Source organism: Lygodium microphyllum, chromosome 2 (assembly GCF_053477565.2).
Source record: "Lygodium microphyllum isolate KBCC chromosome 2, Lygodium_microphyllum_v1.1.10, whole genome shotgun sequence".
Taxonomy (NCBI): Eukaryota; Viridiplantae; Streptophyta; class Polypodiopsida; order Schizaeales; family Lygodiaceae; genus Lygodium; species Lygodium microphyllum.
This window is the reverse complement of record NC_141136.1, coordinates 119437313-119581491: the sequence shown is the minus strand read 5'-3', so window position 1 is coordinate 119581491 and position 144179 is coordinate 119437313. Positions and strand designations below refer to the sequence as shown.

General features: G+C 39.8%; 1 protein-coding gene across 1 annotated transcript; it reads left to right on the top strand.

The window, feature by feature from the left end:
* The first annotated feature begins 83535 nt into the window (after positions 1-83535).
* LOC148040241 (caffeoyl-CoA O-methyltransferase 5-like) lies at positions 83536-85658 on the top strand. Its single transcript, XM_087697929.1, has 6 exons — positions 83536-83722; positions 83815-84013; positions 84173-84252; positions 84379-84523; positions 84619-84750; positions 85002-85658. The coding sequence occupies exons 2-6, from the start codon at positions 83843-83845 to the stop codon at positions 85290-85292; spliced, it is 819 nt and encodes a 272-aa protein (XP_087554055.1). The 5' UTR covers positions 83536-83722; positions 83815-83842; the 3' UTR covers positions 85293-85658.
* The last annotated feature ends 58521 nt before the right edge of the window (positions 85659-144179 follow it).

The following is a 144179-nucleotide window of genomic DNA, read 5'->3' as shown; positions in this document are numbered from 1 at the left end:
TTTTCATTTCAGCCTCATGAAATTGGCTGTGTGGATCCAAGTGTTGTGGCACCAATGGTGATTTTCACGGTCCCACATGTTCCTTGGAATCTTAAACCAATTCCGGTACCAAGGGCTCATTTGCCTAAGTTATTGGAGCTTTTAAATGAAAAGATAAAGATGCGAATATTGGAGCCATCTTCAGCTCCGTATTCCAACCGATGGTTTACCGTGCCTAAGAAGAATGGATCTTTGCGATTCATTCAAGATTTACAGCCTATCAATAAAGTCACTATTAGAAATGTTGGTTCGGGGCCAATTGTTGATGAATTTGCTGAGGCTTTTGCAGGTAGAGCAATTTATTCCATGGGTGATTTATATTCGGGTTATGACCAATTTCAACTTGCTTTGGAGAGCCGAGACATTACCACAATGAAGATGCCTCTTAGTTTAATCCACATGTGTACTCTACCTCAAGGAGCTACAAATTCAGTAGCTCATATGATAAATGCCATGCATAAAGTATTGAGAGATTATATTCCTCAACTAACTCTTCCTTTCCTTGATGATGTACCGATTAAAGGATGTGAAATTCATGAGAAGAATGAAGAACTCAATGAGCTTGGATGCCGCAAGGTTGTTTCCATTCATATTAATGATTGTGCTCAAATCTTGTCTAAATTGGAAGAAGTTTATCTTACTCTTGCAGGTGCTAAATCTGTTTTTGGAGTCGAAGAAGTTCTTGTGGTAGGGCATATGTGTGGTCCATATGGCCGAAAGCCTTGTCCAATCAAGATTGATGCTATCAGCAAAATGCGGGAAATATGCACAAATGTTTCGGAGGTGAGAAGATTTCTTAGAGCATGTGTTTTCTATCTTATTTGGATCCCACATTTCGCTCATATTGCTGAAAATCTTTATCAACTGTTAAGAGGCCAAAGGTTTATATGGGAAAAAGAGCATACTCAAGCTATTCGAAAATTGAAGAAATTGCTGATTTTTGCCCCCACCTTAAAGAGGGCTAATTACTCTAATGGAGTGCCTATCATACTCACAGTAGACACAAGTCCTATTGGGATAGGATGGGTAGTCGGTCAAGATGATCTTGAGGGCAACAGATATGCAATTCACTTTGGAGCGAAGGTTCTCAATGAACATCATAGAAGGTATGCTCAAATTAAAAGAGAACTTTGGGGAGTTGTAACTACATTGAAGTGTGACCGGAAGTACTTCATGGATGCACATGTAATAGTTGAAACAGATTGTCTTCCACTCTTGGGCATGATTGCCAACTGCTCTACTCCTGACATAGCTATGCTAAGATGGATAGCCTATATTAAGTCCTTAAATCCTGATTTGAAACATATTGCAGGAAGAGATAATCTAGTTATTGATATGCTTTCGCTTGCCAGATATAAGGATGAAGAAGAGATGATGGATGAGGAAGAAACAGAGTCTATATTTGCTAAAAATGATGCTGTAATTGCAAGTTCAGATTTGAAAATAGCAAGTACAGTTGTTCCTAATGATGGTACAGCTGTCAAAAATGCAGGTACATCATTAATTACAGCAAGTACAATAGGTTTAGTTGCTGTAACAAAATTTACAGCAGCAAAGAAAGAAGAAACAACCATGGAAGGATGGTGGGCAGCTAAAAGACAGCATGCTCAATGTTTTGTTTTGATTTGTTCACACTTTAAAGAAGAATATTATGCAGGTGATTGGCTAAAAATTCACCAATTTCTGAGCACTATGACAAAGAAGGAAGATTGGACTAATGAAGAGTTCAAGAGAATCAGGAGAAAAGCTTATGGCTTCTTTCTCAAAGATGGCTACCTTTGGAGGTATGCGAAAAAGAAAGGAAGAGCGCCTGTTCGTGTCTTAGGAGATAAGAAGACTCAAAAAAAGGTCATGTAAGAATTTCATGAAAGCCTATTGGCTGGCCATAGAGGCATATGGGAAACTTTTGCCAAAATAAAAGAGAAATTTTGGTGGCAAAACATATATAAAGACATTGAGCATTTTGTCGAGACTTGTCATGTTTGTCAAATGTACTCTATGGTTAAGCATAGAGATGGGCTTCAGCCTACCTTTCCTTTATCTATTCATTACAAATGGGTTGTTGATTTAGTAACCATGCCTACAGGAATTTGGAACATGAGATATCTAGTGCTTGCTAGAGAAGATCTCACAAATCAGGTGGAAGGAAAAGCCTTGACAACAAAGTCCACTCAAGCTGTTTGTAGATTTTTACTTGAAGAAGTATTTTGCAGGTACGGTTGTGTTGCCAAAGTAAGTGCTGATAGAGGAGAATTGGATGCTGATGAGGCTCGCCATTTCTTTGCTCAATTGGGAATCAAGCTATCTCTTACATCAGCCTACAATCCTGAAGGCAATGGTAAGAGTGAAAGAGGTCATCAACCAATTCTCAAAGCATTGGCAAAATCTTGCAGAGGAAAGATGAGAGAATGGCTTAGAATGCTTCCATTCGCATTATGGGCTGATAGAACTACTCATAGTGCAGTAACAGGTTATATGCCAGCTGAATTAATATATGGGCAGCCACCTATTATGCCTATTGAAGAGTCTATTATCACATGGAGTATCTTGCCTTGGGATGAAGGCATAAATAGAGAAGAGCTGTTGATTTTGTGCATAAGGTAGCTTGAAAGAAGGCCAGAAGATGTCAAGATAGCCATTGAAAGGCTGAAGGTAGCAAGATTGAAGAATAATAAGAGATTTGACAAGCATCATCAACTCCCTCCAAGAGCTATTCAAGAGAATGATTGGGTACTTGTCTATGACAGCAGCCTGGACACTCAATATAGTGCTCATGGGAAGTTAGCCAAGTGATGGTTTGGACCATATGTGGTGAAAGTAGTACATGATAATGCTACTTATACTTTGGCTAAAATGGATGGGATCATGGTCAAGGTACCAATAGCCAGTAAACATATCAAGCTCTTCAAACAAAGAGAGTCTTCTACTTATGAGCTTGATGACTTGGATGTGAGCCATCTACTTGAAGACAAGGAAGATGAAGAAGACTTAGAGGATGAAGATGAAGATATGTCAGAAGAAGAGCCTCCTTAACCTGCAATTTTGTGAAATGGCACATGCCGGAGGATGTGCAGGTTAGGAGGGGGTGAATGTCAAAGAGTTTTCTGTTCATGATATAAATCATAGAGTTCTTATGTTTGCAGAAGAACTTCATTAGGATTCACATGAGAAACTTTCATACATAATTTAGTCATTGTTACCCAACATCCGACTTAGATATCACTTAATTTCATAAGTTCTTTTGTAATTGTCATGCAATTTTCAGTTGTACCATGTATATTGACAAAAATTAAGTCTATGGGAACCCAGAACTTGATCAATTGGAGATAATTGATAGTCTGCAGGCTAAGTCACATTGGTTCAAGAGGAATATTTGCATGGAAATCAAGACAAGTGCCAAAAGTCCACTAGGTTTGTATGGGACCTGGAATAATGGACTTATATGACTTATAAGTGACCTAAATGATCAAACTGTAGTGTGGGAGCTGAAGGGAGTGCAGCCCACATTTTTCAGCGCAAATTTCGGGCCTGCATACCTATGGCAGATGGAGGGCGAGCTAAAGGCTATGGTGCATGCTCCAAAGCATGCAAAATCAAGGCAAACTGAAGCTAAAGAAGGAGATACAAACAAAGAAGGTAAGAGCTCTTCTTGGCCGTCCATTTGGTATGACAAAAATGAATGGTATGACAGTCCATAAAAGGGAAAAACTGAGAAAAAGTATTGAGCCTGCTCTTGTATACATCTTCTTCCATTCTCTTACCATATTCATGGTCGAATGAAGCTCGTATTGTACCCAAGTACTTGAGTGACTTCGGGGCAAGCAAAGGGGAGGATTTTGAAGGTGTATGGGTTGTTTTGGACTGAAAAAACTAGTCATAAACAAGGCAGCCCACTGTTCTTGTCCATTTTGAAAAGAAATCAAGTGTTCTATGTGGTTGTAAGAGAAGGAATTGACCTCTTAACATCAGGGCTTCATTTGAGAATGATTAGAGAGGCTTATTCTTGGGATTATGTGCATTTTTGGAGCTTGTTTATAGGCTGGAAATTACTGTTTTAAAATAGGGCAGAGGTAAATTTTATGCTTTAAACAATGCATTTCATGAGATTTTGATCTATGTCTTGGATGTAGTAGAGTCTACCACCAAAATACTTGTATCTTGGAGTTGTTGTCCATTAATATTCATGAAATAGAAACCGTTTGAGCTTGCATTTGAAGTATGCATTTGGATTAAATCTGAGAATCCTTAAATGTATTGGCTTATTATCCGCATATGCATTTGATGTAATCAAGACAAAGTCTTTCATTCCATTCATGTATGCTAAGTAAAAGAAAAAGCTTGAGGTCTTGTTCTTTAACTGAGTCATATCTAAAACCCAAGTCTTATCAAACCCCAATCATTTCCCTCTCCTAACATTGAATGCCACACTCCTCTTCTGCTCTAAACCCCAGTGGAAGACCTTCAACCCCCAACACGATGACACCGGCACTCCTTAACATCTCGTTATATTAGGTTGTGAGTGAGGCTTGCTCTCGATCACCGCTCGTGTAACAACGCGTATGAGGAACTAAAAAAGGCTTTGACCACAACACCAATTCTACGATCCCCAGATTGGGCACTCATGTTCCATGTGCACATTGACGCTTCAAAATTCGCCATAGGAGCTTTGTTGTGCCAACCTGGTGAACACAACTTGGATTACCCAGTGAGCTTTGCTAGTGACAACTCACTGAGACCAAAATGAATTACTCAACAATGGAGAGAGAGGGCATGGCCATGGTGTTTGTTGTAAAGAAATTTCGGCACCTTTCACCTTCTTTGTTGACCATCAAGCCTTATTGTATTTGTTTAACAAACCTTATGCTATAGCACACATCGCTAGATGGCTACTTCTCCTTTTGGAGTTTGACTTCTCCATGGTGGTGCGTAAAGGAAAGTAGCATTCATGGCTGACCATATGTTATGTATCCCCACAGGGGAATTTGTTGGGCAAGGCATTGTAGACGAACTACTAGACGCACATCTATTCAGCTTGTCTAGCGAAAGGGATTTGTTTAGAGTTGACATGATCATATTGGGTAGATGAGATAGTTCAAGTGATCGAGTATAGACTATCGGAACGACCAATAGAAAAGAACCGACTTAGATGGCTCATCCTAAAGATCCAACCTATCAGTTTGATAGTAGGCCAACTTTACAGGTTGGGGCAAGATGAGTTACTACGTAGATGCACGTGTGAGCATGAGATTCATGACGTATTGACAGAGACACACGACAGAATTGTAGGAGGACATCTCAACAGAGATGCAACAGCCCGCAAGGTACTGCAATTTCAGCTGTGGTGGCCTACCCTCTTCTGAGATGCAGCACGATTTGTAAAGCATTGTGATGAATGCCAACAGACTAAAGTTTTGATTCGTAAGGATCACATGGAGCTAATCCCAATTATCACATGACAACCCTTCGAGAAATGGGGGATTAATTTCATCGAACCCATTAGTCCTGTGGCACAGTATTCACAAGCCAAATACATCATTGTGGCCACCACTGATTATCTAACAAAATGGGTAGAATCATGAGTTACGAGAAAAAATGACACTAGGACCACCGATAAGTTTCTCTAGGAGCAAGTGATCTCACGATTCATTGGTTGCCCCATCGAATTAGTTAGTGACCAAGGCACACACTTCATCAACGAAGTGATAGCTTACCTCATGTCCTCCTTTCTAATCATCCATCAGAAATCCTCACCTTATTACCCTCAAGCAAATGGTCAAGTTGAATCCACAAATAAAATCTTAATAAACGTCAGGACCAAAGTCATCTTTGCTTCACACAGTGATTGGGATAACAAGCTGATGGCAGCCTTGTGGACCTATTGCACAACTTACAAGATGGCTGTAGGATAGACCCCCTTTAGATTGACATATGGTACAGAGGTGATCCTTCCCTTGGAATTCTTCATACCAAGCCTCAAGATAGCCCTTCAAGAGAGATAGGATGGGAAGGAAGCACGGATAGAATGCTTGATTCAACTCAAACGCTTATCAGAAACCCGACTTCTAGCCACCCATGCACTAATATGCAAAAAGGCAAGATACAAACGTTGGTTTGACAAGCATGTCAAGCAATGCAACTTTGAACACGGAGACTTAGTGCTGCTATACTCAGTCAAAGGACATAAGTAGAAACTGAAGTTTTGAGGGCTAGGTCCCTTTAGGGTTCAAACCATTAGTCGCGAACTGGCAATGTAGAGCTCGAAACCCTAGAAGGTGAGGGCATAGGCTTTTTCAATGGCAACCGCATAAAGAAGTACTTCCCTCTCCCATGCACCCATTGTATGAGTTCCCGATGTTACCTCCTATCCACGTATGAGTGGCCACTATCATTGAGATGGACAATGAGGATGAGGAACCAGTAGAACTAGCTTACCTAAGCATGATGGTCACTGCTAAGCACACATGCATCATCAACCCTTTGATCGATGAGGGAGTTTATTTTAATGTCTTAACCCATGACCATTCTACCCAAATTGGCAAACCACAATTGCAACCCACTAATGCTAAGTTCAGCCCTTATGGAGACCAACCCTATATACTTTTGGAAAAGTGCAAGGTTGCTATTTCTATCAAATTTGAAAGCATGCCGATAATCTTCTATGTGTTACCTAATATTAAATATGCAAGCATGACATCATTGTTAGGACGAACCTTTAAGAAGCAAGCTCGTTGCAATGCCAACTACTAGTCACAGTGTATCCACCTATCTGTGAACAACGTCCACAAAGTTAGAGCTTTCATCAAGGGTGGCATGACTCCTTCCAAGTTTGGAAAGCCACCCATAAAGAAACCCACCATCAAGTCTAAGGAGGGGGGTCATGACTCATCACAACCTGTCAAGCCTCAACGCTAGTAACCCACTGAAACCAACGTTGAAGCCCATGAACCCTAGTTCAAATGGGTATCTAAATAGTGAGCGCCATCTAGGAATAGAAACCCACGGCCTCACAAGGCTGATGACCCACACTTGAAACCTAGGAAGCTAAGACGAAACTATGAACATCGACGTACAGTCATGAGTCCCCAAGAGCTTATTGCAAGCGTAAGGCTACTATGTGGGTAGCAATTAGATTTGGCTACCTAAAGCCCAAACAACCAAAGGACCTACTCAAATGCCACCCTGAAGCTTAACCACACAAAACATCTTTCCAGAGACACTCAGACCACAAGAGAATCAAGCCACTAAGTCCACAGAACCTCCAAAGCCTAGCTCAACAGGGCATAAACCAATCTATCACCCAAAATTGCAGCCTGCTACTAACAAACCACCCACATCTAGTCTCGGTGATTCCCCTTAGATCTCAGAAGTGCCTACTAGTGTGTCAACCACAACTACAACTAAGCCCATTGAACATAAGGCCAAGCTACAACCTCAGGAGCAAACCAAGTAGCAAACATTAGCTATTGAACTCTCTAGCGCTGTCAAACCTCAACCACTTGTTGGGCTTAGATCCTCTTATGAGCGATGATCAATTCTAACTTTGGCCGCGAACTTAGCTCAAAATACTGGGGTTGACTTGGTTGCTTGCCTCCGATACTTGGATGCTACTTTCATGACATTGGCTAAAAGCTACGATCGTCTAGACTTAGGACTCTTGGAAGAACCTATAGCAACGGAAGTACGAACACTCCCTTGCTCTTGGGAGGAGTCAGAATTTGTATTCGTTAAGGCTTTCGAAGCAACTGAGGAGCTCATTACAATTGAGATATCCAAGGAACAAGTAATCAAACAACGTCTCATTACGTCATATAGTAAGAACACGATCATGGCCCCAAACCAGGAAATTGAAAAGTTGAAACAACTTGCTGACAACAACTCCTCCTTTTTTCGGAAATGGTATGCTTTACAATTGCAATGGGAGGCAGAGGGATGCCAAATAATGACCAATGTTGAACAAGGATGCGCAATCAAGGCATCCGAATATGACCCAACCTATGTATCTCCAATTTCCTATAGGGTGGTGACTACCATTCGTAACCAACCCTTGGAAGAATGCATTAAGGGACATCCTTATTTAGATCGCATCCTCACTGAGGAAGAGCTGCACATCACTAGTTGTGTGGACTTCAACGACTTCTTGCTTGATGTCCTCACTTATATTACGCATGTCGGTATATGCCCTTTAGACATGGATAGCTATGCTACTTTAGAATACAACTCTAATTTCTATACTTGGCTCATGCGACAATAAAACATTAAGATTATGTGCTACAAGCCCTTTATCTGCTAAACATTTAATCTTAGGAAGGATTCTTCTCAATTTAAAACACTAAGATTATACGGTGAATCAAACTAAACACATAAGGAGAACAGTAAAGGAAAAGCACACATGGGGGATCTCAATGGTAGGATGAAGTAGCTTATGATTGAGGAATTGACAATAAAATTTGAAATCAAGACTGCTTGGAGGAAAAAGTCTAATTCTGTACTAAAAACAATTTAATCCGCCAAGCATTAAGACTTTTCTTTCAGCAAGTGACTATTTGGAAAAACACTAATGGCAAACCATGGCTTATGACAGGAGTTGAAGATGTCATAGCAAGACCGAGGCCATCGCCTACCCTTCACGGAAGAGGAAAGAGAAAAGTACGGCCTCTCCCTTGAGAACCGGGCATACAACTAGCTCAGATTTAGGAGCATCCACAACATTGAAGGGGTAGTGAGTAACCAGTGAGTAAGCTATCAAGAGGATCGGCGAAGAATCTGAAAAAAGTTTCTTCTGCAACTTTGTAGACCAAGTCGAAACCAATCGAGTATCATGGAAATTTTCTTGAAATTCACTTTTCCTTGGGAGTTATTGAGATTATAAAAAACGGCTTCCAAAAGCTGCTTTGACTTTAGTCCCCCATATATATATAAATACATATAAGCATGTGACAGAAGGGGTCCATTCTTGTAAGCTTTTGTGTAAGATCCAAATGACACCATGATGTGGATATTGACTTGTATACTAGGGTGAGGTGTCCTCTAATGATGGTGATAGATTCCAAATCTTAGTGATGCAGGCGAAACCCACGTGTAGTTGGAGGCTAGTCCTTTGAAAAATCTATGCACTCACTCAACTCCTAGGTGTAATTCATTTCCATCTTTACTAAGATAACCATATCTTTTACCCTTTACATTGACATCCCTCCTAAGAACTTATTCCCCCCATTTGCTAGAGTTATCATAATTGAGAAGCAATGTAGCATACCTAGTGCTTGAAGAGTAAACCCAAAGTGATATGGTAAAGCTCTTGATAGGGGTTTTGGCCAAATTTTGTGGTAGAAATCCGGGTTGTAAAAAACCTGGATCATTAGCCCTCCCCTTAGGCTAGAGGCATTCATGCCTCTAGCTTGCTAACGATGGTCCAATAGAGCAAGAAGGACTGCACCCCCTCATTGGTGGCTCTTCATTGAATGACTCCTCCAAAGTGTTCATATTTCTTTGAAAATAAGGCTTCAGTCACCATCCATTTGCCCTTGTCTTGTCATAGCGTAGCACAAGTGATCCTTCCCTTATGTGTTTGCTAGCCACTTTCTTATTAAATGTCTTCCTCCTCGTCTGCATGGAATAGTGTTGGACTGTTGCTTCTCTGTCTAACTCCAGCCTCTCTAGATCCAAGATCCTTTCCTCTAACTTCTTATCTTGATTCTTCTCTCGACTGGCTACTAAAACACACAAACTGGCCAGTTCCACCTCTATAGGAAGCAAAGACTCTTGGCCATAGACGAGGTGAAATGGAGTATAGCCAAGTGAGGTTCTGAATGTAGTCATGTAGGCCCAAAGAGTTGCACTCAATTTTTTATCCCAGTGCTTGGGGTGCATGTGTACTTGCTTGGTAATTATCTTACAAATCAGCCCATTTACTTTTTTGACCAAACCATTATACTGTGGGTAGTAGGGAGTAGAATGCATGTGCTTGATTTTTAACCTTTCCATTAGCTCCTATACTAGGTTGGCCCTAAAACCAGGACCCCGGTCAGAGATAATTTCCAAAGGTGTGCCAAACCTGCAACAAATATTTTTAAACACAAAATTTTCCACTTCTTGGGCTGTGATCCTACTAGTTGCTGAAGCCTCTGCCCACCTCGTCATGTAGTCCACACCCATTATGATGTATTCCTTGCCAGACTGAGTTCGTGGGAGTGGCCCTATTGCATCAATCCCCCATTTCTCAAATGGGCCATATATAATTATGGGATTTTGTTCCTCATGCACTAGCTTCCTTGGTCCGACCTTTTGGCAATTGTCACAAGTGCGGCACCAATGTTACACATCTCGATGTAGACTAGGCCACACAAAACTGGCATGAAGAATCTTCTTACTGGTTATTTCCTGAGCAAAATGTCCGCCACAAACCCCCTCATGGCAGCTCTTAATCACATCCATAATCTCATTTGCTGTTGGCACCCTTCTAAGCACTGCATCCTTTCCTTTGCAATACAACACGTCATTTATCAAGCGGTATTTAGTGGCCTTAGTAGTCAACCACCTTTTCTCACTTTTACTCATATGTGTAGGTGCCTCACCATGCTCAAGAAAATAAAGCACATCTTGTGGTTGAAACTTACCCTAAAACAAGGGAAGCTTTACTATAATGCTGCCCACCATTACCTCTTTCAAATTTTCAGTTTTGCTAGAGCATTTGCATCGCCATTTGTGCACCTTGGCACAAAATAGATTTGGGCTTTCTGTAGCTTCCTCATGAGAGTTTTAGCTTCTCTCATTTTCACTGCTAAGTTATCATTTTTACAAGCCCAAATTCCTTTCATTTGCTTAACAATTAGCATAGAATCCCCAAAAGCATTAAGTCAAGTGACACCATGTGAGAGACACCACCTCAAACCTAAAAGCAAGGCTTGATATTCTACCTCATTGTTAGAATGGACATCCTCCAAGTTGATACCTTCTCCATAAAGTTTGTCACCTTCAAGACTGAACACCACTATTCCTACTGCCGCTCTGTCTTTAATATGCTTGTAGGCCCCATCAAAGTAGAGGGCATGGGCATTCTCCACCCATGGTGGCTCCTCAAGAGGAGGTGTCTCCTCTTTTACCTTTCCCTTCTCCTTTTCCTTCTTTTGATGGCATCTATGGGTCAACAAATCAGCTAGGCAAGCTTGAGTATGACGGATTGGAATACTTACGTCACAGAAACCATAAGATGAGTGTGCACATAGGATGAGTGTGCATATGCTAGAGAGTGTGGCATCTCATTTGCTGCATGAAGTGGATTGGAATAGTTACGTTAGAGAAGCCATAGATCAATTAGCCAGGACATTAGCCCTTGGAAGCAGATCGGCAGGTGGAGAATCCCCAGTCTCAAAGGGAAGTGACAGGAAGAAGCCCTCAGCCAAGCCCTCATTCATAGGGTATGGAGGAGTCTTGACCGACCTTATCCAACAAGTGATAAAAGAGGCACAAGATGAAGAAGAGGGATTAAATGAAACGCTTGATGGGTCACCTCCTCGTCATGACAAAGAACAATCAAGTGAGAGGACGGTTAGTGAAGAAGAGGGATAGCAAGAAGCTTGATCCAACAAGGGGAAGGCAAATATGCCTAAGAAGAAGACGATAGAGAAGAAGCAAGAGGAAGACAGGAAGAGAAAGGAGGAAGCAGACCTACTAAAAGCTAAGGCTAAGTCAAAAAGAGCCGAGGAAGAGAGGAGGAGAAAAGCTGTCAAACAGGAGGAGGAGTTGAGAAGAAAAGAAGAGAAGGACTTGGCAGAAGCTATGCACATGTCCATAGAGCAGTAGTGCAGGTAGGAGAAACTAGCAGCAATGGGCCCACCAAGGTAGGACAGTAGGCCGGGAACTACTAGCCAAGCATTAAAAGACTTACCTCCACCCGTCCCAAAAGGAAAGGGCAAGGCCGCACTCCACCTAACCCCGTCTACCCTCTTACCAAATACCCCAACCATCATAGCAATGCCAGGCTCTCCAACCACAGTGGACGGCAACAACCTCATGGCATGGGTGTAGTTCTTGGTCCATAAGGCACATATCCCAATGCCCACCTCCAGTGCAGGAACCCCAATGATAGAAATGAAAAGATCGACAGCTGCGGACATTGAATCTCAATAGGGGTCCAAGAGACCAAGAACATGTATTGCTACCACGGAGCCGCGGCCCACTAACCAGGATGAGCATGTTAGGGAGCTTTACGCTCAATTGGAAAGGGCAAAGGAGGAGAAGAGAGCAGCAGTGGCAAAGCTTGAAATAGAAAGGGAGATGTCAAATGCCTTCCAGCTAGAAAAGACCCACCAAGTGGCCTTGCAACAAAAAGAAATCCATGCACTGAAAGCGGATTTGAGGGCCAAGGAGGACGAAGAAAAACAGTGGCAAAAAAGATCGGAGGAAGAGAACCAGGAGCTGGTTGCAATGCAAAGGGACTACAAACTCCTGGTTCTACAATAGGTGGAGCTCAAAACATAGATGAGAAAACTCCAAGAGAGCATGGAAGAGCTCGCCACGCGCTGGAAGTAGAGAGAGCACAGGAACAAGAGGAACGGAAAAAAGAGAGGGAAGAAGCAGAATGTGGCGCTAAGAGATTATTTGCTGCACTCACCTTGATTTTCAGCACTTGAAGTACACTTAAGGAAAACTGAAAGCTTGATTGAGCACAAGTGCACTAGAAAGAACACACACACATTGAGTGGAGATAAATTGAGGATTGTATTTAATAAGTCAAGGAACTCACTCAGATAAACCACTCAAGGAACCCACCAATAGGAGAGGACCCAAAGACGTAGACAAACCATCAACACACGAAGTAGGACCAAGAAGCAAGCGGCGCCAACGAAGCGGATTTGACAAACCTACGCAACTTGATCGATAGCTTGGTGGAGCACGAGAACTCGACTATGGCAAAAGAAAGCTCAGACTGCAGGTCTAACGAGGAACTCAACTTTGGCGTCTTCCCAGAGGCTATTCAGCAGTTGGTTAGTAGCTACGATGTGCATGCCCGGTATGAGTACCGCGGCAGGACAACAGATGCTATCATCGTAGAGACTTAGAAGAAGAGAGAAAGCTAGCCCACAAGGCATTGCAAAGCATAGTCGAATACAATAGAGACCAGCATGCTAGGAGCCAAAGGCAAAGCATGGAGTTGCATGAGGTGTAGCGGGTGAACTTAGCTGGTAGAAACCAAACGGATCACGAGAGAGCCCTAGAAGGAGACTTAACGCTGAGTGAGCTTCTCATGAAGCAATTGCTAGACAACACCATAGCAGAGCAAAGTGCCACAGCATTGGTGACATGAGCAATCGCAAATTATGAAATCAAGTACAATATGCTGTCATGTATCATAAACAATTCCGCTTCCCATCATTCATACATGATGCCATAGCATGGTTACATTCAATGTGGACTAAAAGGGATAAAAGCTTATGAGTCAATTACAAGGTTTGTAGGTCAAAGAGACTTTCTTCAAGAGAGCTCCGAATAGAGATCCTGTTAAGGACAAGATACCACAGCCCAAGAAATGAAGAGATAAAGTTCCTCTTAATTCAACTCAAAGCATCTATGAAAGGTCTACAACATTGCCCTACCATAGGGGCACATAATACTTGCATATTTTGACAAGATGTCTTTTGTAGAGCAAGAGATGAATTAAAAGAACCCTGCTGTAGCTAATTCTTTGAATATGGCTGAAGATATCAGCCCCAAATCAGCCCATAAATCTTCCAGAATTCACCTTTGATGATAGCATAAACTTTCCCTAACATGGAGTGTATAGATCAACCAAATACAAGTGTAAATCATACCATATGAAGCAATAGAGAAGTAAAAGGAACTACTATCCACAAATCATTGCGAGGAAGAAGATACTTTGATGAGGTACAAAAACAACCCCTATATTCAAGAGCATGTAATAAGCAATAGGTAGCTTGAAATAAGCATATAGAAGTAGGAGAGAAGAAGGAGTTCATATTGCCCTTGTCAGCCCTGTTATTGGCTATCCATATCAGCCCCAAGTATGTATATAGAGCAATCAAGATACTCTCTTGCTACCCCTTCCACAATGCTTATGCAATGTCAACTTGCATCAAGCATATCAATGTCAAATAAGTCCAATAAATGATCATGGATCTTCAAGAGGAGGAAAATAAGTGCTGCTGGCCACAATTCTTTGTTTGGGCTAAAATGTTCATCCCACTTTCTTCATATAAATAGGTCAAGAAGGCTTCTTGATACCCCTCTCTTCAAGCTTCCAAAATGGTAGATTGCAGTAAGCTTCCAAGAGAAAGAATGAGTCCTTTGTGTCAAGATTAATCAATAAAGCAAATAGATGAAATTCAGCCCTTCAGATTATAGAATTGGAAGACCAATAACAATCCCTATTCAACTCTTAAAGGACTCAAGGGAGTGAGTTTAGTGTCTCTCTTGACATGGGAGATCAAACTCAGCATACACAGGTCAGGCCTAGTCCTTTCTTCAGATTCATAGTAGAGCTCTCGTATGTATGGGCTGTTGCCCTTTAAATACACAATTCTGCCCTATTTTACACAGCCAAGAGTGGCTTTCCATTTTCGTCAGTGCATGAGAAGAGCAGCACTTACATGTCAAGTGGAGTCATCTGCAGTTACTTGTGGATGCATGGCTTGAACTTTCCATTTGTGTGGTGGCTTTGGACACCTCTCCCCCTTCTCCATCCATGGCGCCTACTCAGCCTGAAATACACGGCAAGAAAATGGCCTACTCCTCTTGCCTTCTTTCTTGACTATTTTATTAGTAACACAAGTAAAGTGTAAGACATACATAATGTCCTATGCTCCCAAACATAGTAAACTTCATGAACTTAAGTGATTCTTCTTCCTAATGCACTTGTGAGTCATGTTTCTAGAGCAACTTCATCACTGACATATGTAGCTAGGGCCTCATCCAAGCCATATGATTGTCCATGATCACATATACCATGCCATATGTCGCTTGACTCACAAAACTTGTAGCAACTTCATGTAAGCAATCCAAGAAAGGTTAAGGGTAAGTATCCAAAATCAATTATCTTGTCAAGAACCCATGATAAATTTATTGTATTTTAAGGCAGAGAGCCCCATCTTTATAACACCATGCCATATGCTGGTGATCTTAGGTTTTTAAGATTTATTGCACTAGGCAAGTCTCTATGTAGCATCTCAAGATTACAAGTGACTAAGTGATATAGGTTAAAAGTTTTATGTTTAGACCATGGGCAAAGAATCTCATGACACCATGCCACACTTTCTTTTGGCATAAAATCTCCTCAGAAATTTCATGCACTTATTGTAATTGACAGTCTACCTAACTTTCTCTACATACTTCCGTAGACTGCACTGGTCCCCAAGTTGTTTTATGACTAGATCCTCCATGATGGCATCTTCTAGGTTTAGGGTATGCTTGAACGTGAACTGGCTAAAATCCCTCACTTCTACCAAAAAGTCATACTTTGCTTGCTCTTCCTCCATGAATGGGAGCTGCCACCTTTATCTTGCCCTGCCATTTTAGGTTCCTATCATATATCATATCTCACTATTAGTTTTCTTGAGTCAACTTCCATAAGGAGGTAGATCATACATGAAAGCTCCTAAGAATGTGAAATGCTTAAGTATAGAGTAAAATTTATGTTTCAAGCAATCCACATGATTAAAAAATATCCATGATAAGTTTTTCCACATTTTGAGTCTTGTCATCTAAACATTGATTGATGTTTAAGGCATGTTTGTTTTCTTCTTTTCCAGTTTTCTTTTTATGCTTGTTTTCTTTCCATCTTACCCCCCTCCCTCCCCCCAAGAATGATTTGAATCCTTCCTAGGACTGGGGAGCAAAGGGTTAAGGGCATTTAAGTGCGCATGGACGGAACATTACCTTGTAGAAGCCAGGCATAGAATTGTGGGTTATATTCCACGACTGAGCATGGCGGTCCATATCGTGAGGTCTAATGCCTACCTGTGTGACATAGGTGAGGACATCAGTGATAAGATCACTAGAGTCGATCTTGCTAGCAATTTGTAGCTCTTCTTCAACAAGGACTCGATCTAGGTAAGGGTAGCTCATGACATGATCTTCCAATGATCAATTGCAAGTGATGGCCAATTTCCTAAAAGAAGTGGGAGCTATGTAAGTGGGATCATACTCAGAGGTCTTAATGGTACATCGTTGCTCAGCATTGGTCATGATTTGGCAAAATTCTTCTTCCCACTGGAGTCAGAGAGCATACCACTTGCATAAGGAGTCATTATTGGCTAGCTTGCAAAACTCTTGGCTCGTGGTAGTGACTGTACTCTTACTATAGGAGGTGATCAGTCATTATTTAAGGGCTTGGTCTCAAAATATTTCAACATTGGCAATCAATTCCTCTGCAACCATGGGGGTTTTTACTATCACAAATTCGTATTCCTCCCATGTGCATAGCAAGGAGCAGACATCCAGCTCTAAGGATGCATCAAGTAGACCTAGGTCTAAGTGCTTATAGCTCTTAGCAAGTAGGGTGAAAGTGGCATCTAAGTGCTTAATGTAGGTGACCAGGCCCTCTCCTGTGTTTTCAACTAGGTCATTAGCCAACATGAGGATCGATCATCATTCATAGGATGGCTTCAGACTTGCTAGCGGCTAGGGTCGGAGTGAACTAAACAAGGGAGCTTCTAGTTGCCAATGCTCAAGTGGGTCCTTAGGAGTGGTGGCATCCTTAGGAACCATGGGTTGGGCTTGCAGCTCATAGGATATGTTACACTCAGCTTGAGAAGTAGCTTGGTTACTAGGTTCCTTGGGGGTGGTCGAAGTCACGGGGGGTTCACTCATAGTAAAGAAGACATGTCGCATGCGTGCAAGGACTTCTTAAATGAAGCTTGTAAGACTAATATATCCCTCTATTTAAGCTTATAAGATATATACATGTATGGCTTTTTATGTATCCCCTTTCTTAAAAGTAAGTCTTCATAGAACATATACTAACTTTCTTTTTAATAGTTGGAATTATCCTAAGCAATTAAAAGTATCAAAATGGTCATATCACAAAGTGATTTATGTAGTGGCACTTTGATACCATCAAAGTATGTGTCACAATGTTTTTGAGTGCGTGTGCCCCCTTACCACATGAGGAAAGAGAATAGGGGAATCGAACCCCTTTATACTTAAAGTGACTACACCAAGCGGACACCAAGCTCTCTTTGGAAAAAGGGGAGTTGAACCTCTCTACCAAAACCATGGGAGAGTGCCAATTCCCCCCCTCCTGCACTATGATTAATTCAATAACCCCTACTATGTGAGGGTTTAGGATTTCAACCTTACTTGTCAAGGTCTCTTGTATGCCATGGAGAAACCAATCTATGGAGAGAGGTGATCAAATGTATCCCCCCCATTTTTTTTCCCTCTATCCCCTCCTTAAATTTAAGTTCAATATAGGAAATTAAGAAGGGTCTACCTCTAATGTATACGCTTAAGCGTCCCCTTCCAAAAACCCCTCTCCCTTACACTCACGTGATACCATACAACATCTATAGTAAACCCCCCGGGGGTCGAGTTAATGGGAATCGGCTGGAGTTTTGGTCAATGGACTTGGTGACGGTGGCTTAGTGATCTTAGGCTTGATAGGTTTAGTAGCTTTGGGCTCTAGAGGCTTGGGTATGAGGGTCTCTTGGGGCCTTACTTCCTTAATGACTATTTGATCTTGCATAGATAGGTTTGAGGGTGGCATTTAAGTAGTGCCCTTGATAGTTTTAGCTTTAGACACCCATATCTAGGCATTGCCCTCATAATAACCCTACACTTGCAACAAGGTTTTGGGGGAACCCATCATAGCTTGTGACCGTTCATCTTTGCCTATACTACCTATTCTATGGCCTCCTAGCTCTTGGATATGAGTTTCTAATGTTGTGAGGTCGTGATTGTATGCACCTAGGATGATGGTCCCTAATGTTTAAGTATCCATTTGAGATGTGGTTCCTGGGCCTTAGCTCTGATTTCTATGGTTTGCTGGCGTCAAGGATTGGTGGATTGTGACAAATCACGACCCCTCTCCTTAGACTTGGTAGTGGATTGCTCTACCGATGGCTTTGCAGGCTTTGATGGAGCCATGCTACCCTTGCTAAAAGCCATGAATATACACATGTTGCCGATGGCTAGATGAATGCGATGTGTGATGACTGGTAGGTTACATTGCAGAGTGCCTACTTCTTAAATTTATGTCCTAACAGTGATTTCGTACATGCATCATTCATATTTGGCAAAACATAAAAGATCATTGGTATGCTTTCAGACTCAATAAAGACTACAGCCTTGCACTTTCTCGGAAAAGTGTGTATGATCAGTCCCCAAATGGGGTAAGTTTGGTGTTAGTGGGCTGCAATTATGGTCTGTCAATTTGAATCCAATGATCATGAATCAAGATATTGAAATCACCACCCTCATCGATCAATGCGTCAAATGTATATGTTTGCTTAGCAGTGATATTCATGCACAGGTAAGCCAAAGGTATGGCTTCCTCATCTTCATATTCAATTTTCATGATAATGGCCACTCATACCTTGACAGGGGATTCTAGCAATGGAGGCTCATGTAGTAGGCGTGTGGGAGGGTAGTACTTATTTATGTAGTTTTTGTTGAAGAAGCCTATACCCTCACCCTCTAGGGTTTCGAGTTCTACATTATCAGTTTGGCTGATGATGGTGCGAACTCTAAAAGGTCCTAGGCCTCTAAATTTCATATTCTATTTATGACCTTTGATTGAGTACAATAGTACTAGGTCTCTCTGCTCAAAGTCTCCTTGTTTGACATGCTTATCAAACCAGCTTTTATGGCATTGTCACAGCGTGTAGGGTTGAATGTCACCACACGGGTTTGGCAAGACAGCTGGACAAGATAGATAGATATGTGTCTTCAAGAGACAAGTAGATTACAGCGAATGTTTAAAGGTTCAAGAGGTACTTCACGGTCAATCATAGGGGTTTGAGAGAAAATAATGTTAGGGGTTCAAGAGCTTAGACTCCAAAGATGGTAGGGATAAGAGAAGGGTTGAAGGTTTCGAAGATGTTAATAGAGTTTCCAATTGCATGTTCTTAGAAAGATCACAACAATATTATCTCATAAGTTCTAACTCAAATCAAGCTTGTTTTCTTGGATGTAAGAGCAATCACAAATTATAAAATCAAGTACAATATGTTGTCATGTATCATAAACAACTCTGCATCCCATCATTCATACATGATGCCATAGCATGAATCAACTTTGCATGATTACATTCAATGTAGACTGTTAGGGACAAAAGCTTATGAGTCAATTACAAGGCTTGTAGGGCAAAGAGACTTGCTTCAAGAGAGCTTCAAATTGAGTTCCTAATAAGGATAAGTTACCACATCCATGAAATAAGAGAAAAAGCTCCTCTTAATTCAACTCAACGCATCTATGAACGATCTACAAACATTGCCCTGCCATGGGGGCACATAATACTTGCATATTTTGACAAGATGTCTTCTGTAGAGTAAGAAATGAATTAAAAGAACACTGATGTAGCTAATTCTCTGAATATGGCTGAAGATATCAGTCCCAAATCAGCCCAAATATCTACCAGAATTCACCTCTGATGATAGCATAAACTTCCCCTAACACGGTGTTGGTGCGTTTGGTGTCAAAAGTCTACCATGGGGGTAAGAGACAGTAGGGTGATGGGAGATTCAGGGAGAGGAGTAGATGAAAGAGAAGGGGTTCGAAGGAATAGAAGACATATAAGAATACTTATAGAAAGAAATAGAAAATGTAGAAGAATATTAACAGAGATTAAGCCTGTCAGTTTATTACTGCATTATGAGAAGATAAAACTCTTGTAGACAAAAACGTGTATAAAATAATACCTTCCTCTATGCTGCTCAGATCACCAATCTGATGCTTCCATTGGCTCTGAAAGGGGGTAAAATACTAGCACACCTAGCCAGAATTCTGCTTGATCATTCCCTCTTCATCTCTCACTTCAAAGTGTTGTTCACTGCCTGAAAACAGCGTTCACACGTCACACGATTTTACTAATCTTTCTTTTTACATAAAACCTCTCAAAATAGCTGAAAGCTATATGATTTCTTTTACATGTTATCCTAATCTAGAAGTTGTCTACATTTTTATGGATTTTTACAAGAGATCATATCAAAAAATTAAAAAATTGGCTAAAACTTGTCCAAAAATCTAATATTTTTGAACCATGGACACTAACGCTAATGCCTAAAGTGGCATTGGCTCTCTAGATCTATAAGGAAGCCACACTTTAGAGTTTTTCACACGATGTGCATGTAGCGGCACGACATCCACCCCCTCCTAACTTGCACATCCTCTAGCATGTGCCAAAGTCTTACAGATTTGTAGTGTCAGAAGAAGTATCTTTTGCCATGTCAATGTCTTCATCTTCTGCCTCTTATTCTTCCTGTATGTGTTCATGCTCTTGAATTATATCCAATTCTTCTAACTCATATGTTGAACTTTCTATTCGTTTGAAGAGCTTGATTCTTTTTCCAGCTATGGGTATCTTCATGCTTGTCCCATCCAATTCAGCCCCCAATGAATATGTGGCATTGTCATGAATGACCTTTACCACATATGGGTCAAACCGACGCTTTACTATCTTCCTAGAAGCATTGTATTGATTATCTAGGCTGATGTCATAGACAAGCACCCTATCATTTTCTTGGATAGCTCTTGGTCAAAGTGGATGTTGCCTATCAAATCTTTTTTTGTTTTTTAGTCTTGCTATTTTTAACTTCTTAATAGCTGCTTGAACATCTTCAGGCCTTCTTTCTAGCTGCCTTATGCACAAAGTCAGCAACTCTTCTCTACTGATGCCTTCCTCCCAATGTAGAAGACTCCATGTGAGAATAGATTCTTCAATTGGCATAATTGGTTATTGTCCATCCATAAGTTCAACTGGCATATAGCTAGTCATTGTACTGTGAGTAGTCCGGTCAGCCCATATGCAAAAGGTAGCATTTTAGGCCATTCTTTGATCTTTCCTCTACAAGACTTTGCTAGAGCTTTGAGATTAGGTTGATGTCCTCTCTCACTCTTTCCATTGCCTTCAGGATTGTAGGCTGATTTCAAAGCCAACTTGATACCCAATTGAGCAAAGAAGTTACATGCCTCATCGGCATCCAATTCTCCTCTATTTGCGGTTACCTTGCCAATACAACCATATCTGCAAAATACTTCTTCAAGAAAAAAGTGACAAACAGTTTGAGTGGTCTTGGTTGTCAAAGCTTTACCTTCAACTTGATCGGTTAGATCTTCTCTTGCAAGCACTAAATATTGCATATTCCATATCTCTGTAGGCATGGTTACAAGGTCAATAACCCATCTATAATGTATAGACAAGGGATAAGTCAGTTGTAACCCATCTCGATGCTTGACCATAGAATATATCTAAAACACATAACGGGTTTCAATAAAATGCTCTATATCTCGATACATGTTCTGCCACCAGTATTTTTCTTTGACTTTAATAAAGGTTTCCCATATACCTCTATGGCCAGTCCACAAGTTTTCATGAAATTCCTTCATTACCTATAGTTGCAACCTTTTATTACCTAAAACTCGAACAAGCGCTCCTTTCTTCTTCTTTGTGTGCTTCCATAGATGCCCATTTTTAAGAAAGAAGCCATAAGCTTTCCTCTTAATATGCTTGAACTCTTCATCAGTCCAAGTCTCTTTCTTCTTCATTGTGCTCAAATATTGGCTAATCTTCAGCCAATCTTGTTTATAATCTTCTTCAAGGAAATGAACTAGAAATTAAGCAAGATGCAATGAGCATACTGGCTTCTAGTTGAACACCCTTCTTCCATAAATAAATCTTTGATCTTTCTTGCTGTATGCTGATTTAGAGCAGTACCTTTTCCTATTCTTACTGTACTTAATGAGATACCATTAAAAAGATCAGTTTCACCTGCAAGATTCAGCTTTGGGTTTGTATATGCAGCAAAAACTGAAAAGGTACTTTCAGCAGCCATGGAATGAAATTCAGTAAGTATAGATTCTTCAGCTTCATCTTCTTCCATCAGCTCTTCTTCATTGTTATATCTTGCACGTGACAGCATGTCAGCAAACTGGATTCACCTTTCCTACAATATGCTTTAATTCGGGGTTGAGAGATTTAATATATGCAATCCATCTTAGCATAGCAATGTCGGGTGTAGAGTAGTTCTCAATCATGCCCAAGAGTGGAAGACAATCAGTTTCTACCACTACGGAAGCACCTATAAAGTATTCATGATCATACATTAATGTTGTTACAACTCCCCACAATTCCCTTTTTACTTGTGCATACCTTCTTTGACGTTCATTGAGAACCTTTCCTCCAAAATGAATTGCATACATGTTACCTTCAAGGTCTTCTTGGCCAACAACCCATCCTATCCCAATGGGACTTGTATCCACAATAAGAATGATGGGTTAACCATTTGAATAATTAGCCCTTTTGAGAGTGGGGGCTGAAATTAACAACTTCTTTAGTTTGTGTACAATAAGAGTATGCTCTTTCCCCCAAGAGAATCTTTGGCATTTTCTTAATAATTGATAGAGATTTTTGGCTACATGAGCAAAATGTGGTATCCATAGGAGATAGAATACACATGTGCCAAGAAATATTCTCACCTCTGAAATATTTGTGCATTTTTCTTGCATTCTGTTGATGGCATCTATCTTGATTGGTGAAGGTTTATGTCCGTAGGGGCCACGCAGATGTCCGACCACTAGGACTTCTTCTTCTCCAAAAATCGACTTAGCTCCAGAAAGGGTAAGATGTAGCTCTTCTAGCCTTGTCAAAATCCCGTCACAATCATGAATATGGTTAACTACAAATGTCTTGCAGCCATCTTCATCAAGATCCTCATTCTTTTCATTGACTTCACATCCTTTGATAGGTACACCATCAAGAAACGGAAGAGTAAGTTGTGGAATAAAGTACCTTAAGACTTTGTGCATGGCATTCAGCATATGGGCTACGAAGTTTGTTGCACCTTGTGGTAGAGTGCACATGCGGACCAATCCAAGAGGTGTCTTCATTGTGGTAATGTCTCAGCTCTCTAATGAAAGCTGAAATTGGTCATATCTTGAATATAGGTCGCCCATAGAATAAATTGCTCTACCTGCAAAAGCTTCAGCAAACTCATCAACAATTGGACCCGAGCCAACATTTCAGATTGTGACACAGTTAAAAGGCTGTAGATCTTGAATGAATCATAAAGATTTATTTTCTTGGGCACGGTAAACCATCAATTTGAGTAAGGTGCTGAAGAAGGTTCTAAAATCTTCATACTAATCTTCTCATTTAGAAGTTCCAATAATTTGGGCAAATGCGCCCTTGGAACGAGAATGGACTTGAGGTTTCAAGGCACATGTGGGACCGTAAAAATGACCATATGATCCACAATATTTGGATCCACACAACCTATTTCACTTGGCTGAAATGCAAATGCTTTTTCATGTTTTATCATTTGCATAAAGAGTGTTTTTCATCTGGCAAAAGAAAAAAAAATTCACCTATTTTGAGCTCTTTTATATTTTCACATGTGAACTTATGACCAATGTTGGAAGAATCATGAAGACTTAGCTGATTTGCCACCCTATCAGCGAGCCCTTCACTTTCAGGAGGCAGTGGGACTGCCACAGGCTTGACTTTCTTATCCACCGTCTTGTATTTTGTCTCCACTTGCACTTCAGCCTTGTTGAGTAAGCCAATGTCTTCCTACTCAACAAATTCTTGAATTGTTTGATAAAAATCCAATGTACATACTTCTATGGATTGATTTTCAACGTGATTTCCTATATGAATAGCTGCATATATTTCAACCACTCTATCAGTAGTAATTAGTCCAAAAAAACTGCCCGAAATATCTTCATTTTTGGTCATCATGTCATAAGTTTTCAACTCCCTTTTTACATGACATAAATATTTTCTTTCGTCCTTAGTCATGGCTGGAAGAGACTTATAATAGCCCATACTATTGGCTGTACATACATACAGATTTGCTAGAGAGAGTTTCTGTAGCATAAGGAGGTTCAATCTTTTACATGACACACTGCCATAGCCTCCTTTTATAGCAGTGCAGCTTGAAAACCCTTGAATTCTCGGGCATTAGAAGACACATGATAATCACACAGCCGATCTCTGTTTTGATGATGGTTAACACACAGTAAGAAATTAGACAGCTCGTTCATTATCCTTGCTTTGGATTCGAGCATAGGAAGAACCATCATCAAGAGCTTTTGTTTCCAAGCGGGCTTAAAAAATGTAAGGTTGCCCAAGAATGATAGGGTAACCGCAAGAGTCTTCAACAAAAAAGTGAAAATTGTCTTTTATGTCTCCAATAGTTATCTGCACATTAGGACATGCAGCATATAACTCGCAAGAAGAGTTGTTTGCAGCTCTCATTCGCCAACCTGGATCAACATCTATGGGCCATCCGCCACTTTCATAGAGACTCCTTGCCATGGCATTTATCTCCAAGCCATGGTCTAAGAGTGCAATACGTGGTGTTTCTTTTTCTCCAATTTTGATGACTGTCTCCGTTGTTGCTCTTGCCCAATGCGTACGGGAGTAGTGATTTCTTGGAAAGAACCGAGCTTCTTCCTCCTCATGCATGTGATGTAGACGGCCTTCTTTTTGAGAGGTGGGCTGCACCAACTACTTTGGACCAGCTGACATTACATTTTCAACTTTCACTTCTTTAATTTTTGCATTCATGCTTTCTTTATCTTCAGCTTCAATTGCTGCAATTAATTCTTTAACTGCTTCAGCATGAATTCCTTGTGAAGTCAACTTCTCTTCATCATGCGCAAAAACTCAAAGAGCTTGCAAAAAAGCATGCACTGTTTCTTCAGCATCATCACCAACATATTGTCTTTTTATTTTGATTACATTAATAATTACATCATGAAATTCATGTTTCACAATTTTGAGAATTTCACCTAAGGTGAACTCAATTTTTCTTCCCAGAATTCGTTCTTCTAAAGCTCGTTTGAGATCGGTTGCAGATTCTATGTCAAATTGCAATTTGTAACCTGGCTGGCTACTTGCCTTTCTTCTTTCCTTCGATCTTCTTTTTTTGTGGCACATCTTCCATCTCTTGATCTGGGGTTATATTTTCAGCAAGCTTTGGTTGTTCAGGCATTCTTCTAGTTACCTGTTTCGGAGGGCCAGAAGAGGAAGGCCTTAGTTCATCTTCTCTTTTCTTCAATCAAGACTTCTTTATGATTGGTGTTAGCCAAATGTGCAAAGGCAGAAAAAAAATCTACCGGTTCTTTCCAACCAGTTATTCCTCGAATGCACTGACTGGCGTTAGTCAAATCATCTTTGGCTACTTTGTCGTGTTCCATTTGATCTAAAGCATTGATCCATACCTTAGATTGCATATTAGCTTTACATCCTTTCAAATTTGATTTAGTTGTGCTCTCTTTGAGCAATCATGTTAACTGCATCAGTAACATCTGTCCATGCAGTCTTGACTCCTGATTCAGAGGTAGTATCTTCTAGGCGATCAGCAAGCTTCTCTTGTAGAATGGGATCTGCAGTCTTAAGGAATAATTCAATCTTTTGACCTTCCATACTTTGTTGGTCTTCAACATCAAGTTGTCCAAATTTACTTTCAAACTCATGGTATAAAGTTGTTGCAGCTAAACCTTTGTTGGGTTTCTCAACCCAATCAATGAAACTTTTCTTCTTCATTAGGCCAAAGTCTTCTAAGAAGAATTCTTCGCGTAGGGCTTTTTTGAATGCAACCTAATCTGCATCTCGCTGAAAAAGACCATGGATTCTTTCTTGAAGACCATGCTTGGCTAGTCTGGCAAAAAGCATTTTCTCAACATACAAGCGAATGAAAACAAAGAAATTTTGACCATTAAATTGTTTTAATTCCCACCCAACTTCCTCTAGGTCCCTGATAGCTATGGAATTAATCTTCTCTTTGTCTTGCCTTTGTTGTTGTTATTGTAACATTTGGATTTGTTGTTGTTGAATCTACTATAGTATATGCACACCAACTATTGTAGAGTATCTCCTGAAGAATCCCCCATCTTGGAGTTCTCTTACACCGACCTTTACGTCGGGTTCACCAATGTCACAGCGCGTAGGGTTGAAGGTCACCACAAGGGTTTGGCAAGACAACTGGACAAGATAGATAGATATGTATCTTTAAGAGATAAGTAGATTACATTGAATGTTTAAAGGTTCAAGAGGTACTTCACGGTCAATCATAGGGGTTTGAGAGAAAATAATGTTAGGGGTTCAAGAGCTTAGACTCCAAAGATAGTAGGGATAAGAGAAGTGTTGAAGGTTTCAAGCCAAGTTCTTGAAGATGTTAATAGAGTTTCCAACTGCATGTTCTTAGCAAAGATCACAACAGTATTATCTCATAAGTTCTAACTCAAATCAAGCTTGTTTTATTGATTGTAAGAGCAATCACAAATTATAAAATCAAGTACAATATGCTATCTTATATCATAAACAACTCTACATCCCATCATTCATACATGATGCTATAGCATGAATCAACTTTGCATGATTACATTCAATGTAGACTATTAGGGACAAAAGCTTATGAGTCAATTACAAGGCTTGTAGGGCAAAGAGACTTGCTTCAAGAGAGCTTCAAATTGAGTTCCTAATAAGGATAAGTTACCACAGCCAAGAAATAAGAGAAAAAGATCCTCTTAATTCAACTCAAAGCATCTATGAATGATCTACAAACATTGACTTGCCATAGGGGCACATAATACTTATATATTTTGACAAGATATCTTCTGTATAGTAAGAAATGAATTAAAAGAACACTGTTGTAGCTAATTCTTTTGAAGATATCAGCCCCAAATTAGCCCAAATATCTTCCAAAATTCACCTCTGATGATAGCATAAACTTCCCCTAACACAGTGTCGGTGCCCTTGGTGTCAAAATTCTACCATGTAGGTAAGAGACAGTAGGGTGAAGGGAGATTTAGGGAGAGGAGTGGATGGAAGAGAAGGGGTTTAAATGAATAGAAGACATAGAAGAATACTTACAGAAAGAAATAGAAAATGTAGAAGAATATTAACAGAGATAAATCCTGTCAGCTCATTACTGCATTATGAGAAGATAAAACTCTCGTAGACAAAAACGTGTATAAAATAATACTTTTCTCTATGCTGCTCAGGTCGCCAATCTGATGCTTCCATTGGCTCCAAAAGGGGAGTAAAATACCAGCACACCTAGTCAGAATTCTGCCAGATCACTCTCTCTTCATCTCCCACTTCAAAGTGATGTTCACTACCTGAAAACAGTGATCGTGTGTCATGTGATTTTACTAATCTTTCTTTTTACATAAAATCCTCTCAAAATAGCTGAAAGCTATATGTCTTCTTTTACATGTTATCCTAATCTAGAAGTTATCTATAGTTTTATGGATTTTTACAAGAGATAATATCTAAAATATCAAAAATTAGCTAAAACTTGTCAAAAAATCTAATATTTTTGAACCATAGACACTAACACTAATGCTTAAAGTGGCATTGGCTCTCTACATCTATAAGGGAGCCACTAGAGTTTTTCACACAATGTGCACGTGATGTGTGCGTAGTGGCACGACAACATGCCTTCTCGCCAAAATCAATGCATGTGTGGCAAGAAGTCGAGTCTCTGATAAGTGCTCTAACTCAACTAGGAGCTTCGTCCATGCCTCCCTTCCATCCCATCTCTCTTGGATGGCTATCCTCAAGCTAGGGACAAAGAACTCTAGAGGTAGAATATCTTTAGTTCCGTAGGTCAGCCTAAAAGGAGTCTGTCCCACAGCCGTTTTATAGGCTATCCGATAAGCCCAAAGTGCTACTATGAGTTTATTGTCCCAATCACTATGTGAGGTAGAGACCACTTTAGTGAGGACACTCACTAGGATCTTATTCGTTGATTCTGCCTATCCATTAGCTTGAGGGTAGTAAGGTGATGACTTCCTATGGATGTTCAAGAAGGTAGAGAGTAGGTGGGCAATCACCTCATTGATGGAATGAGTGCCTTGGTCACTGACTAACTCAATAGGGCAACCAAAGCGTGAGATAACCTGCTCCCACATGAACTTTGCCATAGTTCTAACATCATTCTTTCTCATAACTTGTGCTTTAGCCCATTTCGTAAAATAATCGGTTGCTACTATGATGTACTTAGCTTGTGAGTATTGGGCCGCAGGATTGATAGGTTTGATGAAGTCAATACCCCATTTCTTGAAGGGTTGTCATGCTATGATAGAGGTCAATCCCATCTTGTCTTTACATACAAGAATCTTAGTCATTTGGCACTCATCACAATTCTTGACTAACTTAGCAGCATCGCGGAACAGGGTGGGCCACCACAACTAAGATTGCAACACCTTGTTGTGGGCTATCATATCTCCATTGAAATGTCCTCCAACAATTACACCATGCACCTCACTCAACACATCATGCATTTCATGATCACATACACATCTTCATAGCAATCCATCTTTCCCTAATCTATAGAGTTAATTGGCTATTAGCTGGTAGGGTTGGATCTTAAGAATAAGTCGCCTAAGCTTGGCCTTCTCAATAGGTTTATCGGGTAGATGGTGTTCTAGCACTTGGACAATGTCATCTACCCAATATGGCATCAAGTTGGCTATGAAAAAATCCATTTCTCTAGTTAGGCTAAAAAGGTGAGCGCCCGGTAAGTCATTTGTTATGCCTTGTCTAGCGGCTTCTCCTATGGGTATGTGGGACATATGATCTACCATGTAATGTTGTTTTCCCTTGCGTGCAACCACTAAGAAGTCAAACTATAAAAGAAGAAGCAACCATCAAGCAATGCATCCTATAACGCATGGTTTATTCACAAGATAAAGAAAAGCTTAATGGTCAATGAAGAAGGTAAAGAGCGTAGCCAAAAGATAATGTCGAAACTTGTTTACAGCGAAGACCATGGCCAACCCTTCTCTTTCCATGGTGGAGTAATTCATCTCTGTTTCCATGAGCTACTTGCTAGCAAAACTCACCGGATAGTCAAGGTTGTGCTCATCGAGCTATTACAAAACAACTCCAATGGCAAACTTAGATGCATCTATGTGCACATGGAACATTATGCTCTAGTTTGGGGCTCCTAAAATCGGTGCAATAGTGATAGCCTTTTTTAGTTCCTCATAAGTGCATTGGCACTCCTCAATCCACTCAAAGTCGGTTAGCAGCTTATAAAGTGGTCTAGTGATTAGCACATAGTTTAGAATGAAGCATCGATAGTATCTTGTGTGGTCTAAGAAGCACTAAACTCCCTTATAGTTATCTAATGGCGGCAATGTTGACATGATCTTTAAAAAGTCACCGGCTATGCCATTCTTGGACACCACATACCCTAAGATGCATCCATGCTTTACCTAGAATTGGCACTTTAAGGGGTTCAATGAGAGGTTATAAAGTTTACACCGTTCAAAGATTTCACGAAGCTTATCCAGGTGCTCTGTCCAGTTAGAGTGTACACATAGGTTATCAACAAATACCTCTAGTTCTCCTCTGAGCATGTCCTTGAAGATGGTGCACATCAAGCACTGAAAGGTAGCTGGCGCGTTCATCCAACCCGAATGGCATGAGGATATAGGGAAACACCCCCACTCAGTGGCGAACATTGTTTGTGCATATCATCGAGATGTACTTGCACTTAGTTGTAACCTGAGAAGCCATCCAAAAAACTGTAAGCTTATTTTCCAGCTACTCTCTCGAGCATGTGCTCGGTGTAAGGCAATGGATAGTTATCTCGTTTGGTTGTTGCATTGACTTTTTTGTAATTTATGCACACTGGAATCTTCCCGTTCTTCTTTATCACTATCGCAATGGGTGATACCCAATCCGTGTGCTCTATCAATTTGCTCCTCAAGCTTCATTTGCATTGCTGTTTACAGCCGATTACATAGCGCATTTTGAGCCGGATACATGGTTGGAGGCTCTTCAACACCCTCAATGGCGAGAGATTGTGGAGAAGAAGCTAGAGAGTATTGACCAAAATGAGACTTGGACATTGGTGGATCGTCCACGCCACAAGAAAGTCATCAAGACAAAGTGGATTTTCAAGACCAAGCGAAAAGTTGATGGAACTTTAGATAAGTATAAGGCTCGCCTTGTCATGCAAGGGTTTCGACAGAAACATAGTATTAGCTGTTGTTTGGCCCAAATTTGGGAGGAAAAATGGTACCATTTGATAGCCTTTGCTAGTAAAAAATATATATATAGAATATTTTTCCTCTTTTAGATGCTTTTAAAACCTATGCTTCGGCAAGCTCTTGCTTCACATCATCAAAATATACTTTGCAAGCATCACTCCATGCAAACAGACAATTAAAGAACAATAAGGTCGTTAGTGGCAACGTTCTTTCTGCCATGGTATTAATAAAGATCCGATAATACCCTACTGATGACATAAAGCTATGTACCTCCCTTGGAGTGTATGGCAGACTCATGGCGACTATGACCTTAATCTTTTCAGGGTTAGTTGTGATCCCTACTGAATTGACCACATGGCCTAACAATAGCCCATAAGGCATCCCAAAGAGGCACTTCCATGGGTTAAGAGCTATGCAAAATTGTATGCAACACTCAAAACATTTCTGCAAAATAATCAATTACCTTTCTCTTATGGTGGCTGCCTCCCCCCAAGTCATCAATAAATATTTTAGCTCCTCTGGGGAGATGTCACCAAAGGTCTTATCGATTGTTTTTTGCCACGAACCAAGTGCATTACATAAACCAAATGCCATCACATGGTACCAAGTCCAAAGGTACCGAAGATAGTAATAAATGTCATTTTCAACTTGTCTTGCTCAGCAATTGCCATATGGTTATACCCCACAAAGCAATCCATTAACGAATACATTTCCCTACCCGCTAGTTGATCCAAAATTTGGTCAATAAATGGCAACAGATAGTAGTCTTTAACAGTCTGCTTATTCAACTCTCTATCGGATTTAATTATTTTTCTTCTTCATTATCACAACTGGTGTGAACACCATTCAGTATGCTGAACAGGGAAGATCAAACTCGCTTTTCACAACTTCTGTAGCTCCTCAAACAGCCCGTCCCTTAGTTCAAAAGGCATGCACCTTACTTTTTGACGCACGGGTCGACCTCCTTCCTTTAGAGGGATTGTGTGCACAACCAGGCTAGGAAGAATGCCTCTAAGTTAAGTAAAGATGTCGCGGAACTCTTGAATTAAGGACACATATAGTCCTCTCTTTCTTTTGAACTAAGCATGGAACTTAATTTGATTGGCTGCAAATTGTTTGGTGTACCAAGGTCCAACTCAATTACATACGCATCTCTTATCCTATCCTGTAGCTTTATCGGCTCATTCAAAGTTATCTGATAATTGTCCTCTATAGTGGATCCTTCTTTAGATCCATCACTCGATGATGTCTCACTCCCAGATTGATCATCTGTTGTTTCTAGTTTAGTAGAGGATAAAGGAGCTCTCTCACTTTGAGGAGACTCAGGGTAAGCATCCACTATTACACGATTGGCACCTCTTCTGTTGTTTCTAGTTTAGTAGAGGATAAAGGAGCTCTCTCACTCTGAGGAGACTCAAGGTAAGCATCCACTATTACACGATTGGCACCTCTACCTAGAATCACTCGACCCACAAGTATATTGACTTGACAGTCTGTTCGTAAAATCCATGGCCTGCCTAGCAAAACTTGATAGCTAGGACGTCCTACAAACCTTATCACCCTAAAGTCCAGATATCATTCCACGCTTGCAACGGTGATGTGGACTTTAGTGATGCAATCTTCTCATTGCCTTAGATTGTCATCAGCCATCCTAAGAAGAGTGGAGCCGTCTTTTTGGATTTCTAGACCTAGCCTCTCCATCAAGTCTGAACTCATGATATTGACAAAGGATCTAGTGTCCACGATAGCATACATGCACCTAATTTCTCAAGTGAGGTACATCCGATTGCCTTTTGTTGGCAAGGTCTATCTCTAAACCCCACTAATATTCCATCCACATATGTTGGAACCCTGGGACAATGCTTTTTAGCATGATCAAACCAATCTTCTCCTACTTGTGCTATTCCCAAAGGTTCTATAATATACCCAATATGCAAGATTTTCTTGAATTCCCTGCACACTCCTGGAGACAGTTTAAATCTCCTCCATCAAATTCTTCTCCCCCCCACGCTTTCTGTGGAATAGAAGCTTCTTGGAAGCTTCTTTAGAAGCTTCTAATTTTAAGCCTCCTTAAGCCCTGTTCTCCCGTGCCTTCCCCGGGAAATTTAAAACCAAGTCCCTAAGGCCGTGTCCTATGCGAAAGGAGGAGATATCGAACAGAAGTAGATTCATACACGAAGTGACCCAAAGGAGAGTTGCTGGAACGAAATTACCGTGTCAAATGGCCCCCAAACAAAAGATGCAAGGCGCACACGCAGGAGCCTGCAACCTGAGTTCACGCGTGGACAATGCTATGAGTCCTCATGCCCAGGTTCCAATTGTATTCTTGCATGAGAATCTTGAGGGGGCACCCTCTTCAAGGCGTCGACTCCCTATCAAATTCTACTATGACATCCACAGCTATTTGTCTATATTGTTCGGTAATCATGTCAGTGTAGTGCTTCATCATATCCTTAAATTCACCAAGGACATTTGAGGAACTTGACTCATAGCCACAATCATCAATCTATCGTCCCATCGGCCTAACCACTTGAATGGGAATCAGCCCCCGCCGCTGACTTACTGGGACAACATTAGGGTTCGTTGTTTGGCCTCCACCATTTAGTGGGGCCATCTAACTAGCCATAGGCATAGTCACACTGGGAGGAGCTGGTAACATAGGCACATTTGGCATGATACTCCCTCTTCCATTCACATTTGGCATGGGGTCCCCTTAACTCCCATTGGTCAGTTCCAAATTATTGCCATTCCAATTTACTCTTGCTACATAAGCCACTTGCAAGCACGATTCTACTCCTACTTGGGTAATAGCAGTGTCAATGTCGGCCAAAGCGACACTACTCAGCTGCTACAATTGGATGTTGAAATCTAATCCATGTAGGAAATATTGCAACTGTGCAACCGAAGGAATGGGAATATAAGTATTAAGTTTGCGAAGAACTTGCTTTAGTTTATTGGCATAGGCCTAGATATTCTCATTTGGCTCCTGGAGTGTTACATTCAAGACACGCAACCAATACTGTCTATCCCTCTCAGGGGCAAACTCTCTACGGAAGGCTGTGAAGAATTGGTCAATGCTAGCTATGGTTTCGGCTTCTAGACCGTGATACCATACTACTGCCCTTCCTTTTATTGTCAAGTTGAAGAACATCATTAAGTGTTCTCCGTCTTGGATTCGATAGTTGAACATGAGTTTTTGAAACTCATTAGTATGGAGTTCTCCATCTTCTTCTGCTAACCCATGGAAGATGGGCAAAGGTGCTCCTAATGCTGGTAAATCCGGTGTCCCTGCTAGTGGAATTGCAATGGGTTGTGCCATGGCTACAACCGGATTGACAATAGGAGTTTGTGTAGGTAAAACTACACTCCCACTTGAAATGGGTTGATTAACTAGAAGGGGGGAAGTATTAGGACTTCCTCTTGCACTCAAAGGGCTACTTGTGACATTGGGTTATTTAAACCACTGCTGCCTATGCATATCGGGCTGCTCCTTTGAGGAGAATAACGCTTTAGAATCTCAGCCCGCCATCTAGCCCTCTCAGCACGTTTATCTTTTTGTATTTTGGATTGGCGGTTCTTGTGTTAGAGGACATAAACCGACCATTTGGTCCCTCCCTAGATATGGAACCACCACTTATTGGCAGCTCCTAGCAAATGCTCCACCTGTCAGAACCAAAAACGGGCCCAATACTGGCTCTCTAGCACTAGCCGAACCTCTAAGACACACAAGACACCCCACATGACCTCACAGTCAGGAGCATCTAAGGCTCACACTACACTAAACTGCTAATATCAATTTTGCGTTTGTTATAGGACATAGTCCAACATTTACTTTCCTTCTCCTCAGAGGGAGATCCCATAACATATAGGCATAATACCATGTATCACATACACAGGAGGCAACCTCTCGGTTGAAACACCATGGCCTCACTACAACTCTTCTACATCTCAGGGATTGGCCCCAAGATGCACTACCTCAACACATAAGACACATGATACATAGTCCACTCTTTGGTTTATCGAACGATCCAAGAGTTTATGTTTCCTCACTAAAATTATCCCAAGTAACCAATCGTCTAGCCTACAACAAGGACTTCCTCACACTCTCAGCACGAGTGTTGGTCAATGTTCGGCATACAAGTACTATGCATCCAGGATTTTATACCATGTGGCATGCAAAATGCAAATGTGGATGCTTATTGTGCACAAAAATTTATCATTAAAAATCAACAAAGCTGAGTGTAAAATCATCCCTCCAATGATTTTTAATCAACTTGTTTTTGCCGTGTTGCTAGAGATTAGCATCGAGTTACCTCGTGCTACTAGCCTCTTTAGACTTAAATTTTTATCATCCTATATGATGTGCAAACCAAAACATCAAACTTTACTTCATTTTTAGCACTTAAACACTTCCACAATCCCCTTGTTCCCCCTACTGCATATGTGTTGCATCGTTGCACAAGTGTAGGGTTTTGGCTTTTTTGTCATTTTTTATATATAAAGCAATAAAAACGCACTAAAACATAAAAAAAAGGGTGAGCTGAGGCTACACCTCATGCCTCAACCTTGCCAAACATGCACAAACATGAATCATATTTTTTCTTATTTATTTATCGCAAAAAACCTAAATTTCTCCATTTTTTTCAATTTTTTTCATATTTACTTATCAAGAAAATAGAGCATTTATTGGTTTTTTTTGTTTTTTTTTATTATGAAAACTGAGAATCACTCATTTCCCACATTTCATCCATCCTACATCATTTTTATCAAACCCAAAATGACCAAAAACCCCATTTCCTTTGTAAAATGCGTGTTTTTCGGGTTTTAAAAAATTATTTTCAGTATTATGGCACTATGTATTCTGATTTTTTTGACATAGAATCATCAAACATATAGCAGACAACATTCCTTTTTATTTTCATCCAATATGAACATCATTTGGCCAACCAAACATAAAAAAGAAGCATTTTTCCTTTATAAAATAGAATTATCGGGTTTTTTTATGGTTGTGGGTTTCTAAAAATGGATTCGAGATAGTGAAACAATCCACCATTAATGTTGAACCCATCTCCAATCATCCATCTCCAGCCCCAAGTCGACTCAAAAGCGATCTAGTACCATGTCGGACAAGCATTCACCACCCAGGCTTCATCTCCCTTCACATGTAGCAACTGTCCCTTGCAGGAGAGGGAGGGAGGAGAGAGAAAGATTGAGTTTGGATCTCAGCAACCACCACACAGTCATTGCACAAGCCAGAGGCGGCGATCGAGAGCGAAGAAACATGGAAATTCGCTGATATAATCGGCCATGCCTGTTATTCTTCAACCCTATAGCCCCTTCTCCACCACACGTCACCAAAATGGAGGGGGGCGCCATGTACTACAAGCCGTATTTTGAAATGGTTCCCCCCCCCCCCCCCCCCAATCGTTTTTTTTAAAAACCCCCCTTAAGATCCCTTAAAGGGCATGCCCACCACTCTTGCCCATTTAATTCAAATGTTGGCCCTTTTTGGTTTTGACATGTCCGGCCTCCCGCACTTCGTCTTCCCAAACTCCAATTTGACTCTCATAAAATTTCTACCTATCCGACTCAAAGTCCCCCACTGTTGGGTAGCTGCTCTAACTAATGCTTGAGCGGCCTTCAAGGCGCTTTTGAAAACCGTCTTTTGCTTGCCGCTTAAAATCGACCCAACTGCATCTGCCACCTTCGATGGAATTAAATTTTCCTTTGAAATTCAAATTTTTTGGCAATTTTTTAACACTTTTCTGGGCCCAAACTCCATTGCTCATCATGCTACAATAGAGACAATTGTTAAAGTGGGAGAAAGAGAGACACCTTGCATAGCTCTCTTGGATCATGGTTCTGAAATCAATGTTATGGCTCGCAGCTTGTATGAGAATGGAGGATGGCCAATTGATGTAGATCTGGGATGGTGCATGCGGGCAGCAAACAATTCATCAAGGGAACTTTATGCGGCTTGTCCGAATGTACCCATAACTATTGGAGATGTTAGAGACGAATATCATTTTTTTGTGTAGGATTCATGTAGTTATCCTATGATTTTGGGGCAACCCTATATTTCAGAATCAAGGTTGGAAATAAAAGCATTGGATGATGGTTCTTCATATGCTCGGGTTCGGAGTAAAGACAATACAAATGCAGTACAGTTTCTTACTGTTTGTGTGAATCATCCTCGCAATCGGGATAGGCTGCATGATAATCCTATGCCACCTCATGCACGAGAGTTTAAGGGTTTTTAGACAACACTGCTGTAAGTAGAGGCTATGGCAATGTCTCTAGGAAGATAATTATGCCTCCAAGAAAGGGGGGAAGCTGTGTTTGTGTCTAGATTGTAGGAATGGAGAGCACGTAGTCTTGGCAATTTTAAGAATGTTTCAGCCATATGCAGGGCGGAAAAGAAATATGTAGCATGGGCTGAAAAAGAGTTGAAGACATATGGTTTAATGGCTGAAAATGAATATATTTCAGGGCTATTTTTAGGGCTAGTTGATGTTGATACAATGGCTAAAATTTCTGCATAGCAATTAATGCTTAAAACAAGGCAGAAAAAGAGGTTATTTATGTTGAGACTTTAGAGATGTGTGAAGTCATCAAGATTTTGCTAAGCATGAATGTTATGGGTTGCAATATGGGCTACAAAACAGGGTTGAAGCAAGGGTGGATACAAAGTACAAAACTGTTGCAAAGGAGGTTAAGCTTGTGGCTTTGCCTTTACCACCTGAAAGTGATGGATTGGCTGAAAAAGTGACTCAACAACCTAGTTTATGGGATCCACATGGAGTAGGACATAAATTTACAGCCCAAACTTTACAAAAGCTGAAAATTGGTGATACAAGCTTTCTTTTGCCTACAGAAAGAGCTTGTTCCTTACAGATGTTGGCAAGGCATGGGAAAGCCTTTCTATTTTAGCCAGATGAAATTGGATGTGTTGATCCGACCATAGTTGCACCTATGGTGATCTTTACAATACCTCATGTGCCGTGGAATTTAAAGCCTATTCCAGTACCTCGGGCATATTTGCCTAAGTTGCTGGAGCTTGTAAACAAGAAGATCAGGATGCGGATTTTGGAGCCCTCTTTAGCTCCATATTCGAATTAGTTGTTCAATGTTCCAAAGAAGAATGGTTTTTTGAGGTTTATACAGGATTTGCAACCAGTTAATAAAGTCACCATAAGGAATGTTGGATCAAGCCCGATAGTGGATGAATTTGCAAAAACATTTGCAGGCAAGGCCATTTACTAAAGAAATAAAATCATGAGTACTACCATCATCATGCAAAATAATCTTTTCTTTTCCATGCACTAAACATTTCATTGTCAATAAATAATGTGGAGTTGGCATACCTGGTAAAGTATCCGAAGGAGTAGCAATGTCATCTTCATCTTCCGTGCATTTCTTCATGTTCTTCATCTTCCATTGCTCCTATGCTATGTTCAAAGTGAGAAGGCTTGAATTCCTCTTCCATACCTAAATTATTTCTAAACCCCGAATCTTATTAAAACCTAATCCATCTTTCATGTCTGAATCTTGAATCCTAAACTCTTCTTCTACACTAAAAGCCCCGGTGGTAGACCTTCGACTCTTAACGCGACGACAGTGGTGAACCCGACGTGAAGGTCCGCTGTGGAAGAAGAAGTCCAATGGGAGAATCATCAAGCTCGGGAGGAGATGCTTTGCAACAGTTGGTTCGTCTAATGCAAGAGAGCCAACAACAACAGCTGCAATTTCAGCAGCAGTTGCAATTGCAACAACAACGGAGACAAGAAGAAGAGCGGATTGATGCTACTGCCATTAAGGCCTTAGAAGCAGTTGGGCATGAGCTCAAGCAATTTAATGGGCAAAATGTGTCCTCTTTTATCCGTCTCTACACTAACAAGATGGTCTTCTTTGGAGTTCCTCAACATGCCTGGAGCCGTTACTTTGCCCGCCTGGCTGTGCATGCTCTCCAGGACCGAATTCATGGTCTTTCCCAAAAAGATGCAAGATGGACTGTGTTCAAGAAGGCTCTTCGAGAAGAATTTTTCCTTGAAGATTCTGGCCTTATGACAAAGAAAATCTTCACTGAATGGATCGAAAGGCCCAACAAGGGTCTAACTGCTACTGCTCTTCATTGAGAATTTGAAAGCAAATTTGCCCAACTAGATCCCGATGACCAACAAGGTATGGAAAGTCAAAAGATTGAATTATTTTTAAAAGCTGCAGATTCTTCTCTTCAGGAGAAATTGACTGACCGACTTGAAGACCTTGACTCTGAGTCAGGATTGAAGACTGCTTGGAGTGATGTCACTGAAGCAGTTAATATGATTGCTCGAAGAGAGCGATTGCGCCTAAGATGGGGATCAACCCCTGTAACAACTGATTCTATGAAGGAGCCTGTTCCAACTTCTCGACCTCCTGTCTTTATGGCCGAGCAATCAAGAAATTCTGTTGTTCCTTCTCCAAAGAAGGATTTTATGGATGAGTTAATTAAAAGCATGCGGGATCTCCATCTTAATTTAACAGAAATTAATTCTAAAGTAGAAAGGCTTGATATTAAAGTAGAAGAAAGGGGTCGGACAACTGCCCAAAGACCTGCACGAGAAGGCTTCAAAAGACGCTGCATTTAGTGTGATAGCCTTCAGCATGACAAGAGGGAGTGCGGTGCATTCCGTGAAGCTGAAGCACAAAAATTAGTCTTTTGGAAGGATGGTAAAATTCATGCAACCGAAACCGGGCTTCCTCTTGAGCCAAACTTTGGCAACGGTGGCATGAAGAAAAGATTGGAGGATTTGGCAACAAGGACAGCCTATGCAGTTGTTGATGCTGCAACTTATGGGTTGCAAATTGAGCCGACTAATGAAATTGTTAAAACATGTAAAACTAATGCAAAATCTAAAGTGTGGACCCAGGCCTTGGAACGCATGGAACAAGGCAAGGCAACTAAGGATGATTTAACCACTGCCAACCAATGTATTCGAGGGAGAACCGGATGGTCCGAGCCTGTGGATTCATTGCTCGGCTAGCTGAAATTAATAATCAAGAAGCCATGATAGAAGAAAAGAGAAGAAGAGATGAAGATGTTGCCGGTCCTTCCTCTTCAGGACCGACTAAACGTATAACAAGAAGCAAACCAGATCAACAGAAGGCTGCTGAAAATCCACCACCACCAGAATTTGACATGGGAGATGCCCTTCAAGCAAAGAAGACAGAAGGAAAAAGAAAAAGCAAACATCCCAGTTACAAGTTGCAGTCTGACATAGAGACCGCAACGGATCTTAAATGAATCCTAGAAGAAAGAATTCTTGGAAGTAGAATTGAATTTACATTAGGTGAAATTCTCGATATTGCAAAACGAGGATTTCATGATGTAATAATTGATGTAATTAAACGAAAAAGACAATATGTTGGTGAGGAAACTGAAGAATCTGTTCATGCTTTTTTGCAAGTACTTCATGTGTATTTGCAGGATGAAGAGAAGCTGAAAACTCAAGGGATTCGATTGGAGGCAATCAAAGAATTGATTGCAGCCATAGAAGCCAAAGATGAAGACATTTATGAGGCAGAAGCTGAAGAAGCCATAATGGTGGAAACTTCTCAATCTAAAGTGCAGCCCATGCATAAGAAAGAGACTTTTCTTCACAACATGCAGGAAGAAAGTGAAACTCACTTTATTCCAAGTAGTCACTATTCCCGTACCCATTGGGCAAGGGCGACTACTGAAATTGTTGTTAAAATCGGTGAGAAAGAAACTCCATGCATTGCCCTTATAGACCATGGTTCAGAAATTAATGTTATGTCAAGAAGTCTCTATGAGAATGGTGGATGGCCCATTGATGTGGACCCAGATGGCACATGAAGGCAGCCAATAACTCTTCTGGCGATCTTTATGCAGCATGTCCTTATGTACAAGTTACTATTGGTAATGTAAAAGATGAATTTCATTTCTTTGTTCAAGATTCTTGCAGTTATCCAATCATTCTTGGACAACCATTTATTTCCGAGTCTCGTTTAGAGACAAAGGCTCTTGATGATGGTTCATCATATGCTCGGATAAGAAGCAAGGATAATGATAAAGCTGTTCAATTTCTAACTGTCTGTGTTAATCACCATCGGAATAGGGATCGATTGAGAGATCATCCTGTTCCTCCTAATGCCCGAGAATTTAAGGGTTTTCGGGTAGCGCTGCTATAAGTGGAGGCTATGGCGGTGCATCATGTCACAAAGAATTTCCTCCACATATGAAGGAGGCAAGGCCAAAAGCTGATTTGCAGGTTCTTTCAGCCAATGGAGTTGGCTGTTATAAACAGTTTTCAGCCCCATGAACAGGGCTGAAAGAAAGTATTTGAGTCATATGGAGCAAGAGCTGAAGCAAATTGATGTTTTACCTAAAGATGAAGAAATTTTAGGACTATTTTATGGGCTGAATTATAATGATACAATGGCTGAAATTTATACAGCCATCCATGCAAAAAATCAAGCTGAAAATCAGTCCATACAGGTATGTACATTGGATATGTATGACATAATTCAAGAATTTGCAGATTATGAAGCTTTTGGACAGCCAAACAAGGATGAAGCAAGAGTAGAAACAAAATATAAAATAGTTGATAAGAAGGTCAAGCCGGTAGCTACTCCTCTACCACCTGAAAGCGAAGGATTGGCAGAAAGGGTATCCAAACAACCAAGCCTTCGTGATCCTAAAGATATTCGTGAAGACTCTTTCCTCTTGCCGGCTGAAAAACAAATCTTCATGCGGAAGTTAAAGAACCATGGTAAAGCCTTTTCATTTCAGCCGCATGAAATCGACTGTGTGGATCCAAGCATTGTGGTACCAATGGTAATTTTTACGGTCCCACATGTGCCTTGGAATCTTAAACCAATTCCGGTTCCAAGGGCGCATTTGCCTAAGTTATTGGAACTTTTAAATGAAAATATAAAAATGCGAATATTGGAGCCATCTTCAGCTCCATATTCCAACCGATGGTTTACTGTACCAAAGAAAAATAGATCTTTACGATTCATTCAAGATTTACAACCCGTCAATAAAGTCACTATTAGAAATGTTGGATCAGGACCAATTGTGGATGAGTTTGCTGAAGCTTTTGCAGGCAGGGCAATCTATTCCATGGGAGACTTATATGCAGGCTACGACCAATTTCAGCTTGCTTTGGAAAGCCGTGACATTACTACAATGAAGATGCCTCTTGGCCTAGTCCGCATGTGTACTCTACCTCAAGGGGCTACGAATTCAGTAGCTCACATGATGAATGCCATGCATAAAGTATTGAGGGATTATATTCCTCAATTGACTCTACCTTTCCTTGATGATGTTCCAATCAAAGGATGTGAAGTTCATGAGAAAAATGAAGAACTCAATGAACTTGGATGTCGAAAGTTTGTTTTTGATCATATTAATGATTGTGCTCAGATCCTGTCTAAATTAGAAGAAGTTCATCTTACTCTTTCAGGAGCTAAATCTGTTTTTGGAGTTGAAGAAGTCCTTGTGGTCGGTCATATGTGTGGTTCATATGGCCGAAAGCCCTCTCCATCTAAAATAAATGCAATCATCAAAATGCAAGAAGAATGTACAAATGTTTCAGAAGTGAGAAGATTTCTTGGTGCATGTGTCTTCTACCTTATTTGGATACCACATTTTGCTCATGTTGCTGAAAGTCTTTATCAGCTTCTAAGAAAGGGCCAAAGGTTTCTATGGACAAAAGAACACACTCAGGCTATTCGGAAACTCAAGAAAATGCTTACTTCAGCTCCCACTTTAAAGAGGGCTAACTACTCTAATGGACAACCCATTATACTCACAGTGGACACAAGTCCTATTGGAATAGGATGGGCAGTTGGTCAAGACGACCTTGAAGGCAATAGATATGTAATCCACTTTGGAGCAAAGGTTCTTAATGAACGACAAAGAAGGTATGCTCAAATTGAAAGAGAGCTTTGGGGAGTAGTAACTGCATTAAAATGTGACAAGGAGAACTTCATGGGCGCACATGTTATAGTTGAGACAGATTGCCTTCCACTCTTGGGCATGATAGCCAACTGTTCCACTCCTGACATAGCCATGCTAAGATGGATAGCCTATATTAAATCCTTAAATCCTGATTTGAAACATATTGCAGGTAGAGATAATCCAGTTTGCTGACATGCTTTCACGAGCTAAATATATGGATGAAGAAGAAATGATGGATGAAGAAGAATTAGAATTTATAAATGATGCTATTAATGTAGGTACAACAAAAATTACAGCAAGAACAACAGGTTCAGCTGTTAAAACAACTTATACATCAGCAAGGAAGGATGAATCAACCAAAGAAGGACAATGGACAGCTAGTAAACAACATATTCCATATTTTGTTATGGTTTGTTCACACTTTAAAGAAGAATATTATGCAGATGATTGGCTAAAAATCGGCCAATTTTTAAGCACTATGACAAAGAAGGAAGAATGGACTCATGAAGAGTTCAAGAGAATTAAGAGAAAAGCCTATGGTTTTTTTCTTAAAGATGGCTACCTTTGGAGGCATGCAAAAAAGAAAGGAAGGGCACCTGTTTGTGTCTTAGGTGACAAACAGACACAAAGACAGGTCATGCAAGAATTCCATGAAAGCCTATTGGCTTAGAAAATGAAGATGAAGAAGAAGACCCACCTTGACCTGAAATCTTATGAAATGGCACATGCCGGAGGATGTGCAGATTAGGAGGGGGTGAATGTCAAAGAGTTTACTGTTTATGATATAAATCATGGGATTCTTATGAACACACGAAGAGTTTCACTGGAAGTTATATGAGATATTTGCATACAAAATTCAGGCATTGTTAGACAAAAACCACCTTAGTTATACAAGTTCTTTTGTATTTAGCATATAATTTGCAGTTATACTAGGTATATTTATGCAAAATAAGTCTATGGGAACCTATAACTTGGACATCTGGAAGTAATTGACAGTCTGCTGGATAAATCACTTTAATTCAGGTACAAAAAATATGGTTAGAACCCAAAAATGTTGCCAAAAACTGTCAAAAGTCCACTAGGTCCACATGGGACCAAAAGTAACTGACTTAGGTGACCAGCAAGTGACCTAAGCTGGTCAAAAAGTGACCAGGGATTGAGCAAAGAGCAGCCCGTGTTTTTCGGCGCAAAATGCGGGCTTCTCTGTCTGAGGGAAACTGGAAGAAAGCTAGAGCTGAGATGCATGAAATGGAGCATGCAAACTGAAGATGAACAGGCCCAACTACTGAAGATGTAAACATGGTGAGAGCTTCACTTCTCTGCCTCTTTGGTCTGACGAAAATACATGCTGAAAATATCTATAAAACAGGGAAAAACTGAGAGAAGAATATTCAGCCTGCTCTTATGCACGACTTCTCTCATTTTGATTACCTTATTCTTGGTCCAATGAAGCCCGACTTGTACCCAAGTACTTGAGTGACTTTGGGGCAAGCAAAGGGTGAGGATATTAAAGACTTATGGACTGTTATGGGCTGAAATAACCAGTCATAAATAGGGCAGCCCACTATTTTGATCTATTTTTATGAGCAAACATGGGTTTTTTATGGTTGTAATGGAGGAAAATGACCTCTTTTCTTCAGGACATTGTTCATAGATGATCAAAAGTGCTTCCTCTCTAATTTATGCACTCATTTTGAAATGGGCTGGAATTTTCTATTTTAAAACAGGGCTGAAGCTAAAATTATTAATTTCCCATTCATTTCATGTATCTTTGGCTCAAATCTTGGATGCATTTGATTCTACCAACAATATACTTGACCCAAAGGATTGAAATCCATCTATGTACATGAAATAAATGCCATTAGAGCTTGCATTTGACATTCATAAATGAATTGGAAATCTGAAAATATCCTTTATGAAATGATGTATGTATCCTGAAGCATTTGATGTAATCAAGTTAGCCTTATTCCTTCTGTTCATGTATGCTATGTTCAAAGTGAGAAGGCTTGAATTCCTCTTCCGTACCTAAATTATTTCTAAACCCCGAATCTTATTAAAACCCAATCCATCTTTCCTTTCTGAATCTTGAATCCTAAACTCTTCCTCTGCACTAAAAGCCCCGGTGGTAGACCTTCAACTCTTAATGCGACGACAGTGGTGAACCCGACGTGAAGGTCCGCTGCGGAAGAAGAAGTCCAATGGGAGAATCATCAAGCTCGGGAGGAGATGCTTTGCAACTTTTGGTTCATCTAATGCAAGAGAGCCAACAACAACAGCTGCAATTTCAGCAGCAGTTGCAATTGCAACAATAACGGAGACAAGAAGAAGAGCAGATTGATGCTACTGCCATTAAGGCCTTAGAAGCAGTTGGGCATGAGCTCAAGCAATTTAATGGGCAAAATGTGTCCTCTTTTATCCGTCTCTACACTGACAAGATGGTCTTCTTTGGAGTTCCTCAACATGCCTGGAGCCGTTACTTTGCCCGCCTGGCTGTGCATGGTCTCCAGGACCGAATTCATGGTCTTTCCCAAAAAGATGCAGGATGGACTGTGTTCAAGAAGGCTCTTCGAGAAGAATTTTTCCTTGAAGATTCTGGCCTTATGACAAAGAAAATCTTCACCGAATGGGTCGAAAGACCCAATAAGGGTCTAACTGCTACTGCTCTTCATCGAGAATTTGAAAGCAAATTTGCCCAACTAGATCCCGATGACCAACAAGGTATGGAAAGTCAAAAGATTGAATTATTTTTAAAAGCTGCAGATTCTTCTCTTCAGGAGAAATTGATTGACCGACTTGAAGACCCTGACTCTGAGTTGGGATTGAAGACTGCTTGGAGTGATGTCACTGAAGCAGTTAATATGATTGCTCGAAGAGAGCGATTGCGCCTAAGATGGGGATCAACCCCTGTAACAACTGATTCTATGAAGGAGCCTGTTCCAGCTTCTCGACCTCCTGTCTCTATGGCCGAGCAATCAAGAAATTCTGTTGTTCCTTCTCTAAAGAAGGATTTTATGGATGAGTTAATTAAAAGCATGCGGGATCTCCATCTTAATTTAACAGAAATTAATTCTAAAGTAGAAAGGCTTGATGTTAAAGTAGAAGAAAGGGGTCGGACAACTGCCCAAAGACCTGCACGAGAAGGCTTCAAAAGACGCTGCATTTGGTGTGATAGCCTTCAGCATGACAAGAGGGAGTGCGGTGCATTCTGTAAACAGCACAAAAATTAGTCTTTTGGAAGGATGGTAAAATTCATGCAACCGAAACCGAGCTTCCTCTTGAGCCAAACTTTGGCAACGGTGGCATGAAGAAAAGATTAAAGGATTTGGCAACAAGGACAGCCTATGCAGCTGTTGATGCTGCAACTTATGGGTTGCAAATTGAGCCGACTAATAAAATTGTTAAAACATGTAAAACTAATGCAAAATCTAAAGTGTGGACGTAGGCCTTGGAACGCATGGAGCAAGGCAAGGCAACTAAGGATGATTTAACCACTGCCAGCTAATGTATTCGAGGGAGAACCGGATGGTTCGAGCCTGTGGATTCATTGCTCGGCTAGCTAAAATTAATAATCAAGAAGCCATGATAGAAGAAAAGAGAAGAAGAGATGAAGATGTTGCCGGTCCTTCCTCTTCAGGACCGACTAAACATATAACAAGAAGTAAACCAGATCAACAGAAGGCTGCTGAAAATCCGCCACCACCAGAATTTGACATGGGAGATGCCCCTCAAGCAAAGAAGACAGAAGGAAAAAGAAAAAGCAAACATCCCAGTTACAAGTTGCAGTCTGACATAGAGACCGCAACGGATCTTAAACGAATCCTAGAAGAAAGAATTCTTGGAAGTAGAATTGAATTTACATTAGATGAAATTCTTGATATTGCAAAACGAGGATTTCATGATGTAATAATTGATGTAATTAAACGAAAAAGACAATATGTTGGTGAGGAAACTGAAGAATCTGTTCATGCTTTTTTGCAAGTACTTCATGTGTATTTGCAGGATGAAGAGAAGCTGAAAACTCAAGGGATTCGATTGGAGGCAATCAAAGAATTGATTGCAGCCATAGAAGCCAAAGATGAAGACATTTATGAGGCAGAAGCTGAAGAAGCCATAATGGTGGAAAATTCTCAATCTAAAGTGCAGCCCATGCATAAGAAAGAGACTTTTCTTCACAACATGTAGGAAGAAAGTGAAACTCACATTATTCCAAGTAGTCACTATTCCCATACCCATTGGGCAAGGGCGACTACTGAAACTGTTGTTAAAATCGGTGAGAAAGAAACTCCATGCATTGCCCTTATAGACCATGGTTCAGAAATTAATGTTATGTCAAGAAGTCTCTATGAGAATGGTGGATGGCCCATCGATGTGGACCCAGGATGGCGCGTGAAGGCAGCCAATAACTCTTCTGGCGATCTTTGTGCAGCATATCCTTATGTACAAGTTACTATTGGTAATGTAAAAGATGAATTTCATTTCTTTGTTCAAGATTCCTGCAGTTATCCAATCATTCTTGGATAACCATTTATTTTCGAGTCTCGTTTAGAGACAAAGGCTCTTGATGATGGTTCATCATATGCTCGGATAAGAAGCAAGGATAATGATAAAGCTGTTCAATTTCTAACTGTCTGTGTTAATCACAATCAGAATAGGGATCGATTGAGAGATCATCCTGTTCCTCCTAATGCCCGAGAATTTAAGGGTTTTCGGGTAGCGCTGCTATAAGTGGAGGCTATGGCAGTGCATCATGTCACAAAGAATTGCCTCCACATATGAAGGAGGCAAGGCCAAAAGCTGATTTGCAGGTTTTTTCAGCCAATGGAGTGGGTTGTTATAAACAGTTTTCAGCCCCATGAACAGGGCTGAAAGAAAGTATTTGAGTCATATGGAGCAAGAGGTGAAGCAAATTGATGTTTTACCTAAAGATGAAGAAATTTTAGGACTATTTTATGGGCTGAATTATAATGATACAATGGCTGAAATTTATACAGCCATCCATGCAAAAAATCAAGCTGAAAATCAGTCCATACAGGTATGACATTCGATATGTATAACATAATTCAAGAATTTGCAGATTATGAAGCTTTTGGATAGCCAAACAAGGATGAAGCAAGAGTAGAAACAAAATATAAAACAGTTGATAAGAAGGTCAAGCCGGTAGCTACTCCTCTACCACCTGAAAGCGAAGGATTGGCAGAAAGGGTATCCAAACAACCAAGCCTTCCTGATCCTAAAGATATTGGTCACCAATTTACAGCTGAAAGTTTACAAAAGCTGAAAATTGGTGAAGACTCTTTCCTCTTGCCGGCTGAAAAACAAATCTTCATGTAGAAGTTAAAGAACCATGGTAAAGCCTTTTCATTTCAGCCGCATGAAATCGGCTGTGTGGATCCAAGCATTGTGGTACCAATGGTAATTTTTACGGTCCCACATGTGCCTTGGAATCTTAAACCAATTCCGGTTCCAAGGGCGCATTTGCCTAAGTTATTGGAACTTTTAAATGAAAATATAAAAATGCGAATATTGGAGCCATCTTCAGCTCCATATTCCAACCGATGGTTTATCGTACCAAAGAAGAATGGATCTTTACGATTCATTCAAGATTTACAACCCGTCAATAAAGTCACTATTAGAAATGTTGGATCAGGACCAATTGTGGATGAGTTTGCTGAAGCTTTTGCAGGCAGGGCAATCTATTCCATGGGAGACTTATATTCAGGCTACGACCAATTTCAGCTTGCTTTGGAAAGCCGTGACATTACTACAATGAAGATGCCTCTTGGCCTAGTCCGCATGTGTACTCTACCTCAAGGGGCTATGAATTCAGTAGCTCACATAATGAATGGCATGCATAAAGTATTGAGGGATTATATTCCTCAATTGACTCTACCTTTCCTTGATGATGTTCCAATGGTGCACAGATCGGATGCTGTATGCTCGCGTAATGAATGCCGAAAGGTCCCCAAGAACAATGAACTCTACTTTTTGCACAAGTTACAAGGTAAAAAGCATGAATGACAAGAGCAAGAGACCAATTGGGTGCAATCTTCCCCCATGCCTTGTGTGAGTGCTTCACAAAGCATGTATTTTATGTATATTTCATCTTCATGCTCAATAATAGCCCAATTTACAAAAATATAGCAAGCTTTTAGCTTTTGAGTTTGCTTTAACACAAAATAGGAATAAAGTTAATGGACGGTGTCCAAAGAGTCTGGCACGCCCAATACAATGTCCAAATAGAAATAACATAACCGTGCGCCCATGCGCATACAAAATAATAATAAATAATCGATGCCTCAATAAATAGGCATGACAAAATATAGGCGTGGCGCCTATCAGAATATAATCCATAAATCGAATACTCGCTATCCTCCAATGCTTTCCTCCGCCACTGCTGCTATCTCTACACATCAACTGAAGCATTCACAATCGTTAGTAAAATAATACAATTAAACCGACAAAAGTGAATACCTAGCAGTCTTCAGCTACATAAATAAATCAACTGGTTAGAAATAAATCCTAACCTTAATTTATTACGAGTGCGCACTCAAAACTCATAAACGTTTATTAATTTAATATGCATTTTGCGGAATCGCCCGCTATGGAATCACCCATGTACACACTAAATTAATGAAACGCTCGAAAAGGACAGGCGTCCCCATCAACTTCTCGCACAAAGAATCCACTTTGTGTATGAGCCCCGGTCATCAAAGTTTACGGAATCCACCATAAAACCTCACGGAATCCACCGTGAAATATGCCTCCTGGCATCATACCCCCAGGGTGGGATAGCAATTGACCTCAATTGCTATTAGCTCAATGAGGAGCTAACAGAGTGGGGAAAGCATTTAAGTCTCTAGCGTGCATCCATTGTGCTTCCTCTACCGGATGGTTTTTAAATTTAACTAGATATCTAGAATATCTTCGGCCAGTTCTAGTGGTCATAAAGTCAGTGTCTATGATAGCTTCTGGTCCAAGTATTTCAGTCTCTTCCTCTAATAAAGGTGGGTTTTCATAAACAGGGTGTACAGGTAATTGGCCTCTAAATTGTCTCAATAAACTAATGTGAAATGTGTTGTGAATTTTCCAATGAGGTGGTAATTCTAACTTGAATGCATTATCATTAATTTTATGAATGATCCTAAATGGTCCATAGAATCTGGGGGCTAATTTGACAATTGGATGTCTATCTACACTTTGCAGTCTACGTTTTTCTATTCTCAGCCAAACATAATCATCAACTTTGAAATTCATTGCTTGTCTTTTCTTGTTGGCTTGTTTGGTATATGATTGCTGGGCTTTGGCAATCATATCTTTAACCTCATCAAAAATAGTGTTATGCATACTAGCAATATCATCAGCACTTTGAATTCTATTTGACAAAGATGCAACAGGTGTAGATAATCTATATCCATAAATCACTTCAAATGGTGCTTTCTTTGTAGATGTGTGTGTGGTGTATTGTTATATGCAAACTGTAATAAATGCAAATGTGTGTCCCATGTCTGAGGTTTAGAGATAGTATATGCACGTAAAAGATCTAGAATTGTGCTGTTAGTGGCTTCTGTTTGTCCATTAGTTTCTGGATGAAATGCAGATGAGAAATCAATCTTTGTGCCTAGGTTATCAAACAGAGTAATCCAAAAGTTGTTACAAAATCTAGAATCACGATCTGAAATAATAACTTTTGGCAATCCATGGTTAGTAAAAACAGTTTTCAAAAACAACTGTGCTGCTTGTGATGCTGTTAAAGTTTTCTTACATGGAATAAAATATGCTTGTTTACTAAATCTATCTACTACTGTCCAAATCATATCATGGTTAGATTTAGTATTAGGTAAACCAGTAATGAAATCCATAGAAATTTGTTCCCAAGGTTTAGATGGAATAGACAAAGGCATAAGTAATCCATATTGTTTACCATGATGTCTCTTAACTCTTTGACAAATCAAACATTCAGAAACAAAGTTAGATACATCAGCATCCATATGCGGCCAATAAAACTCTTCAGTTAACGTACGTAAAGTAGATATGATACCTCTATGACCTTGATATGGGGGACAATGAATTTCATTCAAAACAAAAGATCGGAATGGAATTGTAACACACAATCTCTTTTCATAAAACATAAATCCATCATTATATGACAATGAATCAATAGGAATCAAATTATTTTGAACTAATTTATTCCAATCAGCATGAAAAGTAATATCCTGATGATATGTATCTTTCATAGCAATCAAAGAATCAAAAGATATAACAGAAATATTATGAATGGCAGGTCTTCTACTCAATGCATCAGCCACTACATTTTCTTTTCCAGGTTGGTATTGAATGATAGGATGAAAACTTTGAATAAAGGAGGCCCATTTGATATGACGGTCAGAGATTTGAGGTTGGCTAAGTAAATGTCTAATACTTTGCCGGTCGGTCTTAATCATAAATTCTAAACCCATTAGGTAGTGTTTCCACTGTCTTAATGCTTGTACAACTGCTAATAGTTCTTTGTCATATGTGGAATATTTCAGTTCAGAGGGTTTCAGCTTACAACTAGAATAGGCTATAGGATGATTGTCTTGCATAAGTACAGCTCCTATTCCTGATCCACTAGCATCGGTCACTACTAGAAAGAATGGTCTATTAAAATCAGGCAACTGTAGAACAGGGGCATGGGTTAATGCATGTTTCAGTAAGTCAAAGGATTTCTGTTGATTTTCGGACCAATGATAAACAATTCCTTTCTTCAGAAGTTTGGTTAATGGTAAAGCAAGTAATGAAAAATTACATACAAACTTCCTATAGAAACTAGCAAGACCAAGGAATGAGCGTAACTCATGCACGTTTTTAGGTACAGGCCAATTCAATATTGCATCAATTTTCTTAGGATCAACTTTAATTCCATCAGATGATACAATATGACCTAAATACTCAATTTCTGTTTTAAAGAATTCACTCTTTTCAGGATTTGCATACAGTTGATTTTCTTTCAATAACTGAAAACCCAATGACAAATGCTCATAATGTTCTTTCTCATTTTGACTAAACACCAAAATATCATCAAAGAAGACAATTACACAATACTGATATTTCAAAAATATACAGTTCATCATTCTACTAAACGTGGCAGGTGCATTAGTCAATCCAAATGGCATCACTAAAAATTCATAATGACCAAACTGTGTTCTAAATGCAGTCTTGAATATGTCTGACGTATCTAGTCTCACCTGATGATAACCAGACTTAAGGTCTATTTTACTAAATATAGCAGATCCTTGCAGTTTGTCCATAAGGTCATCAACTCTAGGAATAGGATACCTATTCTTTATAGTGATCTTATTTAAAGCTCGATAGTCAATGCACATACGATAGGTATTATTCTTTTTCTTAACTAACAGAACAGGTGCACCGAATGGAGAACTGCTAGGTCGAATCAATCCTCTATTTAGTAATTCCTCAACTTGACTCTGGATTTCTTCTTGCTCTATCTGGTTATGCCTATATGGTGCTTTGCAAGGTGGTTGTGTGCCAGGGATCAAATCTATCTTATAGTCTTCTGGACGTGAAGGAGGTAAACCAGGTGGTAGGTCTTCTGCAAAACAGTCCTTAAAATGTGCAAGAAATTCTTTATGCCTAGGGTGCATATGACTTTCTTTTACTTGCAATTCATTCACCCAAATGAGATAAGGTTTACTACTCTTGCATAATGCACGTTTAGCTTGAGTATGCGAAAGCAGTGGAAAAACATTAGATGCATGCATACCATATAATGTAATAGATTTTCCTTGAAAATTAATATTCATTGAGTGTGTGGAATAATCTATATCTGGGTTATGCTGATGACGCCAAGGCATACCTAAAATAATGTCACTCGACTGTAATGGAACAACTAGGAAATTTCTTCTTTCAGTGTATTGACCAATTTGAATCTCTAAGTCATGCACTTCATGTGTACCATTATACCTAGTGCCTAAGAATGCAGCTTTGATGCGATAATGCATAGGTACAGTCTGTAACTTCAATTCCTTTACTAATTTTGCTGAAATAAAATCATGAGTACTACCGTCATCATGCAAAATAATTTTTTCATTTCCATGCATCAAACATTTCATAGTCAATAAAGAATGTGGAGTAGGCATACCTGGTAAAGTATCGGAAGTAGTAGTAGTGTCATCCTCATCTTCAGTGAAGTCAGGCATATCTTCATGTTCGTCTTCGTCCATTGCTCCAAGGTAGTTGATATGGGTAGGTGGCTTCTTTGAATGACAATTTGCTGCTAGATGTCCAAGCTGGTGGCATTTATAGCATACTATTGGCTTGGCTTTGGTTACATTGTTTGCAATGGCGGGAAGTCTAGGTACATTAGGATTTGGCTGTGGAATAGGCTTAGGGTTATGATTGACATTGGATGGTAATGCAGGTGGTTTTGCCCAATTTTTGCGGAAAGATGATGAAGAGAAACGACCTGGATTAAATATTCTAAAATTGGAATTGAATTGTTTAGATCCATAGTTACCATTGGCTTGGAATTGCTGTGGACGTCTGTCTCTACCTCGTAGTTTATCTTCAGTGTCGTGAGCTAGTGAAATGGCGTCTTCAAGGGTAGCAGGCTTGAACATGTTAACTGCAGCGTAGTAATGCCCAAGGAGTCTAGACATATACTTGCGCTTGTGTGTTGCTTCAGGTACGTCTTCAAGCATGCATAGCTGGAGTAATGCATTCCAAAAACGCTCTGTATACTGAGGTATAGGCTCACGATCCCATTGCTGGAGAAGATCCCATTGCTTAATAGCTTTCTCATGAAATTGTGGTGGAAGGAAATTCGGCATGAACTTCTTCTTGAAATTCTCCCAAGTATCAGGACAATCTATGCTCTTGCGTACTACAGTCCACCAAAGAGATGCTCTGTCTACTAAATGATTAGTGACACACTTGATTTTATCTTTTTCTGCATAGGTTTCCTCATGGAAATAGTCGTCAAACTGACTAATGAATGCTAGAATAGTTTTTCCTTCTCGTATGCCATTGAAAGTACGGAATTTGAAACTTCTTTTACTTATCTTTGATTCCTTGCGGATGGTTTGAGCTTCAAGAGTTGCGTCGATGGTACGTCGAATAAGATCTTTAGCTTGAGGTTCTTCTTTATCGGTAGATGCTCTTTGTAAATTTGCCAGTTGAGCTTGCAATGCTCGCCTAGCCCTTCGTTCTTCTTCCAATTGCATCATGATTAAGTCCAGCTTTTGCTCCATCGTAGGCTCAGGTAGGTCGCCTTCAGCCATAAAATCATCCATATGTGGTTCCGTCATCCTGCAAAACTAAAAAAACCTTTCTCACTCAAAATCAAGTTAGCGGGATGAGCGTAGCTCAAGTTCGGGAATACAAGGCTTATGTGTTTTTGGGTATAGCTTTCACAATCTTCGAAAAATCTGCGTTTTATCCTTCTTCGTATGCTGAAAATGCTTCAGCAAACTTGGATGGGTAGAGTACCTTCCAATGAACAACTTTGCAGTTCGGAGTTTCTGCGCAGGAATAGTCCTTCTAGGAGTTTTGAGCACAAGTCAGTTCTGACTCCAATTGACTAGTCTGACTTGCAGAGTTGCAGACTTATGTGACTTGCAGAGTTGCAGACTTGCAAAACTTAGTCGATTTAATTGACTTGCAGAATTTGACTTGAAGATACTTGATGAACTTGACTGTTTGGGTGTGACCTGGAGTTAATTGTGACTTGCAGGATTGAAGAACTTATGTGACTAAGCTTAATTGATTAAGCTTAAAGCTTAATAAGCAGGAAACGGCGCAGATCGTGGGGGGGGAGCCGTTTTTTATGACGTCGCGGAAAAATCGGAGGTCCTCAGAGACCTCGCGGGTTGAATTCGAAGCTTTTTAAGCTTCTTAAAGCTTATAAGCTTTATTATTAAGCTTATGAAAACGATTGGCTATGGAGGATTTCTCACTGTTTTTCCACGACTTGATGAAGGAAAGTTGGAAGTGGTCCTCCGCCTCTGTAGCCCGGTCCTTCGCGATCTAATGACAGAAACAGGGATTCTTGATCGCCAGAAGTCTGCCTGTATCGACGGTTCGCGACAAGATTGACCGTAGAGCCCGATCGTTCCAGGAGCTCCGCCTTCGCACGAGATGGGTAGCGATTGGAAGCTCTTGATCTCAGCTCCGCTTTGATACCACTCCTGCACAGATCGGATGCTATATGCTCGCGTAGTGAATGCCGGAAGGTCCCCAAGAACAATGAACTCTACTTTTTGCACAAGTTACAAGGTAAAAAGCATGAACGACAAGAGCAAGAGACCAATTGGGTGCAATCTCCCCCCATGCCTTGTGTGAGCGCTTCACAAAGCATGTATTTTATGTATATTTCATCTTCATGCTCAATAATAGCCCAATTTACAAAAATATAGCAAGCTTTTAGCTTTTGAGTTTGCTTTAACACAAAAATAGGAATAAAGCTAATGGACGGTGCCCAAAGAGTCTGGCACGCCCAATACAATGTCCAAATAGAAATAACATAACCGTGCGCCCATGCGCATACAAAATAATAATAAATAATCGATGCCTCAATAAATAGGCATGACAAAATATAGGCGTGGCACCTATCAGAATATAATCCATAAATCGAATACTCGCTATCCTCCAATGCTTTCCTCCGCCACTGCTGTTATCTCTACACATCAACTGAAGCATTCACAATCGTTAGTAAAATAATACAATTAAACCGACAAAAGTGAATACCTAGCAATCTTCAGCTACATAAATAAATCAACTGGTTAGAAATAAATCCTAACCTTAATTTATTACGAGTGCGCACTCAAAACTCATAAACTTTATTAATTTAATATGCATTTTGCGGAATCACCCGCTATGGAATCACCCATGTACACACTAAATTAATGAAACGCCCGAAAAGGACAGGCGTCCCCATCAACTTCTCGCACAAAGAATCCACTTTGTGTATGAGCCCCGGTCATCAAAGTTTACGGAATCCACCGTAAAACCTCACGGAATCCACCGTGAAATATGCCTCTTGGCATCATCCAATCAAAGGATGTGAAGTTCATGAGAAAAATGAAGAGCTCAATGAACTTGGATGTTGAAAGTTTGTTTTTGATCATATTAATGATTGTGCTCAAATCCTGTCTAAATTAGAAGAAGTTCATCTTACTCTTTCAGGAGCTAAATCTGTTTTTGGAGTTGAAGAAGTCCTTGTGGTCGGTCATATGTGTGGTCCATATGGCTGAAAGCCCTCTCCATCTAAAATAAATGCAATCAGCAAAATGCAAGAAGAATGTACAAATGTTTCAGAAGTGAGAAGATTTCTTGGTGCATGTGTCTTCTACCTTATTTGGATACCACATTTTGCTCATGTTGCTGAAAGTCTTTATCAGCTTCTAAGAAAGGGCCAAAGGTTTCTATGGACAAAAGAACACACTCAGGCTATTCGGAAACTCAAGAAAATGCTGACTTCAGCTCCCACTTTAAAGAGGGCTAACTACTCTAATAGACAGCCCATTATACTCACAGTGGACACAAGTCCTATTGGAATAGGATGGGCAGTTGGTCAAGACGACCTTGAAGGCAATAGATATGTAATCCGCTTTGGAGCAAAGGTTCTTAATGAACGACAAAGAAGGTATGCTCAAATTAAAAGAGAGCTTTGGGGAGTAGTAACTGCATTAAAATGTGACAAGGAGTACTTCATGGGTGCACATGTTATAGTTGAGACAGATTGCCTTCCACTCTTGGGCATGATAGCCAACTGTTCCACTCCTGACATAGCCATGCTAAGATGGATAGCCTATATTAAATCCTTAAATCTTGATTTGAAACATATTGCAGGTAGAGATAATCCAGTTGTTGCTAACATGCTTTCACGAGCCAAATATATGGATGAAGAAGAATTAGAATTTATAAATGATGCTATTAATGCAGGTACAACAAAAATTACAGCAAGAACAACAGGTTCAGCTGTTAAAACAACTTATACATCAGCAAGGAAGGATGAATCAACCAAAGAAGGACAATGGACAGCTAGTAAACAGCATATTCCATGTTTTGTTATGGTTTGTTCACACTTTAAAGAAGAATATTATGCAGATGATTGGCTAAAAATCGGCCAATTTTTAAGCACTATGACAAAGAAGGAAGAATGGACTCATGAAGAGTTCAAGAGAATTAAGAGAAAAGCCTATGGTTTTTTTCTTAAAGATGGCTACCTTTGGAGGCATGCAAAAAAGAAAGGAAGGGCACATGTTCGTGTCTTAGGTGACAAAAAGACACAAAGACAGGTCGTGAAAGCCTATTGGCTGGTCATAGAGGCATATTGGGGTACTTTTGCCAAAATAAAAGAGAAATTTTGGTGGCAAAACATGTATAAAGACATTGAGCATTTTGTTGAGTCTTGTCATGCTTGTCAAATGTATTCTATGGTAAAGCATAGAGATGGGCTTCAGCCTACCTATCCTTTATCCATTCATTATAGATGGGTTATTGATTTAGTAACCATGCGAATAGGAATTTGGAGCATGAGATATCTAGTACTTGCTAGAGAAGATCTCACAAATCAAGTGGAAGGAAAGGCCTTGACAACAAAGTCCACTCATGCTGTTTGTAGATTTTTACTTGAAGAAGTATTTTGCAGGTATGAATGTGTTGCTAAAGTAACTGCTGATAGAGGAGAATTGGATGCCGATGAAGCTCGCCATTTCTTTGCTCAATTGGGAATTAAGCTATCTCTTACTTCAGCCTACAATCCTGAAGGTAATGGTAAGAGTGAAAGAGGTCATCAACCAATTCTTAAAGCTTTAGCAAAATCATGCAAAGGAAAGTTGAGGGAATGGCCTAAAATGCTACCATTCACATTATGGGCTAATAGAACAACCCATAGTGCAGTAACAGGATATATGCCAGCTGAACTCATGTATGGACAGCCACCTATTATGCCTATTGAGGAATCTATTGTCACATGGTGTATCTTGCCTTGGGATGAAGGCATGAACAGGGAAGAATTGCTGTCTTTACGCATAAGGCAACTTGAACGAAGGCCAGAAGATGTAAAAATAGCCATTGAAAGGCTAAAAACAGCAAGATTAAAAAATAAGAAGAGGTTTGATAAGCACCATAGACTCCGTCCAAGAGCTATTCAAGAGAATGACTGGGTTCTTGTCTATGATAGCAGCCTGGACAATCAATATAGTGCTCATAGGAAGTTAGCCAAGCGATGGTTTAGACCATATGTTGTAAAAGTAGTATATAATAATGCTACTTACTCTTTAGCTGAAATGGATGGGACCATGATTAAGATTCCAATAGCTAGGAAACGAATCAAACTCTTCAAACGAAGAGAATCTTCAAGTTATGAACTTGATGACTTAGAAATGAGTCTTCTACTTGAAGACATACAGGAAGAAAAAGACTTAGAAAATGAAGATGAAGAAGAAGACCCACCTTGACCTGAAATCTTATGAAATGGCACATGCCGGAGGATGTGCAGGTTAGGAGGGGGTGAATGTCAAAGAGTTTACTGTTTATGATATAAATCTTGGGATTCTTATGAACACAAGAAGAGTTGCACTGGAAGTTATATGAGATATTTGCATACAAAATTCAGGCATTATTAGACAAAAACCACCTTAGTTATACAAGTTCTTTTGTATTTAGCATATAATTTGCAGTTATACCAGGTATATTTATGAAAAATAAGTCTATGGAAACCTATAACTTGGACATGCGGAAGTAATTGACAGTCTGCTAGATAAATCACATTAATTCACGTACAAAAAATATGGTTAGAACCCAAAAATGTTGCCAAAAACTGTCAAAATTCCACTAGCTCAACATGGGACCAAAAGTAACTGACTTAGGTGACCAGCAAGTGACCTAAGCTGGTCAAAAAGTGACCAGGATTGAGCAGAGAGCAGCCCGCGTTTTTCAGCGCAAACTGCGGGCTGCTCTGTCTAAGGGAAACTGGAAGAAAGCTGGAGCTGAGATGCATGAAATGGAGCATGCAAACTGAAGATGAACAAGCCCAACTACTGAAGATGTAAACATGCTGAGAGCTCCACTTCTCTGCCTCTTTGGTCTAACAAAAATACATGCTGAAACTGTCTATAAAAGAGGGGAAAACTGAGAGAAGAATATTCAGCTTGCTCTTATACACGACTTCTCTCATTTTGATTACCTTATTCTTGGTCCAATGAAGCCCACTTATACCCAAGTACTTGAGTGACTTTGGGGCAAGCAAAGGGTGAGGATATTAAAGACTTATGGACTCTTATGGGCTGAAATAACCAGTCATAAACAGGCCAGCCCACTATTTTGATCTATTTTTATGAGCAAACATGGGTTTTTTATGGTTGTAATGGAGAAAAATGACCTCTTTTCTTCAGGACATTGTTCATAGATGATCAAAAGTGCTTCCTCTTGAATTTATGCACTCATTTTGAACTTGATTATGGGCTGGAATTTTCTGTTTTAAAACAGGGCTGAAGCTAAAATTATTCATTTCCCATTCATTTCATGTATCTTTGGCTCAAATCTTGGATGCATTTGATTCTATCAACAATATACTTGACCCAAAGGATTGAAATTCATCTATGTACATGAAATAAATGCCATTAGAGCTTGCATTTGACATTCATAAATGAATTGGAAATCTGAAAATATCCTCTATGAAATGATGTATATATTCTAAAGCATTTGATGCAATCAAGTTAGCCTTATTCCTTCTGTTCACGTATGCTATGTTCAAAGTGAGAAGGCTTGAATTCCTCTTCCGTACCTAAATTATTTCTAAACCCCGAATCTTATTAAAACCCAATCCATCTTTCCTTTCTGAATCTTGAATCCTAAACTCTTCTTCTGCACTAAAAGCCCCGGTTGTAGACCTTCAACACTTAACGCGACGACAATGGTCCACCAAAGAGATGCTCTATCCACTAAATGATTAGTGACACACTTGATTTTATCTTTTTCAGCGTATGTTTCCTCATGAAAGTAATCATCAAACTGATTGATGAATGCAAGAACAGTTTTTCCATCTCGAGTGCCATTGAAAGTATGGAATTTGAAATTTCTTTTACTTATCTTTGTTTCTTTGCAGATGGATTGAGCTTCGAGAGTTGCATCGATGGTACGTCGGATAAGATCTTTAGATTGTGGTTCCTCTTTGTCGGTAGTCGATCTTTGTAAATTGGCCAATTGAACTTGCAATGCTTGATGGGCTCGTCGTTCTTCATCCAACTGCATCATAATTAAATCCAGCTTTTGCTCCATCGTAGGTTCAGGAAGATCGCCTTCAGCCATTAAATCATCCATATTTTGTTCCGTCATCCTGGAAAACTTCAAAAGACCTCACACTCTCAAAATCCAATTAGTGGGATGAGCGTAGCTCAAGATCGGGTGTACAAGGCTTATATATTTTTGTGTGTGGCTTTCACAGTCTTCGTCTTTGGCTATTGCAGGATTTGTAATCTTTGAAAAATATGTGTTTTGACCTTCTGTGTGTGCTGAAACTGGTTCAGCGAGTCTGCGTATGCGAACAGTACCTTCCAGGGAACAACTTTGCAGTTCGGTATTTCTGCGCAGGAACAGTCCTTATAGGAGTTTTGGGCACAAGTCAGTTTTGACTTCAGGTTACTTGACAGACTTGCAGAGTTGCAGACTTACGAAACTTGATCAACTTGATAGATTTACGTGACTGTTGACTAACAGAACTTGCAGGATAGGTAACTTTGAACTTGAAGAGTTGGGGAGCCTTAGTAGACTTAGGTTACTAAGAAGCTTTAAGCTTCTCAGCAAGTCGTCAAATTTTAGGACATGAATATGTCCTCGGCGGAATTTTCGCCGCCCTGCACGTCCTGCCGCCGTTGATCCACGATTTTAAATTATAAGCTTCTTTAAGCTTATACTAAGCTTATTAAGCTTATTAAGCTTACCTAAGCTTTTAAGCTTATGAAATTTAGAGACTTATCTCTGTTTGTCCACGACTTGGAGAAGAGGATGTAGGAGTGGTCCTGCGCTGTTACAGGCCGGTCCTTCACGATCAGAGACTGAAAACAGAGGTTCTTGACCACCAGGAATCCACCCGTATCGACCGTTCGCGATGAGATTGACCGTAGAGCTCGATCGTTCCAAGAGCTCCGCCTTCGCACAAGATGGGTAGCGATTGAAAGCCTCGATCTCAGCTTCGCTCTGATACCACTGGTGCGCAGATCGGATGCCGTATGCTCACGTAGTGAATGCCGGAAGGTCCCCAAGAACAAAAGAACTCTACTTTTTGCACAAAACTCAAGGTAAAAGGCATGCACAACATGAACAAGAGACCAATTGGGTACAATCTCCCCCCATGCCTTGTGTGAGCGCTCCACAAAGCATGTATTTTATGCATTAATCATCTTCAAGCTCAAATAATAGCCCAAATTACAAAATAGCACGCTTTTGGCTTTTGAGTTTGCTTTAGCACAAAATAGAAATAAAGCTAATGGGCGGGCGCCCAAAGAGTCAGGTGTACCCAGTACAATGTCCAATTACAAATATCATAATCATGTGCCCATGCGCATACAAAATAATAAATAAATACCCAACGCCTCAATAAATAGGCGCGACAAAATATAGGCGCCATGCCTAAGGTATGTGCCCATCAAAATATAAGTGATAACTCGAATACACGCTATCCTCCAATGCTTTCCTCCGCCACTGCTGCTATCTCTACACATCAATTGAAGCATTCACAATCGTTAGTAAAATAATACAATTAAACCGACAAAAGTGAATACCTAGCAGTCTTGAGCTACATAAATAAATCAACTGGTTAGAAATCAATCCTAACCTTAATTTATTATGAGTGCGCACTCTAAATTCATAAACGTTTATTAATTTAATATGTATTTTGCAGAATCACCCGCTATGGAATCACCCATGTACACACTAAATTAATGAAACGCCCGAAAAGGATAGGCGTCCCCATCAACTTCTCGCACAAAGAATCCACTTGGTGTATGAGCCCCGGTCAACAAAGTTTACGGAATCCACCGTGAAATATGCCTCCTGGCATCATCTCCTACCTATATCAAGCACCGATTCGAGGGTGAAACCCTACTTCAATGCTCGATTTGAAGCGCGCAAGCATTCAAGGCTCGAATCTGTTGGTCTCCCGAAAATGGAACCAAAATTTTGGGAGCTCACACTCGACTACCAAGACCCATGGACCTCTTATTCTCTCAAGTGTTTCAAGTCGAGCACTAATGGCTACCTCTCACATAGCTCCTCATGGATAAGCAATGCAACCAACTCATTGAAATCATGCATTTCAGCCCCCACAGACATAGAAGTATCAAAAGACTTATACTCATCCCCCAAGCCATTCAAAGTCACAGCAACCATGTCTTCATCTTCAACCTGTGATCCGATAGATGTTAGCTGATCTGAAGTCAAAGGTAAAAGCACATTTTTAAATGTGAGGCGCCCCTAAAACTTTTGTAAAAGAGTGCTTGGCTCCCTCCTATGTAGATTGTAAGGATAAAATGGCGGTAGAAAGGAAACTAGGAAGATAGGAGGACAATAGGAAAGAGGGCCTCCGGCCATGTAAAAAAGGGGATGATTGCCCAAAAGGGATTAGGGTTTTGTATATAAACTCAAAAAGTGAATCAGAAGCTCATTCCTTGGTGTGGCAAAATTTCTTCTTTTTCTTCTTCTTCTCTCATTCTTGCTTGCTTGTGTGTGCTTGAGAGTGAGTGTGAGGGAGTGAGTGTGTGAGGATGAGGGATCTTGGAGAAGAAGCTCTCTATCATCTTCTTTCTTCTTCTTCTCTTATCTCGCGTATGGCTATGGAGGATGGAGCTTGAAAGGAGAGGGATTGAGGTTGCTTGAGGTCAAACTTGGCTTGGCTACAGGGTCAAGCAGTTCCAAAAGCAAGGATGCAGTCTTTTATTCCAATCAACGCAGTCGTGGCAGCCATGGTAGAGGCTATGGTTCTGGCACAGGAGGCCAGCAAAATGCATCCTATGGCAATAACAACCAGCATGTATCGAATGCAAGAGGTGGTGGAAACTTTAGAGATAGGGGGAGATCTAGCCCTAGAGGCAAAGGCTCCTGGCAACAGTAGCATCCATTTGACAATTCAGATAAGAATAAGGATTGTCATTACTGTGGGAAGTATGGTCATATTGCCAAGGGCTGCTGGAAGAAGCAAGGAAATCAAAAGGGCAAACAACATGGAGCAGCATAGCATAGAGCATAAAGGCAAAGTGCCTCTTGTGGTTCATGATGGCAGAAAGAAAATTTTGCATGATGTACTACATGTCCCATCGATAATGAAGAACTTATTGTCTGTTGGTCAGATGATGGAGCAGAACTTGCATGTTAGGTTCAATAAGCATGGATGCTTTATTGAAGAGTTTGGAAATGGATGCAAGTTGATTGCTCAAGGTCACAGGAATGTCATAATGTTTACTCTTGATGCCACTTTGTTAGAGCTGAATTCAGCTATGTTTGCCCATGGTTCTGGCACTATCAAAGATTTCAAAATTTGGCATAAGAGAGTGGGACATGTGAATTTGCAAAGGCTACGAATTATGCAGAAAAAATAGCTTGTTACATGTTTACCCAAGTTCCAATACACAGACATTGGTCATGTATGCAATGCTTGCTAGTTTGGTAATAAGCAGTCGAGGTTGCCATTTGTCAAGAATGTAAGGCAGAGTACACATCTGTTGCAGTTAGTGCACTCTGATGTCTAGGGGTCAGCCCATAATGCATCTATGGGAGGCTAAAGTACTATGTGACATTCGTTGATGATTACAGTCGCTATACTTGGGTGTATATTCTACAGACAAAGGATGAGGTGCTTGTTGTTTGTCAATAGTTTAAAAAGCAAGTTGAAAAGGAATTTGAGTGCTATATCGCTTGCTTGATATCAGACAGCAGTGGGGAGTATGTGTCAAATGAGTTTGACAATTTTTTGGCTGAAAATGGCATACATAGGCAACTTACCTATAGCTATACTCCGCAGAGCAGAATGGAGTGGCTAAACATAAGAACATGGTATTGATGGAAGCTGCTTGTGCCATGATGAACGAGAAGAAGATGCCACTCTATTATTGGGCTGAGGCTGTTATGACAGCCATGTATATCTTGAATCGGACTCCCATTGCAGGTATTCATGAGATGACACCGTTTGAGAATATGTATGGCTATAAGTCGGATGTAAGTCACATGAAAGTCTTTGGCTGTCTCGCTTATGTGCACATCCCAGATGAGAAAAGGAAGAAGTTGGATCCAAAAGCGCATGAGTGTGTTTTCATTGGATATTCGCAGGAGAAAAAGGCATACAAATGCTATGATCCCTCTACCAAGGAGACTTTGGTGAGCAAGGATGTTATCTTTAATGAGATGGCCTCTTGCTATGTATCACTGGCTGCAGTGCCATCGAATACACCTTCTACTCATGTATCTACAACTGATTCAGAGTAGAGTATTGCTATGACAAGTCCTAGTGGTCAAACAGTATCTCCTTGGACAGGTAGATTGAGGAGCTTTGGCTCACCGTCCACTGGCACTAGTATGCAGTGAGGGGGAGATATAATATCTTGGACATCAAAGGAAAAGAGAAAGCTATTGAGGATGCATCTGGTATGATAACACCTGGTAGGATGACTTCTGGATATGAGTCTGCTAACACTTTAGATAGTGAGCTTGGTATTCTCACTATCTATACGCCTAGCACGAGGCAGAGTAGGTACATTCTGCCTTATGAGAGAGGGGAATCGAGTAGTGCACCACAGCCTAGACACACGCAGAGGGTCAAATATCCTGTTGACAAGTTGACGTATAGTGGCTACTCTGCAAAGCACTATGCTTACATGACAAAAGTGATGGAGATCAAAGAACTAGGTACATATGCTGAAGCAGTAAAAGATGAGAACTGGTGTATAGCTATGGATGAAGAAATGAATGCCTTGGCTAAAAATAAAACATGGGATCTTGTGTCACTGCCTAAAGGGAAAAAGACCATTGCTTGCAAATGGGTCTACAAAATCAAATGCAAGTCGGATGGCAGTGTGGAAAGGTACAAAGCCAGGCTGGTTACTAAGGGATATGCCCAATAGTATGGACTTGATTATGAGGAAACATTCGGCCCTATTGCCAAAATGGCAACCATACGCAATGTGATTGCTTTGGCTGTTGCTAGAGACTGGAAATTGCAGCAAATGGACGTGAAGAATGCATTCCTCAATGGTGACTTGGCAGAGGATGTCTATATGCATCAAGCGGAAGGGTATGCATACCCTGATTTTCAACACTATATATGCAGGGTGAAAAAAGTATTGTATGGGCTGAAGCAGGATCCGAGAGACTAGCATGCAAGGATCAGTAAAACTACTTGTAGAGCTTGGGATTTGATGTTGGCAGGGCTTATCACAGCCTACTTACGAAAAATACTGACAGTGGCTTGGTAGTGCTGGTCATATATGTTGATGATTTGATACTTACTGGGGATGATGACTTGGGCATACAACGTGTTATGGAAATGTTGAAATGAAAATTTGACATGAAAGACTTAGGTGCTTTAAACTATTTCTTGGGCATTGAGGTGGTCAAAGTTGAAAATGGTTTATGGCTGATGCAAAAGCATTATGCCATGGAAATGCTAAAGAAGTATGTCATGGCTGAATGCAAATCATTGGATACACCTCTTGAGCAGAATGTCAAGCTAGACATGAGTACTGGAGTTGAATTTGGGGATGTGACTATGTACAGGAAGATGGTCGGAAGTCTGATCTACTTGACCATCACTAGGCCTAACTTGAGCTATGTTATAGGGCTCATAAGCCAGTTTATGCAGAAGCCCAAAAAGCCGCACTTGAATGCAGTTAGACACATTATGAGATATGTTAAGTCCACTGTAGATTATGAATGTTCTATGTGAGAGATAAGCCCTTGAAACTGGTTGGATACACGGATCCAAATTGGGCAGGATGCTCATATGACCGTAGATTTACGAGTGGCTATGCTATGGGTTTGGAAGTGGAATGATCAGCTAGAGCAGCAAGAAGTAGCCTACGATTGCTTTATTGAGTACTGAGGCAGAGTAATGGGGTGTTGCATTGGCAGCATGTGAGATTGCATGGCTGCTCAAGATTATGGCTGATTTGGACATACAGGTAGATGCTCCAATGACTCTACTATGTGGCAATCTTAGTAGTGTACTCTTGGCCATGAATCCAGTATACCATGCCAGGAAAAAACACATTGAGGTACATTACCACTTCATCCAAGAGATGGTTCTTGCAGGGAGAGTTGATCTCATGCATGTGAAGACTAATTGAACAGGTTGCGGATATCTTTACCAAGTCTCTGGGTAAAGATAAGTTCAGTGTTTTCAGACAACTGCTTGGTATACAGCTTCTGTCTTGAGCTTGAGGAGGAGCGTTGGACTTCAAGCTCATCTTTTTGTATTTGGTATGACTGTACCCGACACTTCAGTTGTCCAGCTATACTACATGATGCGGACATTAAATAAGTCATTGCTTAGGACTTAGTTGTTTTTGTGTGAATGGTCCTTGAGACCTCAGGGTGTAAATAGTCATTTCAGTTATGTGTTAATGATAATGGAAGACATGAGTGAGAGCTCTCAACTCCTCACTGTGTTAGCTTCTTTGACTTTAAAACACCAACGACTTCCCACTTAAAGGCAAATGTGCTTAAGTGCAATGTGTACTAGGAGACTTTTAATGAGTAGATTAATAAGATTTTCATTTATAGAGATCTTGACAAGCACTCTCTCCTTATCCTCAACTACCTTTCAGATAAAGTGGTAACGGATCTCAATATACTTGTTCTTTCAATGAAAGACTAGATTACAGACCAAGTAGATGGCACTCGTAGAGTCCAAGTGTATTGAGAGAGTAATATATATGATACTAAGGGTTGTAACCAAGCAACCTAACCCTAGGGCCTCCTTGCAAGCCTTAGTGGCTCTACAATATATTTTGCCTCAATAATAGACAAGATAGTGCATTTCTACACCCTAGACATCCAAGAAATAGCACCTCCAACAAAGGTGAAGACATAGCCAGAGGTGGACTTTCTACTATCTGCATGTCCTACATAATCAGAGTCTATATAAACTATGACTCTAGTATCTTGGCTGCCATAGCAATGGCACAAGTTTGTAGTGTCCTTAAGATATCTCATGATATCCTTCATGACATCTCAATGTCACTTGATAAGTGTCACCATATAATGAGCCAAAACTCTGACTGCAGAAGCTATGTCAGGTCTAATGGCTATCATGGCATATATCAAGCTACCCACTATAGATGCATACACAATATTGGCCATCTTATCCTTCTCATCATTTGTCTAGAGATAATCTACTTGACTAACCTTCACATGAGAAGTTAATGGGGTGCTAATCCACTCACCACCTTGCATATGGTACCACTCAAGTACTTTGTGAATGTGCTCCTTCTTTGACAAGTAGAGAAGTCCCTTAGAGCAATTGCATATAATGCACATACCAAGTATGTGAGAAGCATGTCCCATGTCCTTTATCTCAAAGCTCTTCTTAAGTTGAGTCTTCAAAGCATCAAGCTTTGCATGAGCACTCCCAACCATCAATATGTGATTGACATATAGTACCAAAATGATAAGGCTACCATCCTAGGCCTTCTTTGTATAAAGACATGGATCCATATCACTATGGAAATAACACTATGAATGCATAAAGGCATCGAACTTATGATACCATTCCTTAGGTGCTTGCTTGAGTTCGTAAAGTCTCTTCCTCAACTTGCCCATAACCATAGCAAGAAAGTGCTGAAATATAGACAAAACTTTTGAACTTTACTTTATAAAATAAGCCCAAACCTTATCCAAATATTCATCAATGAATTTAATAAAATACTTTGCACCACCCAATGACCAATAGGGCATGCGACAATAAACATCTAAAAGAACTAGAGCCATGAACTATAGCCAAAGGCTCACCTGTGCACATAGTGCTAAGCATTTTATGCGTGTTATGAGTCTGTCTACCATATAAGTAATAATCATATAAATCAAAATATGAAAAATCCAAGGACATATATATAACTAACATATTCCCAAGATGGAATGCCAAAGACATATACATGGAAGATCAATCATAGTCAAAATATGGTCAATAGTTCCAAATGTAAGTAAGAGATAAAGACTATTAGTCTTGGCATCTCTAGTCAAAATGAGATTGCCGCAAGTGACTTTCCATATAGAATCCCCAAAGAAAACATGATATCTAGCATAATCTAACTTTCCTCTGCAGAGATAAGGCTTTTAGTCAAAGTCAATACATGGCATACATCATATAACACAAATGAAATACTAGTAACAGAGAGAAATGTAAAGAAGAAACATAACACTTTTTTATAGTATATGTGCATTTGTGAATGTTTTTAGAGTATGTGCACAATGCATGCACATGTTCAACCATTAAAATATCATATCATATCATGTCTAATTTTAAAAAAATTCATCTCTCTCTAGAAAAAGGAGAGAGAGAGAGAGTACATGTGTTCAATTGTGCGTATGAGATAGAGAATAATTATAATTTCCACTCACCCTTCAAGAAAAAGCCATCTTTATTTCTTGAACACCAAACTTCTCCTCCTTGTGCTACATAGGCCTGGGAGCCTTCTAGTTGGTTTGTCGGATACCCAAGGGGAAAACCTCTAAATAATATATAGAATAGATGAGATGAAGACGCATGTGATAGTATGATGTAAAAATAAAAAGAGTCAAGTTTAGATCAAGAATGAGATGTAATTTATATATGCATATGACATAAATGGAAAGATGATTCCAAGTTGATTCATTTGATTGTAAATATGACCATGTTTGGAATATTTGGTTAAAAAACTATGCATTCAATATTATTATTATTATTATTATTACTCTTATTTATTGAAAATTATTTATAAGAATAATGAGTTGATCTAAAGTAGTGTTTAGCTTTCACTATTGTGTTTTTGCTTTTTGTGCAAAAAAAGCTATGTCCTATTCTTAGTAGGGCTAGATCCATAAAGGTAGAGGAGTCATGGCTATCCAAACAATCAGTGGTGGCTTTCCAATAATCAATTGTGATTGAGATTATGGTTGTTGAAGATGTAGGTGTAGTGCTATGAGAAGACTCAGATTGTCCTGAAAACACTCAATGTTGTTTGTTACAATCCTTTAATGTAGCTTTGCAAGTACTTTCCACCACCAATCAACATGTTGCCTCCAATAATCAAGTCGTTCTATCTTTGTTAGCCAATTAAGCTATTTCTTTGTCCTCTTTAGCAACCCAAGATAGGAAGGTTCATCTAAAATCTTTTTCGGGTCTCCAAATTGAAAACATATTATCTTAATTAGATCACTTTGAAAATGTTACAAATTATCATAATTTGCAAGAAGAACAAAAGTTGAATGAGGTGCATATTGGTTTGGAAGGAATTGCAGCCACATTGTACATCTAACAACATGCCAAGGTAAAGCATAATTGGAATTCTTTCAAGACAAGTACAGAATGAGATTTTTCTCATGATAATGTGGCAAAAAGTGCTCTGCAACCCCTCCCCTCTCCCACCCACTTGAGGTACCCGCCCAACTCCCCCCCCCCCCCCCCTTTTGTTTTTTACCAAATTAAAAAAAAAAAACAAAACCACCATTTATAAAAAAACTAAAAAAGAGAAAACCCAAAAAAGCACACCAACCCACCACATGTAAAGACCTACATTCCATGTACATTTTAACAAAAGAAAACCCACCACCATTTCCACTCTTTACACATAAAAATCCAAAATTCACTTACATTTCACAAAAAACAAACAAACAAACAAACAATAACAATACCACAACACAAATTAATAATCATAATAAACACTGTACATCCACATGCCCTCTCTTAATTTATTTCACAAAAAAACAAAAAAACAAAATTTAAAACAAAAAACACCATTTCCTTTTACCCAACAGGACAACCACACCATTTAAAATTTTCACCAAAAAAATAATACAATATTTAAAAACAAAAAACAAAAAATCGAAATAAAAACCCACACTACCAAATCTATATTTCTACAATTCACAAAAAAATACCCAACTCGACAAATTCTTTAAAAAAATTGGCCAAAATTACAAAATTCCCTAAATATTCATTCAACCTTCGTAAACACTAATTGTTTTTTAAAAAACCCAAAAAAAATTCCACACAATTCTTGAAAAATCACACACCAATTCCTTTATGATTTTGGCCCGTCCCACACCTATAAACATTTACACAACCAATGCGCCCATAAATTTTTTTGGGTGTAACCCTATCATTTATCACATTAAAAATGCTTTAGAAATTTGTGAAAATTTGCAAAAATTAATGTTCAAATTCTTGAAATTTCAAGTTACTTTTTTTCCTATTTTCAATATTTAAATTTCTATTTGATTCTTAACAATTACCAAAATAAAAAGCAACAAAAACCATTTACGAAAAAAAAAAAAACACACACACACACACACTCAAAATAAAAACAAACAACCAAACAAAACACAAACCAAAAACAAAAATAAAACCAAAATGGCCAAACTCCAATTTCTAACTCTCCAGAACACAAACAAATCTAAACAACCAAACCCACAACACCCCTTGTGAAGCTCTTACACAAACCCGAGAACAACAAAAAAAAAACACACAAAACTAATCAATAAATAACAATAATACACTCACCTCACACATGATATATCCATTTGACGATTTTGTTATGTCCCTTATCTTTTTCTTTTATACCATGGTGTTAGTATTTGGTTTTTTTGTACTTGACAGAAGGCCCCAACTGTTACTTAGTTGCCATGTTGTTTCACTTGTGGATTTTTCTCTCGTACAGATTATTTGGATGAGGAATTGTGCACTTCAGACCTTGCAAGTGTCCACATACCACCAAGTTCTTTCTTTTTTCTCTCTCCCACATGCACAATAACACACATGTAATTATAAATAAAAATAACCCGACTGTTGATTGTAAAAGGAACCCCCATCATTGCATGAGCACTTTAGCACAATAACTCACCTAATTTTCTAAATCAATCCACAGTGCACGCGCACACGTGCTACGGACACATTAATCTTGGTAATTAAAAATGAACCTCCCAAAGTCACACATGCGTGCACTTTGTGCCACAGATAATGTAATTTCTAAAAATAAAGTACATTTTTAGAGGACCCTCATCCAATTAGTCAAATTAGTTTGAGTGGGGTTGGGATGCAAATTCGATTCACCATACATTAAGGGCTTAATTACTAATGAATTACAACTTGATTTCTCATTGGTTAAAAGGAATTTGGTAGTGATCACCCACTCACTTTACCACACCTTGGGTATATGCCAACGTTTATGGGGATTGGGATTTCTTAATTAGAGATGTTGGTCATATTTGTCTCTATTTATTCTGATGGTCCGAATCTATGATTCTATTTAGAGTCTGGTCAGTGTTTGGGATACGGTGTGTTTGAGTCTTTATTCTTTTTGAGTATGTGCTACGAGGTTTCCGGGTGCTTGAATGTCTGCATCACATGAAGCTTTCGGTCATATGCGTGCGTAGGTCATGTCGAATTTTTTACGTAGGATATGGAATGCTTGGGAAAGTCCGGTCCAATCATGTTTGTTCCTCTCTATCTTTTTCTTGTCTAAATGGCATCTTCCTCTACTTCCCTAATTGTGATCCAGCATGTGCCATTGTCAGTGCATGACTATTCCCTTCTCTTAGAGGTGGATTGTATTTGCCGTGATGGTCTTCGTTCATTTGTAGCACTTAAGTTTCCCCCAATGGACAATAAGCTCTACTACTCTTTTCTGACGTCATACAAAAACCAGTCTCGTTTGGTCTATGATCGACGCTTCCGCCTATCCACTACCAATATCAGTGACGCGTTATGTTTGCCTCTTTCAGCTTCCTTTGTACCTAGTGGAAATCGGTTGTTGACCGTTGAGGAGATTCTTTCACTTCTTCAGAAGGAGACATCTACCCCTTTGGTGTCCAACAAAGCTATTACTAGCTCTGGGTTTCTGTCGCTCATATCTCCTCTCTGGTGTGAAAGCAACTTTGCCAATTCCTCCCAAATAGATTCATGTCCAGAAAGCCTACTTCCAAATGTCTATCCAAGGAGCTTTTCATTGCATCTGTTTAGATCCTTGAGGGAGCCAAGTTTAATTGAGCTGCATTCATGCTGGCCAAGATGGATCAACAATTTTTAGAGAGTCAGAAAGGGTCAAGGAATACTGTTTCTTATGGTGTATTTCTTCAAAAAGTTATTACTTTTGCCCCACCTCCTTGTGGTGTGCCAGTGGGTGGCTAATCTTGCTCCTCTTTTGAAGCAGCCTCCACCTCTTGTTCCATCTCCTCCTCCATTACAGTTGAATTCAAATTCGGAGGATGAGCCCCCTCCCTAGATTCGGAGGATGAGTCCCTCTTCAGTCTCAGTTACAGTCCTCCTGTGCAGAACACTACCCCTCCTGTTTCTAGCAATTCCCTCCCTTCATTTCTGTCTTGTCCTAACTTATTTGCTGCCCAAAGGGATGGACAGCCAGATAAGCATATTCCCTCTTCTTTACAAATGATGTTAGCTAGACCTCCACTTTCCCAGTTGATTTCTAGTGTCCAATCTACATATTGGAGACTTCCCTTACTTCCTATTTTCAGTCTATTTACATGGGGGTTTATAATTCATTATAAGACAAACTTGATTCCCTAAGTAGTTAGTTGAGCCAAGCTTGGGAGGCCTTGGCATGTGAAAAAGCTACCCTCAATGACATTCATAAACATATGATTGAAGCTATTGCTTTGATGGATTCCTAGAAAGCCCAAATCAAGGAGTTCGAAACTAAAGTAGCTACCTTGGAAGCTAAGAATGTGTCTTTAACTAAAGAAAACAATGCAACTCTTGAGAACATGCTAGAGTCAGCTCGTAAGTTGAATACTTGTGAGGGTCAATTGCAACATTCCCAAGACACTATTGAATCCCATAAGAAGCTTATTGAAGAGCTTCACCAAAAAATTGCTACTCTCTCTATTTGTCCTCCAACTCTTGTAGTTTCTTCTGTCTTATCTTCTAAAGAGGAGCTTGATCAGTTGCAATAGAAGGCTAAACTATGCAATGGATTTTCTGCTAAGGTAGAACGCCTTTAGCAGCAAATGATTCTTTGACAATGAACGTTGCATGATTCTTTGATAGGACGGCCTCTTATTCCAGGGTCCTGGGAGATGTCTGCTACATGTTCGACTTCTTATCTTTATTTTGCTCAAGTGCATGTTCATTCTGAGGATACCTCTATACCCCTTGCTGCTCACTTTTTTTGGAATCTTGCTTTGATGCATTAGTAGTCTTATCTGAATACTCGGAAGAGTATCCCATAGTTGATCACCAAATGTGGACGTGCTTGTTGCTCAAATTGATATCTTGTATTACTTTGCATATGCTTTCCCTACCAAGTTCATTATCTTGTTGGAAAGGATGTGTTATTTCCAGTTCCTCCAAAATGTACATCAGTATTTTGTATATGAGAGTAAAGCTTTGGAGAGTCTCAAGATTAGCATGTAATTTAAAAAGAAATATCTTTGTCCTACTTCGAAGTGAAGTCTTTTCCTGGTTGTATCATCCTTTGTTAATGGAATTTTTTTTTCTTTGCTCTCTATTTTTTTGGGGCATGTGCCATTCAGACTACTTAGTGTTGTGTCTGCATGAGTTTTGTGTATGTTTTGTGATGTATGTGTGGTGTATTATCCTTCTTACGTGGAGTTGAAGATGAAGATGGACCTGATTGAGAGGCTGATGGATGACAGTTCATGATTTCATATGATCGATGGACGAAAGCAACCTCTTATATCCTTTACGAAGTGGTCATGATTTTCTGTTGTTCGTAAGATGTGTTAATGGATAAAGGGTTTTCCTTTTGTTGTATTCTTTATTAGATGCATGTTATAAGATGGGGTCGTGGTTAAATGGTTTATTGAAGATGCTAAAGAAGATCAAGTTGAGCTATTTGATGAACTTATATTCTCTTTTTCCTAGGTCACAAGGATGCTCCCTTAGTAAGTGTGGGGATATGTTGAATGCTGAAATGACTTATATTTTTTGATTGATTTTTGTTATTTTTTAGGACTGAATGGTTGATTTTACATGATAATTGATTGGTTTGAAAGTGGTTTAAGAGTGTTTTAGATAGGGTGAAATGGTTTTGATAAGCTCATGATGTTTTTCAGTATAAACATGAAGTTTTGTGATGTTTTGTTAGGATTTATTGAGCTTCTGTTTGGATCTAATAGCTTTTGTTTTGTTATGTTTTTCTTCTGTATGGAAGGATAGAGTAATGAGATTGATGAAGTTTGAGGTTGTTTGAAAGCTCATTGAATGGTTTTTGATGGATTTGTTTGGTTTTAGTTGAGCTAGATACTTTTTGTTGACCTTCCGTAACCCTCTGTTGAGCTTCTATAGATCCTTTTTTCCTGTTCTGTAAATCCTCCGTATGCCTCTGTAAAAGTGATCTGTTGGATAAGGGTCTAGTTTGGGAACGTTTTTTAGCCTTGGAAAGAGGTGAATGCAAGTTCAAAAGAGCTCAAAGAAGTGAAATAAGTAGCTGCTGAAGACTCAAGAGAAGAATGGAGTGAAGTGAAGTGACAATAGTGAGCTATGAAGACTCAAGAGAAGAATGGAGTGAAGTGACAATAGTGAGCTATGAAGAGTCACTATAGTGGCTATGGTGACCTTTCATATCAAACACACCTCTTGGGAGGGGTATTCATGACCAAAGAAGGGTTATTGTGAGTGATTATTGAGTAATGTAGTGAGGATATGATGTACTATTGAGAGAGAGAGAGAAAAAGAGAGAGAGTCAAAGATAGTCAATTCTATGCTAAACAATGTATTTATCTATGAGAGATTGTGAGAGAAAGCTATGGAACCTTTAAAGACGAATTGTTGAGATATCAAGCTCCACTCGTGATATGCCAGGGTGACCGTTGTGCATTTATGCCACCGACTTGTCAGTTTTTGCAGATGCGGTTGGTACACCGCCAATGAATAATAGCTAGATGACAGCTATCCTTATCTACTCTAGTTCATGGCTCAGTTAGTATGCCACATTAGTTATTTGAGTTTTGTTTGAGACCCATATATAGGGTTCTTCTATTTCTATGTACTTGAGTTCTTTTTGGCTTACACAACTAAGAAGAGAAAAATTGTTTTCAGCCTCCACCTTTGTGTATATTCCCCATTGTGCAAGCAAGAAAGCTACAAGTGAGACTCCTTCCTTCTCTCCCACAATCTTGACATGGTATCAGAGCCTTGTTCGTGGTAAGGAGCTCAAGAAAGCAAATCAAGTTCGCGATGTTCTGGTAAGAGGACCAGTGTTGCTTTCATTTTTCTGTTTTGGGAGCAAGTCTCTGCAGGTAGCACAGCCGGAAAGTGCAAGAGTGCATTGTCTCAGATTGAGACGCCCTTCGCGGTGTAGCAAGAGGACAGTATATACTGCGGATAAGGGCCTTAGCCCTTGGTTGCTCTGTTTTTTTGATTTGAGGCCATTTCGGGGCCTGTTTTGGAGGCGGAAGTTTTCTGCACGCACTCAAGAAAAGGCTCTGTTTTATGCTGTGCAACCACTGTTCTACAGGTCAGTGAAAAGTTACTGTAGAAATTGCATCGTATGCCTATGCGCAGAGACATTGGGAGTTACAGAATCATCCTTGTTGCCTGTTGATGCAAAATCGTCACTAGGAAGTAACTGTGTGGTCAAATACCACTTTCGTCAGTTTTGCAGATTTGCCCTTGTGAGGCTGAAGCTGTGTTCTTTGAAGTGACAGAATTTTTTGCAGTGTTCTGTAATGGTGTCTGATTCTCTTTCACAGATTGTCACCACTGAAAAGCTTGACAAGAACAACTTCCAAGCATGGAAGTTCAGAATGACGAATTTCCTTATGGGAAAAGGATATTGGGAATTCGTTGCAGGAAATGAAGAAGAACCAGTTGTTCCTGATGTTCCCAATCAACAGCAAATGGAGGCATTTAAAGCATGGCATGAGAGAGCCAGGAAAGTTATGTACTGGCTGTCTATCAGCATTTCAGACTCTATGATTGTGCATATTCAAGATGCAAGTACGCCAAAGGAGGCATGGGATACTTTGTCAAAAATGTATAGCACAAATACGCAAGCCAGGAAAATGTAGCTCAAGCAAGAGTTGCACAATGTGCAAAGAGAAAGTATGAGCATCAATGACTACCACATGAAGGTGAAGAAGATTGCAGATGCACTTGCTTCCATTGGGTCGCCAGTGGAAGATGATGATTTAGTTTCTGTGACCTTGAATGGTCTAGGAAAGGATTATGCACAGTTCCGAACATCCATTTCCGTCCGTGAAAGATTTTCTGATTTTGAGGAGTTGATTGCTCTTCTAATTTCTGAGGAGCAGAGAAATGGTGGTGCATCTTCTTCAGGAGGAACTTCAAAAGAAGTTGTCTTCTACTCAAATGCTAGAAGAGATAGAGGCAGAGGTAGGGGAGGCCGATCTGGAGGCCGTGGTAGAAATCAGAATATGTAGCAAACTTAAGAAAACCAGTCCTATGGAGGAGGACGTGGTAACTCTAGAGGCAGGGGGAGCCAAAGAGGTCGTGGTGGATGGCAAAGAGGCCAAAATGCAAACAACAATGTTGAATGCTACTACTGTGGTAAAATGGGTCATATGCCTAAAGACTGCTATAAAAAGCAGAATGACATCATGAATGGAAAATTGCAACAAGAAAATTATGCATCTTCTAGTAGACAGGGTGATGACAGAAATGAGCATTTGTTTATGGTGCAGCACATGACCAATTCTGTGACAAGTGCAGAAGAAAGCAACGATGTGTGGTATGTTGACTCAGGTGCATCAAACCACATGACAGGTCATGCAGAATGGATGGAGGATGCAAGGAAAATGGAAAAACCAGGATTTGTGGAGACTGGTGATGATATTGCACATCCTATTGTGTAGATTGGAAAAATTCCTTTGTCTATGCAGGATGGGAAAAAGAAATACATGTCTGATGTATTTCATGTCCCGAATATCACCAAGAATCTAGTTTCTGTTGGTCAAATGGTTGAACAGGGCTTGCAGGTCAGATTTAATCCTCATGGATACTTTGCTGAGGATATGAAAAATAAAGGTCGCTTGATAGCAAAAGGAAAGAAGAAGGGCAGAATGTTTACGTTGGATGCAGACATGCCTGAATTGAGTGCAGCAATGTTTGCACATGGGACCGGTGTAGTTACTAATATTGATATCTGGCATAAACGCATTGGTCATGTTAATGTAAAGCGACTTAAATCAATGTAGGCCCAAAATATTGTTGCAGGATTGCCTAAATTCAAGGTTGCAGAAATGCATAAGGTATGTGAAGCCTGTCAATTTGGAAAACAGGCAAGGAAACCATTTCCTAGACATGTTCAAGAGAGTAAGAAGCCATTGGAATTAATCCACTCTGATGTGTGGACTACTAAAGCTGCATCTCTTGGAGGCTGTCATTATTTTGTCACTTTTATTGATGACTATAGCAGAAAAGTTTGGGTGTATTTTATGAAAAAGAAAAGTGAAGTTTTTGGGCATTTCAAAACTCTTAAAGCTATGGTTGAAAAAGAAACAGGCCCTGCAAATAAAATGCCTAAGGTCAGATGGAGGGGAAGAGTACATCTCAAATGAGTTTGCAAGGTTCCTGCAGGAGCATGGCATAAAGCAACAATATTCATGCAGTCATACCCTACAACAAAATGGAATTGCAGAAAGGAAAAACAGGCATATTGGAGACGTATCTCGTGCCATGCTCAATGAAAAAGACTTGCCGGATTTTTATTGGGCTGAGGCAGTTGCTACAGCAGTCTACATAATGAACAGGACTCCCACTGCAGCAATACATGGGATGACTCCAGAGGAGAGGTATACTCGTAGGAAACCAGATATTTCTCATTTGAAAATTTTTGGTTGCATTGCCTATGTTCATGTGCCAGATGAGTTGAGATCCAAGTTGGATCCAAAAGCTGAGAAGTGCATCTTTATTGGTTACTCTTTGCAGCAGAAAGGGTCTAGATGCTATAACCCTTCTACTCGTAAGTTTACAGTGAGCAGAGATGTTGTTTTTGATGAGATGAGTAGCTGGTATAAACCAGTAAATGTGATTGATAATGTAGATACACAAAATGGTAATGCTGCACAGAATTCACAGCATCAGTCACAAGATATTAGTGGACCTGGAGCGTCCTCTAGCAGTGGTTCACATTCTTCACCATGGACAGGCAGATTGAGATCAGGATAATCTTCTCAAAGCAATACAGATAGTGGTATGCAAGTATCATGAAAAGGAAAAGAGAAGGTAGATCAGCCCATGTTTGATGTGAATGCAGGTCACTCTTATGTAGATGGTGAATCCAGTGGCTCAGAACAGAGCATTGATGATGAGTTGGGTATTCCTTCTATTGTTACACCTGGAGTAAGGAAGACCAGGGATGTTTTGAGAGCACCTGGGAGTGAACCTACTTTGCGCAGGTCTACCAGAGCTAGGTATCCTGTGGATAGGCTGAAATATGATGGATTTACAGCCATTCACTATGCATATATGGTCAAAGTGATATAGGAACCAGAACCCACTTCTTTTGAGCAAGCCATGGGAAAAGAAAAATGGAAGAAAGCCATGGATGAAGAAATGGATGCCTTGGAAGCAAATGCTACATGGAAATTGGTACCTTTGCTTAAAGATAAGAATGCAATTGGTTGTAAGTGGGTTTATAAGGTGAAACACAATGCGGATGGTTCTGTGAATAGATACAAGGCAAGATTAGTAGTCAAGGGGTATGCACAAACATATGGCATTGATTATGAAGAAACATTCAGTCCGGTTGCAAGGATGGCAACCGTAAGAGCAGTCATTGCTATGGCTGCATCAAAGGGATGGTCTTTACATCGGATGGATGTAAAGAATGCCTTCTTGCATGGTGATTTGCAAGAAGAGGTCTATATGGAGCAGCCACCAGGTTATGTGCATGCTGTTCATCCTGAGTTTGTTTGCAGGTTGAAGAAAGCCTTGTATGGCTTGAAGCAAGCACCTAGAGCATGGTCTGACAAGATAGGACAGTACCTTGTTACTGTTGGCTTTCAGATTTCCAAGGTAGATTTCTCACTTTATGTGAGAAAAACAGAGAAATGTATTATGCTACTTGTCATTTATGTTGATGATTTGATTATGACAGGTGACAGTGATGAAGATATCCTTCATGTGAAAATGCTATTGAAGCAGAAGTTTGAGATGAAAGATTTGGGAGAGTTGCGTTATTTCTTGGGCATTGAGGTGATTAGATCACCAAGTGGGATACGGCTCTTGCAGAGGCAGTATGGATTGGATATGCTGTCCAGATATGGGATGACAGGTTGTAAGCCTATTTCAGTTCCTTTGGAGCAGAATGTGAAGCTGAGCGTAGATGCAGGTGAGCTTCTGGAAGACCCTACTATGTACAGACCCATAGTAGGAAGTTTGATTTATATGACGATTACCAGGCCAGATTTGAGCTATGCTATTGGATTGGTAAGTCAGTTTATGTAGGCTCCAAGGAAACCGCATTTGGATGCGGCTAGACGCATACTCAGGTATGTGAAGTCCACATTGCAGTGTGGACTACTTTATGATACTGGGGTTCAGATACAGTTGTATGGATACACTTATGCTGATTGGGCTGGTAGTATTTCTGATAGACGATCTACCAGTGGATATGTGTTCTCTTTTGGGAGTGCTGCAGTCACTTGGAGCAGCAAGAAACAGCCCTACAGTTGCCTTGTCGAGCACAGAGGCTGAGTACAGGGGCGCAGCAATGGCTGCATGTGAGGTAGCTTGGTTGCATAAGCTACTTTATGATATGCATACGCCTACAGATGGACCAGTTGTCATTTATTGTGACAACATGAGTAGTATACACTTGGCAAATAACCCAGTCTATCATGCTAGAACAAAGCACATTGAGGTGCATTATCACTATGTGTGGGAGAGGGTTTTACTAGGTCTTATTGATCTAGTTTATGTCAGCACAGAGGATCAGGTAGCTGACATATTCACGAAGGCATTGGGCGCAGAGAAGCTGCGCAAGTTTAGAGACCTGCTTGGTGTGCAGGAATTGGGATTGAGCTCGAGGGGGAGTGTTGAGATATTGAGCTCCACTCGTGATATGCCAAGGTGACCGTTGTGCATTTATGTCACCGACTTGTCAGTTTTTGCAGATGCGGTTGGTACACCACCCATGAGTAATAGCTAGATGACAGCTATCCTTATCTACTCTAGTTCATGGCTCAGTTAGTATGCCACCTTAGTTAGTTGAGTTTGGTTTGAGACCCATATATAGGGTTCTTCTATTTCTATGTACTTGAGTTCTTTTTGGCTTACACAACTAAGAAGAGAAAAACTGTTTTCAGCCTCCACCTTTGTGTGTATTCCCCCATTGTGCAAGCAAGAAAGCTACAAGTGAGACTCCTTCCTTCTCTCCCACAATCTTGACACGAATTATATGTGATATCTTTCCATTCAAAGTGGAGTATTCTTTTGTGTTTTTGTGGTCTATCAAAGAATTCTATGAAGAATATGAAGAGAATGATGGATTTTATTAAAGTTAAAGCTATGGGAGAATTGTTTCTATAAAGCTGCGTGAAGATTTCTTATTTGTGGTGTACTTTTCTTTGTTGAGATCATATCAAATATGCAAAAGATGGTTGTTGATGATATAAGATAGATTTTCTTGCAGTAGGATTCCCGTTTTCCTTTGTGTTCCTTTTGGGGCTCCACATAGGTACCATAAGCATTGAAAGGGTGTCCAAAGGGGATCATTTCATTGGGAGTGGTGGTGACCATAAGAGAGTACTTACACCTGTATACAAGTATCAGGCTCTGGATCATCGGGAGGTGAGCAAAGTTCCCTGTGGGCTGGGAAGCTTTGTCTTCTTTACTCACAACATGACTTCCTTCTTTGCTAGAATCACCATGCAATGAGCCAAATCCATTCATAGTTGTTGTATTTTCTGTAGAAATGCCCATTGTAACTTTTGATGTAGAGGTCGCTACCTTTCCAGTTGTTGGTATAGCATGGTTCTATTTGTCATCTTCCATAGATGCTTTCTTGGCACAATTCCATGCAAAATGCCTAGTTTACTTATTGACATAGCAAGCATTTAGGAAGGATGCAATGTGAACATTTAAGTAAATTTCATGCCATTAGTATCAGAGTGGTCAAAGCATTCTCAATTGCTCTCCTCACATGTTCTAGAGGATGTTGGTTTGTTTTGGTCATGTAGTCCCAAATAAGTTCTTAGGTACATGCAAGATCCTCCCCATTATCTACGGTAATAGAGGCCACCTCTCCCTCAAGCTAGTTGAGTAGAGAGGGGAAGGTAATCCAAATGGGACACTCATATTATAGGAGCTTCTCAGGGGCAAGGTTTGTAGACCAGGGCAAAGTATACACATAATCTCCCTTATATCCCACAGTGCTATCTAGAATACAATATTTCTTAGTAAAAGAAGGTGAAAGTGCAAAGTAAAATCCTTTTAGGCACATAGATCATCACATAGTGCCATCTCAATTTCATGCATAGTGCACTACTCCTTACACATGATTGCAGTATACTCAAGGTCCATGGACTCTCTAGCCTTGCACCTTAGCTGTTCCATTGACCTCAGATGGACAAACTATGTCTGGATGTCTCTTTTGCTACATGCACTTCAAGAAAATCCACATTGAGATCTTTGATAGGCTCGCTCTTCCTTTCTCTCACCTCGTTTGACGCACACCATGGTTTCTCTCTCCTTGTACAACAGTTCTCATTTATTCTTGCTGGCAATAGGGACCCACCATGGGTGTGAGTGAATGTGTGCGTGTCTGATGTTCCTTATGGGTAATAACTTGCACAATGCACGGCTCTTGCAATCTTTTCGCATTATTTAGGGCTGTGCCACATGTAGAGTCTATACTTTAAGACTTTCAAAGTAAAGGTGGTTATCATTTTAGTAAGTAAGAAGAAAAAAAGGGCATGCCACACCTTGGAAAATCAGCTTTCTTGAGATGGCAGATCTGCAGGTGACACGACTTGTAAGTGTCTACAAGTAGCCCTACTTGTACACTTGTATTAGTAGCTACGTATTCTTTTGGTGACAGAAGCAATCGAGGAGCGGAAATCTCAAGTCGTAATCAAATATCCTGTCCTCTCATCAAAGCTGTCGTCCCCCGCAGAGGTGCATTGATGAGGCGAATGTGAACTATATATAAATCCTCGCAGTAGGCCTATTTGGAAACAAATATTTGCAAACGCGATACATCTCCCGCATGCATCGATGTGCGCATGTTCGTAAAAGAACGTGACATTTGCCTGCTTAATGGGTGCGGTCGACAGCTTTCGGAATACAAAAGGTAGAACTTTGAAGGGCTAAACATTGTGAAATATCATTCGACGTCCATGAGATGTGTTGCGCCGCCTTTCATCAGCCTACCCCCAATGCTCAATATAAACCAAGGTTAAGTGTAACCCCACCCTAATTTGTTTTTGTCGAGAAAACGCTATAAAGTTACATTAAGGTTAAAAACACTATTTACTCCAATGGGGTCGTGGAGCAGCAGTTTGGGTGTGGGCTGAGCTATGGGGGTGTGTGAGTTCAAACCTTGGACAGCACATTCTGAAGGCATAATAAAAAATATTTATTCGTTTCAAAAATATTATTTACATCCATAGAGCCACCCACAACCTGGCTTTGAGGAGTAGCCTGAATAAGTAATTGGACAAGAAAGGGGCTCTATGCCAATATATATATATTCCAGTGGAAACTTTAAATGTATTGTAAAAAGGTAAGAAAGTTTGTATAGTGGAGGCGGCTCAGCCCATTGATTAGGACTTAGTTTATTTACATAATAGAGTGCTCAGCCATATGTAAGCCTTTGTCAGGGTATGTAGGTTAGGCGATATAGGCATATAGTCTTTTTCCAATATCATATCATTTCGCTTGTAGGATGCATACTAGGTAGTTACAAAAGGTAAAACCCACACTAGAAATTTAGAGAATCATCTTCAAATTTTGTATTGCATGGTGTAAACAAAACTTGCAACATTTCCAAGGGATTCAAATGTTGAATTTTATAAGGCTTAAAAAATTGCAAAAATCGGAGGGATTCTAGTGTCAAATTTTAGTTTATTTCAATTTTATCTCGACATTCACAAAAAATACCTCCAACACACGTGCGATATAAAGGGATTTCCACCTTCACATTTATTTCTATTGTTCCACCTTCACATTTATTTCTATTGTTGCGAGCATGCTACCCCATGCACACAAGTTCATGGATAATGTAAAACAAATTGCAAATTGTTTTTGTAAAAGCCTTTAAAATGTAAAGTAAAAATGTGAAAACTTTCACGTTTGAAAAAAATAACTGAAGTATAAAAATAAACAAATATATATAATATAATTGGACTGAAGAAATCCCATTAAAATAATTTTGGACTCGAGAGATTTTTGCATTTGCGACTGAAAATGTTGATCATAAACACCGGATGGAATGCAACACTGGTGGAAAGTCACGCGTCAGGAGTCAATTATGGAGCGTGTGGGCGAGGCACCTAACACGGGGCAAGAGGCGCACCTAACCGGGGTTAGATTAATAGAGAGAAGGGGGGGCGGGTGAAAGAGGGTGGTTGGTTGAGGACCCGCGGTGGGAGGTTTTGGTAGGAGTTGGGAGTGAGTGGGGCAACGGAAAGGTAAAACAAAGAGGCGGGTCGCGAGAGAGAGAGAGAGAGAGAGAGAGAGAGAGAGACAAATTATGGGGGGGGCAGTTGGTAAAGAGACAAGTGGGTTTTGTAATGTGGGTATGGGGGGTTGGTGAGCTTAGCAAAGAGAAAAAACACATCCATCGAAAATGGAGAGGCTTGGGGCTGAACGGGGAAGACACGTGGACCAATGGAGCAGGTCTGGGGCTGCGCGGGGATGACGTGCCGGATGGCGTTTGGCTGACGCCAGGGAGATGCAAGATCATGCAGCTCTCTTACTCTTTCTCCTCTATCTCTCTCTCTCTCTCGGTATCTCTCACAGACTCTCTCTCCCCTCTCTAGGTATCTCGTGTCTCCCTAACATCCGATTCGTCGTACAACTTACGGCCAACTCTCTCTCCCCCTTCCTGCCTTTGTTGTTGCGTGAGGTTTCTCTTTCCTTTTCCTGTTCGTCATGACTCATGACTTTGCTCCCACCTCTCTCTCTCTCTCTCTCTCTCTCTCTAAGACATACACCCACACATATACACACGATAGGAAGACTCTTTCATTCTCACAACACCATTGCTCATAAGGCCGGCTTTCTCCACCCCTAATACCACTCGCAACCCAAATCCCAACTCCCCTTGCGCCTTTCTCCCTCCCCCCTCTCTCTCTCTCTCTCTCTCTCTCCCTCTCTCTCTCTCACGCGCACATACACTTGCGCGCGCGCTCTCGGTATGAGCCTCCTACCCCCCTCCTCGTTCTCCTTTTGGCAATATCCTAACCACGAATGTAGCTTTACTTAATTAGCTTTCTTGCCTGTGCAGCCTTCCTTCTCCTCAGACAAAGTCCACAATGGCTCCCAGTGCAGATCAAGCCCCTGCCTCCTCTGCCTCCGAGGAGCCTCAGCAGAACGTGCAGCAGCAGCAAGCTGCAGAGTCGACAAACGGAGAGCAGGACAAAAAGAAGGGGAGACACTCAGCAGTCGGCCACAAATCTCTGCTTCAAAGTGACGCCTTGTTTCAAGTGAATCCATCTCCTTTTCCTCTCCCCTCATTCCCCCTTTCAGATGTCAACTTCCTCTCATCATTGATTCAAATGCCAAGTTGATTCACCCAGCTTTTGTGTTTCAAGTGTCACCTTCGTGTTCATTTCTGATAAATTCTCCGTGCTTTATACCTGCAGTATATCCTTGAAACCAGTGTTTACCCGAGGGAGCCAGAGCCTCTGCGGGAGCTAAGAGAGATGACAGCAAATCACCCTTGGTTAGTATGACCCAATGCAGGTTAAATGCTTCAGCACAGAGTTTGTAGGGGCAGCAAGGGTTTGAGTGTAGGACAACCATTGTCTGAGATGCCTGTGCAGTTTGCTAATATGTCTTCTTAATTCAGGAATCTGATGACAACATCAGCTGATGAGGGCCAGTTTCTGATGCTGCTTCTGAAACTCATCAATGCCAAGAACACCATAGAGTTGGGTGTTTACACTGGCTATTCACTCCTCAGCTCAGCTTTGGCTCTTCCGGAAGATGGCAAGGTACACCACATGATTTTATACATTGTTGCTGTAAATAGTATCCTGTTTCTTCCCACCTCCACAGCTTAATTTTGGGATGAGATTGTCTTTTTCAGATCATTGCTATGGATATCAACCGTCAAAACTATGAGCTTGGGGTTCCATTTATGAAGAAAGCAGGAGTGCACCACAAGATTGATTTTAGAGAAGGCATGGGTATTCCTCTGCTAGAGGACCTATTGCAGGATGTAAGTTCACACGACTCATCTAATGCCGGTGATTCTTTCCGCATTAGTGCGGGCATGTTTTATGTTCCCACCGTAAGGCAACAGAACAAGTAATGAGGAGTACAATGCGAGTTTAGAGAAGGTTTATTCTGAGTGCAGAGGATTATGCTTTATCAAGCGAGTGGGATTAATCAAGATATTTAGTGTGCACAGTCCGATAAAGTGTTAATCAGCCCCTTCTGAGCATGGGATGTTACCGATGTATTTTGCAGGAGAAGAATTTGGGGTTCTTTGATTTCGTGTTTGTCGATGCGGACAAGGACAACTACCTAAATTACCACGAGAGGATCATAAAGCTTGTGAAAGTGGGCGGTTTGATAGGCTATGATAATACACTGTGGAATGGATCGGTGGCTGCGCCTGATGACACCCCTTTCCCTAAGTATGTCAAGTACTACAAGCCATTCGTCCTGGAGCTAAACAAGGCACTCGCAGCGGACCCTCGCATCGAGATCAGCATGGTGCCCATCGGAGATGGCATCACTCTCTGCAGAAAGGTCTAGTAATCAAGGCACACAGCATATATATACCCACCTATCCGCCCACCCAACCACCCACCCCACCCCACTCCACTGACAGAAAAGTAGATTAGGTGATGATGGATGTGTTACCCGCTATTTGCTTTATGCTCAATAAACTTCCCAACACACAGATTATACTCTTGCCCATCATTGTGGAATGTCACGTCTGTCGAGTACTCTCAGTCATCATCATCACCATCCCCTTTAAATCCTCCTGTTTACAGAAGTAACTGAAAGCAACGATCCACATGAAAAACTAAGGCGCGGCACTTTGCAAGTGCCTTCTGTTTTAGTATGTAAAAGGAACAATTTACTGTTATCCGAGTAATGGATGCTTTTCTTTGCACACATCTTTGAAGAGTTATTTCCCCTGCGATTATATAGAAATGGGTCTCTACAATTTTTAAAATCTTCACGAGAATCACAACCCATAATGTCACCCACTTAATTTTAAATTTGAATGGGTTTTGGCTCCACCGCCTCCCATGAAGTATACATGAAAGCACAAGAATCAGTTAAAGAGCACTTCTGCAGCCCCTCCTTTACAAGGGGAGATTCACACTAGGGTGAACAACATTTGGAAGGCCAAAAAGTACAAGATCTATGTATGCCACATCAGATAGGGTGTTTCACATCAGGGTGGATGGCCAGCATTAAGAATTTGATGTGGCCTTGTGTATCACTTTACAAATTAGGCTCTTCTTTGTTGTAAAGTATTACGGAAGCCCAACCCTTAAAGTACTTTGATTGGTTAATACTTGCTAAGTTGTCTTCTTCCATTTGGTGTGTAACTAGCCTAAAGGTCCAAAATATTTAAGCTAATCTTATGAGTCTTGTAAGATTGTCTTCTCACAAGTTAGTTCTAAAGCAGAGGAGCCATTTCAAGTTGAAATCAAAATGAATTCTTCATTTTGCATGCTCTTGTGCATTTGCTAACTTTTGCAATTTGGCAAAAGTAGTGAAACTTTGCAAATCACTTTTTTGCGTTTTGTTAGCTATAGATAGTCGCATTCAAATTTTTTGTTCAAGCACACATATCTTGTGATTGATAGTTGACGTTCAATACCATTTCTCACATGAGAATGATTGTTCGCAAATTGTGCTATAGTTTGAGATGTGGTTTCAAGCACACTGTGACACCCCTCTAATTTGCAAAAGTTTTGTGACTTGTAATATGCGAAAAGTTTGGATTGATGATGTTGCTTGTTTTGAACTTTCATAGCCTATATCTAGCAAACACACAGACATATAAATTAATGTTCCAAAGATGAGTTAAAAATAAATTTGACCTTTAACAACCTTTTCAAACTATGGTGAATTGTTATGTTCATTATGCCTCTTTTCAAATGAGCTTGTGGGGAGTTAATTATGTTATCAAGGAACTTCCCTCAAGGAATTGAGTGTGGGTTGTTTTTCTTTCTTTCTTTTGGAAAGCATGTGTACTTGCAACCATTGTTCATGGACAGATTTTCAAAAGTGAACACAACAAATGGACAAATAGTGAATGAAGGCATCAGTTCAAATTCAATTAGAATTACATGTATACTTTCTTGAGAAATGTATAGACATTGAATGAAGGCTTAAGTTCAAATTCAACTAGCCTTACATGTATATTTTCTCAATGGTGGACAGTTTAATTATAAAATTAGTTGTTGCCTTGTATTTTTGCACAACTATTGGTGTAGTTTCAATGTTTTTGGGTTTTGCTTTGGATGAGAATTTTTTTTATCATGAACACTATCTATAGCCTTGAATGAAACTCTCAACCCTTTCAATTGAACATAGGAATATGATGTGTGTCCTTATCAATTGGATTGAATATAACTTCTCAACATTTTCAATGAAATGAGGGAACCATAGGTGCTAAGGGTTTGGCATTGCATTTAATATGGGTACTACCAACACTCCATGTGCACATTGTTGTTGAAGCATTGCAAAAGTTTCAACATCATCCTTCAATATTTACTGACATTACTCAATGATCTGTAAATAGTCTTTGGCAAACTTAGAGCAAAAATGTAGGTTCAACAAACACAGGTCTTGTAACTTTGCTATGTGGACTTGTCCTACATGTGTCCTTACTCTTAGTATTTTGTATTGTGGTCATGAATCACACCACTCCATAATGCAAGTGATGTAACAACAATAGGTCACATTCAGTAGGGTAAAGAGGCTTGTATAGTGACACCCATTGAATCTTTTTCCAAGCGAGTTACATAACTTCTTTTTATAGTTGAGCTACACATTCTATGATACTCAAATTAAAAGATGAAACATTTATCAAGTAGATCTAGTTATCAATGAAGGTTTCACAAAAAGAGTGATAATGAGGGGCCAATTGAATGAACTTGAGGATGCATTTGTTTTAGGGTATTACAAAATTCAAATATCAAAAACTTTACATGGGACTCTTATTTGACTCACATTGAACACACACGCACACGCGTAAGAATTTGTGCTGTAGCTTGAAATGGTTTTGAAAAATGCATATTTTATACAAACTCGAGACTAAATTGGGATGGGTTATGTTTTGCCTTGGTGCAAACTTGGCACTAAATTAGGGTGGGTTGCATTTTTTTTTTTGGGCTTTGGGAGTTGAGAGGGGGTTTCACCTTATTGGCCCCTTTACCCCATAGGAAGAAATTGTAAAAGTCATGTTTGCTCACAAGAAAAAACATATTATGATCGCATATCCAACTTGGATATTAGATATTACAAGTCGCAAGGTTAGGCTCTAGATTTTGAGACATGGGTAATTTCCATGAGGTGGATATGGAAACTTATTGTAGATCCAATAAGTTACGTATATGATTATATAGAAATGGCTTTCTCTACAACATTTAGAATCTTCACCAGAATCATAACCCATAATGTTACTTATTTATTGGAAAGGCAATTGTTGAAATGGACAATTGTCTATCAAATGCTTGATTAATTGTAGTCTAGATTATATTTGCATGGGTTTGATTTGACTACTTCCCATAAAGTACAGATGGTAGTAGAAGTATCAATTAAGTTATCAAAACTAAAAATCTCTTTTAGTTAGCTTATAGGCTATCTTGAAACATCGTCCTTTCCTTTTAAGTAAGCTAAAGCAAAACGAAGCCCTCCTCCACCACTAAATGGTAGCAATTATTACTAATCCATTTCATGCACTTTAAGCCTCCCAAAAACTAGAGCATTGTGCACCATCTAGAAGCTCTTGAAGATTAGAGCCCTCAGTACATCCCATATTCTCTTTAATTCATCGTTTAGATTTTCCTTCACTTCTAGCATTGCCTCTTCAAAGCTCAACTTACTTTGCAAACTAACTCTGGCTATCAATGCAAATTTTCTTTGTCAAAGGGGTTTAACCTCTTGGAATGCCTGGAACAAGTGATGAATATCCTCCTCTTGATATTGGAAAAGGGACACCATGGAGATTTATTTTCATTGCTAATAGTCATCCTTTTGATTATTGGCATTTTTGACAAAAAAATCCATCATTTTTACTATTAACATTTATTTTCAAAATCATATAATCATTGAGCTCAATTTCCTTGAAACTTGGAAGTAAACTTTTTGCATCATGCAAAGCTTGAGTTCACTCAGCACCCGTAGCCTTATTGAATTGTGATGAACATAGAGAAAGCTATTTGACTCTTTACCTTGGTTTAATATCGATAAACATAAAGAGAAATATCTAAAAGAAAAGGACAAAAATGAATAAAAGCCATACAGATACATGCCCATCTATGCCTCAAATGTCTACAAAGAAAAATAATATTGGATGAGTGGATGTAACAAGTGGACATTTCCTTAGGTGCATCAAACTACCTTGGTTATGTGGGTCTCTATGGATCTCTTTGTATGTAGACTTTTTGTTAGTTTTATGATTCACATGTGCAAACACATAATCAATTGACTTCATGTTTTAAGGTCTATAGCCAACTTGCTTTTCACCTTACAAGTAGAAAAGTTATCCCATGTCCTTGATGAGTGAAAGTCATGTCATGCTATTGATGATTTGCAAAATCAGTAGCCACTACAATCAGATTCCCATACCAAGAGGCCAACTCGTTAAAGACAACATCTCTGCTTATCAACGTCTCATGAGTAGATGACACATAACATTTATAGGCCTTCCTATCCTGTGCATAACCCAAAAACATGCTCTTGACAACTTTGGGATCCAATTATGACCATACAACCTCTCATAAGGTGCTACATCATGAATCCCTGATGTAGGGGTTCTATTCAACACATATACAACAGTCACCACTGCTTTAGCCCAGCAAGCATTAGGCAAACACTTTTCATCCAACATAGCTCTAGCTGACTCCATCAGTACCCTATTTTTCCTCTCTGCTATACCATTTTGTTGCGGTTTATAGTTGCAAGTAAGCTCTCTTTGGATCCCATACTTTGCAAGATATCTATCAAACTCCCGTGAGACATATTCTCTGCCTCCATCGGACCTAAGACAAGAGATATAGTAGCCCAACTCATTTTCAACATGCTTCTTGAAATCTTTGAATGCATCAAACACTTCATCTTTATGTTTCAATATGTACAGCCAAGTGTACCTGTTAAAATCATCAATGAAGGATACATAGTAACGAGCACCACCAAATGAAGCATTATGTGACGGACCCCAAACATCCAAACATCAGAGTGCACTAACTACAAAGGTCTCAAACTATTCTTGACATGCTTCATAAAGGGAAACCTTGCATGATTTCCAAATTGATATGCAAGACATATATGGCCAAATTCATTATACTTGAATTTGGGTAATCCAAGTACCACTTCCTTCTGCTATATAGATTTCAGCTTTTGTACATTAACATGGCCAATCCTCTTATGCCAAATCTCAACATCCCGAATAGCACCCTCATCATGTGCAAACATGGTTGCCTTAAGTTTTGGAATGGTCGCATCCAATGTAAGCATCCTGCCATCCCTTCTTCCTCGAGTAATTAATTTACACCCATTATTACCGTATTCTTCAATAAAGCAACCATCTTTATTGAATCTAACCTGCATATTTTGTTCTGCCATTTGTCCCACTCATAAGAGATTCTTAGTTATTGACGGTACATGCAATACATCATGCAGGCTCTTTTTCCTGCCATCAGGCATCATCAATGGAACAACCCCTTTGTGCTGAATGCCATGTTGGGTGTCACCCCTAGTACAAATATAACCATGTGAACTTGCAACCAACTCATCAAACCACTCTCCATGGGGTGTCAAATGGTTAGAAGCCCCATAGCCAATGTACCATCTATCATCTCTGTTATGCCTAGGTGCATTCTTGGACACATACTGCATGGCAAACAATCTATCACCCTGCTCATCATGAGCACTGCTAGAAGACGCATAGTTCCCATGTTATCTGCCCTTAGCCTTCATATATGCCTGCTTGTTATGACAACCCTTTGCAATGTGCCCATAACTGCCACAATAGTGACAGTCCTTGTCCCTGTTGGACTGATCATTCGATTGCCAGGATCCACCACCTCTACCTCGGGGTGATCTCCCCCTGTCTCTAAAGCCACCAGATCCACAGTAGTCCTATGTATTTGTGCCATGCCAATTACTTTGCTGTTGCTGTCCATAGGTGTTTCGAGTGTCTCTGCGGCCTCGAAACGAGCCACAGCCTCTGTCGCCTTTGCTGCCTTTGCCGCCTCTGCCACGTTAGCATAAAGGATAGTGTCTCTGCTTTGAGACACACTAGAACCTGTGTTCAATCCAAGCTTTTCTTCCTCATGCAACAGCAAGGCAAGAAACTCATCCCAATCAGGGGGTTCAGATCTAACAGAAATAGATGTATCAAATACTTTATATTCCTTGCCAAGTCCACTCAGAGTGACATCAATCATATCATCCTTAGATACTTGTGATCCAATAGTGGCAAGCTGGTCCGCTATGGTCTTAATCTCCATCGTGTAAGCCTGGATGCTTCTGCCATTCCTAGACATATTGTTAAATTGCTGTTTCAGCTGAATCTTTCGTGTATGTGTTACATTTCCATAGTTCTTCATGAGTATGTCCCAAGCATCCTTCGAGGAATCACATCCAGTGATTTGTATTGCCATATCATCAGATATGCAAAAGAAAAATCAATGTAGCACTTTGCATGCTCTCTCTGTCCACTGTTTATGAGCTCTTCTTTGATCATGTGTCGACCATTCAGGCAATTCAGGTTCAGCTTCATCACTAGTGCATAAATCTCAATATCCTTTGCCAACCAAAAAGTTCTTCATTCTGAATTTCCATAAGGAAAAAATCTTTTTATCCAACTTCTCACTAACAATCTGGGTAATATTGTCAGTGCCCCCTGTGCATTTGCCATGTTGTAACAGACTATGTCTGTGACTACCTGCAAGCCAACAAGTCTCACTGACCAATTGCAGTCCTTAACTGTTTATGACAGTTTTCTACAACAAATTCATTGTTAAAACCAGGGTATTTCAGCCCATCAACATCTCAAATCCATCCATAACATGTGGTATAACCCATAGGTACACCATTCAATACATAGACAATGTAGTTGCTTTAACTTTGTCTCATGTAACCTTGCTACCAGGGTACGTACATGCAATCTGAAATTTGCAGGCTATAAATGACCAGCAGCTGATTTATAGCCAAAACCGAGGTGTATGCATGTCATACATGTCCCAAAAGCTCATAGACATTTGCTAGTACATGTAGGGTTTCATACATGATCATTTGGGCATAGATCAGTGCATACACAGCAAGTACAAGTGTCAAATATCTTGTCTGTAGGTTGTAGTCAACAAATGCTTGGCAAAACAAAGTTTATCTAGCTCTAAAATGTCTTCAAATCACTTCATACCTTTTCTTTAAATGCATTTGTTTTCAGCTCCAGACAGTTTTCAGTAGCATTCAATGCTTGTCTTAGTTCTTCAAACATTCAGTAGAAATATCCCAAGCCATACATTTGATAGAGGCCAATCAATGTCATGTAGTGCTTCAAGTGTAAACAATGCTATAGATTCAATAAACATATCCCAAGCCATACATTTGATAGAGACCAATCAATGTCATGTAGTGCTTCAAGTGTAAACAATGCTTGCTGTCTCAAATTCATGACAGTTTCCCAACCAAGTAAATACTTCCAGATCTGAGTTTTTTGACCTCCAAATTTCAGCTACAAGGCATAAGAACAACTGCATATGCCCTTCTTGCATATACCTATGCTTCAATGATGCTTTCTGAGCCATGGGGGGTTCACTCATAGTAAAGAAGACATGTCACCTGCGTGCAAGGACTTCTAAAAAAACCCCTATTTATGAAGCTTATAAGATTAATATATCCCCCTATTTAAGCTTATAAGATATATACATGTGTGACTTTTTATGTATTCCCTTTCTTAAATGTAAGTCTTCATAGAACATATACTAACTTTCTTTTTAAAAGTTGGAATTATCCTAAGCAATTAATAGTATCAAAATGGTCATATCACAAAGTGATTTATGTAGTAGCACTTGGATACCATCGAAGTATGTGTCGCAATGTTTTTTAGTGCCTGTGCCCCCTTACCACATGAGGAGAGAGAGTAGGGGAATCGAACCCCTTTATACTTAAAGTGACTACACCAAGCGGACACCAAGCTCTCTTTGGAAGAAGGGGAGTTGAATCTCTCTACCAAAACCATGGGAGAGTGCCAAATCCCCCCCTCCCACACTATGATTAATTCAATAACCCTACTATGCGAGGGTTTAGGGTTTTAACCTTACTTGTCAAGGTCTCTTGTATGCCATGGAGAAACCAATATATGGAGAGAGGTGATCAAATACATCCCCTCCCCCTTCTTTTTTCCCTCTATCCCCTCCTTAAATTTAAGTTCAATATAGGAAATTAAGAGGGGTCTACCTCTAATGTATACGCTTAAGTGTCCCCTTCCAAAAACCCCCCTCCCTTATACTCACGTGATACCATACAACATCTATAGTGAACCCCCCGGGTTTTGAGCATGTCAAAGAGTTCCTATGTGTCAATCATGACAAAGTACATGCTGTCCATTCAAGTATACAACAATTCAGACTTAATTTCAGATCTGTACATTCATGTCTCAGCTTATAAAATGCAGGAAAAAAATAGGGTTTTGTTGGTGTGAAACATGCAGAACAGGGAGAAGAAAATGAAAAAAATTGAGTTTTGGGGTTTAATGCATGCAAGACATGGAGTTGGAAGGTTAAAGATGGCTGGACATGACTCTAAAAGACAAAAACCAATAGGGGAGGGCTCATTTCTGCACTTTAGTGAGTGAGAGAGCTTGTGTGTGTGAGAGAGAGAGAACTGTAGGTACTACAGAGACAAATCGAGTGTGTTGGTTTCGAGTCCATCTTCCATCCCAGGTATCTCCAGGCCTTCCTTGTGCTCTATTTTCTTGTTCTATAAGGTTACAGGGTAGGCCATAAACCCTATGGGCCCCTAGAATAAATCATGCCAACATTTGCATTTGACTCACTGCAGTCGGGGAAGGACTGCCCTGTTAGTGTCCCGACTCCCAGAGTTGGACCAATCAAACAATCCGATTGGTAGAATCAGAGCGTTTGGGGTCAAAAGTCTACTGCGGGGTAAGAGACAGCAGGGTGAAGGGAGATTCAAGGAGTGGAGTAGATGGAAGAGAAGGGGTTGAAAGAAATAGGAGACGTAGAAGAATACTCACAGAAAGAAATAGATGTAGAAGAATACTCACAGAGATGAAGCCTGTCAGTTTATTTCAGCTTTATGGGGAGATAAAACTCTTGTAGAAAAAAATGTGTATAAAATAATACCTTCCTCTATGCTACTCAGATTGCCAATCTGATGCCTCCATTGGCTCTAAAAGGGGGGTTAAATACTAGGACACTTGGCGAGAATTCTGCCAGATCGATCATGACGTGTGCGATTTTGTTCATCTTTCTTTTTACATAAAATTCTCGTAGATGGCTGAAAGCTACATGGTTTCTTTTACATGTCATCCTATTCTAGAAGTTATCTACAGTTCTTAGATTTTTACAAGAGATAATATCTAAAATATCAAAAATTGGCTAAAACTTGTCCAAAAATCTAATATTTTTGAACCATGGACACTAACACTAATGTCTAAAATGGCATTGGCTCTCTAAATCAATAAGAAAGCCACACTCTAGATTTTTTTACACGGTATGTGTATAGTAGCACGACATCCACCCCCTCCTAACCTACACATCCTCTAGCATGTGCCAAAGTCTTATGGGATGCATTGTCAGAAGAAGTATCTTTTGCCATGTCAATGTCTTCATCTTCTACCTCTTCTTCTTCCATATTCTCATATTCATGTTGAGTATCCAGCTCCTTCAGCTCATATGCTAAAGACTCCATCCATTTAAAGAGCTTGATATGTTTTCCAGCCATTGGAATCCTTAGAGCTGTCCCATCCATCTCATTTAATGCATAGGTAACATTGTCAAAAATAAACCTCACCACATATGTACCAAACCACGATTTGTCATCTTCTGACTAGCACTATGTTGATTTTCGAAGCGACTATCATAAACTAGCACCCAGTCTCATTCTTGTATAGCTCGTGGTCAAAGTCTGTGTCGCTTGTTAAACCTCTTCTTGTTCTTGATCCTTGCAGTCTTCAGCTTTTTCATGGCTGTCTCAATGTCTTCAGGCCTTCTTTCTAACTATCTATAATGTGTAGAACCAGCAACTCTTCTCTATTCAAACCCTCTTCCCATGGTAGTGTCAAGAATAGCGTGGTGGGGGGACTTGCTTGAGTTGCGGTGCCAAACACACACTGTATACACAAGAGGAAGCTCACTCAAGAACACAAGAAGAGAGATGGAGGCCAAAACGTTTTCTTGCTGGTTTTTTCTTCTTCTTCCACACACTATACATTGTATACAAAGTATAGATAAGATAAAACATAAAGGAAAGTGGCCTACTAAGTCAAATAGTACATAACCAACTATACTAATCGACTGGCGCTATGTCTTTGCCAGTTGTAGGTAGGTGTAACAAACTAAATATAATAAGTGATAAGTCAGTGGCCATGTGAGTATCATAATGACCACCAACATGCTAAGTGTAGACATGTGGAACCATCTAGCCAAGCGGTCCATCATCAATGTCCGCACGTGTTGAGTTTGCCATCTCAACACTTCCCCTCAAGCTCAACTCTATCTCTGCAACTCCAAGTAAGCTTTGAAACTTTCGAAGCTTCTCTGCACACAATGCCTTTGTGAAAATGTCAGCTATCTGATCCTGTGTACTGACATATACCAAGTCAATCTCTCCTGCAAGTACCTTCTCTCTCACAAAGTGATAGTGCACCTCAATGTGTTTTGTCCTAGCATGGAACACTGGATTCCTAGCTAGCTGTATGCTGCTCATGTTGTCACAATGGACCATATCCCTGCATGTCCAAATCACCTAATAACTTTTGCAGCCATACCACCTCACATGCTGCCATAGCATGTGAGGTGCTAACATAGCTGAGTATAGAGGTGTTGCTATGGCCTCCGTACTCGATAAAGCAACTGTAGGTTGCTTTTTGTTGCTCCATGTAACTGCTGCACTACTAAGGGAAAACATGAATCCACTTGTAGATCTTCTATCTGATATGCTACCAGCCCAATCTGCATCTGTGTATCCAAAGACTTGTACATCCTTACCTGCCTCATAAAAAATTCCATAATGTAAAGTGGATTTCACGTACCTCAATATACGTCTAACTGCATCCAAATGAGGCTTTATAGGCATCTGCATAAACTGGCTGACAAGGCCAATAACATAGCTCAAGTCTGGCCTTGTGATAGTCATGTAAATCAGACTCCCTACTATCCTCCTGAACATAGTAGGGTCTTCTATCTCATCCCCAACATCAGCACTCAACTTCACATTTTGCTCCAATGGTACTGAAAGAGGCTTACATGCTGTCATACCATACTTGGATAACATATCCAAGCCATACTGCCTTTTGGATAGCCATATACCATTATCACATCGATCATCTCAATACCAAGAAAGTATCTCAGCTCACCCAAATCTTTGATCTCAAACTTCTTCTTCAAGAAGTCCTTAACTTCAGCAATCCTGTTTGAGCATAGCCTTTTGCAACTAGCCTAGCTTTATACCTGCTAACTGAACCATCTGCATTATGCTTGACTTTGTAAACCCACTTACAACCAAAAGCTTTCTTACCCTTAGGTAAGGGTACCAAATCCCAAGTCTTATTGGCTTCTAATGTAGCCATCTCCTCATCCATTGCTGCATCCCAATGATTATGACTAACATCATCCTCAAAACAAGTGGGCTCAACATCCTCAACTAGTTTCACCATATAAGCATAATGGTGAGCTGCATAACCTTCAAAACCAAATCTTTTAACATGATATCTGACCCTGCTAGATCTGCGTACCACTGGATCACTCAATGGAACCTTTACATTACTATGAGCTCTCTGTACACTTGGTGTCCAGACTGAAGGAATACCAAGCTCATCATCCAAGCTCTCCGAACCACTAGAATCTCCATCCAATCTTAAATGACTGGTAGATGCATCATTACCATCCAATGCAATCTCTGCAATATGCCTGTTTTTTCTTTCTGCAACACTATTTTGCTGTGGGGTATACCTGCAAGTAAATTGCCTCTTTATCCCATGAGTCCTCAAGAAGCCACTGAACTCATTAGAGAGGTACTCTCCCCTTCCATGTGATCTCAAGCACTTTACTTTTAAGCCTATTTTTGTTTCAACAACTGCCTTAAAAGATTTGAAGTGCTCAAATACATCACTTTTTTCCTTCATGAAGTATACCCAAAACTTCCTTGAACAATCATCAATACATGTGACAAAGTATTTGCTGTCACCAAGAGATACATTCTGTGTAGGCTCCCAAACATCTGTATGCACTACATCAAGTATTTTTCTACTCACTTCCCTATCATGCGAGAAGGGTTGTCTTGCCTGCTTACCAAACTGGCATGCTTCATAGACTTTATGCAATTCTACAACTCTAAAAGAAGGCAACCCTGTAACCAATCCTCTGGACTGCATTAATTTCAGCCTTTGCACATTTGCATGTCCAATACGTTTATGCTATATTTTAATATCTGCAACTACCCCTTTTCCTTTAGCATACATAGCAGCATCCATTGCAGGAATTCTAGTATCTAAAGTGAACATTCGACCAACTCTACTTCCTTTTGCGATAAGCCTGCACTTATAATTAAAGTCTTCTACAAAACAACCTTTTACATTGAATTGGACCTGCAACCCCTGCTCTACTATTTGGCCAACAGATACTAGATTCTTTGTAATTGATGACACATGTAATACATCTGTCAAACTCTTTGTCTAGCCATTATACAAGGATAAGGGAACCTTTCCATTGTGTGAAATCGGGTGGCATGAATCATCACCCATCTTGCACATAACCTGGATTTTGTAAGTCTTGCACCTCTCCAAACCATTCAACATGACTGGTCATATGATTAGATGCACCTGAATCGATATACCATACATCATCATGTGTCTCCTTTCTTGTAACTGCATTCATCATATGCTGCATAACAAACAAGTGGTCATTTTTGTCTTCATTTTGTCATGAAGACGATGCATAGTTTCCTTGCTGCAATTTACCACTACGAATATCATCCTTCTTTGCATAACAATGGGCTGCAATATGGCCTGTTTTGCCACAATAATGGCAAACAATAGCAGAATTTCCAGAACCTCTATTCTGCCATCCACCTCTTCCTCTAAAGCTCTCCCTGCCTTTAAAGTTTCCTCTATCTCCAGAAACCTGCATTTCACCAAACTGTTGATTGAACCTATTTTGCTGGTTATCGCCAGCATCTCCCATACCACGGCCTCTCAAAGAGGATCTACCATGTCCCCTTCCTGAACTTGAGTAAAATGCTTGGGCTTGTTCACCATTTCTTTCAGACAAATCACCCTGCATATTGATCTTTTCAGTAATAATGAGAGAGATCAGCTCATCAAAATCTGAAAATGGCTTCCGTACATATACTGAAGTAACAAATGATTTCCATGCCTTCTCATTGTTAAGCTACTCAGAGTGGATGAAACCAAATCATTATCATCCGGCATCGCATCAATCATTGCTAAAGTATCTGCAATGCTCCTCACCTTCAACACATACTCATTGACAGACATTTTCCCTTTCTTCAAGGCATTCAACTCTTGCTTGAGTTGAATCTTTCGTGCCTTTGTATTTACTGAAAATATGCTCTCAAAAATTGTCCAAGCTGCATGTGAAGTTTCTGCATTCCTGATATGTCCCAGCATAGTATTATCAATTACTGCCAGACAGCCAGTACATCACCTTTTTATCTTTCGCATTCCACTCTTTCCATGCTTTTAATTCATCTGCAGTCGGAGGGATACCCATCTCTAGCTCCTTTTCTTCACCTGAGACAAACTCATAAAGGCCCTTTCTAATAAGGAAGTTCGTCACACGGAACTTCCATGAAGAGTAGTTGTTCTTGTCAAGCTTCTCAATAATTGGATTTTCACTATTCTCTTTGCCATTATCACAAACAAGGATACAACACAGCAAGCTAGTCTTCTGCAATCTTTCACAACACGTGCACATCACTACACCAAGCAACCTTTTTCACTGATTGCTCAATAGTACATGTAAACTGCAACCTATTTGCAGATAAACCTTATGTTTGCTTCCTGCAAACACCTCAAAAATTACAGATTCACAATCTGTAACATGCGCACCCACTTTCGGTCAATACAACTGAAATCACATTGTATCCTGAAACTGATGTCCACAACCTTGCGGCTCTAAAACGGGGCCTGAAACGGTCTCAGACGCCCAAAATAACTATGGGATAGTCCTAAAGGGCTTATCTGCAGAATATACAATGATTTTCTTGCACACCAAATCTCACAACAATCTGAGATTTTGCCTTAACCCTACTTCCGGTGCCTCCACAGGCACTATCCAAGAGAGAGAGTGGAAGAATGGGAGAGCTTCTTACTCGTTACTTGCTTTCTCAAACCTTGCTTCTTCTCCTTCACTTCAGCCTTCAAAATCAGCCTCTCTCAGTGGCGTAGCTTTGATACCATGTCAAGAATCGCGTGGTGGGGGGACTTGCTTGAGTTGCGGTGCCAAACGCACACTGTATACACAAGAGGAAGCTCACTCAAGAACACAAGAAGAGAGATGGAGGCCAAAACGTTTTCTTGTTGGTTTTTTCTTCTTCTTCCACACACTATACAACGTACACAAAGTATAGATAAGATACAACATAAAGGAAAGTGGCCTACTAAGTCAAACAGTGCATAACCGACTATACTAATCGACTGGCGCTATGTCTTTGCCAGCTGTAGGTAGGTGTAACAAACTAAATATAATAAGTGATAAGTCAGTGCCCATGTGAGTATCATAATGACCACCAACATACTAAGTGTAGAGATGTGGACCCATCTAGCCAGGCCATCCATCATCAATGTCCGCACGTGTTGAGCTTGCCATCTCAACAGGTAGAACACTCCAAGTAGCAATAGTCTCCTCAATAGGCATGATTGGCTGTTGTCCATACATTAATTCAGTAGGCATATACCCTGTAACTACACTATGAGTGGTCCTATCAGCCCACAAGGCAAAGGGTAACATTCTTGGCCATTCTTTCATCCTTCCCTTGCATGAATTTGCTAATGCCTTAATGATAGGTTGATGACCTCTTTCACTTTTGCCATTTGCTTCAGGATTATAGGCTGAAGTTAAAGCTAGCTTGATACCCAATCATGAAAAGAAGTCATGAGCCTCATCCACATTCAATTCTCCTCTGTCAACAACCACTTTACCAACACAACCATACCTGCAAAAGACTTCCTCCAATAAGAACCTGCAAACTACTTGAGTAGCCTTTGTACTAAGAGCTCGACCTTCCACTTGACTTGTCAAGTATTCTAGTGCAAGCACAAGATAACTCATATTCCATAAACATGTAGGCATGGTAACCAGATCAACTACCCATTTGTAATGCATAGACAAGGGATAGGTTGGTTGCAACCCATCTTTATTCTTTACCATGGAATACATTTGACAGACACTGCATGATTCCACATAATTCTCCACATCTTTATATATATATTGCCACCAATACTTCTCTTTGATCTTGGAAAATGTGCCCCAAACTCCTCTATATCAGTCCATAAGCTTTCATGAAACTCTTGCATCACATGTTGTTGAGAATCCCTATCTCCCAAAACATGTATTGGAGCTCCTCTCTTTTTCTTTGCATGCTTCCATAAATATCCATCTTTTAAGAAAAACTCATAAGCTTTTCTTTTAATCCTTTTGAATTCAGCTTCAGGCCATTCAACCTTCTTTGTCATGAGGCTAAGATATTAGTCTATTTTCAGCCAATCATCCTCATACAAATCTTCCAAAAATTGTGTTCTCATTGAAGCATGACACTGATGATGCTTTCTCTCTATTGCCCATCTCTTCTTCATGACTGTAAGTTCTTTTCTTATTGCTGAAATCCATGTTACAATAGTTGTACCTGTAGTAATAGCAAATTCATTCCCTGTTGTTACAAAGTCATTTTCAGCACCTATCACATCATCCTCTTCATCTTTCATCAGCTCCTCTTTATCTTCAAACCTTGCTCGTGAAAGCATGTTAGCCACGGGGTTTTCTTTACCTGCAATATGATGAAAATCAAGGTTAAGTGACTTTATATATGCAATCCACTACCACTACATGAGCTCCCATAAAATACTCCCTATCACACTTAAGGGCTGTCACTACACCCCAAAGCTCTCTTTTGACTTGAGAATATCACTGTTGCCGTTCATCGAGGACCTTTTCTTCAAACTGAATGGCATACCTATTCCCATCAATATCATCCTGACCCATTACCCAACCAATGCTTGGGCTTGTATCCACGGTGAGAATAATAGGCTGCCCATTTTCATAATTTGCTCTCTTTAGTGTTGGGGCTAAAATCAATAAGCTCTTTAACTTTTGAACTGCCTTCATATGCTGTTTTCCCCACCAAAACTTTTTCCCTTTTCTCAAGAACTGATATAACTTTCAGCCACATGAGCAAAATGCGAAATCCATATCAAGTAAAAGACACATGCACCCAAAAATCTTCTTACATCGGATACATTTGAACATGTCTTCCGCATCCTGCTTATGGCATTAATATTTATTGGTGAGGGCTTTCTTCCATATGGTCCACACATGTGCCCAACAACCAATACTTCCTCCACTCTGAAAACTGATTTTTCTCCTGACAGAGTCAAATGCACTTCTTCAAGATGGCTCAAAATCCTATCACAATCATAAGTATGATTAGCCACAAATTTTCTGCATCCCTACTCATTCAACTCTTGATTCTTCTCATGGATATCACATCCTTTGATCGATACATCATCAGGTCAACCAAGGAATGTAATCCCTCAAAACTTTATGCATAGCATTCATCATGTACGCCACTGAATTGGTTGCTCCCTGTGGAAGTGTACACATCCTAACCAATCCAAGCGGTGTCTTCATGGTAGTGATATCTCGGATTTCCAATGCAAGATGGAATTGATCATATCCTAAATATAAATCATCCATAGAGTAAATTGCCTTGCCTGCAAATGCTTTTGCAAATTCATCCACTATCGGGCCTAATCCAACATTCCGTATGGTGACTTTATTAACTGGTTGCAAATCCTGTATAAACCTTAAAGAACCACTCTTCTTTGGAACAGTGAACCATTGATTCGAATATGGAGCTAAAGAGGGCTCCAAAATTCGCATCTTGATCTTCTTGTTCAAAAGCTCCAGCAACTTAGGCAAATATGCCCGAGGTACTGGAATAGGCTTTAAATTCCATGGCACATGAGGTATTGTAAAGATCACCATAGGTGCAACTATGGTTGGATCAACACATCCAATTTCATCTGGTTGAAACAGAAAGGCTTTCCCATGCCTTGCCAACATCTGTAAGAAACAAGGTCTTTCTGTAGGCAAAAGAAAGCTTGTATCACCAATTTTCAACTTTTGTAAAGTTTGAGCTATAAATTTATGTCCTACTCGATGTGGATCCCGTAAACTAGGTTGTTGAGTCACTTTTTCAGCCAACCCATCACTTTGATAAAGGCAAAGCCAACAGGCTTAACCTTCTTTGCAACAGTTTTGTACTTTGTATCCATCCTTGCTTCAATCCTGTTTTGTAGCCCATATTACAGCCCATAACATTCATGCTTAGCAAAATCTTGAATGACTTCATACATCTCTAAAGTCTCACATAAATAACCTCTTTTCCTGCCTTATTTTCAGCATTAATTAATGTGCAAAAATTTCAGCCATTGTATCAACATCAAGTAGCCCTAAAAATAGCCCTGAAATATATTCATTTTCAGCCATTAAACCATATGTCTTCAACTCTTTTTCAGCCCATGGTACATATTTCTTTTCAGCCCTGCATATGGCTGAAACATTCTTAAAATTGCTAAGACTACATGCTCTCCATTCCTACAATCCAGACACAAACATAGCTTCCCCCCTTTCTTGGAGGCATAATTATCTTCCTAGAGGCACTGCCATAGCCTCTACTTACAACAGTGCTGTCTAAAAACCCTTAAACTCTTATGCATTAGGTGGCATAGGATTATCATGCAGCCTATCCCGATTGCGGGGATGATTCACACAAACAGTAAGAAACTGTACTGTATTTGTATTGTCTTTACTCCGAACCCGAGCATATGAAGAACCATCATCCAAGGCTTTTGTTTCTAGCCTTGATTCTGAAATATAGGGCTGCCCCAAAATCACAGGATAACTACATGAGTCCTACACAAAAAAATGATATTCATCTCTAACATCTCTAATAGTTACGGGTACATTCGGACAAGCCGCATAAAGATCCCTTGATGAATTATTTGCTGCCCTCATGCACCATCCCAGATCTACATCAATTGGCCATCCTCCATTCTCATACAAGCTGCGAGCCATAACATTGATTTCAGAACCATGATCCAAGAGAGCTATGCAAGGTATCTCTCTTTCTCCCACTTTAACAATTGTGTCTGTCGTAGCATGATGAGCGATGGAGTTTGGGCCCAGAAAAGTGTTAAAAAATTGCCAAAAAAATTGAATTTCAAAGGAAAATTTAATCCCATCGAAGGCGACGGATGCACTTGGGTCGATTTTAAGTGGCAAGCAAAAGACAATTTTCAAAAACGCCTTGAAGGCCACTCGAGCATTAGTTCCAGATTTTTAGTAAATTTTCCGAGCGCATTAGAGCAGCTACCCGGGCAGTGGGGGACTTTGAGCCGGATAGGTAGAAATTTTATGAGAGTCAAATCGGAGTTTGGGAAGACGAAGTGTGGGAGGCCGGACATGTCAAAACCAAAAAGGGCCAACATTTGAATTAAATGGGCAAGAGTGGTGGGCATGCCCTTTAGGGGATCTTAAGGGGGGTTAAAAAAAAAAAACGATTTGTGGGGGGGGGGGGGGGGCACCATTTCAAAACAGCGGCTTGCAGTACATGCCGCCCCCCTCCATTTTGGTGACATGTGGTGAAGAAGGGGCTATAGGGTTGAAGAATAATAGGCATGGCCGATTACATCAGTGAATTCCGGTGTTTTTCGCATCTCGATCACCGCCTCTGGCTTGTGCAACGACTGTCTGGTTGCTAAGATCCAAACTCAATATTTCTCTCTCCTCCCTCTCTCTCCTGCAAGGGGCAGTTCCTGTGTGTGAAGGGAGATGAAGCCCGTGTGGTAATTGCTTGTCTGGCATGGTACCAGATCGCTTCTGAGTCAACTTGGGGCTGGAGATGGATGATTGGAGATGGGCTGAGCATTAATGGTGGACTATTTTACTATCCTAAATTCGTTATTAGAAACTTGCAACCATAAAAAAACCCGGTAATTCTATTTTATAAAGGGAAAATGCTTCTTTTTGACGTTTGGTTAGCCAAATGATGTTCATATTGGATGAAAATTGGTAGGAATGTTTTTTTCTATATGTTTGATGATTCTATGTCAAAAAAATCAGAATATATAATGCCATAATGCTGAAAATAATTTTCTAAAACCCGAAAAACACGCATTTTACAAAGGAAATGGGGTTTTTGGTCATTTCAAGGTTGAAAAAAATGATGCAAGATGGATGAAATGTGGAAAATGAGTGATTCTCAGTTGTCATTAAAAAAAAAAGTAAATGCTCTATTTTTTTGATATGGAAAAAATAGAAAAAATGGAGAAAATTAGGTTTTTTGCGACAAATAAATAAGAGAAAATATGATTCATGTATGTGCATGTTTGGCAAGGTTGAGGCATGAGGTATAGCCTCAGCTCACCTTTTTTTTGTATGTTTTAGTACATTTTTATTGCTGTATACATAAAAAATGACAAAAAAGCCAAAACCCTATACCTATGCAATGATGCAATACATAAGTAGTAGGGGGAACAAGGGGGTTGTGGAAGTGTTTAAGTCCTGAAAATGAAGTAAAGTTTGATGTTTTGGTTGTGCACATCATATAGGACGATAAAAATTTAAGTCTAAAGAGGCTAGTAGCACGAGGTAACTCGGTGCTAGTCTCTAGCAACGCAGCAATAACAAGTTGATTAAAAATCATTGAAGGGATGATTTTACACTCCACTTTGCTAATTTTTAATGATAAATGTTTGTGCACAATAAGCATCCACATTTGCATTTTGCATGCCACATGGTATAAAATCCTGGATGCATAGCACTTGTATGCCGAACATTGACCAACACTCACTGAGAGTGTGAGGAAGTCCTTGCTGTAGGCTAGACGATCGGTTCCTTGGGATAAGTTTAGTGAGGAAACATAAACTCCTGGATCGTTCGATAAATCAAAGAGTGGACTATGTATCGTGTGTCTTATATGTTGAGGTAGCGCATCTTGGGGCCAATCCCTGAGATGTAGAAGTGTTGTAGTGAGGCCATGGTGTTTCAACCGAGAGGTTGCCTCCTGTGTATGTGATACATGGTATTATGCCTATATGTTATGGGATCTCCCTCTGAGGAGAAGGGAAGGTAAATGTTGGACTGTGTCCTATTACAAACGCAAAATTGATATTAGTAGTTTAGTGTAGTGTGAGCCTTAGATGCTCTTGACTGCGAGGTCGTGTGGGGTGTCTTGTGTATCTTAGAGGTTCAGCTAGTGCTAGAGAGCTAGTATTGGGCCCATTTTTGGTCTTGACAGGTGATGCATTTGCTAGGAGCCGCCAACAAGTGGTGGTTCCGAATCTAGGGTCTCTAGGGATGAAATGGCCAGTTTATGTCCTCTGACACAAGAACCGCCAAGCCGAAATACAAAAAGAGGAACGTGCTGAGAGGGCTGGACGGTGGGCTAAGATTCTAAGGTGTTATTCTCCTCAAAGGAGCAACCCGATGCGCATAGGTGGCAGTGGTTTAAATAACCCAAGTGTCACAAGTAGCCCTTTGAGTGCAAGAGGAAGTCCTAATAGTTCCCCCCTTCTAGTTAATCAACCCATTTTAAGTGGGAGTGTAGTTTTACCTACACAATCTCCTATTGTCAATCTAGTTGTAGCCATGGCACAACCCATTGCAATTCCACCAGCAGGGACACCAGATTTACCGGCATTAGGAGCACCTTTGTCCATCTTCCATGGGTTAGCAGAAGAAGATGGAGAACTCCATATTAATGAGTTTCAAAAAGTCATGTTCAACTATTGAATCCAAGATGAAGAACACTTAATGATGTTCTTCAACATGACAATACAAGGAAGGGTAGTAGTGTGCTATCATGGTCTAGAAGTCGGAACCATAGCTAGCATTGACCAATTCTTCACGGCCTTTCGTAGAGAGTTTACCCCTAAGAGGGGTAGACAATATTGGTTGCGTGTCTTGAATGTAACACGCCAAGAGCCAAATGAGAATGTTCAGGCCTATGCCAATAAACTAAAGCAAGTTCTTCGCAAACTTGATACTTATATTCCCATTCCTCCGGCTGCACAGTTGCAATATTTCCTACATGGATTTCAACATCCAGCTGCATCAGCTGAGTAGTGTCGCTTTGGCCGACATTGACATTGCTATTACCCAAGTAAGAGTAGAGTCACGCTTGCAAGCGGCTTATGTAGCAAGAGTAAATTGGAATGGCAATAATTTGGCATTGATCAATGGGAGTTAAGGCGACCCCATGTCAAATGTGAATGGAAGAGGGAGTATCATGCCAAATTTGCCTATGTTACCAGCTCCTCCCAGTGTGACTATGCCTATGGCTAGCCAGATAGCCCTACTAAATGGTGGAGGCCAAACAATGAACCCTAATGTTGTCCTAGTAAGTCAATGGCCGATTCCCAATCAAGTGGTTACGCCGATGGGACGATAGATTGACAATCGTGGCTATGAGTCAAGTGCCTCAAATGTCCTTGGTGAAGTTAAGGATATGATGAAGCACTACACTGACATGATTACCAAACAGTATAGACAAATAGCTGTGGATGTCATAGAAGAATTTGATAGGGAGCTCGACGCCCTGAAGAGGGTGCCCCCTCAAGATTCAATTGTAAGTGGTATGGCGGCCAACGTTTCCCTAGGAATTGTCCAAATGTCAAATGCAATATTTACGAAAAGTTGCCATTTAGCTGCTACTTGTTGGAGTAAGATCAGTTCTTTCCAACAAGGAAGTAAACAGCTAGGTCCAGTTAATCATCGCGCACAAGGGAATAATCTCCAACAAGATGATGGACCAATACAAATACTGCAAAGTGGAAAGGCTATTGTAGAGGAGTTGCCTCATGGCAATGGAGTCAGTCTTATTGAGGTTGTACTCAAGCTGTACGTGTTAATGATGTTGAAACTTCTAATCTATGAGCCGTAACAAGAGGTCAAAAGACTAGAGAGGGTGACAAAGGAACTGTAAAACCTGTCGAGGAAAACCCTTAGCAAGATGCTAGGGGAAAGCAAGTCTTGAATCCTGATATGGAAGGTGGACCTCTAAGGCCTGTTGAGAGTAAAGTTGATCCCGAGAAGGATAAATAATTACCAAGAAAGAAGGTAAAATTAAAAAGAAGGCACCAAAGCCGGTCCAAAGACCAAAGGAGAGAATGGTTTGGTGAAAGACGAGAACTTTGGCTAACTACCACGACTTTGATTTAGCAAGTCCTCTTTGCAAAGTTAAACCAGACGTAAACCTCTTGCAATTGATTAAACTATCTCCAGGAGTACGCAAGGAATTCAAGAAAATCCTGCATATTGAGTGTATTGTAGAACCTTTGGGAATAGCACAAGTAGGAGAAGATTGGTTTGATCATGCTAAAAAGCATTGTCCCAGGGTTCCAGCATATATGGATAGAATATTAGCGGAGCATGCTATCGTGGACACTAGATCCTCTATCAATATCATGAGTTCAGACTTGATGGAGAGGCTAGGTCTAGAAATCCAAAAAGATGGCTCCACGCTTCTTAGGATGGCTGATGACAATCTAAGGCAATGAGAAGATTGCATCACTAAAGTCCACATCACCGTTGCAAGCGTGTAATGCTATCTGGACTTTAAGGTGCTAAGGTTTGTAGGACATCCTAGCTATCAAGTTTTGCTAGGTAGGCTATGGATTTTATGAACAGACTGTCAAGTCAATATACTTGCGGGTCGAGTGATTCTAGGTAGAGGTGCCAATCCTGTAATAGTGGATGCTTACCCTGAGTCTCCTCAGAGTGAGAGAGCTCCTTTATCCTCTACTGAACTAGAAACAATAGATGATCCATCTGGCAGTGAGACATCATCGAGCAATGGATCTAAAGAAGGATCCACTACAGAGGACATTTATCAGATAACTTTGAATGAGTCGATAAAGCTGTAGGATAGGATAAGATACACGTATGTAATTGAGTTGGACCTTGGTACACCAAAGGATTTGCGGCTAATCAAATTAGGTTCCATGCTCAGTTCAAAAGAAAGAGAGGACTATGTGTCCTTAATTCAAGAGTTCCGCGACATCTTTACTTAACTTAGAGGCATTCCTCCTAGCCTGGTTGTGCACACAATCCCTCTAAAGGAAGGAGGTCAGCTCGTATGCCAAAAAGTAAGGCGCATGCCTTTTGAACTAAGGGATGGGCTGTTTGAGGAGCTACAGAAGTTGTGAAAAGTGGGTTTGATATTCCTTGTTCAGCGCATACTGAATGGTGTTCACACTAGTTGTGATAATGAAGAAGAAAAATAATTAAATCCTATAAAGAGCTGAATAAGCAGACTGTTAAAGACTACTACCCATTGCCGTTTATTGACCAAATTTTAGATCAACTAGTGGGTAGGGAAATATATTCGTTCACGGATTGCTTTGTGGGGTATAACCATATGGCATTTGCTGAGCAAGACAAGCTAAAAAAATGACATTTATTACTGTCTTCGGTACCTTTGGACTTGGTACCATGTGATGGCATTTGGTTTATGTAATGTACTTGGTTCGTGGCAAAGAACAATCGATAAGACCTTTGGTGACATCTCCCCAGAGGAGCTAAAAATATTTATTGATGACTTGGGGGGAGGTAGCCACCATAAGAGAAAGGCGGTTGATTATTTTACAGAAATGTTTTGAGCATTGCATACATTTTTTCATAGCTCTTAACTCACGGAAGTGCCTCTTTGGGATGCCTTATGGGCTATTGTTAGGCCATGTGGTCAGTTCAGTAGGGATCGCAACTGACCCTGACAAGATCAAGGTCATAGTCGCCATGAGTCCGCCACACACTCCAAGGGAGGTACATAGTTTTATGTCATCGGTAGGGTATTATCGGAGGTTTATCAATGCCATGACAAAAAGAACGTTGCCACTAACGAACCTATTGTCCTCTAACTGTCTGTTTGCATGGAGTGATGCTTGCAAAGTATCTTTTGATGATGTGAAGCGAGAGCTTGCCAAAGCACCAGTTTTAAAAGCACCTAAAAGGGGCAAAATGTTCTATATATTTTCAGCAGCAACAATGGATAGAATTAGCTACTATTTGGCCCAAATTTGGGAGGAAAAATGGTACCATCTGATAGCCTTTGCTAGTTGAAAGTTGGGCATATCATAAATTAACTACACCTATATGGAGAAGTTGTGCCTTGCAATGGTATTTGCAACCAAAAAGTTCAAGCACTACATTATTTATGAGAAGATGGTTTTTTATATGAAGGTGAAAGGTCTTTAATTGTTGATGAATAAGTTATAGTCGCTTGATCATTTAGTAAAGTAGTTAATCACTTTGCAAGAATGATTACGAGATTAAGAACAAGCCACTGAAGCTATAGGGCATTGTAGAATGTCTTGTGGATTTCGGAGAGCCAAAAGAGGTCTTGACTGAAGGAAGCAACATGGAAACACTGTTTAAGATTGATAAAGCTTCTATTCCCTCTTGGTATGTTGCTATAACACACTATCTATCTATAAGAGAGACTGGATCTACTCTATCAAAACTCGAAAAGCAAAAAATTAAACAGCAAGCTTTAAAATTCGCATTAATCGCAGGAACACTATATCAACAGGGGGATTGATGATATCTATTTCCGATGTGTGATGCCTGACGAGGTTCCATTTATCTTGGAGGAGTGCCATGACTCTGCTTGTGGAGGGCACTTTGCTAGGTGGTTGACGACACATAAGGCCTTAAGAGCTGGATATTGGTGGCCGCCCATCTTCCAAGATTCATTTGCGTATATTAAGAGATGCGATACTTGTCAATGGCATGACAATAGGGAGAACAAGAAGCGACCACTTACTCTGATTATGGCTATACTTCCATTTAAAAAGTGGGGTATTGATTTTATGGGCCCTATTACTCCATCGTCCACTATGCAAAAGTGATATATTATCGTGGCGCGACTGACTACTTTACAAAGTGGTCAGAAGCACGAGGGACAAGGAAGGATGATGCAAAAGAGACTGCCAATTTTCTATTAGAGCAGATTATATGCCGATTTGGTCCACCAAAAGAATTAGTATCGGACCGAGGAACCCATTTCTTAATAAGGTGACTAAAAGCTTGACTAAAGCATGGAAAATTAAGACCCCTTATAACTCGTAGGCAAATGGGCAAGTTGAAAGTACTAACAAGAAGCGTGTGGGTATTCTATCAAAAATAGTGTCTGAGAAGAAACGTGACTGGGATAAAAAATTGTATGTGGTAGTGTGGGCGTATAACACGACGTTTAAACGAGCTACTTGCCACACCCCATTCAACTTAGTTTATGGGGAGGAGTGTGTCTTGCCCTTAGAGATTGAGTTGCCTACCATAAGATTCACATCATTCTTTGGGTGATGAGGATGCCCTATTCGAGTGTTTTACGACTCTGGCCCACTTGGACAAGCTCAAATTGCAGAGTTTGTTGCACCAGGAAGTGGCTAAGTGTCGGATGAAGTGGCTATATGACCTAAAAGTGAAGAAATATACCTTTAAGAAGGGGTAGCTAGTTCTTTATTATGATGCACGGAGAGATTTGTTTCCAAGAAATCTTGAGCCCAAATGAAACGATCCCTACAAGATTGTAAGAATAGGGAATAATAAATCCACAACATTATTGACTAAACTTGAGGGGATGGAATTCAAAAATAAGGTTAATCTTAATAATATTAAACCTTATTATTTCTAAATGCACTAACAAAATAAATGCCTTGCAGGTCAATATTGGGCTGATTAAGAACCTACAAGAGACAGAAGAGGTTGATGGGGTGACCGATTCCTTATTTGGAACACCCATACTTAGAGCAGAGATACCATCAGGGGAAGCTTATCTGGTGGAGTAAAGGATATAAGGTGATTGAGCAAGAGGACGGATCATTCATTTGGGAAATCAAAGTCTTCTGTCATCACTGTTTATGAATCTTGACAAGCATCTCTGTTACATTCAATGAAGAGGGCAGGATGGAGCCTTTAGTACATCCTCTGAACATGCTAAAGTTCGACTATCATAATTACGAGTAGAGTGGACAATGGCTGGTTGTGTGAACCCATTGTGGACGTACACAATGTTCTTTGATAAAGTGTCCAAGGGTCCCAACAAGAAAGGGAGTATAGGGGTAGTCATTAAAGGCCCCCGACGTAGAGTCATAATGAAATTAGCAGTTTATCTCGAGGTTGGATTTACCAATAACATAGCAGAATACAAAGCCCTAATTATGGGGTTGAATATTGCTAAGAAAGGTGGCATTTGTCAGTTGTTAGTAAAGGGGGATTCCTAGTTGGTATTAAACCAACTAAATAGGACATACACAGTTCGAAATCCTAGTCTCTTGATGTATTATCACACTGCTATGACCCTGCTTGATGAGTTTGAGAGAGTGTCTCTTCAGCTGGTACCACGTTATTGGAATCAGTTTGCATATTCATTAACAAATTTTTCTTATGATGAATACCTTTTCTTTAACTGTGGTCCTAGTGTGGATATCTCTATGGATGATGAGATAGGACCAGTCGATTATGGGGGCTTTTATCTGAACATGCCCTATATATGGTAGGCGATGGTTAGTATGGGTAAATGCAAAGGGTGGCCGAGACCCATTTGCCTTTGTTATCTTGGACCCATAGGTTGGTTAGATGACATGTTATGCGTACACCTCTTGCTATTTATGCAGGAGATATGGGTCATAATTTGATGCATTTAGTTTAGGGCAGGGGCCCTATTTCCTCATTGGGCTAGAGCATCTGGTTGTCTATTCATAAAATTTTCAAAGGGGGAGTATATATGCGATGGTTTGCTTGATTTCTTTAGGCTAAGAGGGCCAATTAGTTTGCAGTAAAATGTGCTATTTCTTTAGGCCAAGAGGGCCATATGTCTGTTTAGTGTAGGTATGTTTAATGGTTTTCTATTTTAGTGATTACATAATACAGGTTGACGAAGTCATTGAAGGGAGCCTTTGCTACGGAGAAGCTTCTTGTGGCCATTCCAGGTGGTTTTGTCCCCTTCCCGAGTCTTTTCCCTTAAGAAAATAATGATATATGTGTATGTAAGGGTTACTCTCTTTTTGTTTGTTGGGGGACCGGCAATCAAGGCATGACATCCTAGGTTTAGGTTAGGTATGTTTAGGGAAGATTTGAGTAGTTGCTGCCTCTTGCAAAGGCATTATCAAGCATTGGAAGACTTGTTTTAGAAGGCAGTTCTAGTGACCCTATTTTGCTGACCTACTAGGCGGTTGTTCTAGGAGTTTCTGTTAGTTGTGAGGCAGTTAGAAAAGCCTGCTAGAATAAATACATACAAAGAAGAAAAACCGTGAATATCTGAAAGACAATTTATGAATATACGGAGGTGTGTAAAAAGAGGTTCTAAACCCTCTAAAAATAGAAAAATAAAGAAAGAAAAATTCTTGAGAAGTTATTCATCACCTTGCGAAGGCCTAGTAGGTTCCTGGGGACGAGTCACAATGCCTTGTCTTCCTAGGGGTGGCATCTAGCTGAAAAATAAGAATACGAGAAGGTTGGAGCGAAAATAAAAGTGAGAATTAGAAAATGATTGTCTCCTTGCAAGGGCTTGGTAGGTTCTTGGATGCTGAGACATGACTTGAGGCCGATGCCCTATTCTCCTTGGGTCACTATGCTCAGGGCATCGGCCTCCTTTTTACGCACCCGAGTTTGAAAAATAAATGCCTAAAAGAACAATGTGCTAAAAGATAATATTTCTTGATTAGGCTATAGGAGTCCTTGCCAAGGAGGAGCTCCTGGTTGAGTTGTCCTCAGTTAGGTAGGTAGTTCTAACACCACTTAGGATGACCTCTTTGATAGTTCTTTTTAGCTTGGCCGTGTTGGACTAGTTGGTTAGTGACAAGATTTAGGCTCTTTGTTAGATTATGCTAGACCTACTCCTCGTGGATTTTATGCCTTGGTTTTAACAGGGGGGAAGGGTGTGAGCTGTGATGTGTTTTGTTGTGTATCTATTTTGTATCAGCTTGATGCTCTTTATGATTATGCATGTGCACATTTGTTCGTGGGATTTGACGGGCTGAGTTGCCCTATCCCGTGGTCGCCAATGAGCGGTGGAGTTTGGGCCCAGAAAAGTACTAAAAAATTACCAAAAAATTTTAATTTTAGGGGAAAATTGTTTGCTGCCTGCATGCACCATCCCAGATCTACATCAGTTGGCCATCCTCCATTCTCATACAAGCTGCGAGCCATAACATTGATTTTAGAACCATGATCCAAGAGAGCTATGCAAGGTGTCTCTCTTTCTCCCACTTTAACAATTGTCTCTGTTGTAGCACGATGGGCGATGTAGTTTGGGTCCAGAAAAGTGCTAAAAATTTGCCAAAAAAATTGAATTTAAGGGAAAAATTTAATCCCGTCGAAGTCAGCGAATGCAGCTGGGTCGATTTTAAGCGGCAAGCAAAAGACGGTTTTCAAAAGCGCCTTGAAGGCCGCTCGAGCATTAGTTTCGGATTTTTAGTAAATTTTTCAAGCACGTGGGCGAGTTAGAGTAGCTGCTCGATAGTGGGGGACTTCGAGTCGAATAGGTAGAAATTTTATGGGAGTCAAATCGGAGTTCGGGAAGAAGAAGTGTGGGAGGCCGGACATGTTAAAACCAAAAAGGGCCAACATTTGAATTAAATGGGCAAGAGTGGTGGGCATGCCCTTTAGGGGATCTTAAGGGGGGTTAAAAAAAAAAACAATTTGTGGGGGAGGGGGGCATCGTTTCAAAACGGCGGCTTGCAATACATGCCGCCCCCCTCCATTTTGGCGACGTGTGGTGGAGAAGGTGCTATAGGGTTGAAGAATAACAGGTATGACCGATTACATAAGTGAATTTAGGTGTTTTTTCGCTCCTGATCACCACCTCCGGCTTGTGCAACGACTGCCTGGTTACTGAGATCCAAACTCAGTATTTCTCTCTCCTGCCTCTCTCTCCTACAAGGGGCAGTTTCTGTGTGTGAAGGGAGATGAAGCTCGGGTGGTGAATGCTTGTCCCACATGGTACCGGATCACTTCTGAGTCGACTTGGGGCTAGAGATGGATGATTGGAGATGGGCTGAGCATTAATGGTGGACTGTTTTGCTACCCCAAATCCGGTTTTAGAAACCCACAACCATTAAAAAAATCGATAATTTTATTTTATAAAGGAAAAATGCTTATTTTTTATGTTTGGTTGGCCAAATGATGTTCATATTGGATGAAAATTGGTAGGAACGTTGTTTGCTATATGTTTGATGATTCTATGTCAAAAAAATCAGAATACATAATGCTGAGAATAATTTTCTAAAACTTGAAAAATATGCATTTCACAAAGAAAATGGGGTGTTTTGTCATTCCGGGTTTAATAAAAATAATGCATGAGGGATGAAATGTGGAAAATGAGTGGTTCTCAGTTATCATAATAAAAAAAACTAGAAAAACTAGTAAATGCTCTATTTTCTTGATAAGTAAATATGGAAAAAATAGAAAAAATAGAAAAATAGAGAAAATTAGGTTTTTTTGTGACAAATAAATAAGAAAAAATATGATTAATATCCGTGCATGTTTGGAAAGGTTGAGGCATGAGGTATAGCCTTAGCTCACCCTTGTTTTGTATGTTTTAGTGCGCTTTTATTGCTTTATACATAAAAAATGACAAAAAAAACCAAAACCCTACACCTATGCAATGATGCAACACATAAGCGATAGGGGAAAAAAGGGGTTTGTGGAAGATTTTAAGTGCTGAAAATGAAGTAAAGTGTTATCTTTTGGTTGTGCACGTCATATAGGATGATAAAAATTTAAGTCTAAAGAGGCTAGTAGCACGAGGTAACTCGATGCTAGTCTCTAGCAACACATCAACAACGAGTAGATTGAAAATCATTGAAGGGATGATTTTACACTCCACTTTGCTGATTTCTAATGATAAATGTTTGTGCACGATAAGCATCCACATTTGCATTTTCCATGCCACATGGTGTAAAATCCTGGATGCATAGCACTTGTATGTCGAACATTGGCCAACACTGAGAGTGTGAGGAAGTCCTTGCTGTAGGCTAGACGAGCGGTTCCTTGGGATAAGTTCAGTGATGAAACATCAACTCTTGTATCGTTCGATAAATCAAAGAGTGGACTATGTATCATGTGTCTTATATGTTGAGCCAACGCATCTTGGGGCCAATCCCCAAGATGTAGGAGAGCTGCAGTGAGGCCATGGTGTTTCTCAACCAAGAGGTTGCCTCCTGTGCATGTGATACATGGTATTATGCCTATATGTTATGGGATCTCCGTCTGAGGAGAAGGAAAGGTAAACATTGGACTATGTCCTATTACAAACACAAAATTGATATTAGCAGTTTAGTGTAGTGTGAGCCTTAAACGCTCCTGGCTGTGAGGCAGTGTGGGGTGTCTTGTGTGTCTTAGAGGTCCGGCTAGTGCTAAAGAGCCAGTGTCGGGCCCATTTTTGGTTCTGACACACGAGCCCAATGCGTTTGTGAGTAATGACTTCTTGGAATAAAAAGAGCATCTTCTTCTTCATGTGCTTGTTGATGGACATCCCTATTATACATAGCCTTTTCTCTATGCTTTAATGCTATCCATAAAACCATTTTTAGCCACAAGCTTGCTATCAACACTTCCATCTAACCCATTTTTAGCATCAGCTGTTCCAAAACAACATTACATAGATTATCATATTCTCTTTGAAGATGTTTCTCTATGTCTTTGTCAACCTGCATCAATGCTTGCAAAACTTCACAATCAAATTGTCTTTTTCATTTCAACAAATCAATGATTGCATCATGAAATTCACGCTTTGTGATTCCAAGAACTTCGCTAAGTGTGAATTCCACTCTACTGCCAGGTATGTGATCTTCCAACACTTTTTTAAGGTTTGTGGCAGTTTCAAGATCTGATTGTAACTTGTAACCGGGTTGCTTGCCCCTTTTCTTCCCTTCTTGTTTCTTCTCTTGAGATGCATCCTCCATAACATGCTCAGGTATGGCTTTTTCAGCCTCTTTTTGTTACTCCATTTTACTTCGTGTTATGCATTTAGATGGGCCTGAAGAGGAAGGACTAGCAGTGTCCTCATCTCTTCTTCTATTTTCTTCCACAAGAGCTTCTTGATTATGAACCTTAGCCAAATAAGCATAGGCTAAAAATGAGTCCACTCGTGCACTCCATCACTCCATCCTGTTCTCCCTCGTATACTCTCGCTTGCATCAGCCAATTCAGACTTTGTTGTTTTGCCCTTTTCCATGTAATCTAATGCTTGCATCCAAACACGAGATTTTGCTTCAGCCATGCGAGCTTTGTCAGTCCTTTCAATTCTCAACCCATATGTGATTGCATCTGTGGTAGCAAATACTGTCCTTGTAGCCATATCTTCCAACCTCTTCTATATGCCACCATTTTCAAAATTTGGCTCTATTAGAAGACGAGTTTTTGTTGCATGTATTTTACCATCTTTCCAAAATACTAACCTTTTTGCTTCTGCTTCACGGTAGGCTATATAGTCTCACTTTTCATGTTGTAAACTGTCACACCAAATGCATCCCCTCTTGTATCCTTTTTTGTACGATCTTTGGGCTATTGTTTGAGCCTTCTCTTCTATCTTAACATCCAAATTTTCGACCTTTGCATAGATCTTTTTTAAATTCAGCCTCAAGTCACACATTCCTTTGATTAATTCATCCATAATATCACCTTTAAGAGCCGGACTAATAGGTACAGTTGGCTGTTCTGCCATAGCTACAAGCGCCTTGGCTGCAATTTCAGTCCCCTTCTGAGGATTGGCAATTGTGGTGCCTGTACCCCATCTTAATTTCATCCGCTCTCTCTTTACCAACATATGCACTGCATTAGTTACATTAGCCCAATCTGATTTCAGTTGCATTTCAGAAGAGTCATCGTCTAAATGATTTGTCAGCTTCTCCTGCAAGATAGGATATGTAGCCTTAAAAAACAAATCAATTTTCTGACTCTCCAATGATTACTGCTCATCAGTATCCAATTGCACATACTGACTTTCAAATCCATGGAGCAAAGTTGTAGCAAGCAACCCTTTATTGGGCTTTTCAATCCAATCTATAAAAGTATTTTTAGTTACCAATCTTGCATCTTCCAAGAAAAACTCCTCTCTCAAAGCTTTCTTAAAAGTTGCCCAATCAACAACTCTTCTATGTAACTCATCAATCCGATTATGCGAAGCATGCATGGCTAAACGAGAGAAATACTGACTCCATGCATATTGTGGTACTCCATGAAAAAACATATTTTCTTCATACAACCGAAACATTTTGACCTTTAAACTGCTTTAATTCTTGTCCCACTGCCTGCAATGCATTTACAACTAAGGAATCAATTCTTTCTCCTTCTTCTGAGTTTGCATATGTTGTTGTAACAACAACTGTTGCTATTGTTGTTGCTGCAACAAAGAAAGCATTTGTTGTAAAGCATCACCACCACTTGATCCAATAGAATCCCCCATCTTTACACACCTCTGCTGTCGACTCTCATGTCGGGTTCACCACTCGGAGTGTTTGGGGTCGAAAGTCTACCGCGGGGGTAAGAGACAGCAAGGTGAAGGGAGATTCAAGGAGTGGAGTAGACGGAAGAGAAGGGGTTGAAAGAAATAGGAGATGTAGAAGAATACTCACAGAAAGAAATAGGAGATGTAGAAGACTACTCACAGAGATGAAGCCTGTCAGTTTATTTCAGCATTATCTGGAGATAAAACTCTTATAGACAAAAACGTATATAAAATAATACCTTCCTCTATGCTGCTCAGATTGCCAATCTGATGCTTCCTAGCTCTAAAAGGGGGGTAAAATATCAATACATCTGGCTAGAATTTTGCCAGATCACTCCTTCTTCATCTCCCACTTTGGAGTGGTGTTTACTGCCTGAAAACAACGATCGCGATGCACGCGATTTCATCCATCCTTCTTTTTACATAAAATCCTCACAGATGGCTGAAAGCTACATGCTTTCTTTTACATGTCATTCTATTCTAGAAGTTATCTACAGTTCTTGTATTTTTACAAGAGATAATACCTAAAATATCAAAAATTGGCTAAAACTTGTCCAAAAATCTAATATTTTTGAACCATGGACACTAACACTAATGTCTAAAATGGCATTGTCTCTCTAAATCAATAAGAAAGCCACACTCTAGATTTTTTTACATGGTGTGTGTGAAGCGGTAGGACACCGTCCCACTGGTCAATCGGACCAGACTTGTCAGTGGACCATTCGATCGGACCGGCTAGTCAGCGGACCAGACTTTCTGTCCAATCGGACACCCCATTCGGACCAAACTTAGGGATCGGACCACCTTGGTCCGATTCGATCGGACACACCCAATCAGATTCGGACCATCTGACTCCCGGAGTCAGACCATCCGACTCCCAGAGTTGGAACACCTACCATCTGATTATAGAAATTAGACCAAACTTAGGAATTGAACCACCTTGGTCCGATCAGACTGCTATCCGATTGGACACACTCAATCGGACTCGGACAACCATCCGATTCCCAAAGTCAGACCACCCGAACTGTCCGATTCTATAAATTGGACCAGCAAGGTAGAACATAAAAAGAGTGACAAATCACCCATCCTTTGACCTAAACCAGTTGAACCAAAAATTGGAAGCCCCTAGATAAACGACCTAGCTCACAGAAGCTGAGAACATGGGAAATTATGACCTACGGTAGCTACTAGAGGCAATCTCTAGTAGCCTAGTCAAGAGTCCAACCTCATTAAGAGTTGAAACCAACTCATAGACTCCAATTCCACCTTGTTCGAGTAGAGAAGAGTAGTAAAGACCCTAGAAAATTTTGGGGAATAGCCAGAGAAGGTGCTTAGAGGCTGCAAACAAAAAGGGAAATAGTGCGAGCTGAAATTTCCATTCTACATTCACACCCACATTGATTTTACCACTTGAAGTGCACTGACTGAAAATTTGAAAGCCTGATTTTGCACAGTGCACAGAAAGGAGCACACACACACACACACACACACACACATTGACTGTCGATAAATTCAGGATTAGTTGTAAATAACAAGGAACTCACTCAGACTTAATAAGCTGAAGGAACCCATGAGTAGGAGAAGACCCAAGACATAGACGGGTGCCCGAGAGCCTCAATTCTAGGACCTTCGAAGACAGTAGAAGAGATCACAGAATGGCATAATTGACACAGAGCTACCGGATTTGATTGGGCTAATTGGTAGTCTCGTGGAGCTTGAAGTTGCCAATATGTTAGGAGCTACTGCAAATCAAGGAGATGACCAGTTGGACTTTGGAAAATTCCCAGTCGAAATCCAGCAGATGGTAGGACAATATGATGCATTAGCCAGTACAATGCACCATGGTAGGCCAGTAGAGGAGATCATCGCAGACCTTGAGGAGAAGAGAAGATTAGTTAGAAAGGTGCTACACAGCATAGTGACCTATAACCGTAAATAGAGGGCTAGGAAGTTGCAGTAGGACATAGAAGTGCGAGAAGTTTCAGCACATCCTCACTCTAGCTAGTAGAAATAGGATAGGACCTAATGCAGAGAGGGAGCGAGTGCTAGAAGGAGACATTACATCAAGCGAGCTTCTTATAAAGAAACTATTAGAAAAAATAGAGCGCATCAGCGCTGTTGATAAACTCATTGCTCATAGGGCTAGGAGTCAGCCAGGGCTCCAAGGCCCAGTCCAAGATCCCTGTTGTTGCTAAGTAGTTAGACAAGTACTAGCTGAATGACGACCCCTATAGCTTTGGTGGGTAGTTTGAGTAGGTTTGTGAGGCCAACAACCTCACCAATCTCACCCACTGCTCGCAAGCCTTCGGTCTATGCCTTAGGTGATAAGGGTAGGACCTGGTACACGAGCTTAGATGTCGCAACACAATAATTTCAATAATCTCAATAATCTCTTTATTAAGAGATTCTCGGAGACTGGGTACTCGGACAATCTGATAGTGCAGCTGATGAACATTAAACAAAAAGATAAGGAGCACATATGGGACTACGTTACTCACATTCATAGTCTCTTTAATAAATGAACGACTTGATTGAGAGAGTGGTGTCCACCATCTTTATTAATGGAGTACATAGTGAAGAGCTCTACAAGGCTTTGGCAAGCAACTCAAGCTTGCAGTGAGACACGCTGACTAGGGTATTTGAAGAGGCCATTCGAGTGGATGACTAGCTTAAGGAGAAGAGCTCCAAGAACTCAAACCAAGTTGAGGCTAGCTCTAAAACCTCCGAAAGGGAAGTCACAGCCATCGAATGGTCAGTCCCAAGTAGCTCCATGATAAGGGAAAGAGTGCAGGAGCTATCAGAAATGAAGATGGAGCTAGCTAGGCTACAAGAAATGGTGAGGAGACCAACACATCCACACGTCCAATGAGTGCATTATGGTAGCAACCACCTCCCAATAGAGTGTCAGGACCCTAGATCTAGGCTCTGTGCTAATTGCGGTAGGTTTGGCCATGATGCCATGCATTGCAGGAGGCTATCAACACCAAGGAGATTTCCATATGCCCAACAGTATGACCCACCATACCTAGGGAATAGGCCATTGAATTTCTTTGGAAGGGGAGCCCCATTAGCTCTTCCAGTGCCCAATGATGCAAAACTAGCTATTCCTAGGATGGAAATCAATCCAACAGGCATACCTAGGCCACCGGGACCCTTTATAACCCACCCACCATTGAGCGATGCTCCAATCCACTATGTGGAGGAGCCAAACAACAAGGAGGCGTACATGAACCCTTACATCTCATACGATGATGATAGCAACCCTCCCACGACAGAAAATGAACATGAAACCAAGGTAGAAGCATGCAAAATCTATGCACATAGCTGAGCCATTAATCTCAAAACTGAAAAGAAACCATAAATCTTCCACTTAATAATGAACCAATTCATTATCTTCATCATCTTCATCCATAGCTTCAACCATTATACAAGAACAAAAGGGAAAAGAGGAATTTCTGCACAAAATACAGAGGAGAGAGGAGAGAGAACAACTTTTTGCACCACCAAAAAGGGAATACGCAATTGGACAAGAGAGGGAAGGGAAAGAGGCACATAACCACTTGTGCACTCCACCCCACCTCTTTCCCAAAAAGCACACCCCTTCGTATTTTATTATTTCTTTGAAACTTTGATACATTTGATATTATAAGACCTTTAGCCTTTAATTTTGAGTATTCCTACCCTTCACAAATGCATGCACATAACACTTTTGTGTATATAATTTATTTATGATGGATGTGGATGTGGATGTGGATGTGGCCCCCTCATATAGGTGCGTATTTTAGTGATTTTGTAACAATGTACTTGTTATCTTTTTTACAAAAGATGAAATTGTGATATATGCATGGACATTTTTGTGCTTTGTTTTTATGCTTCTTTGGGTGTCATCATATTCCTCCCACACTGAAATATGAAGCGTCCTCGCGAACCTTGTCAAAGAAGAACCACTGTCTAACACAAACAACTTCCGAAATTGTTAGTAAAACAACTTCGATCATAAGGATGAGGCCTAGCCATGGTAGGGTGAAGGACTCCAAATCCAAGACCACCAGAGTAAGGGAACTCCTGCCTCAACTACACTCAAACACTGAAAAACTTTACTAGTCTTCAAAGGATAGGGTTTTGTCTTCGATAAGAGATCATGAGCACAACTCCTCCATTCAATGTAGAAAGAAGAATGACTTCCTCCATCATGTAGCTCCATAGGCACTTGAAGAATAGGTTGATGTTGTAGATATAACTTTACAGATTTCTCTTATAAGTTTTAAGGGCTATGAATTTTTAACTTGTCTCATTACGTCATTGCAAGGATTGCATAGGAAAGAACAAAGGAAAGGGAGGAATCAAGGAAAAAGAGGAGATGGGCTAGGAATACCAAGCTTGAAGGAATAAAGGGCATTTTGAAAGGGGACTCCTTTGACCACACAATGAAAAACTTCTTATCTCTCCTCCTTTCCTTTCATGGGTGTCTTTGAATGCCCGAGATTAGGGGTAAGGCTTTTGGTGGAGAAGAGGGAAAGAAAGGGCAAAGGGCGGATAAGGAGGGAGAAAGGAAAGCACAATCGTTGGATCCACTAGAGAGGGGGAAACCTCTGTGTGTGTGTGTGTGGTTCAAAAGGAGGTCATACGTTACTGTCGGATGGATTAGGACATGCAGCACAATTTATATAAGGACTCGGCGATGAGCGATTCATACAATCCATCTCCGGTTGGCCGCTGAATCCATCTCAGCAAGCCCGACTCTGTCAATGGTTCGTTGAAATGACATAACCATGAAGTTGTGATAGCAGACGAAACTCGCAACTTTGTGGGTAGCTGTCAAGGGTTTCCTGGGCGGCATCCCCGATACACCGCGAGTAGACGTCTGGTGACACGTCCCCCCTGCATTGGTATGCCCCGTACACCTTGTCGCTGCCGTTATAGGTGCTACTGTTGCGGTGCCAGTGCGCAGAGGAGGCCGACTCGCACTTTAATATTGTCAGCAATGCGCTCAAGCCTTTGCCAAAGGTACTGCCGTCGGGATACTTCTGCGTGTTGCACAAGATGTAGATCTCCGTGGAGGGGTCGAATGTTGCACAGCCTATTCCGAGTAGCCAGATTCTATTGGAAGGCCCGCGCTCTCTCTCTCTCTCTCTTTCTATTGTTATATCTCTCTATTTGTGTGATGCTTCTTCTTGTGATTAAAGTGATCCTTGAAGGAAAAATTCAAGGTCTAAGCAAGGAAGTAGCACAGCACATTGGCTACATTGCCCCTTCAATGACGCCGCCCCTTCTTCTCTAATAGTGTGGGCGAATCTCGTCCTGGTTCTCCTACATGATGTAATAAACTTCTGTGATGGCCATTGTCTCATACATGGTGGCCAATACCCTTCTCTTGCCACTTTTGCTATGCTGTAATGGGATTATATGCCTTGACGGGATCTTCTACAACATGCTTGAAGAGTTATTCAAATCTCCTTTCCCTCCTCTAATCAAACCAAGAAACTGAGAAATCCTTGAAGGTACACAAGCATGTCCATGAACCTCTCATGAAATCTCATTTCCCTCCTCTAATCAAACCAAGAAATTGAGAAATCCTTGAAGGAGAAGGTACACAAGCATGTCCATGAACCTCTCATGTTTGGAGGATTAATGAGTCAAAACCATTGCCAAAATCAAAACAGGATGAGATGCTCAGTTGATTAATGTAAATAAAAAGTTTGATAAAACATATAAGCAAAATCCCTTTCAACACAAGCATCCAAGGTAGGAGCTACATTTTCTTATTCTTCTTCCTTTTACTTCCTCTCAAGCTCTAGTTGTTGAGATCAGCTTATTCCCCGGCTGCGCACCACGGCTTTGGCATGTTGATTAATGTGGTAGACCTCGGGTAAGTTACTCATGAAAATGTGTATGCATCACGTGAGTTCAAAACATGGTATTTTTAAAATACCATTTTTATACATATTTTACATACAAAGGGATGTAATATAAAGGGGTTATTCACAGATTGAATAGAAAAGGGTTATGTTTTATTCAGAAATTTTTTATAGATAAGGATATTTATAAATAGGCCTTGAATGCACATGATGTAGAGGATATACATATAGTAACTTCCTCAAGTGGTAGACACATTATCATACTTAGGTGGAAGACTTTTGAGGAGTACTCCAATGCAAATATCTTCATCCATCTTCAAGTTGATTCCTACAAGCTGTGTCAACAAGCTTTCCATATAATTCAAATGAGTTACAAGTGATGTACTACTTTTCATATCAAGCCTAAAGAATTCAATTAGCAAACCATATTTTGAGGATTTCGAGAGAGCTCCAAATAAGGTTTCTAACTAATCCCATGTTGCTTGTTGAGAGGTTTCACAATCATCAATAGGATGAATGTAGTTGTCATCAAGCTCAAGCTTGATAATAGCTTGAGCCTTATCATCATTTTTATCCCATATTACTAAGAGTGTAGCTTCCCTTAGCTTCTTCTCTTGATCACTTGTGATAGACCACAAGCCTTTCTTCATCAGGATTAGTTTGATCCTTGTTTTCTATGTGTGGAACCCGACACCTTTGAATCAACATGAGGGTGAATCTTTGCCCATTTTGATGGAAGAAGCAATTGCAAATACCTGAGAGTAGACCAGCAAGAGAGGCAAAGTTGAATGTGTCAAAAGAAACAATAAGCACTAGTGGCAAAAAGCACTATGTGAGTATCAAGAGATACTTTGATGTTGGATCCCTTCCTTCCTGATTTGAAGTGGTAGCTTTGCTAAGGACTAAGTGTTGTAGTAGATTAGAGAGTCACCAATATCATTGAGCCAAAGGAAGTGAGAAAAAGGAGTGAAGTATGAGATTGGAGGTTAATGGCTATGGCTACCTTCAGGGTTTTTGACATGTGACTAGTTTTTTTCCCCTTGCAGCTCGACGCAGCAATCATTGGCCAAGATTTTTGTGAGTAGGTAGCTTAGAGATGTGGCTTTGAAAGCCCTATGATTTAGATCAACATTGTAGAGTGCATGGGATGCATGAGGTGTATGACTAAGAAACAAGCGAAAATAGACAATGCGTAGGAGAAAGCACAATGCTGGAGTGAAGAGAGGTCAATGTTGTCATGTGAAGTGATAGGTAGCTGTGCCTAGAGCTGAAGAAGATAATTCCAAAAGGAATCACAAGCTAAAGTGGCCTAGTTGGAGAGATTCAAGCCCTCCAATGAATGTGGGTGGCTATGGAGGTAGGTGAGAGATTCATGGGAATGTGGAGGGAACCAAAAATTCAAATTGTAATGACCTAATTTACCTGACTAGTTGCCCTAATTACTCATTAGCATTGAGACCTACTTTCATACCATGTTAAAATATTGAGGATGCATGCTAGGGTGGATCACTAATGAGCAAGTAGACAATCATAATGGGGCATAAGTAATGAAAAAAGAGAACAATTGATATTATTCAAGCATAATGTAAGTACAATTGAATAAGAATGATGCATTGAATGAGTGTGGGGATGAGTGCCTTTTATCGGCTTACAATAGGTAGTATTGGTAGGTGGAAAAAAGTGGAAAGGGACCATGGTAATCACCAATTGTGGTTTTAATAAACCATGCATACATGACCTAGTCTAAGGCTTTATTTGCAATGTAATCCTTTGCCTTGCTGTTCATTACAAAGGGGCTATAGAGTGGGTGTGATTGCACATTTCTCAATAAGTGTCAACAAATGGCTAGAAGTTTATTTGTGTCATTTTTGCCATGACATACAAAACACACAGGACCATTGGCTTCATCTTACAGAATTTTGTTATAATAATACTCATCACACGAGTACTGTAATGTCTCCTTTTGAAGCATTATATGGATACAAGGTTCAAGTACCCTCCGCACCATTTCATGATGATGTGAATCCTAATGCTTGTGAAGAGTTAGAGAAGATGGAGGCTTTTATGAAGCAATGCAAGGATAACATTGAAAAAGATCAAGAAATAATGAAGGTCCACGCAGATGAAAAAAGAAAACATGTGGAGTTTCATAAAGGTGAATGGGTTTTCTTGAAGGTTCCAAAATTCCATTATGCTTCTTTTAAGGGAGGACATAATAAACTTGCTCATAGGTATTATGGTCCATACCAAATAATTAAGAGAGTTGGGAATCTTTTCTATCAACTTGATTTACCTTCAACTACATGCATCCATAATATCTTTCATGTATCTCAGCTCAAGAAGTATGTTGGCCCTAAAATCCAAGTTCTTGAAGAACTACCTCCCCTTGATGAACATGATTTGATCATTTATGAACTTGAAAAGATTATTGGTAAGTAGGAGAAAGTTCTAAGGAACCAAGTTCTTATGGAGTATCTTATTAAGTGGAAGGTTTTGCCTATGGAAGAATCTTCTTGGCAGCACGCTTCATATTTTAAACAATTTTCATGGCTTCTTCAAGAGGATAGTTCATTCATTGGACAGTAATCTGCTTGTTGTATAAATTTCTATTTTGAAGTTAATTGCTTTATCTTCATCAAAATTTGATTTTGATGGCATGACTGGATACTACATATTGTCCTCTACATTTCTATACCTCACATATGGAAATTGGATACTTCTACTTCAAGATATGGCCAGATTTGTACTGCAGTCTGTTTTGGATAGCCTACAACAGTTTGTTCTGATTACATGATGGTCTTTCATCGTCAACTTATTTGGTCTTCTTCAACATGGACTCCTATTTCAGCATGACTTCATCTATTTCAAGCTATTCTTGTACTCATCCTCATATCTTTAGCTTTGAGGACAATGCTCTTCTAGACTGGGAGATGGCTTGTAATAGAGTAAAAATGCCTTCATATCTTAGCCAATATTCATTCTATTAGGGTTAATTATGAAAGGCTAAGTTGTAACTAGCCAAGGATTTTTTCACCAATTTACAACATTTCATATTTGAGGTCTCTACCTCCACCATCTAAGAGGGTGCATACTCTTGGCCACCATAGCTTGGAATGTATACAATACTATAGCCTCTCATCATTTGATTCTCAGCCATGAATGGTAATATCATTTAGCCTAGCCACCTTGGCTATGGTTTCTTGGCATTTTAGTCTATTTCTTTGTATTTCCAGTTTAATGATTTCATGTGGAAATTAGCTTCTTTACACTTATTCTACTTCTTTGAGCTATTTTCAGATTGTATTCTTCCTTTTCCAAGATTGCAAAACATTCCCTAAGCTAAACATCCATCCATTAGAACACTCACAAAAGCAAATAGAAGAAAACATAACAAACATAGAGGCTCTACAGAACACTACAAAAGGAAAAAAAACGCATAAAAACTATACAACTCAAACCAAAACTACTTCAAACCATCCAAAACCAAACATACTCTTAATCATTTCTCAAGAAAACTTATTCACAATCCCAACCTCACAAATAGAAATAAATTAGATAAAAAAATAGAGGCAAAACAGACCCTATCAAAGCCAAACAAACACATTACAGAACCTATCAAAACTTCATATCTAAATCAAAAACCATCACAAGCTTCTCAAACCTACTCAAGCCATCCTGACACACTCCCAGAAACTTCAAAATCAACAAAAATCAATCACAATAAACCCTCAAAATCAACCATTCAGCTCACAAAACAACAAAAATCAGCTAAAAAACAAGTCAATTTACCTTCAACAGAGGCACAGAGAGAGACATTAATAGAAATGGAGAATTAGGCTTGGTTTTCTTAGGAGATAGAGTAGAGATGCATAGAGAGGCACACAAAGCTATCAAGGAAAAAGAGGTAGCTTAATGCAGTGAGAGATAATAGATAGGCAAACATCAATAGAGTAGAGACGCATAGAGAGGCACAAAAAGGTATCAAGAAAAAAGAGGTAGCTTAATGCAATGAGAGATAATAGATAGGTAAACATAGATAGATTTGATATAGTGGTTATGGATGAGTAATTGTAAGTAAGAGAGGTATAAGTAGTTCTATGTGTTAATGAATGTTGCATAATCACAGAGAAGAGGTCACAATATATCCATAAGAAAGTTAAAAAATGGGGGAAAATGGCTTAGAGAGTAGGGTATCCAAGAGTTCTCATATTTTAAAATTTTAAAATTTACTTTCACAAGCATATCCAAAAAGTAAAAAATTTGACCAATAGGTTTTTTTTGGACCAAAATGTAGAAGATAAGAGATCCCCAAAATATCTTAAAAGAAACTTTTGAATTGTTATTTTTATATTTAATTAAAATATCAATTAATTTATATTTACTAATCATTTACATTGAAAACCAAGCACTACACTCCCATAAGTAACTTTTTTTAAACTATAAAATTTGATTGAAAAAGGATTCTTGAATCAGGAGAGAGAAGAAAATTGAGCAAATCCTTTATGGATAATATAAAGAAGGCAAAATGAGATTGCAAAAGTGGAGAGAAAAGAATATTATTTTACTATCCTTCTCTCCTCTTTTCATTATTTCAAGGAGAGAATGGGGGGACTAAATGGCCCATTTCTGAGTTAATATTTTTCGTAATGGAAGTGTATTTCAATTGTCTTAAAGCTCGTTCAACAATAATGCAAGTGGAAGATTGGAGGAAGTTGTAATAAGCCATACATAGGTCTCCAAGCATGGAATCAAGGAATGGAATCATAAGCCATGGAAGAAGTATAAAACCCCTATCCCTGACAATATACTCAGGGACTATAAGACCATGATAATCACAGGGATCACTTGTCAATCTTTGTTGGCCCTGGCAAAGGAAATCGACCCATGCCATGTTCATATATGTAGGCATTTATCTTCACTCATTCTTTATTACCACCATGCCTTCCTTGTTTTATTTGCTCACTTTATCGTATTCCTTGTTTATATGCATTGCTTCAATTTTAGTGAAATATCTCTACCCTTGTGTCAACTCTATTCTAACATACAATTGCATGCAAGAAATGAGCAATCAACAACTCCATTGCACTCAGGCATCATTGCTGCATGATGTCAAGGCACGGTGCATGTGAACGAGAGTCTAAGTGCAACGAGTTTCACCCCTCAATCAAGCAACTATTTGGTATAGCTGATGAATGCATGGGAGACTCTTCAGAGTTCTTTGTCAATAGTTGTGACTCCTTGGGTGCAAGAAGGAGAGGATGATTTGATGGTGTCGGAGGGGTTTTTGTTGAAAGGTCGAATCCACTGGGGATTAGAAGTAGAAGGAAGTAGAGATAGGAGACGGAAGAGAAGATGGAGAATACCCAAGTGGTAAACACTACAAAGACAAATCACAATGAATTGAATCAATATGTATTAAAAGAACCTAGAATCTTCGCACTACTCAGAAGCAATCTCCAGGCATTAGATCTTCTGGAGCTTCTTCGTAGAACAAAACGTGCATAAAAATTACAGCTCCTTCTCTGCTGCTCGGAACCCAAATCTGATGGCTCCCTTGGCTCCCAAAGGGGGGTAAAACCCAAGGACAAGACGCCTTGAAGGATCTCCTAGATCACTCCTTCTTTCAGTTCAATCTGCAGTTTTCAGCCTATTTAGAGCGATCACGATGCGCGCGATTTTGTCAATCTGTCCCTTTTGTGAAAATCCCCTAATTGGCTGAAAAAGCAACTAGCTTTTTGCATGCTATCCTAATCTAGAAGCTTTTTTCTAAATTTTTCGGATTTTTACAATAAATAATTTCAAAAATAGGCTAAAATTATCCAAAAATCTAGTATTTTTGGATAATCCATGCAATTCACAGTAGTACTAATGGCTTAGATCATATTGACTCTCTAGATCAATAAAGAAGTCGGATGATGATGCATTCCATACTTTTTCACACTGTGTCCTCATAACATCACGACATCCACCCCCTCTGAACCTACATATCCTTCGATATGTGCCAAAATCCTAGTTGTCATCGGATTCTGAGTCCTCCTCATCCTCTGCAACTGTATCCTTTACTTCTTCATCTTTCATATCTTCCTGGCTAGCCCCTGTATCAGGACCACTATTTTCTTCCAATTCTGGCAACTTATAGGTAGTAGATTTCCGCCTTTTGAATAATTTGATTCTTTTCCCTGCTACCGAAAGTTTGATGGTTATTCCATCCAGCTCATTTAATGCATAAGTAGTATTATCAAACACCTGTCTTACCACATAGGGTCCAAACCATCTTTGGAAACTTTACGCATGGCACTATGCTGGTTATCTAAACTGCTATCATAAACCAATACCCAATCCCCATTTTGTATGGTTCTTGGTCTCAGTCTATGTCTTTTGTCAAATCATTTCTTGTTCTGTATCCTTGCTGCCCTTAACTTTGCAGTTGCTGCCTCTATGTCTTCTGAATTTCTTTCCAACTGTCTAATGCGTATGGCCAACAACTCCTCTCGATTCAACTCCTCCTCCCAAGGTAACACACTCCATATGACTGTCATCTCTTCTATCGGCATGATAGGCTTTTGACCATACATAAATTATGTAGGCATATATCCTATAATAGCACTATGAGTTGTTTTGTCGGGCCACAAAGCATAAGGGAGCAATCGTGGCCACTCTTTTACCTTCTCTCCACATGCTTTTGCCAATGCCTTCACAATAGGTGGGTGACCTCTTTCACTTTTTCCATTTCCTTCAGGGTTATAGGCTGAAGTTAAAGCAAGCTTTATCCCCAATCGTGCAAAGAAATCATGAGCTTCATCTGCATCCAATTCACCCCTATTTGCTGTAATTTTTCCCACACAGCCATACTGACAAAAGATCTCTTCTAAGAGAAAAGTACACACAACATTTGTTTTCTTAGTATGTAAAGCTTTCCCTTCCACTTGATTAGTCAAGTCTTCACGAGCAAGCACAAGATACCTCATTTGCCAAAGACCTGTAGGCATTGTGACTAAGTCCACCACCCACTTAAAATGAAGAGACAATGGATATGTGGGTTGCAATCCATCCCGATGTCTCACAGATGAATACATTTGACATGTCGTACATGTTTCCACAAAGTGAGCAACATCCTTATACATACTCTGCTACCAATATCTTTCTTTGATCTTTGTAAAAGTACCCCAAACACCTCTATGACCATTCCACAAGTTTTCATGAAATTCTTGCATTACTTTTACTTGTGAAGCTCTGTCACCCAAAACTTGCAATGACATACTCTGTTTCTTTTTAGCATGTTTCCATAATTATCCATCTTTAAAAAAAAACCCATACGCTTTCCTCTTGATTTTCTTAAACTCCTCATCTGAGCATTCATCTGTCTTTGTTAATGTACTGAGGTATTGACCAATTCTCAGCCACTCTCCTATATATTTGTCTTCTAGAAACACTTCTACACAAGATAAAAAACATCTAAAGTGTCTTCTCTTTGTTGTCCAAGCTTCTGTTAATGCTGTAGCAACACCTTGCATTGCTAAATTTACTATTGCAACATCATTTTCAGCCATAAGAAAGTCATCTTCTTCCTCCTCATCCATCATCCCATCTTCATTCTCATAACGTGCTCGAGATAACATGTCTACCACTTGGTTATCTCTTCTTGCAATATGCTGAAATTCAGGGTTCAAAGATTTGATGTATGCAATTCACCGGAGAATAGCAATGTCCGGAGTAGCACAACTAGTAATCATACCCAATATTGGCAAACAATCGGTCTCAATGACTACATGAGCACCCATAAAATACTCCTTATCACATTTAAGGGCTATCACAATTCCCCATAATTCTCTTTTAACCTGTGGATATCTTCTTTGTCGTTCAGTCAATACTTTAGCACCAAAGCGAATTGCATATCTTTGTCCTTCCTCATCATCTTGCCCAATTGCCCATCCAATCCCGATTGGGCTTGTATCAACAGTAATAATGATAGGTTTTCCATGTGAATAGTTAGCCTTTCTCAATGTAGGAGCATATTTTAAGAGTTGCTTCAATTTCTTCATTGCTTTCTGATGCTTCTTTTCCCAATGAAATTTTCGACCTTTCCTTAGAAGCTGATAAAGAGCATTGGCTACATGTGCAAAGTGAGGAATCCATATCAAATAGAACACACATGCACCCAAGAATCTACGCACCTCTGATACATTTGTGCATACATCTTGGATTCTATCAATCCCATCTATTTTTGTTGGTGATGCCCTTCGCCCATAAGGCCCACACATATGCCCAACTATCAAAACCTCTTCAACTCCAAAGACAGAATTTTGTCTAGAAAGTGTTAAATGCACCTCTTCTAGATGTGTCAAAATCCTCTCACAATCCACAATATGGTTTGCAACAAACTGTCTGCATCCATGAGCATCCATCTCTTCATTCTTTTCATCCACTACACACCCTTTGATTGAAACATCATCCAAGAAGGGCATAGTCAATTGTGGTATAAAATCCCTAAGTACCCTATTCATAGCATTTGTCATGTGTGCCACTGAGTTTGTTGCACCCTGTGGGAGAGTACACATCTGTACTAACCCCAAAGGAGTCTTCATGGTTGTGATATCCCTACTTTCAATTGCAACCTGAAACTGATCATAACCGGAGTAAAGATCACCCAAAGAATAGATCACTATGCCTGCAAAAGCCTCTGCAAATTCATCAACCATAGAACTTGCACCCACATTTCTTATGGTCACTTTATTGATCTGTTGCATGTCTTGAATAAATCTCAAAGCCCCATTCTTTTTGGGCACAGTAAACCAACGATTTGAGTATGGGGCTGAAGAAGGCTCCAAGATCTTCATGTGAATCTTTTCATTTAGCAAATCCATCAACTTTGGCAAGTAAGCTTTAGGCACTGGAATAGGCCTCAAGTTCCATGGTACATGTGGCACAGTAAATATCACCATAGGAGAGACAACATTTGGATCCACATAACCTATTTCACTTGGATGAAATGCAAATGCCTTCCCATGTCTAGCCAACATTTGCACAAAATAGTCTCTCTTAGTAGGCAAAAGAAACCCTTTTGCACCAACTTTCAATTCCTGTAATGTTTCAGATGTAAATTGATGATCTATATCTTTAGGATCCTGTAAGCTTGGTTGCCTTGAAACTTTTTCATACATACCCTCACTCTCTGGTGGAAGGGCAAAGAAATTTGTTTCACCTTTTTGTCAACTGTCTTATACTTTGTCTCCTTTTTGTCAACTATCTTATACTTTGTCTCCACAAATGCTTTAGCCCATTGGAATCCTTCCTATTGAGCAAACAATGCTATAACATCATACATATCCAAAGAACATACTGACAACACTCGTTATTAGCCTCATTTTTTGCATGTATAGTTGCTGAAATTTCAGCCATAGTGTCACTAATATTCAGACCATAAAAGATGCCTAAAATGCCATCATTTTCAGCTAGCAACCCCAATGCTCTCAGTTTCTTAGTAGCCCATTTCATAGATATGCATTCAGCCCTACATATAGCTTCCATAGGCTTAAACCAATATGAACTGTTTGCTGTAAACTGAGAATTACCAATAGTAAATACATGCTTCATTTCATCAAGAGGCGAGTACACCCACTGAACAACACTATTGTAGTCCCGCATTACAACAGTGATTAATGAAAATCCAGGTCTTTGAATTCCCTTGCATTTGGAACCAAAGGAGACTCTCGAAGCGTATCCCGATTTCTAGGATGATTAACACAAACAGTAAGAAATTGGACCGCTTTTCTCCTATCCTTACTTCTGACTCTTGCATAAGTAGAACCATCATCAAACACCTTTGTTTCCATATGCACACCTGTAATATAGGGCTGTCCCAAAATCACTGCATATGAGGAATTATCTTGCACAAAGAAGTGTTGCTCTTTCTATACATCACCAATCGTCACTTTTACATTAGGACATGTAGCATAGAGCTCCCTTGAAGAATTATTTGCAGCCCTCATTCGCCAACCATGATCAGTGTCTACAGGCCATGTACCATTTTCATACAATCCCCGCTCAATGACATTTATCTCAAACCCATGGTCAAGTAAAGTAACACAAGGAGTTTCATGTTCCCCTATTTTCAGTACCAGTTCAGTGGTAGCTCTAGCCCAATGATTTCTTATGTAGTGACTTCGAGAAATAAATCCTAGAGTCTCTTCTCCATATTGTTGCATTTGCCATACTCCACCATGCATATTGCTACAAGACAATGCATTTTCAGCCACTTTCTTCTCTTTTCCACATGCTGTCCATTGATTAATAGCATCCTGCATAGACAATCCTGTACTTACTTCATGCTTATATTCAGCCCGAATACCCAACCAACCAGTTTCCTCTTCAAATTGCAGTAATGCACTAGTGGTATCACCAAGAAACTGATGCTTCCTTTTAATTATGTCAATGATCTCATCATGAAATTCTCGCTTGGCAATGCTAAGCACCTCTCCCAAGGTAAATTCCACCCGACTGTTTAAGATCCATTCTTCAAGAACCTTCTTAAGATATGTGGCTATCTCAATGTCAGATTGCAACTTATATCGTGGCTTCTTGCCCTTCTTTTTGCCCTCTTGTTTGTTATCCTATTTTTGCTCCTGACTGACCTCTTCCATAACATGCTCGGGAGGTGGATGATTTGCAGCTTTAAGTTGATCCACACTTCTTCTTATCATTCTTTTAGATGTCCCTGCAATATCTTCATCTCTTTTTTGTTTTTCTTCCACAAGTACATCCATGTTTTGTACCTTTGCTAAATATGCATACATTGAATATGCATCTACCGGTGATTCCCAACTAGTTATGCTACGAATGTCTTGCCCTGCATGAGAGATTTCACTATCAGTAACCTTTCTCTTTTCAGCTGCATGTAAAGCATGTGTCCATATTTCAGCCTTTGGACCAACCATCACTTGGCCATGCATTCTATCCAACTGTAGACCACCGCATAAGCATTTCAGACAGCCAAGTCTTCCAACAACTTTTGCATACCTCCCTTTCCAAAATTCAAAGCAAGAGGCAATCCCATTTCTTGTGTATGGATCTTGCCATCTTTCCAAAAGATAAGCTATCGTGCCAAGGCCTCCTGATAGGCAGCACAATTCTTTCTCTCGTGCTGCAAACTGTCACACCACCTACATCTTTTTACAGGCTTAGGGGCTGTTGCGCGTCCCCTTTCCTCTTGTCCTTTTTCGTCCAATTTTGCAACCTTCAATTGAAGATCCTGCATGCCTTTGACCAATTCATCTAAGACATCTTCCCTAACAGAGGAAACAATAGTAGGTACAGCCATAGGGTTAGCCACAGAAGTAGGTGGCTTACTGGATACATCAACTGTCTTGCTCGTAACAGTGGGCAAGCTAGAGACATGCAATCTTTCTCTTCTTCTATGCTTCTTCACAAGTGTAGTAATAGCTTTCTTGACATGTCTCCACTCTGTTTTCAAACCTGTCTCTATATTTTGATCCTCCAGCAAATCATCAAGCTTCTCTTGAAGCTCAGGATCAGCTGCATGTAGAAACAATTCAATTTTCTGACTTGCAAGAGCTTGCTGTTCTGCAAGATCCAACTACTCAAATCGACTTTCAAATTCTCTTAACAATTTCATAGCCACAAGACCCTTATTGGGTTGTAAAACCCACTCTTGAAAAGTCTTGTGCGTAATCAAACTAGGGTCCTCAATGTAAAATTCTTCCCTAAGTGTCTTCTTGAAGGCTACCCACTCTACATCCTGCAAGTATAATTCAGTAATCCGTGCTTTCAGTTCATGAACAGTAACACGTACAAAATACCGGCTCCATGCAAATTGAGCCACCCCAAAGAATTCAATCTTCTGAGCATAGGTATATACATATGCAGATACATTCTTGCCATTGAATAACTTCACCTCACGCTCAACTGCTTGCAAAGCATTCATCACAACACTTTCTGTTTGAGTTGAAGCTTGCATCACCTGTTGTTGTTGTTGTACCTACATAAGCATATTCATATTTTGCACCAATTGTTGCAAAATATCACACTGGAGAATGTATTTGAAGATTCTCCCATCTTGTCTTTCCTTCTTTTGATGACCTTTCACATTGGGTTCATCGATGTCAGAGGGGTTTTTGTGGAAAGGTCAAATCCATCGGGGATCAGAAGTAGAAGGAAGTAGAGATAGGAGTTGGAAGAGAAGATAGAGAATACCCAAGTGGTAAACACTACAAAGACAAATCACAATGAATTGAATCAATATGTATTGAAATAACCTGGAATCTTCGCACTACTTAGAAGCAATCTCCAGGCATTAGATCTCCTGGAGCTTCTTCGTAGAACAAAACATGCATAAAAATTACAGCTCCTTCTCTGCTGCTCGGAACCCAAATCTGATGGCTCCCTTGGCTCCCAAAGGGGGGTAAAACCCAAGGACAAGATGCCTTGTCATGGATCTCCCAGATCACTCCTTTTTCTTCTTTCAGTTCAATCTGCAGTTTTTAGCCTATTTAGAGCGATCGCGACGCGCGCGATTTCGTCAATCTGTCCCTTTTGTGAAAATCCCCTAATTGGCTGAAAAAGCAACTAGCTTTTTGAATGCCATCCTAATCTAGAAGCTTTTTTCTAACTTTTTTGGATTTTTACAATAAATAATTTCAAAAATAGGCTAAAATTATCCAAAAAGCTAGTATTTTTGGATAATCCATGCAACTCACACTAGTACTAATAGCTCAGATCACATTGACTCTCTAGATCAATAAAGAAGTCGGATGATGATGCATTCCATACTTTTTCACACTGTGTCCTCATAACATCACGACAACGGATTCATTTGTAAGTCCTTTTCTTCCTTTCTTTTGGGGTGCATTGGCAATAGTTTATTGGTGGCCCCCCATTGCCATCATGTACAATGAGGACATTGTGTGATGGTACATCAAGCAACAATTCTCCATCCATTTGTGGAATCACTTTGTTTTCCATGCAAGGGAGAATGATGAGCATCGGAGGGAGCTCCCATTGTTCACATCTTTGTGTGACCTCTTGCGACTTGACTTGCAACAAGAAGAGATACAAATCTACTTTCTAGGCATGCTAAGACCCATATTCTTGGTCTAGAAAAAAGTTACAATAATTGTGATGCTGCTTGCCTCTAGTAACAACCATGCTCACATTTTCAATACATTTAGCTCTAGTCACTCGATTGTGATTGAGTTCTTTAATGAGGTGGTTGATGCCATCATGGACTATGGGGATCAATTCATCCAGTGGCCTTCCATCCAATCATAGCTTGTGAACAAGGTGCGGATGAATTTACATTCCACTAAGGCCTTCCCAATTGCTATAGAGCCATATATTGCATGCACATTAATATGATTTTTCCTTTGAATGAGCCTTCAACGACACAATTTGATCACTACTCTAGCAACAACATGATAATTCAAGGAATATGTGACATCAAGATGAAATTTCTTGATGTGAATGTTGGATGGCTAGTTTTTGGTAATGACATGAGGGTTCTACAAAGTCTTGTTGTAGGTTCTTAGGGCAACCCTTGCAAGTACATATAATGATTTATGATTTCACACATGCTAAACTCCCTCTAACCAATGCACTAAGATGGTTTGCAAAGTTTTAGTTCTCAAAGGTACATCATGTGCTCAATTTTACTATTTTTGAGAATGTGCTTTATATCCAACATATATTAGAATAGAAAAATAGAAAAAATTAACTCCATCTATGAACTATGCTCCATGTTGATCTCTCATGATTTGATATTTGGGTTTTTTAATTGTTGTTCTTGATTGTGAGCATAAACGATGCAACATCACATATAGTTTTTCCTTTCATCACCATTTGTATCCTTGTTTTAGGTGAGGTGATCTTCATGCGTGTGATAGTAGCTGCCATGTCTTTGAGCTTGTAGGCTTTTGCATGAACTCATCTTCTAGGGCAGTTGTATAGGAAGTGGATTTGATTGGTCTTTCATGGTAGCTTGTGTAAGTAGCAGGTTTGATTGGGATTACTTTATCTTTTTGTAGGTGTAGCTGGTATACTGGCACTCATAGTAGCACCCTAAATAATGAGCTTGTTGTTTCATGAGCAGTGTTCGAAGATAACCCTCTCACACAACCCAAAAATGAGACATCAAGGAGGGTTGATAAAGTAATTGACTTTTTCTGAATACTAAACTTGATGATAAACTTTGGTAATTTACAACCAAAACACAACACATCCAATCCAAAGTCCAATAATGAAGCCTTTTATTTACCACAAACACTTTGAGAATACACAAAATGTATAGCCTATACAACCTCAAAAGTAATACGCAAAGCTTTTTAAAGAACTTCTCACTCATTTTTTGTTGTGGTGACACTCCAAACTTTTAAGATCAAGCTTGTAGAAATTTTGAAAAAAACACACAAGTTGCTCCAATAGCTTGGTTGTGGCCCTCCTCTTCTCTCAATTACATCTTTTTCAAAAAACAAGAGAAATGACCCTCCTCTTTATTCTTTCCTACTTATATAGTTTCCCACTCCCTCATACATGGCATGTATTTTTAAAAAGTTTTATTGCTCTTCCTTTTCGTTTTACTTTTGGTAAAAAGCCTTGAAGCTTTTTTGTTTGTATGTTAACATTTTTCTTGTTTTGCAACAAGCCATCTTCAAGTCTATCCCTATTGACATTACCATCCTCAATTTACTTTTACAATGATTACTAAATATTATCAAAATCTCCTCAAAATACATTCAGACTTTTGTGTTCTACATCTTCTCTCTCCACAAAGCATTCTTTGATTTACTAGAGCTCCATGATGGCCACCACAATATATCATCAAAGAACTTTGTGAAAAACATACAACACCTTCTCTTGATATAAAATGCTTGTGAAGACACTAAAATTTAGAAACTTGAATCTGTTACCCGTTCGTGATATTCTCATAAAGCTCTTTCTTGAGGAATATGCTAGCTAGATCTTGAAGAAACTTAATCTTGAAGAAAATTATCTCTATAACACATAATCTAAATTGAGAACATGCCTCAGCCTAACTTTTTTCTAGATTTAACAATTGACCCCCTAAGTTTATGTCATCATCACAAGAATCACAGGCTAATATGCATCGAATGAAGAATCTTTCTTTTTGAGACCATTCCTCTAAACACATAGATTGCCTCCTAAAAATTCCCGAGGGGTTCACCTATAAAAAATCATCCATATAACATGCGTTCAAAGGATATTAAGAAATACCCTTTCTTTACATACTATAAGGCCTTAAAATGACCCCTTTTACATTATTAAAAATACAGAATTTTTTCAAATTGTACTTTCAAAACCCCTTTTGTAAGTATAATCCTATAAATTTTACTAAATATAATATCCTTTCTTTTGAACTCACGTGGTATCTTACATGTTCTATAAGGTGGACTCCCTAAGTAAAAATTACAGTAAAATAGCTTACATCTAACATAGCTACCTTTACAAAACACGCCATCTATGTGAAGCAACTGTATCAGTATGTATATGTTGCTGCATCCTATATGAGATATTAATGGCCTTTATCATAACTCCATCACGTTAACTTCTCTTTCCATCCTGGTGACTACCTCCCTTAGAATCAGGTTGATAGCTCTAAAGAAATCATGTTCCAGTCCAATAGAGTCCTCATTGTCAATATCAGGTTTCTTTTAACCAAGAGATCATACGCACAACCTCAGAGTGACTCATACTAGTCCCATTTGTGCATACACGATGTGAATACGTATCTTTCTCTTTTCTTTATTCCCATAATCTCCTTCAAGTTTTAACAAATGACATGTCTCACATAAACCTGCTTTGATGCCATGCAATGTGTCCTATCTAAAGACATGCTTTAAAATTGAACTTTGTACTCAATCACACATGCCATGCAATCACAAAATCTATGTAATACATGAAAATATGTATGCATTGAAAAATAGTGCCTAGTCTATCTACTAGTGTGTGTGCATTATGCAAAATGCAAACATACTTCTTTGATTACTTTACAATCCTTAACCTCACCTCTCATCTCTCAAACAACAAATAAAAAATGTTGTAATCCTCTCCACACACACACACCCAATATCACATGATGTTGACTAAAAAAGAAAACCCATCTCACAATCGTATGCATTCTTCATGACCCTCAAAACTTACCCATCCACCTTTCCACTCAACTAGCCATTCCTATTTTGGTGTGGAACATCCCAACTCTCATGTGTGCAAAGAACTGTGCATGCACAATGAAAGGTGCTCTCTCAAGTGCACGTGCATCCAAGGTTTACTGCATATAGTTGCAGGGGCATCATGTTATGCTAGTGCTCAATGATGGTGCAAAAAGTGCATTAACTCAACCCATGGCATGGAAGTAATTGATAAATTCAAGAGACAATCCTCAAGTGCAGTGTACTTGAGAAGTGCAATGTGAAGTGCTCTCCTGAATCCAAAATCCTTGTGATATGCAAATATATTGACAAGTAAATATACCTATTTCAGGATGTCCAGTAGCTACCATCGTAATCTTACTCCAATGTGTTAAAAAAAACACCAATCTCGACCAAGGGTATCAAGTTTTCAAGATCAACAAATCCAAAATAATGACAAAAATAATTCCTGCTCTAAACAAATACAAAAAATCCAACTACAAAACAATAAAACAAAAAATTATACAAATAACAAAGCTAAGAAATCCTATCTATTTAATGTTTCTCTTGGGGTTTTCAGTTTATGTGAAAGCACTTGATATATTTAGCCCTCCCCCTAGTCTATAAGTACTTATTGTTGGAGCTATATATAGCTCACCCTATCTAGACTAGGTTCCACCTATATATATGTAGATTGTGATCAGTATGAAATAGTCTTTGGGAGTGCACATGGTGTGTCTCTTCTCTCCCTCTCGCGCCTCTACATATCTTCTCTCTCTACATCTCAACATGGTATCAGAGCTATCACAATCGACTACAACCAATTCCTTGAAGAAGACAATCATAAAGTATATCTGTGTAGTATCTCTTCAATTCTTGAATCATGTTCTTTTCATGCTTAAATTTTATGGATTGTGTATGCTATGAATTTTAAGCATAGAAGAAGTTCACTCGATCATCATCTAGATTGCATATATGTTGAATTGTAGATATGCCTTGCTTAGATACCCTAAAAGTTTCTATTTGGAAAACTCTTAAGGAAACATCTTTCTCAAGAAAACCGGATTTTATGATGTGCTAGGACTCGCAAGATTTCTTCCTAGCAAATCCATGCTTAATTTGGAGTTATGTGTCAAAAGTTGTGTCGATTCAAGTAAATTGGACTTGAAGTAAGAAAACAAATAGGACAATAGCTTTTCGTGCAGACTTCTATGACACAGGTTTCATCACGATTACTCACTCTTGAGTTTTTGTCAAAATTAGCCAAATCATCATCTATTCTTGGCCAAAAAGTAAAGCAATAACTTTTTGATCGTTGTTCATATTTCTCATTTGTATTGGGGCGATTTATTCTTGCACACGTTTCATCTATTCTGAGTCACTTTATTCTTGCCCACGTTTTTTCTATCTTGGGTCTCTTTCTTTTGTAGTATGATTTTTGAACTAAATGTCTTTCTTTGCAGCATAGCTTGTGCGTATGACTTGTTATGTAGTACTTTCATCGTCATTTCGTATATGGTGTGTAGATTCTGTGATATCATATTGTGCGTATTCTCTCATCTAGATATGTCAAATTCTATAATCGTCAATAGATTTCCTTCTAGCATTCTATCCCTCACTTTCACGGATAAGGATTCCTTGGATGGAAAGTAAAGATGTTGCTAATCCTTGAAGGCCATGACTTGTATGATATTGTTCTTGGTAATTATGAATGTCCACCTCAACGAATTGATCAGACTCATGATAATACCCTTGTAACTAAAGGACCTATCTTTGAAGAATGGTAAACTATTTATAATGAGTGGGTTAGACGCGACAAATCATCTTGTTAGTATATTCTTTTTGCTCTTCAGGAATCTCTTATGCTTCATGTATGTAATCTTTCAACCTCACAAACAAAATGGGAGTATTTGATAGTAAATTTTGAGAAGAAATCTATTATAGAAATAATTTATCTTCATAGTCAATTCATTGAGTTGAAATATAACATCGGAACTTCTATGATATCACATATTGAATCATTCAAGAACATTATCAACAATCAGCTTACTGCTCTATTGGTGATGCCATTCCACAAAAGCAATTGGTAACATAGCTTCTTAACACTGTAAAGGATCCTGCTTATGATAATATTTTTACCATATTATCTAACAAATATGGGATCAATTTTGATCAAGCTTAATCTTTGATTGAATATTCACAACAACATGAACAACGACACACAAATCAAGAAACAACCATGATCTCACAAGAGGACACACAGTTAGAACTAATCAACCAAGATTTACTTGCTCGAAGGTGTCCTTTCATATAGTTTACATGTAGGAGTCATCGCAATGGTAACTTGTCTTGTCTCAAGCTTCCTAATAAACATGATTCTTGTTGCAATAGAAATGGTTACCCTACAGATGATTGCTAGGAAAAATAATATGATGAAGAACATGGTATTACAAATAAACAACCACGTTTATCCAAAGATTATTCTCCTTGTGACTACTACAAAAAGAGTGATCATCCAACCCATCTATGTTTCAAGAGGCATTTCGATTTCGATTATAATAGAGCATATGTTGCTACACATGACAACTCTAATAAAGAAGCAAATTGTGTGAGTTATTCTATCTCTTCGAAAAGGATACTTCATGTTCGTGATGGATCTCTTTTTATTATTGATTCAAGTGGTGCTACGGGAAACATAACATATCAGTCCCAATGATTACATAATTATCATTCTATTCTTGTTAAGAAATTGATTTATCTTGCTAATCAAACAACCTGTCAATACAAGGTATAGGTGATTTATATCTCGGTACTCTTTCTTCAACAAGAATTGTGCGTGGAGTTTTACATATCCCAGATCTACAACAAAGGAATTTTCTTTCAATTGCAAGACTTGTGGATCTTGGTCTCTTTGTTGGTTTTGACCATACCAAGTGTCACATTGAGAAGTACGGCCAAACCATAGCTCTATCACTCCTCGAAATGGTAATCTTTTAAATTTATCTTTAAATGAAGATGTTGCAAATGTTGTTATAGCTCTTGGCAATCTTAACAACAAAACATGGCATCATTGCTTTATTCATTTTGATTTTTCTAAGCTTGTCGATCTTCATCGGCATGATCTTGCTAAAGGTTTGGAATTCAAAGCTCGTCCTCACATAAGTATTTGTGAATATTGTGCACTTGGAAAGCATTTTTGCAAACCCTTTTCCATTTCCACCAAACTCATTCTAGAGATTTGCTTGATCTTATTCACATTGATATTTATGGACCTTTTTCTCCATCGAAATCTTAATATTGGTATTTCATCACTTTTATTGATGACTTCTCAAGATACACCATTGTTTTTCTCTTGCGATACCAATCAGAACCTTTATTATCTTTTAAGAAATATAAAAAAGTAGCAGAACTTCATACTAGTTGTCACATCAAGAAACTTTGTAGTGATAGTGGTGGAGAATACAATTCTAATGATTTTTATGATTATTGTAATAATTAGGGTATTCATCATGAATATACGATTTCCTGTTCTCCTCAATAGAATGGTATTTCTCAATGTAAAAACATGACCATCAATGCCATGTGATGTATACTCATTCATTCTAACTTATCTTGTTATTTCTAGGCTAAAGTAGTCTTAACAATAATATTTGTGCAAAATCATCTTCCTACGATTGCTCCTTCTGGTAAAATACCAATTACTACTTAGACAAGTGAAACTCCTTCTATTTCATATTTTCGAACTTTTGGATGTATTGCTTATATTCATGTACCCAAAGAGACTTACAGAAAACTTGATCCTCCTAGTTTGAAAGTCATTTTCATTGGATATTCAAATTTTTCTAAGGGATTCATGTTTTATGATCCATCCTCCAAGAAGGTAATCATAAGTCGTGATGCTATTTTCAATGAGCAACTTATGGGAAACACATGGTCTCAGGAGGATGCTGGGAGGACGTGGTCACTAGAGGACATTGATGGTACAAAGTCATTACTCACTGCTTTTCCTTTTGGAGTGTAACGTGTCCCCCTGTCCACTTGTAGGACACATCTTAGTAGCCCATCGGGAAGAGAGTCTAGAAAGCACTGCCCGGCACTCACAAGGAATGTCACGGGGTTTGCGATCTAGGTCTTCCTGAGTCTGCCATGAAGCGAAAGCATTCCGGTTGTTCCCACTTAGGACCGACCTGAATCAGGGTTTTCCTAATGGTCAAGTTCATAGGAGGTAGCTAGCGATGAGCCCCAGATGAACCACTTTGCATAGAACGTCAGGGTCGAAGCGAATTTATACTGCGCTTGGTTCAAAGAGAATGGGAAACGAGAGGGATGCGAAGCTCAACCTCTCTGCCCATAAGGCATAGTCCCATTCTGTTCCCCTAAAACAACATGAATCGGGACTCTAGCTCTATTGATTCTAGGTCATTGCTATCTCACTGTCA

Excerpts from the sequence above, each read along its gene's own strand:
- LOC148040241 (XM_087697929.1), top strand. The coding sequence starts at position 83,843 with ATGGCTCCCAGTGCAGATCAAGCCCCTGCCTCCTCTGCCTCCGAGGAG. Across the intron at positions 84,014-84,172 it reads AAAGTGACGCCTTGTTTCAA|TATATCCTTGAAACCAGTGT; the intron begins GTGAATCCATCT and ends TTATACCTGCAG. Across the intron at positions 84,253-84,378 it reads ATGACAGCAAATCACCCTTG|GAATCTGATGACAACATCAG; the intron begins GTTAGTATGACC and ends TTCTTAATTCAG.